The sequence below is a fragment of the Gymnoscopelus microlampas genome (assembly GCF_963454915.1).
Source record: "Gymnoscopelus microlampas genome assembly, chromosome: 4".
In the NCBI taxonomy this organism is placed as follows: domain Eukaryota; kingdom Metazoa; phylum Chordata; class Actinopteri; order Myctophiformes; family Myctophidae; genus Gymnoscopelus; species Gymnoscopelus microlampas.
The window spans coordinates 33,344,380-33,488,558 of NC_139941.1; the positions used below are offsets into that span (position 1 = coordinate 33,344,380).

The 144,179-nt window shown below is 42.4% G+C and overlaps 3 protein-coding genes across 6 annotated transcripts; all 3 read right to left on the reverse strand.

The window, feature by feature from the left end:
* Positions 1 to 26,120: 26,120 nt before the first annotated feature.
* On the reverse strand, positions 26,121 to 54,569 carry LOC311043473 (dual specificity testis-specific protein kinase 1). Of its 2 annotated transcripts, XM_084054726.1 has the most exons (10): positions 54,334 to 54,569; positions 53,078 to 53,195; positions 40,504 to 40,697; positions 38,775 to 38,896; positions 37,687 to 37,735; positions 37,312 to 37,461; positions 30,512 to 30,685; positions 29,720 to 29,803; positions 28,307 to 28,393; positions 26,121 to 27,040 (listed from the first exon to the last, which is right to left on the reverse strand). In XM_084054726.1, the coding sequence occupies exons 2-10, from the start codon at positions 53,106 to 53,108 to the stop codon at positions 26,936 to 26,938; spliced, it is 996 nt and encodes a 331-aa protein (XP_083910852.1). In that variant the 5' UTR covers positions 53,109 to 53,195; positions 54,334 to 54,569; the 3' UTR covers positions 26,121 to 26,935. The 2 variants fall into 2 exon arrangements, with proteins under 2 accessions (XP_083910852.1, XP_083910853.1); XM_084054727.1 differs by lacking the exons at positions 53,078 to 53,195; positions 54,334 to 54,569 and adding an exon at positions 42,051 to 42,121.
* Positions 54,570 to 58,370: 3,801 nt separating this feature from the next.
* b3galt8 (beta-1,3-galactosyltransferase 8) lies at positions 58,371 to 63,310 on the reverse strand. 2 transcript variants are annotated; one of them, XR_014600577.1, is made up of 3 exons: positions 61,900 to 63,310; positions 59,473 to 61,304; positions 58,371 to 59,414 (listed from the first exon to the last, which is right to left on the reverse strand). XR_014600577.1 is itself a non-coding variant. In XM_084054240.1 (2 exons), the coding sequence occupies exons 1-2, from the start codon at positions 62,492 to 62,494 to the stop codon at positions 60,916 to 60,918; spliced, it is 984 nt and encodes a 327-aa protein (XP_083910366.1). In that variant the 5' UTR covers positions 62,495 to 63,310; the 3' UTR covers positions 58,371 to 60,915. The 2 variants fall into 2 exon arrangements, 1 of the variants encoding a protein (XP_083910366.1); XM_084054240.1 differs by having other exon boundaries at positions 58,371 to 61,304.
* Positions 63,311 to 64,648: 1,338 nt separating this feature from the next.
* On the reverse strand, positions 64,649 to 113,920 carry tncb (tenascin Cb). 2 transcript variants are annotated; one of them, XM_084054239.1, is made up of 23 exons: positions 113,517 to 113,920; positions 98,294 to 98,911; positions 96,378 to 97,598; positions 94,769 to 95,032; positions 94,122 to 94,237; positions 93,380 to 93,533; positions 89,467 to 89,736; positions 87,391 to 87,576; positions 84,659 to 84,748; positions 83,940 to 84,203; positions 77,862 to 78,137; positions 73,708 to 73,980; positions 72,346 to 72,468; positions 71,377 to 71,520; positions 70,431 to 70,550; positions 69,887 to 70,030; positions 69,408 to 69,538; positions 69,086 to 69,218; positions 68,364 to 68,515; positions 68,005 to 68,101; positions 67,634 to 67,795; positions 66,797 to 66,960; positions 64,649 to 66,310 (listed from the first exon to the last, which is right to left on the reverse strand). In XM_084054239.1, the coding sequence occupies exons 2-23, from the start codon at positions 98,799 to 98,801 to the stop codon at positions 66,200 to 66,202; spliced, it is 5,103 nt and encodes a 1,700-aa protein (XP_083910365.1). In that variant the 5' UTR covers positions 98,802 to 98,911; positions 113,517 to 113,920; the 3' UTR covers positions 64,649 to 66,199. The 2 variants fall into 2 exon arrangements, with proteins under 2 accessions (XP_083910365.1, XP_083910364.1); XM_084054238.1 differs by lacking the exons at positions 73,708 to 73,980; positions 77,862 to 78,137.
* Positions 113,921 to 144,179: the final 30,259 nt, after the last annotated feature.

A 144,179-nucleotide genomic window follows, 5' to 3' on the forward strand; every position in this document is an offset into this window, starting at 1 on the left:
AAAGATCTTATTAAAAGTTATTAAAATACGCGATCTAACACAAGGCCTATCCGTGAACGTTTTAAGCTGTTATGACATTTTTCTACTGTACCATTCATCCTAAGATATCATAACATCATAGAAAAGGTAAGAAAACCTTAGTCCAAAATTCTCCTTTAAGCACTCAATACTTCGACTAAGTAATGGTAACTTGACCTTTGGCTCTGTATTTGGTCTGCTCCTTTGTCCTTCTACATCAACCTCTTTGCCATATCTGCTATTGTACCCCAAGGGGTCCCGGACCGCCTGTTGAAGACCCATGTAGACCCAGAGTGACGGGAGGGAAGCTATACATTGACGTATTCACTCTAACATCCTGATTACTTTTATATACTGAACGTACCAAGCTGCTAAACTTCAAAGACATGGATTAGCATGCCTGAGAGCTCCCAATGAGGAACTAATACAGTATGTTGCCAGGTAACGAGACATGAAAGTGACATGGCTAAAGCATTAACATTGCTTAGATCTAAAACGTTAATTGTTTTGTATTTATTGAGATAGGGAGGCACCATTCTGTAAGGTAGGCTCTGGTGGGATTTGACCCTTGGCCAGCAGGGGTGTGTGCTTCCAGTTGAGCGGCTCCCAGCTATAGATTACTTGTTATGGTGGAAACTGAAGATTATTCTGCTTTTGTAGGTCATTTGTTCTCTGCTGAATAAGAGTCAGGTAGATTATCTAAATCAGATTACCTAAAATATAATGTTGTGCACATACAACAGGATGTTGTAAAAGTGAAAGCAGGTTGCACCAACAAATTTAATTAAATTAGTGCTAGTCAAGGATTTGTTGATCTAGGTTTTATTTTGAGTTAATCATTGCTTAACAAATCAGTGATTAAAACCTTAACCTGTGATTAGAACATTGACATGAGATCATTTTTGATCATCTGCCATGATCGATTTATTTAAAAAAAATTAAGTCTTTGTTAAATTGGTACTGCCTTGAAAAAGAATCTTCACCATGAAACTCAACAGGTTTGAGCTGGTTCTTTATTTTCCATTGGGGAACTTTGATTTTACACATCTAAAATAATGCTGCAATTATGAAAATGTAAACCACCGAATACTGTAGCTCAATCAGTAAAGTGTTAGCCTCTTATTCTGAAGGTCCCCAGCTCAAACCTCACTCAATGCAGGCTACATTTAAATTGCATTGTACAAAATGTGTTGATAAAGCCAGTTTATTCATACATTTCCATGCAAGTATGGACATATGGTGTCAACATGGCAAAAAGTACTGGTAGTCGGCACTCCTGGTTTCTGCTGGGAACAGGGTTCGATTCCCTGCAGCGCTGTGCTTACTGTTTCACCTTTGTCCCGTTGTGTATGTTTACATTAAATGTTAGCACTCAATGCATTGATTCAAAATACCTGAATGCACTTTTATTATAACGCAGATAGCCCTGTGATTACCTGTGATTACATTTTTAGCACATACTCCTATGTCATGGTGTATTAGTCGGCACAGTGGATTCATATTTCAATCGATCTGGGATGTTAAAATTGTGCTAAACTTTGGTCAATGAATTGCCTCTTCAGCTAGATTAAATGTTAGTCTCTTATAACTGTTGAGACTCCTAGAGCTTATGGAAGATTTTGGGACCTCAAAAAAACACTTTCACCTAGAAACTCCAGTCACAGTTAAAAAATCCCACCTTACTGTGGAATGCATGCTAGAGATTTTCATGTGTAGTTTTGGAGATATTTAACTAATGCGGCAATGGACATTTAAAGAGAAACAAGTACAGGCTACTAATCCTACATACTTACTGCTAGTGACCCCATTCATACTTTAAAATGTTCATTTTACTGTGGACATATTTGCCTGAAAAGGAATCTTTCAAATGTTTAATAGTTTTAGAATTGTACTCCTTAAAAAGTTCAGCGATTTAGAATGGAGGTCGATGGACGAATTTGGGACCTCAAAAAACACTTTCACCTAGAAACTCCATTCACAGTTCAAAAATCCCACCTTACTGTGGACATGCATACTTGAGATTTTTTCTTTGAAATCATTTGTAGTTTGGGAGATATTTAACTTTAAGCGCCCAATGCATTGTCAATGCGGCAATGGACATTTAAAGGGAAACAAGTACAGGCTACTAATCCTATATACTTACTGCTAGTAACCCCATTCATACTTTGAAATAGTCATCTTACTGTGGACATGTTTGCCTGAAAAGGAATCTTTCAAATGTTTAATAGTTTTAGAATAGTGATTTTTTTTCGGATTTAACTTTCGTTTCGGTAGTGACAAACTTTCGTTTCGGTAGTGACACAATGGTGAAAAAATAAATGTACTAAGTCCAGAGCTCGATGAATGTTAGGGAACAAAAAAAGTCACTGCAAAGCACTACCAATCAACTCTAAATTGCCTGAAACGTACTCCTAATAGGTTTTTGGGGGGATGATTTTGGCCTCCACACTTAGTGATTTTTTCGGATTTAACTTTCGTTTCGGTAGTGACAAACTTTCGTTTCGGTAGTGACACAATGGTGAAAAAAAAATGTACTAAGTCCAGAGCTCGATGAATGTTAGGGACCAAAAAAAGTCACTACAAAGTACTACCAATCAACTCTAAATTGCCTGAAACGTACTCCTAACAGGTTTTTGGGGGGACGATTTTGGCCTTCACACTTAGTGATTTTTTTCGGTTTTAACTTTCGTTTCGGTAGTGACAAACTTTCGTTTCGGTAGTGACACATTGGTGAAAAAATAAATTTACAAAGTCCAGAGCTCGATGAATGTTAGGGACCAAAAAAAGTCACTGCAAAGTACTACCAATCAACTCTAAATTGCCTGAAACGTACTCCTAACAGGTTTTTGGGGGGACGATTTTGGCCTCCACACTTAGTGATTTTTTCGGATATAACTTTCGTTTCGGTAGTGAGACAATGGTGAAAAATGTTTTTTACTCCACTACAAAGTTTTGGGTGGACGATTTTGGCTTCTAAACTTAGTGATTTTTTCGGATTTAACTTTCGTTTCGGTAGTGACACAAAAACGTTTCGGTAGTGACACAATTGTGAAAAAAAATTACTCCACTACAAAGTACTACCAATCAACTCTAAATTGCCTGAAACGTACTCCTAACAGTTTTTTGGGGGGACGATTTTGGCCTCCACACTTAGTGATTTTTTCGGTTTTAACTTTCGTTTCGGTAGTGACAAACTTTCGTTTCGGTAGTGACACATTGGTGAAAAAATAAATGTACTAACTCCAGACCTCGATGAATGTTAGGGACCAAAAAAAGTCACTACAAAGTACTACCAATCAACTCTAAATTGCCTGAAACGTACTCCTAACAGATTTTTGGGGGGACGATTTTGGCCTCCACACTTAGTGATTTTTTCGGATTTAACTTTCGTTTCGGTAGTGACACAATGGTGACATTTTTTTTTTACTCCACTACAAAGTTTTGGGTGGACGATTTTGGCTTCTAAACTTAGTGATTTTTTCGGATTTAACTTTCGTTTCGGTAGTGACACAAAAACGTTTCGGGTGAAAAAAATAGCTCCACTACAAAGTACTACCAATCAACTCTAAATTGCCTGAAACGTACTCCTAACAGGTTTTTGGGGGGACGATTTTGGCCTCCACAATTAGTGATTTTTTCGAATTTAACTTTCGTTTCGGTAGTGACACAAAAACGTTTCGGTAGTGACACAATGGTGAAAAAATAAATGTACTAAGTCCAGAGCTCGATGAATGTTAGGGAACAAAAAAAGTCACTGCAAAGCACTACCAATCAACTCTAAATTGCCTGAAACGTACTCCTAATAGGTTTTTGGGGGGATGATTTTGGCCTCCACACTTAGTGATTTTTTCGGATTTAACTTTCGTTTCGGTAGTGACAAACTTTCGTTTCGGTAGTGACACATTGGTGAAAAAATAAATTTACTAAGTCCAGAGCTCGATGAATGTTAGGGACCAAAAAAAGTCACTGCAAAGTACTACCAATCAACTCTAAATTGCCTGAAACGTACTCCTAACAGGTTTTTGGGGGGACGATTTTGGCCTCCACACTTAGTGATTTTTTCGGATATAACTTTCGTTTCGGTAGTGAGACAATGGTGAAAAATGTTTTTTACTCCACTACAAAGTTTTGGGTGGACGATTTTGGCTTCTAAACTTAGTGATTTTTTCGGATTTAACTTTCGTTTCGGTAGTGACACAAAAACGTTTCGGTAGTGACACAATTGTGAAAAAAAATTACTCCACTACAAAGTACTACCAATCAACTCTAAATTGCCTGAAACGTACTCCTAACAGTTTTTTGGGGGGACGATTTTGGCCTCCACACTTAGTGATTTTTTCGGTTTTAACTTTCGTTTCGGTAGTGACAAACTTTCGTTTCGGTAGTGACACATTGGTGAAAAAATAAATGTACTAACTCCAGACCTCGATGAATGTTAGGGACCAAAAAAAGTCACTACAAAGTACTACCAATCAACTCTAAATTGCCTGAAACGTACTCCTAACAGATTTTTGGGGGGACGATTTTGGCCTCCACACTTAGTGATTTTTTCGGATTTAACTTTCGTTTCGGTAGTGACACAATGGTGACATTTTTTTTTTACTCCACTACAAAGTTTTGGGTGGACGATTTTGGCTTCTAAACTTAGTGATTTTTTCGGATTTAACTTTCGTTTCGGTAGTGACACAAAAACGTTTCGGGTGAAAAAAATAGCTCCACTACAAAGTACTACCAATCAACTCTAAATTGCCTGAAACGTACTCCTAACAGGTTTTTTGGGGGACGATTTTGGCCTCCACAATTAGTGATTTTTTCGAATTTAACTTTCGTTTCGGTAGTGACACAAAAACGTTTCGGTAGTGACACAATGGTGAAAAAAAAATAATGACTCCACTACAAAGTACTACCAATCAACTCTAAATTGCCTGAAACGTACTCCTAACAGGTTTTTGGGGGGACGATTTTGGCCTCCACACTTAGTGATTTTTTCGGATTTAACTTTCGTTTCGGTAGTGACACAAAAACGTTTCGGTAGTGACACAATGGTGAAAAAAAAATTTTGGCCTCCAAACTTTAAATTGCCTGAAACGTTATCCTAACAGTTTTTTGGGGGAACAATTTTGGCCTCCACACTTAGTGATTTTTTCGGATTTAACTTCGTTTCGGTAGTGACACAATGGTGTCACTACCGAAACGAAAAAAAAATTACTAAGTCCAGAGCTCGATGAATGTTAGGGACCAAAAAAAAAGTCACTACCAATCAATTTTAAATTGCCTGAAACGTACTCCTAACAGGTTTTTGGGGGAACAATTTTGGCCTCCAAACTTAGTGATTTTTTCGGATTTAACTTTGTTTCGGTAGTGACACAATGTTGTCACTACCGAAACGAAAAAAAAATTACTAACTCCAGAGCTCGATGAATGTTAGGGACCAAAAAAAAAGTCACTACCAATCAACTTTAAATTGCCTGAAACGTACTCCTAACAGGTTTTTGGGGGAACAATTTTTTTTCCGTTTCGGTAGTGACACCATTTTGTCACTACCGAAACGGAAAAAAAATTACTAAGTCCAGAGCTTGATGAATGTTAGGGACCAAAAAAAAAGTCACTACCAATCAACTTTAAATTGCCTGAAACGTACTCCTAACAGGTTTTTGGAGGAACAATTTTGGCCTCCACACTTAGTGATTTTTTCGGATTTAACTTCGTTTCGGTAGTGACACAATGGTGTCACTACCGAAACGACAAAAAAAATTACTAAGTCCAGAGATCGATGAATGTTAGGGACCAAAAAAAAAGTCACTACCAATCAACTTTAAATTGCCTGAAACGTACTCCTAACAGGTTTTTGGGGGAACATTTTTTTTTTCGTTTCGGTAGTGACACCATTGTGTCACTACCGAAACGGAAAAAAAATTACTAAGTCCAGAGCTCGATGAATGTTAGGGACAAAAAAAAAAGTCACTACCAATCAACTTTAAATTGCCTGAAACGTACTCCTAACAGGTTTTTGGAGGAACAATTTTAGCCTCCACACTTAGTGATTTTTTCGGATTTAACTTCGTTTCGGTAGTGACACAATGGTGTCACTACCGAAACGAAAAAAAAATTTACTAAGTCCAGAGCTCGATGAATGTTAGGGACAAAAAAAAAAGTCACTACCAATCAACTTTAAATTGCCTGAAACGTACTCCTAACAGGTTCTTGGGGGAACAATTTTTTTTTCGTTTCGGTAGTGACACCATTGTGTCACTACCGAAACGGAAAAAAAAAGACTAAGTCCATGAATGTTAGGGACCAAAAAAAAAGTCACTACCAATCAACTTTAAATTGCCTGAAACGTACTCCTAACAGGTTTTTGGGGGAACAATTTTTTTTTCGTTTCGGTAGTGACACCATTGTGTCATTACCGAAACGAAAAAAAAATGACTAAGTCCATGAATGTTAGGGACAAAAAAAAAAGTCACTACCAATCAACTTTAAATTGCCTGAAACGTACTCCTAACAGGTTTTTGGGGGAACTTTTTTTTTTTCGTTTCGGTAGTGACACCATTGTGTCACTACCGAAACGGAAAAAAAATTACTAAGTCATTGAATGTTAGGGACCAAAAAAAAAGTCACTACCAATCAGCTCCTAACAGGTTTTTGGGGGAACAATTTTTTTTCTGTTTTCGTCACTCGTCACTTTTCGTCACTACCGAAACGGAAAAAAAAATTCACAAAAAAATCACTACCAATCAGCTTTAAATTGCCTGAAACGTGCTCCTAACAGGTTTTTGGGGGAACATTTTTTTTTCTGTTTTCGTCACTCGTCACTTTTCGTCACTACCGAAACGGGAAAAAAAAATCACAAAAAAATCACTACCAATCAGCTTTAAATTGCCTGAAACGTGCTCCTAACAGGTTTTTGGGGGAACAATTTTTTTTCTGTTTTCGTCACTCGTCACTTTTCGTCACTACCGAAACGGAAAAAAAAAATCACAAAAAAATCACTACCAATCAGCTTTAAATTGCCTGAAACGTGCTCCTAACAGGTTTTTGGGGGAACAATTCTTTTTCTGTTTTCGTCACTCGTCACTAGTCGTCACTACCGAAACGGAAAAAAAAATTCACAAAAAAATCACTACCAATCAGCTTTAAATTGCCTGAAACGTGCTCCTAACAGGTTTTTGGGGGAACAATTCTTTTTCTGTTTTCGTCACTCGTCACTTTTCGTCACTACCGAAACGGAAAATAAAATTCACAAAAAAATCACTACCAATCAGCTTTAAATTGCATGAAACGTGCTCCTAACAGGTTTTTGGGGGAACAAATTTTTTTCTGTTTTCGTCACTCGTCACTTTTCGTCACTACCGAAACGGGGGAAAAAAATCACAAAAAAATCACTACCAATCAGCTTTAAATTGCCTGAAACGTGCTCCTAACAGGTTTTTGGGGGAACAATTTTTTTCTGTTTTCGTCACTCGTCACTAGTCGTCACTACCGAAACGAAAAAAAAAAATCACAAAAAAATCACTACCAATCAGCTTTAAATTGCCTGAAACGTGCTCCTAACAGGTTTTTGGGGGAACAATTTTTTTTCTGTTTTCGTCACTCGTCACTTTTCGTCACTACCGAAACGGAAAAAAGAATTCACAAAAAAATCACTACCAATCAGCTTTAAATTGCCTGAAACGTGCTCCTAACAGGTTTTTGGGGGAACAATTTTTTTTCTGTTTTCGTCACTCGTCACTTTTCGTCACTACCGAAACGGGAAAAAAAATTCACAAAAAAATCACTACCAATCAGCTTTAAATTGCCTGAAACGTGCTCCTAACAGGTTTTTGGGGGAACAATTTTTTTTCAGTTTTCGTCACTCGTCACTTTTCGTCACTACCGAAACGGAAAAAAAAAATCACAAAAAAATCACTACCAATCAGCTTTAAATTGCCTGAAACGTGCTCCTAACAGGTTTTTGGGGGAACAATTTTTTTCTGTTTTCGTCACTCGTCACTTTTCGTCACTACCGAAACGGAAAAAAAAATCACAAAAAAATCACTACCAATCAGCTTTAAATTGCCTGAAACGTGCTCCTAACAGGTTTTTGGGGGAACAATTTTTTTTCTGTTTTCGTCACTCGTCACTTTTCGTCACTACCGAAACGGGAAAAAAAAAATCACAAAAAAATCACTACCAATCAGCTTTAAATTGCCTGAAACGTGCTCCTAACAGGTTTTTGGGGGAACAATTTTTTTTCTGTTTTCGTCACTCGTCACTTTTCGTCACTACCGAAACGGAAAAAAAAAATCACAAAAAAATCACTACCAATCAGCTTTAAATTGCCTGAAACGTGCTCCTAACAGGTTTTTGGGGGAACATTTTTTTTTCTGTTTTCGTCACTCGTCATTAGTCGTCACTACCGAAACGGAAAAAGAAATTCACAAAAAAATCACTACCAATCAGCTTTAAATTGCCTGAAACGTGCTCCTAACAGGTTTTTGGGGGAGCAATTTTTTTTCTGTTTTCGTCACTCGTCACTTTTCGTCACTACCGAAACGGAAAAAAAAATCACAAAAAAATCACTACCAATCAGCTTTAAATTGCCTGAAACGTGCTCCTAACAGGTTTTTGGGGGAACAATTTTTTTTCTGTTTTCGTCACTCGTCACTTTTCGTCACTACCGAAACGGGAAAAAAAAATCACAAAAAAATCACTACCAATCAGCTTTAAATTGCCTGAAACGTGCTCCTAACAGGTTTTTGGGGGAACAATTTTTTTTCTGTTTTCGTCACTCGTCACTTTTCGTCACTACCGAAACGGAAAAAAAAAAATCACAAAAAAATCACTACCAATCAGCTTTAAATTGCCTGAAACGTGCTCCTAACAGGTTTCTGGGGGAACATTTTTTTTTCTGTTTTCGTCACTCGTCACTTTTCGTCACTACCGAAACGGAAAAAAAAAATCACAAAAAAATCACTACCAATCAGCTTTAAATTGCCTGAAACGTGCTCCTAACAGGTTTTTGGGGGAACAATTTTTTTTCTGTTTTCGTCACTCGTCACTAGTCGTCACTACCGAAACGGAAAAAAAAAAAAAAAAAAAATCACTACCAATCAGCTTTAAATTGCCTGAAACGTGCTCCTAACAGGTTTTTGGGGGAACAATTTTTTTCTGTTTTCGTCACTCGTCACTTTTCGTCACTACCGAAACGGAAAAAAAAATTCACAAAAAAATCACTACCAATCAGCTTTAAATTGCCTGAAACGTGCTCCTAACAGGTTTTTGGGGGAACATTTTTTTGTTCTGTTTTCGTCACTCGTCACTTTTCGTCACTACCGAAACGGAAAAAAAAAATCACAAAAAAATCACTACCAATCAGCTTTAAATTGCCTGAAACGTGCTCCTAACAGGTCTTTGGGGGAACAATTTTTTTTCTGTTTTCGTCACTCGTCACTAGTCGTCACTACCGAAACGGAAAAAAAAATTCACAAAAAAATCACTACCAATCAGCTTTAAATTGCCTGAAACGTGCTCCTAACAGGTTTTTGGGGGAACAATTTTTTTTCTGTTTTCGTCACTCGTCACTTTTCGTCACTACCGAAACGGAAAAAAAAAATCACAAAAAAATCACTACCAATCAGCTTTAAATTGCCTGAAACGTGCTCCTAACAGGTTTTTGGGGGAACAATTTTTTTTCTGTTTTCGTCACTCGTCACTAGTCGTCACTACCGAAACGAAAAAAAAAAAAAAAAAAAAATCACTACCAATCAGCTTTAAATTGCCTGAAACGTGCTCCTAACGGGTTTTTGGGGGAATTTTTTTTTTCTGTTTTCGTCACTCGTCACTTTTCGTCACTACCGAAACGGAAAAAAAAATTCACAAAAAAATCACTACCAATCAGCTTTAAATTGCCTGAAACGTGCTCCTAACAGGTTTTTGGGGGAACATTTTTTGGTTCTGTTTTCGTCACTCGTCACTTTTCGTCACTACCGAAACGGAAAAAAAAAATCACAAAAAAATCACTACCAATCAGCTTTAAATTGCCTGAAACGTGCTCCTAACAGGTTTTTGGGGGAACAATTTTTTTTCTGTTTTCGTCACTCGTCACTAGTCGTCACTACCGAAACGGAAAAAAAAAAAAAAAAAAAATCACTACCAATCAGCTTTAAATTGCCTGAAACGTGCTCCTAACAGGTTTTTGGGGGAACAATTTTTTTCTGTTTTCGTCACTCGTCACTTTTCGTCACTACCGAAACGGAAAAAAAAATTCACAAAAAAATCACTACCAATCAGCTTTAAATTGCCTGAAACGTGCTCCTAACAGGTTTTTGGGGGAACATTTTTTTGTTCTGTTTTCGTCACTCGTCACTTTTCGTCACTACCGAAACGGAAAAAAAAAATCACAAAAAAATCACTACCAATCAGCTTTAAATTGCCTGAAACGTGCTCCTAACAGGTCTTTGGGGGAACAATTTTTTTTCTGTTTTCGTCACTCGTCACTAGTCGTCACTACCGAAACGGAAAAAAAAATTCACAAAAAAATCACTACCAATCAGCTTTAAATTGCCTGAAACGTGCTCCTAACAGGTTTTTGGGGGAACAATTTTTTTTCTGTTTTCGTCACTCGTCACTTTTCGTCACTACCGAAACGGAAAAAAAAAATCACAAAAAAATCACTACCAATCAGCTTTAAATTGCCTGAAACGTGCTCCTAACAGGTTTTTGGGGGAACAATTTTTTTTCTGTTTTCGTCACTCGTCACTAGTCGTCACTACCGAAACGAAAAAAAAAAAAAAAAAAAAATCACTACCAATCAGCTTTAAATTGCCTGAAACGTGCTCCTAACGGGTTTTTGGGGGAATTTTTTTTTTCTGTTTTCGTCACTCGTCACTTTTCGTCACTACCGAAACGGAAAAAAAAATTCACAAAAAAATCACTACCAATCAGCTTTAAATTGCCTGAAACGTGCTCCTAACAGGTTTTTGGGGGAACATTTTTTGGTTCTGTTTTCGTCACTCGTCACTTTTCGTCACTACCGAAACGGAAAAAAAAATCACAAAAAAATCACTACCAATCAGCTTTAAATTGCCTGAAACGTGCTCCTAACAGGTCTTTGGGGGAACATTTTTTTTTCTGTTTTCGTCACTCGTCACTAGTCGTCACTACCGAAACGGAAAAAAAAATTCACAAAAAAATCACTACCAATCAGCTTTAAATTGCCTGAAACGTGCTCCTAACAGGTTTTTGGGGGAACAATTTTTTTTCTGTTTTCGTCACTCGTCACTAGTCGTCACTACCGAAACAGAAAAAAAAAATCACAAAAAAATCACTACCAATCAGCTTTAAATTGCCTGAAACGTGCTCCTAACAGGTTTTTGGGGGAACAATTTTTTTTCTGTTTTCGTCACTCGTCACTTTTCGTCACTACCGAAACGGAAAAAAAAAATCACAAAAAAATCACTACCAATCAGCTTTAAATTGCCTGAAACGTGCTCCTAACAGGTTTTTGGGGGAACAATTTTTTTTCTGTTTTCGTCACTCGTCACTTTTCGTCACTACCGAAACGGGAAAAAAAAATCACAAAAAAATCACTACCAATCAGCTTTAAATTGCCTGAAACGTGCTCCTAACAGGTTTTTGGGGGAACATTTTTTTTTCTGTTTTCGTCACTCGTCACTTTTCGTCACTACCGAAACGGGAAAAACAATTCACAAAAAAATCACTACCAATCAGTTTTAAATTGCCTGAAACGTGCTCCTAACAGGTTTTTGGGGGAACAATTTTTTTTCTGTTTTCGTCACTCGTCACTTTTCGTCACTTCCGAAACGGAAAAAAAAAATCACAAAAAAATCACTACCAATCAGCTTTAAATTGCCTGAAACGTGCTCCTAACAGGTTTTTGGGGGAACAATTTTTTTTCTGTTTTCGTCACTCGTCACTTTTCGTCACTACCGAAACGGAAAAAAAAAATCACAAAAAAATCACTACCAATCAGCTTTAAATTGCCTGAAACGTGCTCCTAACAGGTTTTTGGGGGAACAATTTTTTTCTGATTTCGTCACTCGTCACTAGTCGTCACTACCGAAACGGAAAAAAAAAATCACAAAAAAATCACTACCAATCAGCTTTAAATTGCCTGAAACGTGCTCCTAACAGGTTTTTGGGGGAACAATTTTTTTTCTGTTTTCGTCACTCGTCACTAGTCGTCACTACCGAAACGGAAAAAAAAATTCACAAAAAAATCACTACCAATCAGCTTTAAATTGCCTGAAACGTGCTCCTAACAGGTTTTTGGGGGAACAATTTTTTTTCTGTTTTCGTCACTCGTCACTTTTCGTCACTACCGAAACGGAAAAAAAAATCACAAAAAAATCACTACCAATCAGCTTTAAATTGCCTGAAACGTGCTCCTAACAGGTTTTTGGGGGAACAATTTTTTTTCTGTTTTCGTCACTCGTCACTTTATGTCACTACCGAAACGGGAAAAAAAAATCACTACCAATCAGCTTTAAATTGCCTGAAACGTGCTCCTAACAGGTTTTTGGGGGAACAATTTTTTTTCTGTTTTCGTCACTCGTCACTTTTCGTCACTACCGAAACGGAAAAAAAAAATCACAAAAAAATCACTACCAATCAGCTTTAAATTGCCTGAAACGTGCTCCTAACAGGTTTTTGGGGGAACAATTTTTTTTCTGTTTTCGTCACTCGTCACTAGTCGTCACTACCGAAACGGAAAAAAAAAAAAAAAAAAAATCACTACCAATCAGCTTTAAATTGCCTGAAACGTGCTCCTAACAGGTTTTTGGGGGAACAATTTTTTTCTGTTTTCGTCACTCGTCACTTTTCGTCACTACCGAAACGGAAAAAAAAATTCACAAAAAAATCACTACCAATCAGCTTTAAATTGCCTGAAACGTGCTCCTAACAGGTTTTTGGGGGAACATTTTTTTGTTCTGTTTTCGTCACTCGTCACTTTTCGTCACTACCCAAACGGAAAAAAAAAATCACAAAAAAATCACTACCAATCAGCTTTAAATTGCCTGAAACGTGCTCCTAACAGGTCTTTGGGGGAACAATTTTTTTTCTGTTTTCGTCACTCGTCACTAGTCGTCACTACCGAAACGGAAAAAAAAATTCACAAAAAAATCACTACCAATCAGCTTTAAATTGCCTGAAACGTGCTCCTAACAGGTTTTTGGGGGAACAATTTTTTTTCTGTTTTCGTCACTCGTCACTAGTCGTCACTACCGAAACAGAAAAAAAAATTCACAAAAAAATCACTACCAATCAGCTTTAAATTGCCTGAAACGTGCTCCTAACAGGTTTTTGGGGGAACATTTTTTTTTCTGTTTTCGTCACTCGTCACTTTTCGTCACTACCGAAACGGAAAAAAAAAATCACAAAAAAATCACTACCAATCAGCTTTAAATTGCCTGAAACGTGCTCCTAACAGGTTTTTGGGGGAACAATTTTTTTTCTGTTTTCGTCACTCGTCACTTTTCGTCACTACCGAAACGGGAAAAAAAAATCACAAAAAAATCACTACCAATCAGCTTTAAATTGCCTGAAACGTGCTCCTAACAGGTTTTTGGGGGAACAATTTTTTTTCTGTTTTCGTAACTCGTCACTTTTCGTCACTACCGAAACGGGAAAAAAAAACACAAAAAAATCACTACCAATCAGCTTTAAATTGCCTGAAACGTGCTCCTAACAGGTTTTTGGGGGAACAATTTTTTTTCAGTTTTCGTCACTCGTCACTCTTCGTCACTACCGAAACGGAAAAAAAAAAATCACAAAAAAATCACTACCAATCAGCTTTAAATTGCCTGAAACGTGCTCCTAACAGGTTTTTGGGGGAACAATTTTTTTCTGTTTTCGTCACTCGTCACTTTTCGTCACTACCGAAACGGAAAAAAAAATCACAAAAAAATCACTACCAATCAGCTTTAAATTGCCTGAAACGTGCTCCTAACAGGTTTTTGGGGGAACAATTTTTTTTCTGTTTTCGTCACTCGTCACTTTTCGTCACTACCGAAACGGGAAAAAAAAAATCACAAAAAAATCACTACCAATCAGCTTTAAATTGCCTGAAACGTGCTCCTAACAGGTTTTTGGGGGAACATTTTTTTTTCTGTTTTCGTCACTCGTCATTAGTCGTCACTACCGAAACGGAAAAAAAAAATCACAAAAAAATCACTACCAATCAGCTTTAAATTGCCTGAAACGTGCTCCTAACAGGTTTTTGGGGGAACATTTTTTTTTCTGTTTTCGTCACTCGTCACTTTTCGTCACTACCGAAATGGAAAAAAAAATCACAAAAAAATCACTACCAATCAGCTTTAAATTGCCTGAAACGTGCTCCTAACAGGTTTTTGGGGGAACAATTTTTTTTCTGTTTTCGTCACTCGTCACTTTTCGTCACTACCGAAACGGGAAAAAAAAATCACAAAAAAATCACTACCAATCAGCTTTAAATTGCCTGAAACGTGCTCCTAACAGGTTTTTGGGGGAACAATTTTTTTTCTGTTTTCGTCACTCGTCACTTTTCGTCACTACCGAAACGGAAAAAAAAAATCACAAAAAAATCACTACCAATCAGCTTTAAATTGCCTGAAACGTGCTCCTAACAGGTTTTTGGGGGAACATTTTTTTTTCTGTTTTCGTCACTCGTCACTTTTCGTCACTACCGAAACGGAAAAAAAAAATCACAAAAAAATCACTACCAATCAGCTTTAAATTGCCTGAAACGTGCTCCTAACAGGTTTTTGGGGGAACAATTTTTTTTCTGTTTTCGTCACTCGTCACTAGTCGTCACTACCGAAACGGAAAAAAAAAAAAAAAAAAAATCACTACCAATCAGCTTTAAATTGCCTGAAACGTGCTCCTAACAGGTTTTTGGGGGAACATTTTTTTTCTGTTTTCGTCACTCGTCACTTTTCGTCACTACCGAAACGGAAAAAAAAATTCACAAAAAAATCACTACCAATCAGCTTTAAATTGCCTGAAACGTGCTCCTAACAGGTTTTTGGGGGAACATTTTTTTGTTCTGTTTTCGTCACTCGTCACTTTTCGTCACTACCCAAACGGAAAAAAAAATCACAAAAAAATCACTACCAATCAGCTTTAAATTGCCTGAAACGTGCTCCTAACAGGTCTTTGGGGGAACAATTTTTTTTCTGTTTTCGTCACTCGTCACTAGTCGTCACTACCGAAACGGAAAAAAAAATTCACAAAAAAATCACTACCAATCAGCTTTAAATTGCCTGAAACGTGCTCCTAACAGGTTTTTGGGGGAACAATTTTTTTCAGTTTTCGTCACTCGTCACTTTTCGTCACTACCGAAACGGAAAAAAAAATTCACAAAAAAATCACTACCAATCAGCTTTAAATTGCCTGAAACGTGCTCCTAACAGGTTTTTGGGGGAACATTTTTTTGTTCTGTTTTCGTCACTCGTCACTTTTCGTCACTACCCAAACGGAAAAAAAAAATCACAAAAAAATCACTACCAATCAGCTTTAAATTGCCTGAAACGTGCTCCTAACAGGTCTTTGGGGGAACAATTTTTTTTCTGTTTTCGTCACTCGTCACTAGTCGTCACTACCGAAACGGAAAAAAAAATTCACAAAAAAATCACTACCAATCAGCTTTAAATTGCCTGAAACGTGCTCCTAACAGGTTTTTGGGGGAACAATTTTTTTTCTGTTTTCGTCACTCGTCACTAGTCGTCACTACCGAAACAGAAAAAAAAATTCACAAAAAAATCACTACCAATCAGCTTTAAATTGCCTGAAACGTGCTCCTAACAGGTTTTTGGGGGAACATTTTTTTTTCTGTTTTCGTCACTCGTCACTTTTCGTCACTACCGAAACGGAAAAAAAAAATCACAAAAAAATCACTACCAATCAGCTTTAAATTGCCTGAAACGTGCTCCTAACAGGTTTTTGGGGGAACAATTTTTTTTCTGTTTTCGTCACTCGTCACTTTTCGTCACTACCGAAACGGGAAAAAAAATTCACAAAAAAATCACTACCAATCAGCTTTAAATTGCCTGAAACGTGCTCCTAACAGGTTTTTGGGGGAACAATTTTTTTTCTGTTTTCGTCACTCGTCACTTTTCGTCACTACCGAAACGGGAAAAAAAAATCACAAAAAAATCACTACCAATCAGCTTTAAATTGCCTGAAACGTGCTCCTAACAGGTTTTTGGGGGAACAATTTTTTTTCTGTTTTCGTAACTCGTCACTTTTCGTCACTACCGAAACGGGAAAAAAAAACACAAAAAAATCACTACCAATCAGCTTTAAATTGCCTGAAACGTGCTCCTAACAGGTTTTTGGGGGAACAATTTTTTTTCAGTTTTCGTCACTCGTCACTCTTCGTCACTACCGAAACGGAAAAAAAAAATCACAAAAAAATCACTACCAATCAGCTTTAAATTGCCTGAAACGTGCTCCTAACAGGTTTTTGGGGGAACAATTTTTTTCTGTTTTCGTCACTCGTCACTTTTCGTCACTACCGAAACGGAAAAAAAAATCACAAAAAAATCACTACCAATCAGCTTTAAATTGCCTGAAACGTGCTCCTAACAGGTTTTTGGGGGAACAATTTTTTTTCTGTTTTCGTCACTCGTCACTTTTCGTCACTACCGAAACGGGAAAAAAAAAATCACAAAAAAATCACTACCAATCAGCTTTAAATTGCCTGAAACGTGCTCCTAACAGGTTTTTGGGGGAACATTTTTTTTTCTGTTTTCGTCACTCGTCATTAGTCGTCACTACCGAAACGGAAAAAAAAAATCACAAAAAAATCACTACCAATCAGCTTTAAATTGCCTGAAACGTGCTCCTAACAGGTTTTTGGGGGAACATTTTTTTTTCTGTTTTCGTCACTCGTCACTTTTCGTCACTACCGAAATGGAAAAAAAAATCACAAAAAAATCACTACCAATCAGCTTTAAATTGCCTGAAACGTGCTCCTAACAGGTTTTTGGGGGAACAATTTTTTTTCTGTTTTCGTCACTCGTCACTTTTCGTCACTACCGAAACGGGAAAAAAAAATCACAAAAAAATCACTACCAATCAGCTTTAAATTGCCTGAAACGTGCTCCTAACAGGTTTTTGGGGGAACAATTTTTTTTCTGTTTTCGTCACTCGTCACTTTTCGTCACTACCGAAACGGAAAAAAGAAATCACAAAAAAATCACTACCAATCAGCTTTAAATTGCCTGAAACGTGCTCCTAACAGGTTTTTGGGGGAACATTTTTTTTTCTGTTTTCGTCACTCGTCACTTTTCGTCACTACCGAAACGGAAAAAAAAAATCACAAAAAAATCACTACCAATCAGCTTTAAATTGCCTGAAACGTGCTCCTAACAGGTTTTTGGGGGAACAATTTTTTTTCTGTTTTCGTCACTCGTCACTAGTCGTCACTACCGAAACGGAAAAAAAAAAAAAAAAAAAATCACTACCAATCAGCTTTAAATTGCCTGAAACGTGCTCCTAACAGGTTTTTGGGGGAACATTTTTTTTCTGTTTTCGTCACTCGTCACTTTTCGTCACTACCGAAACGGAAAAAAAAATTCACAAAAAAATCACTACCAATCAGCTTTAAATTGCCTGAAACGTGCTCCTAACAGGTTTTTGGGGGAACATTTTTTTGTTCTGTTTTCGTCACTCGTCACTTTTCGTCACTACCGAAACGGAAAAAGAAAAATCACAAAAAAATCACTACCAATCAGCTTTAAATTGCCTGAAACGTGCTCCTAACAGGTCTTTGGGGGAACAATTTTTTTTCTGTTTTCGTCACTCGTCACTAGTCGTCACTACCGAAACGGAAAAAAAAATTCACAAAAAAATCACTACCAATCAGCTTTAAATTGCCTGAAACGTGCTCCTAACAGGTTTTTGGGGGAACAATTTTTTTCTGTTTTCGTCACTCGTCACTAGTCGTCACTACCGAAACAGAAAAAAAAATTCACAAAAAAATCACTACCAATCAGCTTTAAATTGCCTGAAACGTGCTCCTAACAGGTTTTTGGGGGAACAATTTTTTTTCTGTTTTCGTCACTCGTCACTTTTCGTCACTACCGAAACGGAAAAAAAAAATCACAAAAAAATCACTACCAATCAGCTTTAAATTGCCTGAAACGTGCTCCTAACAGGTTTTTGGGGGAACAATTTTTTTTCTGTTTTCGTCACTCGTCACTAGTCGTCACTACCGAAACGGAAAAAAAAAAAAAAAAAAAATCACTACCAATCAGCTTTAAATTGCCTGAAACGTGCTCCTAACAGGTCTTTGGGGGAACATTTTTTTTTCTGTTTTCGTCACTCGTCACTAGTCGTCACTACCGAAACGGAAAAAAAAAATCACAAAAAAATCACTACCAATCAGCTTTAAATTGCCTGAAACGTGCTCCTAACAGGTTTTTGGGGGAACAATTTTTTTTCTGTTTTCGTCACTCGTCACTAGTCGTCACTACCGAAACGGAAAAAAAAATTCACAAAAAAATCACTACCAATCAGCTTTAAATTGCCTGAAACGTGCTCCTAACAGGTTTTTGGGGGAACAATTTTTTTTCTGTTTTCGTCACTCGTCACTTTTCGTCACTACCGAAACGGAAAAAAAAAATCACAAAAAAATCACTACCAATCAGCTTTAAATTGCCTGAAACGTGCTCCTAACAGGTTTTTGGGGGAACAATTTTTTTTCTGTTTTCGTCACTCGTCACTTTTCGTCACTACCGAAACGGAAAAAAAAAATCACAAAAAAATCACTACCAATCAGCTTTAAATTACCTGAAACGTGCTCCTAACAGCTTTTTGGGGGAACATTTTTTTTCTGTTTTCGTCACTCGTCACTTTTCGTCACTACCGAAACGGAAAAAAAAAATCACAAAAAAATCACTACCAATCAGCTTTAAATTGCCTGAAACGTGCTCGGGGGAACAATTTTTTTTCTGTTTTCGTCACTCGTCACTTTTCATCACTACCGAAACGGAAAAAAAAATTCACAAAAAAGTCACCACCAATCAGCTTTAAATAGCCTGAAACGTGCTCCTAACAGGTTTTTGGGGGAACAATTTTTTTTCTGTTTTCGTCACTCGTCACTTTTCGTCACTACCGAAACGGGAAAAAAAAATCACTACCAATCAGCTTTAAATTGCCTGAAACGTGCTCCTAACAGGTTTTTGGGGGGACATTTTTTTTTCTGTTTTCGTCACTCGTCACTTTTCGTCACTACCGAAACGGGAAAAAAAAATCACAAAAAAATCCCTACCAATCAGCTTTAAATTGCCTGAAACGTGCTCCTAACAGGTTTTTGGGGGAACAATTTTTTTTCTGTTTTCGTCACTCGTCACTAGTCGTCACTACCGAAAAAAAAAAAAAAAGAAAAAAAAATCACTACCAATCAGCTTTAAATTGCCTGAAACGTGCTCCTAACAGGTCTTTGGGGGAACATTTTTTTTTCTGTTTTCGTCACTCGTCACTAGTCGTCACTACCGAAACGGAAAAAAAAAATCACAAAAAAATCACTACCAATCAGCTTTAAATTGCCTGAAACGTGCTCCTAACAGGTTTTTGGGGGAACAATTTTTTTTCTGTTTTCGTCACTCGTCACTAGTCGTCACTACCGAAACGGAAAAAAAAATTCACAAAAAAATCACTACCAATCAGCTTTAAATTGCCTGAAACGTGCTCCTAACAGGTTTTTGGGGGAACAATTTTTTTTCTGTTTTCGTCACTCGTCACTTTTCGTCACTACCGAAACGAAAAAAAAAAATCACAAAAAAATCACTACCAATCAGCTTTAAATTGCCTGAAACGTGCTCCTAACAGGTTTTTGGGGGAACAATTTTTTTTCTGTTTTCGTCACTCGTCACTTTTCGTCACTACCGAAACGGAAAAAAAAAATCACAAAAAAATCACTACCAATCAGCTTTAAATTGCCTGAAACGTGCTCCTAACAGCTTTTTGGGGGAACATTTTTTTTCTGTTTTCGTCACTCGTCACTTTTCGTCACTACCGAAACGGAAAAAAAAAATCACAAAAAAATCACTACCAATCAGCTTTAAATTGCCTGAAACGTGCTCGGGGGAACAATTTTTTTTCTGTTTTCGTCACTCGTCACTTTTCATCACTACCGAAACGGAAAAAAAAATTCACAAAAAAGTCACCACCAATCAGCTTTAAATAGCCTGAAACGTGCTCCTAACAGGTTTTTGGGGGAACAATTTTTTTTCTGTTTTCGTCACTCGTCACTTTTCGTCACTACCGAAACGGGAAAAAAAAATCACTACCAATCAGCTTTAAATTGCCTGAAACGTGCTCCTAACAGGTTTTTGGGGGGACATTTTTTTTTCTGTTTTCGTCACTCGTCACTTTTCGTCACTACCGAAACGGGAAAAAAAAAAAAAAAAAAAAAATCACCAATCAGCTTTAAATTGCCTGAAACGTGCTCCTAACAGGTTTTTGGGGGAACAATTTTTTTTCTGTTTTCGTCACTCGTCACTAGTCGTCACTACCGAAACAGAAAAAAAAAATCACAAAAAAATCACTACCAATCAGCTTTAAATTGCCTGAAACGTGCTCCTAACAGGTTTTTGGGGGAACATTTTTTTTTCTGTTTTCGTCACTCGTCATTAGTCGTCACTACCGAAACGGAAAAAAAAATTCACAAAAAAATCACTACCAATCAGCTTTAAATTGCCTGAAACGTGCTCCTAACAGGTTTTTGGGGGAACAATTTTTTTTCTGTTTTCGTCACTCGTCACTTTTCGTCACTACCGAAACGGGAAAAAAAATCACAAAAAAATCACTACCAATCAGCTTTAAATTGCCTGAAACGTGCTCCTAACAGGTTTTTGGGGGAACAATTTTTTTTCTGTTTTCGTCACTTGTCACTTTTCGTCACTACCGAAACGGGAAAAAAAAATCACAAAAAAATCACTACCAATCAGCTTTAAATTGCCTGAAACGTGCTCCTAACAGGTTTTTGGGGGAGGTTTTCGTCACTCGTCACTTTTCGTCACTACCGAAACGGGAAAAAAAAATCACAAAAAAATCACTACCAATCAGCTTTAAATTGCCTGAAACGTGCTCCTAACAGGTTTTTGGGGGAACAATTTTTTTTCTGTTTTCGTCACTCGTCACTTTTCGTCACTACCGAAACGGGAAAAAAAAATCACAAAAAAATCCCTACCAATCAGCTTTAAATTGCCTGAAACGTGCTCCTAACAGGTTTTTGGGGGAACAATTTTTTTTCTGTTTTCGTCACTCGTCACTAGTCGTCACTACCGAAAAAAAAAAAAAAAGAAAAGAAAATCACTACCAATCAGCTTTAAATTGCCTGAAACGTGCTCCTAACAGGTCTTTGGGGGAACATTTTTTTTTCTGTTTTCGTCACTCGTCACTAGTCGTCACTACCGAAACGGAAAAAAAAAAATCACAAAAAAATCACTACCAATCAGCTTTAAATTGCCTGAAACGTGCTCCTAACAGGTTTTTGGGGGAACAATTTTTTTTCTGTTTTCGTCACTCGTCACTAGTCGTCACTACCGAAACGGAAAAAAAAATTCACAAAAAAATCACTACCAATCAGCTTTAAATTGCCTGAAACGTGCTCCTAACAGGTTTTTGGGGGAACAATTTTTTTTCTGTTTTCGTCACTCGTCACTTTTCGTCACTACCGAAACGGAAAAAAAAAATCACAAAAAAATCACTACCAATCAGCTTTAAATTGCCTGAAACGTGCTCCTAACAGGTTTTTGGGGGAACAATTTTTTTTCTGTTTTCGTCACTCGTCACTTTTCGTCACTACCGAAACGGAAAAAAAAAATCACAAAAAAATCACTACCAATCAGCTTTAAATTGCCTGAAACGTGCTCCTAACAGCTTTTTGGGGGAACATTTTTTTTCTGTTTTCGTCACTCGTCACTTTTCGTCACTACCGAAACGGAAAAAAAAAATCACAAAAAAATCACTACCAATCAGCTTTAAATTGCCTGAAACGTGCTCGGGGGAACAATTTTTTTTCTGTTTTCGTCACTCGTCACTTTTCATCACTACCGAAACGGAAAAAAAAATTCACAAAAAAGTCACCACCAATCAGCTTTAAATAGCCTGAAACGTGCTCCTAACAGGTTTTTGGGGGAACAATTTTTTTTCTGTTTTCGTCACTCGTCACTTTTCGTCACTACCGAAACGGGAAAAAAAAATCACTACCAATCAGCTTTAAATTGCCTGAAACGTGCTCCTAACAGGTTTTTGGGGGGACATTTTTTTTTCTGTTTTCGTCACTCGTCACTTTTCGTCACTACCGAAACGGGAAAAAAAAAATAAAAAAAAAATCACCAATCAGCTTTAAATTGCCTGAAACGTGCTCCTAACAGGTTTTTGGGGGAACAATTTTTTTTCTGTTTTCGTCACTCGTCACTTTTCGTCACTACCGAAACGGAAAAAAAAAATCACAAAAAAATCACTACCAATCAGCTTTAAATTGCCTGAAACGTGCTCCTAACAGGTTTTTGGGGGAACATTTTTTTTTCTGTCTTCGTCACTCGTCACTTTTCGTCATTACCGAAACGGGAAAAAAAATTCACAAAGAAATCACTACCAATCAGCTTTAAATTGCCTGAAACGTGCTCCTAACAGGTTTTTGGGGGAACATTTTTTTTTCTGTTTTCGTCACTCGTCACTTTTCGTCACTACCGAAACGGGAAAAAAAATTCACAAAAAAATCACTACCAATCAGCTTTAAATTGCCTGAAACGTGCTCCTAACAGGTTTTTGGGGGAACAATTTTTTTTCTGTTTTCGTCACTCGTCACTTTTCGTCACTACCGAAACGGAAAAAAAAAATCACAAAAAAATCACTACCAATCAGCTTTAAATTGCCTGAAACGTGCTCCTAACAGCTTTTTGGGGGAACATTTTTTTTCTGTTTTCGTCACTCGTCACTTTTCGTCACTACCGAAACGGAAAAAAAAAATCACAAAAAAATCACTACCAATCAGCTTTAAATTGCCTGAAACGTGCTCGGGGGAACAATTTTTTTTCTGTTTTCGTCACTCGTCACTTTTCGTCACTACCGAAACGGAAAAAATTATTCACAAAAAAGTCACCACCAATCAGCTTTAAATAGCCTGAAACGTGCTCCTAACAGGTTTTTGGGGGAACATTTTTTTTTCTGTTTTCGTCACTCGTCACTTTTCGTCACTACCGAAACGGGAAAAAAAAATCACAAAAAAATCACTACCAATCAGCTTTAAATTGCCTGAAACGTGCTCCTAACAGGTTTTTGGGGGAACATTTTTTTTTCTGTTTTCGTCACTCGTCACTTTTCGTCACTACCGAAACGGGAAAAAAAAAATAACAAAAAAATCACCAATCAGCTTTAAATTGCCTGAAACGTGCTCCTAACAGGTTTTTGGGGGAACAATTTTTTTTCTGTTTTCGTCACTCGTCACTTTTCGTCACTACCGAAACGGGAAAAAAAAATCACAAAAAAATCACTACCAATCAGCTTTAAATTGCCTGAAACGTGCTCCTAACAGGTTTTTGGGGGAACATTTTTTTTTCTGTCTTCGTCACTCGTCACTTTTCGTCACTACCGAAACGGGAAAAAAAATTCACAAAGAAATCACTACCAATCAGCTTTAAATTGCCTGAAACGTGCTCCTAACAGGTTTTTGGGGGAACAATTTTTTTTCTGTTTTCGTCACTCGTCACTTTTCGTCACTACCGAAACGGGAAAAAAAAATCACAAAAAAATCACTACCAATCAGCTTTAAATTGCCTGAAACGTGCTCCTAACCGGTTTTTGGGGGAACATTTTTTTTTCTGTTTTCGTCACTCGTCACTTTTCGTCACTACCGAAACGGGAAAAAAAAATCACAAAAAAATCACTACCAATCAGCTTTAAATTGCCTGAAACGTGCTCCTAACAGGTTTTTGGGGGAACATTTTTTTTTCTGTTTTCGTCACTCGTCACTTTTCGTCACTACCGAAACGGGAAAAAAAAATCACAAAAAAATCCCTACCAATCAGCTTTAAATTGCCTGAAACGTGCTCCTAACAGGTTTTTGGGGGAACAATTTTTTTTCTGTTTTCGTCACTCGTCACTTTTCGTCACTACCGAAACGGGGAAAAAAAATCACAAAAAAATGTCTATTATTAACTTAAATTAAAAAAGTATTTTTTAATTATCCTAAATTACTTGGGGGGGGGGGGGTCCAATCCGACTTGGGGGGGGGTCCAATCTGAAGCTAGGGGGGGACAAACCGCCCCCCCCCCGGGATTGACACGCATGGTGGTGAGACCAAAATTTGAATTAATTTCATAGACATATATAGTAGCAACCAAACAGTTCAAAAATCAACATAAAAATACAGAGGAAAAAAATACCACTATGTACAAAAAAAGCATGAAAAAAAAAATATATATATACAAAAAAAGGGGAGGGGGGGGGGTCGTCTGTCTACAGGGAAACTGGTACTAGCTCCTCTTTTGGCCTCCAGAAAGTTTTTAGGGCTGTTTTTAATGAGCCCAGCGAACTGAGATTTTTTCTTTGAAATCATTTGTAGTTTGGGAAATATTTAACTTTAGGCTTTAGGGTTAGGGTTAGCTTTATCCTAAATTACTTGGGGAGGGGGGGGTCCAATCTGACTTGGGGGGGTCCAATCTGAAGCTAGGGGGGGACAACCCCCGGGATTGACGCGCATGGTGGTGAGACCAAAATTTGTTCTGCCCGGTTCTCCTCAGTGGCCGGAGCAATTGATATGAATTTGCACACAGCCATTGACCATTACCATGTGCACGGAACAGCGAAGCCTGTTTTTCGATTTCACCAAATCTCAGCTGTTTATTAGCGTTTTTGTGTAAAAGAATGTCGCCATGGTTACGGGGCTGTCCAGCTGTGGGATGGCCCCGCGAGCTATGGGATGAACTGCCTCCCGGGTTGCCAGATCATGTGCGCATATCCCCCCCCACGGATGCGTCGACCGGGTATGGACTAGTGTTAATTAATGCATAATTATGCAATTTTTATAAGATAACATTAAATGCCTTTTTGAGAGTAGTTATTTTCAAAGTATACCATACTTCCTTGTGAAATGGGCCGATCTACAAGCTCACAAAGCTCACAACTTTTTGGATATCAACGCTTTGTGAGCTTGTAGATCGGCTACTTTCACTAGTTTTGGTACAGAGGAGATATCACATTTCTCTATTGATAAATGCTTTGTGAACCACTGATCTAGTGTTAGTGAAACAGGGGCTCAGTTCATGGCAGAAGGCAAGAGTCTATGATCTTCAACAGACACCGTCAGGCTGGATGAAGCCTTAGCTCAATCACTAGTTTGACAGCCTGTGAGTCCGAAGGTTGAGGATTCGATTCCTGTCTATGACCACTTCATTGAGGTGTCCATGAATAATGTTCTTAACCCTGGATTGATAGCCACAATCCCTGAGCACTTTGCTCAGCTGTTGAGAATGCTCATTTCATTGTTAGTTGCATGGGCTGCCTTGTTTCAAGTTCAATCTATTCTGTTTCTACGTCTTATTGTGCTATTGTTGCATATCGCTTTTTGCCTATCATGCCTCGGACCCATTTATCGCTGCTTGCAGCTATATTTTTATCTTGTTTTTAGACTCAAAGATTCAGTCCAGTATTGTTTGCACAGCCATGAGAAGATCTTATCTGTGTGACAAGCGATTAGAGTCAGACAACATTTCTGTGAAAACGTAGACTAATAAAACACATCCTTGAACATGTGTGAGCGTACGTAGTTACCACACATTGCATGACAAGGGATGTCTGATAAAAACAAGAAGTTCAGAGCAACATGAAGAAAGGCAAGGCTTCACTATTCACAGAATGCTAACTGAGCATATCTCTATCTCTATCTTCTCAAAGAATGGAGATCTTAATACTGAAAATGTTCATGTCAAACAAATGTATGCTTTTATGGAAATAAACTCCATGTAAAACTGATTCTAACATAAACCAAACAGGGTGAACCTTGTGTAAATTGAATGTAGGTTTAAAGTATGAAGAAGTCAGAAGTTATCATCTCTTTTAATAGCATCGGAACTAAAACATCTAAACAAAAAACTGAAAGAAAACCTCCAACATTTTTATAGGTAACTAAACATCTTGTCGAGTACCACATTTAGTCCTGTTTGCTCTGGTTCAGCAGTGTCTCATGTCCAAGAGCATATCATTTACAGGTATAAACACTACTCCTGATATTGCTCACCTCGCTGATTAAATGTGCTAACTAATTAAATCAGTGCCTGTAATGCGTGTTTGAAATTCAAATCTTCTTTGATGCATGATTACTTGACGAAAGCAATTTCCTGTCATCAAAGGGCCAAGGAAACTCGCAAATATAGTGTCAGGCCAGTGTAGCCGAGACCTGAATCAAAAAGTGAAGTGAAAAGTGAAGGCAGATGAAAGAGGCAAGGAAAGAAATCAACAGATTGATCTGTATCGTCTGTTTCAAAACAAACCACTTAAAAGTAAGGTTACACTCACATGGAATACAATATATAGAAAACATGAAATAAAAGTAATAAAAAGTTTGTTACATGCAGTAAAAAGACAAACACAAACTCGTAAAATGTGTTTTCACTGAATTAAACAACTACATTTATTCATATGCACACAAGTGAGAATGAAATGGTCAAGCAAAAATGTCTATGGGACATGAGGGTAATTTACGCTCCTCTTCAAAAAGAGCCATCCAGTATTATCTCACCAATCCATCACCACTCCACCAGTCCAGTAACAACAAAGTCATCCTCCTCCTTACTTTGTGCAATGTGGCACCACAGGTGACCAATGTTCTGTTTAATTTCCACTAGTACTGTCCAGCTTACTGTCTATGTACAGAGCCTGACAGCCAATGGGAGCTGCCAAAATCCTCCTTATTTTTCGGTCTTCAGCTAGTGGCCAAATCTGACTTCGGAGGCGGTTCCAGTGTCTCAGCGATCTCCCCCAACTCATCGAGTAATTCTGTGAAGGCAGGTCGTCGGAAGGATTCCACCTGAGTTACAAAGACACTTGTATTACAATCAGTTTAACCCATTGAGACCTGAAGCCGATTCTACATGTCTCCTAAATCTCAACAGTATTCTGAAAAACGTACGTTTCTATATCAGTGGTGCTCAATCTTTTTCATGTCAAGGACCCCCAAAATTATACTTATTTGGCCGTGGACTCCCATCAAAATATTTTGTTCCAGGGACCCCCCAGAAGCAAAGATTTGAGTTAAAAATGTTCGCTTAAAAATATATATATATATTCAAAGATTTGCACACATTTTCAGGATTTTTCAAAAATAGCAGATCTACAAGTTCGTGTATATCTGCTATTTTTGAATAGCCCAAAGTGTAAAATAATGCTTTTTAGCTCAAATCTAAAAATGACACAGTTCCAGGTCTTAATGGGTTAAAATAATACTAAGTGAATATTTGTTTGCTGTGGTTTTTCCATTATCAGTCAGACAGTCAGTTTCAAGTTCCAATGTTTGTGCTGCACAAGCTAAACAGTTGTGGTGCTGTCTATTGAACTAATTGAAATATTAAAAACATTGAAGCAATAACATTAGATAGCATCTCAGTGACCCCATTAGAGCAGTATTAACACTTAACCTGCCAGAGTTATTTCAGATTTTTTGCAGTTTTCTGCCAGAGATTTTTCATTGAAATTAAAAAAGTACTCAGGAGCCGAGATACAGAATTTTTAAATTAACAAGGAAGTGGATAGGAGTCTAGATCATCAAAAAATCATATCTCCCTGGTCTGGTCTTTGGGTCAATTTTTTCTTTTTTTTAAGTTTTTTTTTTTTTTTTAAACTCATATATGCGTTATTGGCAGGCAAGTGGTGGATTCTAAAGAACGCATATATGCGTTATTGGCAGAAAATGAGTTAAGATCTTCAATGATTCTCCATTAGCATCCTACTACAACAGCCTCTAGCCTACAACCTGTTCTCTCTCATATGTTGTAAAACACACAACTCAGATCTATCAAATTACACATTTTCAGATCATTCTTAGAGATTTGTCCTTAATGAAATGGAAGCAACATTGGACTTCTCAAAACAAAACATCTCAGGCATTCTTTTGAGTAAAAAAACTCTATTAGCTATTCACTTACAGTTACTGTAATAAAGTGATTGAGTGTCACCTTCTATTTCAGGGTGTGTGCTAGGTTTACAGAAGCATTTCTCTGTAGTTCATCTACACACATCTCCAACACACGCTGAGACTATCCATCCATCCATCCATCCATCCAGTCTGTCTACCTACCAGACAGCAGCTGGAAGCCAGTTCCAGTACACGCTGAGGACAGCCACTCACAAGCTCCCTGAAGGCATTCACATCCAAGCCATAGTCCTAAAGCACATGAAAGCAAGGGGTGGAACAACTATTTAGTGTAACTAATACATACAATGCAAAATGGAAGAAATTAGCAGAAGATAGGATCGGTCTCATCTGTTAATCTGTTCAAAATGTTGTGTTACTTTACTTTTACTTTATTCGTTTATTTAGAAGGGACAATGCTCAATCAACTGAAAATGATGTCATGTAAACATGCCTGATTTAGCTAGAAGCTAATTTCCATCCACAGTCCCCACTCCACAAAAAAAAACTATAATACATAACAAGATAACAAATACAGAAGAGAGCATCCAACTAACTACAATATTGTTTTTAAGAATACCATACCTAGTTTAAAGGTAGGGTAAGTGATTTGCGTTGGTTAAAATAAGTGTTAAATAGCTCTATATTCTGATAGTACTCATTGCCATAGAGTGTTTGTTCAGTATTAGGAGTCTCCTTGTCTCTCCACCTCTTTATTAAACAGAAAATGCATTTTTCGTTTCAGTTTCAGTTTCATTTCCAATTTTATCCAACCAGGACAGAGAACTCAATCAGGATACAGATTAAACAAGTGAAATTGGAAGTGATGACACTAAGAAATGAGCAGACAAAATTGGACCTGGAACACTATACAAATTAAGCTTAAGCTAAAGTATTTTCTGTTTATTAAAGAGCTGGAGAGACAGGGAGACATCTGTTACTGAAAAAACACTCTATAGCAATGATTACTATCAGAATATAGTATTTTAACCTTTTAACAAAATACTTTTTGTTTTAACCAAAAAATATCACTTACCCTACTGTACCTTTAAGCCTACCTAAAAAAAACTGCATACCTACTAATACCTAAAACAGCAGCATATCTAAGATTATAAGTTTATCAGTGCTCACATGTTTGGGATATGTTTAGCCATTGCTGTAGTTTTAAAGGTACACAGGGTGGGGCCAGTGCCATCCAGTGACTCTCTTCCTGTGGATAAAATCTCGCACTGGAGGAGGAGCCAGGCCATGCATACTTGTAAACAAAGCAGAGACTTATAAAAGCCTTAACATTATCAAAACTTAAGTCTTTCCAAAATGCTATAGTGATGGTATGAGTTTGTTGTTCATCAAAGTGATCTATATATTAAATACTTTTTTAAGTTTAATGATTTATTAGTGAGTCTTGAGCCTTTAATTTAATTTTAAAAATGACATTTTCAACTGGAAGAATGTGTTGTGGCGAGTCAGCTACAACTATGCTGTCCAGCTCCTGGGGTTGAATACCATACCATTAAATGTAAAGTGAAAAGTAGGCAAAATACTTTCTCCAAGGTAAATACGGGTTAAAAACTCCACCTGTGTTCTGGGCAGTATCTCTGGGTCAGCGGGGATTCTGGCCAGTATCTCACAAAGTACAATCCCAAAGGAAAACACATCAACCTGCCAGTCAAACCATGCAACACACAATCATTAATACCCAAGGATATTGCTGCTGTCAGGCACAAACCTTGTAACTCCATGTTTCTACTTTTTATGTATTTTCGTAAATGAATGTGGTACTTCGATATACAAGAGTGTCAAAAAGAAGTGAAAATAGCAGATGTACAAGCTTACAACGTTGTGAGCTTGTAGATTGGCTATTTTCACTATTTTATTTTATTTGTAATAATAAAAAAGGACATACAAGGTTTCCACCCGACAGCGACGATATATCATTTTCAAGATATGTTTATACAGCATGTAGGTTAAAAAAAGTACAGTATGTGTCAGCATTGATCCATGCATTATTTTATCTTAAAGGTGCACTTCACCCATTTCCTTATCTTCATATAATTGGTCCTTACTAATGCTCATTATTAGATGGCACAATTTCTGTTTACTCACTCTGGTTTCTGACCTGTCCACAGCCCTCTGAGACACAGAGAGAGTACACAGAAATGGTACCATCTTATAATGAGGATTAGTGAGGACCAATTATATGAAGACAGGTTGAAAATGGGTGACGTGGTCCTTTAATCTTATCGTATCTAGCCATTACATACAGCCACATCAGGATAAAACAGCAAAAAAAAAAAATAAGCCAAACTTTGCAGTGTAGCACAGTTTTAGTAAGTTACACTAGTGAGTCTAAGGAGTTTTGTTCACTACCTTGCGGTCATATGGCTCTCCACGGAGCATCTCAGGGGCCATCCAGAAGGCAGAGCCTACGAGGGACAGCTTTCTGCCAGGATCTTTGACTAGCGGTTCCACAACCTCCCTGGCCAGGCCGAAGTCTGTCACCAGGGCCTCTCTGCCCCGTGATGTCATGCTGATCAGACAGTTCTGGAAGACAGAGACAAGAAGAAGATATGATCAGGGTTTTTGAGTATTGTGAAAAATGCTATACAAATAAAATGTATTTTTTATTTATTTATTGGGTGATGGCTGGTTTATCCTGTGTGCAGTCACACTCAGCTCAGTCCAATTAGTTTGGATTCAAGCCAGGTGTGACTGCTTACCTGTTGTGCATTGATCTAATCGGTGCACACGGGACAAACCAGCCATCACCCACACCAAAATTATTACTATTATTATTAATGGAAAAAAGGAAATTATTGAGAGATTATTAAGAGATAAACGGACAAGATATACAGACATAAGTAAATGCAGTGGATGAATTTCACATGTGTTCTTCTAACGTACGGTGACAACAACATCCAAGTACAGACAGATAGATAGTCTACATATTTGACTCTTACATGTTTATCTAGGGCAGGGGTTCCCAAAGTTGGGGTCGAGACCGCACACTGACGGTGGGGTTGCGAAATTATTTTGGGTCATAACATTAAAAAAAAAAAAAAAAAAAGATGATGTCCATAAAAGTGAGTAAACAGTGAGTAAAAAGTGAGTAAACAGAAATTGTGCCATCTAACAGAATGGATGAAATACAATCTAAAAATGATTACAAATAGTACATTTACCATTTTAATACATTACAAATGCGCACTGAACGTGCACGTTTATGTGCATAGATTACCTCCAGGGTTAGGTGGGGTTGCGAGTCAATGGCCGCATTATTTTGGGGTCGCGGGCTGAAAAGTTTGGGAACCCATGTGCGTTCAGACATTGCGCACCGGAGCGCACTCGCCTATTAGTTTGTATTGGCCAGCAGTGTGCTCAGTGCTGTATTTCCGAACGCACCCCATATCAACAAAGTCCCGTGCTCACTTTACAACAGTGATTATTACAGTGGCTATTTCTTGCCAGCAGAGGGCAACATACGACTGTGGAAATTGATTTGAAACGAGGTGGTGAGTTCTTTAACATGGTATTTGGTATTTGTATGTTTCTACATTATAGTGTCCTATCAGAAGAGTAAATACTACTCTTGAGATGAAAAATACCAGGATGAGAAGGATTGTAGACAAATCATGGGTTTGCTATGAGTCATCATTCGAATGCAAGTTTAAAAACATTTAAGTGAAAAAAAAAACATAAATTGTGTCTTGAAAAAGGATACAGAATTCAGAAATCCCTCCACCCGCCCCCCCCCCCTCACAATACATTCATCTTCAAAGCTTAGTGTGGCAGGATGTATGATGTGGTGATTTTGATCTCTACAATATTGACCAATTACCTAAAACTGTAAATGTAAGACAACTCGTGTCCATTTGCACATATCAGTTAAAGCAGGGGTGGGCAACTTTGATGATGGAGAGGGCCACTATATTTCCACACGCACTCCAGAGGGCCACATTGCTTATACTGCAGGGCAGACTCCTCTTATCTCCGTATTTTCACTTTTTTTGTAAATTAATGCCGTACTTCGCCATTCTATGTCACACAAAAGGAGCAAAAATAGCCGTTCTACAAGCGACAAACGCGTCGCACTGTGACGCGTTTTGAGCTTGTAGATCTGCTATTTTTTCTTTTTTTCTTTTTGCTATTTTTTAATTGGAATCCTGGAAAGTTACATTTTTATTTAATTTCAAATGCATTTAGTTATACTTATGTTAACTTCATGAACTTAAATACAAATACATTGGACATTAAAAAAGACAATAGCATTTTAATACTAGTCATTAAGCTACTTATATACAGTAGACTGAAGCAATTAAAGCGGGTCATGTTTGCATGTTTGGAATTGGAACAGCTGAAATCAATAATATATCAGTATTACGATATTAACCTGTGGCCGCATTAAGTGAAGGTGGGGGCCGCATGTGGCCCCCGGGCCGCCAGTTGCCCATGTATGAGTTAAAGGCTTTATCCCTGGGGCCAATCTTTACAATCAGTCGATAAAATGGCCGCCATTCAGCTTGAAGCCCACAGAGTAGGCAGACAGGAAGCTCAGTAGGGTCTGCTATCAGTCAACACCTTCTCACCACACTAAATAATTCAGCCCTGACCTGGCTAATGGACAGTCACATGACAGAATGTCTTAATAGCATCCTACTAAACACTACTCCAGCTGATTAGTGTCAGGCTGTATTGTAATGGAAACCTACATGCACATAGCCCTCCATGGCAGATGACTCAACTCCACTACAGTATGGTCAAGGTTTACTATGGACAACTGTGTTTACTCACTGCTATTCCCATCTTGGGCACTTACTTTCTACTGCTGGTGGTACCTACAAGATGACCAAATAAAGTAAATCTACCCTCAAGATGCACTTGGGTGGCGCAGTGGTAAAGTCCCTGCCCACCGCCATGGAGGTTGTGGGTTAAAATCCGCCGTGGTGCATCCGGCTTTGTCGGGCGTCTATGCGTACACAATTCACCGGGGGATGGAGGCCGGGCGGGGAGGGTGATATTTGTCACAGCATGTATGGGGGCTGCACCTGTCAGCAGGGAGTGTTGGGTGGGAGGAGTACGATGAAGGCTCTATGTCCTCCTGGTGGGGGCTCCTCACTGTGAGTCAGAAGACAACAGCAGTGACAACACAGAAATGTGTGTGGGGAGGAATTAATTGGCATAACGACTAAAAAGGGGGTAAAAACGTATTGCCTACTCTAAATTTAGAAAAAGAAATCTGCCTCGAGAGATTAATAAAGTCTAAACCTTACCTTATCATACTTTACATAACCTTATTATGTAGTACTGAACTGTACCAGGCAGTATCCCAAAGACAAAGTTCCCCAAACCCGAGATTTGAGATCTAGTCTCAGACTGGTACCATTTATTTGTCTTTCTTTTTTTTAACTGTATGTAAGTAATCAGCCAATACAAAATACTAAGTTGATCCATGTTGGTTAAAATCTGTATCAAAGTTCCTCTGACTTCCCCTTACATTACTGACCATACTCAGTCCCAGGAGTACCAAATGTATGGCCAATAGCCACAAATTGCAGCACTGTGGCCAGAGGGGGCTGGATGCTGCATATCAAGAGGTTTGAGTAGCAGACTGAGAGGCTGAGGGCTGGAATGCAGGGCAGAGATGGAAAAGGACAGTGCGATAGATGGATGGAGAGACAGCAGGAGAGAGTGAGATGTACAGAGGGAAGGATTGAGTGACAGATGGAGGTACACCAGGTGTTGTTGTTTTTTGCACAAGCTCGGCGGGTGTGCTTGTATGAGTGTGTGTGTGTGTGCGACTGTGCGTGCGTGTGTGCGTGTGTGTTGCATGTGGGTCTCCAAACAAGGCGTGCTTATACTGTAAGTGAGAGCAGGCTGACCGGGACACGGCTGGTTCTGACGTCACAACATCTGGCTTCTATTACAGTAGCCACTAAAGGTTTCTCTCTCCACTAAAGGTTTCTCTCTCTCTCTCTCTCTCTCTCTCTGTGTAGTATGTCACTGTCGGTTTCTCTTTTCAGTAGTATTTTCCATTCAGTAGCCTGTCATTATGCAGCTCTGCTGGTGCCGTTCCAGTTCCAAGCCTGACCACTAAATTTAGCTCTGGCCTCTCGACTCGCCGCCAAGGAAAGCAACAAGTTTCTGGGAACTAACAAGGAATAGCAACATTGAAATTGAAATAGCATTTGGTCCTGCACCAACAGATTCAGGAATAGTTTTAGGGAGATAATGATTATTAGTGTGGCACAGTGGCTCAATGGTTAGGACTGTTGCCTCACAGCAAGAATGCTCTGGGTTAGAACCATACTGGAGCCTTTCTATGTGGAGTTTGCCAGTTCTTTTCCAAGATTATGTGGGTTTCTTCCCATGTTAGGGACATACTTCTGCCAGTGCCTGTGACCAAGGCACTGGAGCTGGTCCTCGGGGACTGCTTGAGAATGAATTGAGAAAAGCTCAAAATCAATAAGGAAGCATCCAAACTGATGCTTAAACTGGTATTTAAAGTTTTACAATCAATCCTAACCCAATTATGTCAGATGGACATCTGACTGTACTTGGGTATTTACACTCAGACGCCCATGGCCCATAATTGAATATCACTGCCTAGATTCTAGATAAGTATTCCTAGATAAGTCTGCATAAAAAAATCAGTCAGGAATCATCCAGAACAGCCCTCATTTGATGTACAGTACAGTATATCATCATCATCTGTTTTTACGTCTGGAGACAGATGTGCCTCCTGCAGGAGGGCTCAGATCTGAACCCATTTGATTTGGGCGATAAGAAAGTCACCCGTTTCGACTGCATGCCTGAGCTGACGTCGACCCCAGGCAGGGTTCGAACACACAACCTTCTGCATGAAAGGCTTACCGCTACACTAGGGCGGCCCTACAGTATGTGCGTAAAGCATATCTGATACAATATTCAAAAATATGCAGAGTTTAGATTTAATTCCAGAACCCTTCCATTTTGGCCTGAGATGCATGCTGGCAATCACAGAATAATCGTAACCGTAACTACCTTCAAATAAAATGTGCCATGTTCCTTAAAATAATGTTCTCACTGAACTCCAGCTTCAAAGCTTTCGAGTCCCAAACCCATGGCTATGGTAACACATGACAAATTCAACAACAGTTCTTCTGTATGGGATATTATAAGAGGCCATAGATGTCATAGACATGCTGGCTCCCAGTTAACTCAACCACTTTCTTTCTAACATTGAAAACATGAGAACTTGAGAATTTATGTTAATCCTTCAGCAATTAATCCCCACCATGTTTCTGCGTTTTTGGACTATACCCAGACCCTGTGAGCAAAGCAATTGTTTGTAAGTGCGAAGATAAATGGCTGCTTGGCGGTGCCAAGCATAATGGTTTCAGTAAGGGGATCTGGATCTGGGGGAGACAGAAACAAGACTTGGGGAACACTGTCACGCAGAAAGGGGGGGGGGGGGGGGGGCAAGTTACAATGCCACAGTTGAGAGTAGGGCCAAATCAAATGTCAGCCCTACCCTTCGCTGACGTGGTGAATGTCAGTAACCGAGGACAACGTAATATCGTCGTTTACGACTGAATGGGAGAGGGGTTGGGAGACAAATAGGAAAAACACAGGAGAAAAAAGAGGGAGAAATAGATTGAGAGAGAGAGAGAGAGAGAGAGAGAGAGAGAGAGAGAGAGAGAGAGAGAGAGAGAGAGAGAGAGAGAGAGAGAGAGAGAGAGAGAGAGAGAGAGAGACTGAGTTTGAGAGAAAGGGGGCGAGAAAGAAAGCAAGTGAAAGAGACAAGAGGAGGAGAGAGAGCCCATGAGGGAGAGTTAAAGAGAGTGAGAGGGTTAAAGTGAGCGAAAGGATGAGAGGGACAGAAAGGCAGCAGAAACAAAAAATAGAAAAGTGCATCCTCGGAGCACAGATCTCCACCAGACCTGGTTGCCGACCCAGGGCTGTGTCAGTAATAGGGTGCAGCCGCCAGGACACGAGGCTCATTTGTCACGTTTTTGGCAAAACCAGACATTTGGAAACCAATCGGAATGGAATATAAAAGATATGACTGATACATCCTGATCACGTGACTCCAGAGAGAATGTGTACCGATTTGTGTGAGCTTTGGACAAAATCTGTAGGAGTAGTACCAAAAAGTGTATTTTGAAGAAAATGCTAAATGCCTGAGCATCTTGCTAGGTGGTAATATGAGTGAGTGTGTGTGTGTGCGTGTGCGTGTGCGTGTGCGTGTGCGTGTGCGTGTGCGTGTGCGAGAGAGAGAGAGAGAGAGAGAGAGAGAGAGAGAGAGAGAGAGAGAGAGAGAGAGATTTTAGACCCATTCAATTTCCTTGAGACCCACTTGACCACCCGTGGGTCCCAGAACTCGTTACATTGAAAACGGTTCAACGTCACTGCTGTTTTGGAAGGGGCCTCTACTTTCTCATGCAAAGTGAAAATGAGACGGTGTGTACATGTCATGTGTGTGCTCATGCGGCTAAGTGCAGAGAGAGTGAGTGAGGGGTTCTGTGTCCAGTGACACTGTTACCATATTAACATGACAATAGGCTGCTCTTGTTTTCCCTTACTCAATTACCTGGCAACCAGACCTTATTATAAAAGGTTCCTCCATACACAATCTGTGGCTACAATTAAATCCAAGCAAAGCTGTGACTGATGAAATTATATATGTTGTTGTCTGCTGTGTATTAAGATTTGTCAAAAACACACAACTAGACAGACAGACAGACAGATAGACAGACAGACAGACAGACTTGTGGAGAGGTTGTGGGGCTGTGTGCTCTATTTTAGTGACCTTTTAATTAGAGACACACAATATAGTTACACTAAGTAACTATATTGATTTATTGACAAATGTGTAGATAGGATGAAACATATTTGCATCTCCCATACATCACCTTGTCAATAAACATTTTGTTTTATTTTGCTTGGATTTCTTATATTTTCTATTTGGCCCAGGAGGCCAGATTTTTGAAAGTTCTTAGATCCTCATGGTCTTCATCAGACAAGCAATGTGCCAAATATGCATTGAGGTGATAGGCGATCCAATTATGCAGTTAGAATGTAAGATAGGCATACTTCTGTATAAGTATATAATGTACAATATCATAAAGATATTACATACTAAATCATAGCGAAATATAGATGCTCCAAAGATGGCAGGTGAGATGCAGTACCTTGGAGTTGAGGTCTCTGTGATAGATGTTCTTGTAGTGCAGGTAGATCATTCCCCTGATGATGTCACAGGCCAGATCAACCTTTTCTCTCCAGCTGAGGGGTGTGTCTTTCCTGGCCAGCAGCTCTTCCAGACATCCCCCATTCACATACTGGAAATGGTTCAACACATCTGTTATACAGTACAGTATCACACCCCCCACTCCAATGTAATGGAACAGTCCAACCTCATGCTGGATACTGTAAAGTAAATCAATCAAACAATCTATATTTACATACCATATCTAACACATTAACATGGAGAGCAATCTGTTGCTGTCAACAAGGTGGACAGAGCCTGCTTACGAACGTGCACAGAAATGACTCACAGCACTCACCTCTAGTATGGGGTAAAGTTTGTCCTCCTTCACACAGATCCCGAGATATCTAAACAAGGAATGGGAAAGCTATTTTGAATATTTCTATGTAATACAAATGTAATTTGTATGAACACATTTCTTTTTTCAGATTGGATCAAAAGTCCTTGACATCATGATATATTTCACCTATCTCTGGTTTTCATGGACTATTATAAAAAAAAACGAATAACAATTAACCTGGAGGCTGTTATTCAAGCTACCATTATAGAACAATTCAATGGCACTTGAAGTGTCACAGTGACGGTGAATCCTGGCAACGCTGGCTTCTACAAACACCATTTTTTACACACGGACATTACACCCGCATTATTTAATTACTTTGGAGGCAGGATGCTGGGTGCCAGGTACCTCTGGACACCTCAGGCTTACACAATCACCTCTCTACGCAGGCAGCTCTGCACATACGCCATTACGCCATGCTGCGATATGTAGCCTGCAATGACCTTGCTAAATGGCTAAAATAAGATTGCTTAGGTAAACATTCTGCCTTTCTCACTTCTTATCTTATGTAACCACTGTAGACAGTGGTAGGTGTTACATTGCAACACCAAGTTCCTGTTTCATTTGTACTGTCATTGACTCAACCACTCACTTTCAAGTACAAAAAAGCTGCACTTCTCCGGCATTCAAAATTACAAACAAGATATGTAATGTAATATGGTACATCCAGTTTTTATTCTGTGGTGAACTGCGGAGAACTGACTACAAACTCATCTTAAAACGGCAAACTGTACATTCTATGCCCGTTCTCCCCCCTCCACACGGAGAGAGGTACAATGTCTGAACTACAGTCAACATGGTGGATCAATGGCCGGCTATGACCTCCTGCTTAGAGTTATTAACGTGAGTAACAGAGAGAAGAAGGGCAAGAGAGAAAGAGGCAGCTTCTAGTAGGTGAGTAGTACCTTTATTTGAGGAGCGTGCCGTGGCTCTGTGTAGTGGACACGCCCACACAAGCACACACACACACACACACACACACACACGCACACACGCACACACACACACACACACACACACACACACACACACACACACACACGTACCTGACAATGTTAGGGTGGGAGAGCTTCTGTAGCAGACTGATCTCTCGTACAATGCTGTCCTGGTCCACATCATTTTTATAGATTTTCACCACCATCACCTTATGACTGGTATTGTGCACCACCTGACAGACAGACATCAAAAGTTCATTATTACCGGTGGTAACAGCAGTGGAGATTGTCAGAATGAATTGGGGAGAGCCAGGTGTACTCGGTCTCCCCAGTGACACAGTGGGAATGTGTGTTACTTCACAGAGCACCCACGAAGACAGCTGCTCTTGTCTATTCCCATCTCAGTTCACTGCAGATGAAAAATAATGTAGTGTAAAATGTGTCTTTTTTTGTGTTGAGCAGCACTTTCTTCAGTTGAAAATGTGTAATTGTACTGGACAATGACTGGATGGACTCTTCACATCCTCTATCCATCAGCTATGTCTCAATCCCTCCTATCTGACTGTTTCAGACAGTGAAATATAACACATTAAAAGTCTAAAATGATCCTCCTTCATTCCTCATTCCCTCATGTAACTAACCCTAACAATCCCGATCCAGTCATTGTACTCACTAATCTCTTTCTAGCACGTTCCACCAGGCACAAAGCCTGAAAGTGACGGAATTCCGAAATATTTGAGATGGGGGGGCTATGTGAGTTATGTAAGACCTGAGTGGGACACGGCTGCATAATGTGGCCAACAGGCTCAGGCCTCCACTGCTGCTGCTGGCTAGAGGGGGACAGTGGAATGAGAAACATGTCCCAATTAGGGTCCTCAAACAAAGCAAACTTTGGTGTCAGTGCCCATACGTAGGCTGCCTGGCACGGAGGCAGCTTTGCTTGAGAGGAGGCCAGACAAAGGTGAAGGTTAGGGCTGGGCAATATATCAACAATACATCGATAGCGTGATATGAGACTCGATCATCTAGGGTTTTGCATATGGTAATATTGTGATATGGTATAAGTGTTTTAATCACATTTGATACTTTAAAATGTTTAAAAAATAGCAAAAATAGCCAATCTACAAGCTCACATATCACATCATGAAGTGATGTGAGCTTATAGTTCTGCGATCGTTATGTTTGATGATATCCTGGTCGCAATACAATATTGTGACATCAAGGTATTTGGTAAAAAATGCAGTGTTCTTTTATCCATATCGGCCAGCCCTAGTGATGGCACCCTTCCTGTACTTCCTGTACCTCTACTTTTACCTTCCTTGAGAACATGTTTTTGAATACTTTAATAGGTGGACAGTGGGTCTTGAAGTGAAGGTCACAATATTAAGTAAGTCTAGAGTAAGTAGAGAGTATGTAACCAAATGGACCCCTAAGGATCTTTCTGTGCAGGGCCCCTTACAGTAATAACGTTGCTGTCGGGTGGAAACCTCATTCTGTTACTTTTTTTTCTTCTTTTTTTTATATTTGTTTGGCTTTTTCTCCATTTATTGGATAGTATTAGTGAGAGACAGGAAACCGGGAGAGAGACAGGCGGAATGACACGCAGCAAAGGCCGTTGGGCTCGGGACTCGAACCCGCGACGCGCTGTCAAGCCACATTGAGCCTAAGTGCCCCGACCACTAGGCCAGCGGTCCGGGCCCACAACTGTTACTTTTCAGAATTCAAATGATGTTTTTTAGTGACACTGTAGTATGACGAAGTAGGGCATTCATTTACAAAAAAAAGTTCAAATAGGGAGATAAGAGGTTTCTGCCTAACAGAACATGCATGATGATGCTACCTTATAGACTTTGGAGAAGAAGCCAGTGCCGATGAGCTCGGCACTGAAGTTCTCCCAGAACTCGAGCTTGCGTACGGCGGTGCGGAGCTTCTGCCACCGGTCCACTTGGCAGTAGCGGTCAGAGCTCTCGCTGTACGACGTTGGACTGGCCGGCTCGGAGGACACATCCACGTCACACATCCTGGGGATGTCCGCTGGAACACCAGCACATGCACACAACAACGCATTCACATGCGCACAAAAACACACACATGTACATGAACAAGCACATGCACAAAAGGATGGGGACATGGGATGCGCGCACGCGCACACACACACACACACACACACACACACACACACACACACACACACACACACACACACACACACACACACACACACACACACACACACACACACACACACACACACAATCATTAAAACATTGTAATTTTTGATAATTGCATCATACTATAGACCCCTTAACAGACGACGTCACACTGATAAGAACCAGTATGCGTGCAACCAGTATGCGCTAAATGAAACCCATTATATCAGGTCTCGCCAGGACGTGCCACACTAGCCAACACACAAGAGGGGGTTGGGGTGTGCTGAAACTAGCGCACCCCGAAACAACAGGTTGGAAATTGATTGCGTGAAACAATCACCTGCGCATCCAGTCTCAATGTTAGTAAACAATTAATTGGTCTATGCTGACCGGCTAATTACCTGCAGCACAAAACACAATAGAGAGAGGCACTTTATGCATTTGAAGAGAGACAGTAAAAAGTGTTGGTTAGATGAAAGAGAAGCTAACAAAAGAACTCATTTCAAATCACCCACTCATCACCGTCTCGTTCACCTTTCACTAGATGAGATTAACAAAGCATCTCCATTTTATGGGATGAAGATAATGAATCGTGAATAATGTGTTGCCTAAAATAGAGACAGTGAATATGGAGAGCAGGAGCTGGTCACTCTGCTGGGGAGAGTGTCCAGTCCAGAGTGTTTATGAGAGCCACTTTTCTTCCAGAAAATGTATATTGAAAGGCTAATCTGATTTCTGACAAATATAGTACATGCCCTGCATGGTAGATGAAAGCAAAACAAAAAGATGTAAAAGTTCAATGTACCTTGACGGTGCTTGTTAATTTGCACAAACACTCAAACAAAACTACTAACATTATAGCATGAGTAGATGGAGCTTCTAGTTCCGTACATTTAACTTTCAGCTAATGCGCGTATCCATGGTAACTATGATGGACGGCACAGTATTTGCTGCGGATCACAATGGCTAGGGAATCATCACAACTGTGACATTTTCCACCAAAACAGATTAAAAAACTGTATCAAAGTGGTCTGAACATCAGACCGGGCAATGTATTTATTTAATCATTAAATTACATTACTACTGATTGAGCATAATGTCGGCAACTTTCCCAAGTTCACACATGAATGTAGGGCTCAACCCTATGACTGATTGGTCACAGGATGGTCAGAAAACCTTTCCATCACTACTACAACTATGTTTAGCCAAGTCAAAGCAGTTGTGACACTGTATTTACCTTGCTTAATGTGTCACTTCACTGGTAACTAAATGGATGCTCCTTCTTGCACATCCTGATCTAGGCCACCCTGACCCTGCATAGTTCCTCCATGTTTGTCATCAAATGTCATGTCATCAAAAGTAGGCAGTCCTGACCTCAATTCCATTACAGAAGACAGCGAGAATACTCCAGGGATCCTTCCATTGACCCTCCTGTTACAGGACAACCCCTCAAACCATTGAGCCTCATCACCAGAAAAAGGTGATCTTTATATGTGTCTGTTCTAGTGCTGCTTTCTAGGCACTTTGGGCTACAAAAACATGTTATTTCTCAGATTAGCCTGCAGAAAAAAAGCTGGGTAATCCTGACCTATATTTACACCACAGAAGACTGTTCTCTGACATCTAAAGTCACTTTGTTTTTGCCAGGACAACTGCCCTCTGGTCTGACAATAATGCCAGTGTAAAGCACGCGCTGGCACGCTGACACAATTGGCAGGGCTTTGACAATCGAGTGGGAATCAACCCTGTCTATTCATCGTGGGAGCACACACACACACACACACACACACACACACACACACACACACACACACACACACACACACACACACACACACACACACACACACACACACACACACACACACACACACACACACACACACACACACACACACACACACACACAGCCTTTGTTTTCCCTGGAAAAGAACAATCACTTCACTTTGAGCGCAGCTACGCCATACTGTCAGAGAGAAACGCTTACAGCGCAGCCTTCTCATCTCTCTGTTTCTCTCTTTGCTTCTCTTTCTCTCTCTTTCTGTCTGTCTCACTCTATTGCATTGCATGTCTTTCTCTCACTCCTCCTCTACCATCTTTGTCTTCCACATCCTCTCCCTCTACCTTTTTCTTTTCCCCTCTGTCTGGCTCATCCTTTCTTTCTTCTCTTCTTCCCATCTTTTTTCTTTTCCACTCTGTATTTGCCTCTTACTCTGTCTTGCTCTGTCCAGCAACTAATCAACCTATTATTTTATAGGCTCTGTTAACCAACAGAATGTGACTTGTTGTTGTTTCCACTCTGTATTTGCCTCTTACTCTGTCTTGCTCTGTCCAGCAACTAATCAACCTATTATTTTATAGGCTCTGTTAACCAACAGAATGTGACTTGTTGTTGTTTCCGGCCCTTTTGGTCTACAGATATCCGCCACAAGTGTGCACCAAGAGTTATTAACGTGACTTTACACTGCAACGTTTTACAAGTTACGGCAAAGCAAGGTGAAAGAATTGCACTTCCTGTGGAAATGTCACAGCTAGTCATCAGCAGGCTGACGTCTGCACAGCTGAAAAGGAATGCAAGAGATAGTAAAGTCAAGGTTGCAACAAAGTGAGATTTTCCCCCAGAGTTCGGGTCTTTGTCAGTAGAAGCCCTCTTTCTGAGAAACATTCAAAAGACGAGGCTGGGATGTGTGTGTGCATATCTGTATCTGCGTGCATGTCTGTAGACAGACAGATGAGCACATCAGCCAGTCTGCCAGTGTGTTTACATGCCCTTGACTTGAGTGAGAAGTGAGAAGTTGCACCAACACCAGAGTCATTTCCTGAACAAGTTGGCCGCAGCCTACGTCATGAGAATAACTCAGACATCTAGCACAGACATCTATTCTAAATAATTAGCAGAATTAGTATGCAAATGCAAATGTATACTTTCACTTTCATTTTAATAGCTTATCTTTTTAAACACTAAAAACCTCATTGACCAAGGTCCCCCAGGGGTCCATTATGGCCCACTTCTTTTTTCCCTCTAACCAAATTTTTTTCACCGAAAATAGCTGATCTACAAGCTCGAAGCTAAGCTTATAGATCTGCTATGTTCGTCTATTATGACATGCCCAGGATAGGCACGCTAGGGTCAAGTGGTTAAATAAACAAAAAACTGCTCTGAAACCATAGCTGATAAAACGTATTTTTGGATGCTTTTTACGTTGAACCTTGTCTATGTAGGCGGTTGGCTTGGTTCACTTTGTTGACGTCAGTAGACATAGCAAATCATATTGTGAGTCAAAGCTTGTGATATATGTACTGCAATGTGAATTTGTATAAATTATACATCACACTTGGTTTTAACCACATGCTCCACGTGTACACGTTTACAAAGATTTTCCCAAAATGTGTGCATATAGCCTACAAGCAAGCACAATGCACGCGCACATACCATCTCCCTGTCTCAACTATGCTTTCTGCACACATGGCACACATACAGTACATGGCACATGTACGTTCTCACATGGTACACACACACACACACACACACACACACACACACACACACACACACACACACACACACACACACACACACACACACACACACACACACACACACACACACACACACACACACACACACACACACACACACACACACACGTTTACACACCTTTTGAGGAGAGTATGCCGACTCTAGAAACACTTTGGTTGTGAATAGATCATACATGATCTATACAAAATTGAAATGGACCCATAAGGGTCAATTTTTACATTCTCAGAGTTCAAATTAACACTATGGATTTCACTGTGTAGCTATTCCAGGTTATTCTGACTCACTCCAGCTAGAAGACGGATATGAATAGATCACTGTAAATTGCCTTCTCTGTGCTCCAGCAGGCTCAGGCTTACAGTACAATGATGCAGCTATGCTTTCAGTATATCATTAATCTCCCTTAAACAGCCATCTATGTCGGGACAGCTCTGGCTCAGCAAACCTTGTGCAACAGAGCCCCTGCACTTAAATTGCCTGTCAAGTGCCAATACAGTGATAGGCTAATGGATACTGTCTAACTGGAGTTAGCTTCAGGCCCATGGGGGCTTCAGGACCATGGGGGCCACTGTAGTCTGATTTGTGTGTGTGTGTGTGTGTGTGTGTGTGTGTGTGTGTGTGTGTGTGTGTGTGTGTGTGTGTGTGTGTGTGTGTGTGTGTGTGTGTGTGTGTGTGTGTGTGTGTGTGTGTGTGTGTGTGTGTGTGTGTGTGTGTTGCAGAGCAGGGACAGCAGGCAGAGATCATGTTTTTTTGTGGGTCAGTGTGAAATCGATAAGGCTGAGCCAAACCAAGCCTGACCACACACATAGCTGTGGCTCCTGTCCTCGTTTTGCCACAGCCACAGTGGAATGACATTACAGAACACACTGTATCTCTCTGTGGAATGAAATGACTGTACCTCTGTGTGGAATGACATCACAGAGCATACTGGACCTCTGGATCGCGTCATTGAAGTACTACCCATTGACAAATAAAGCATCACATACCTATGTGATATTTCTGCTTTGCTAGCTTCATGCTGATTCAGCATTTTTATTATTAAGTTTAGTTTTAACAGGTTTCAAGGGCCACATAAATTTTACTTTCGGGGAGGGGGACGAGAGCAGAAAGGTTTTGCGGTTTTATGGTATTCCGGCTGTACCCTGTAGCATATGCTGTGGAGTGACATGGCTGCGATTCGGATTTCCAACAGCCTGTAGTTTGTGGTGTGGGAGCCTAAATCCAGACGTAACTTAATTATATACAGTACAGGCTGAAGAGCGGCAGTGGGAGAAATAGCTGAAGAAAAATATGTCTTTTTATATATTGAAGCACTTTAGTGTGTACTGTACTGTATGTGTCTCTGTCTGTCTGCCTGTCTGTCTGTCTGTCTGTCTCTATTTGTATGGATACACGCTTGTCTTTCGATCTGAAAATCTATCATTCATTCACCGATCAGTCCGGCATCTACTGTATCTAATCGGGCAAGAAAAAACCCTTGATGGTAAAAGAAAAGGAACTAACCATGGGGAGGATCACAAAAGAGGGGCAGATCTGCACACAATAGTGGGCAATAACAAATTGACTGGTACAAATCTACATACTGCATACTGTTCCTGTAACTAAGACATAATGCTGATGTAATTTCATAACTGCAAATCTACGTCCCTTGTACTTCTGACATGACCAGTGGAGGGGACCATTGACTAACAGCAGATGATTCAAACATTAACCCCACATCATCCACAGTGCATTTGACGGGTCTAGCCCTGAGGCACTGACCAGCCCTATAGAAGCCATGAGGACAGGCGTCATCAGTCAATCAGCCTGAATCAATTTCAAACTAACCCACTGTTTTATAGACCAGTGGTTCTCAAAGTGGGGTCCGGGGAGGGGGGGGGGGCAAGCTTGTACATCTGCAATACATCAGATCTACAATCTGATGTATTGCACATCAGATCTATAAGCTTGTGCATCTGCAATTTCTTTTAAATATCAAAAAAGTTTTTTTTTAAATAAATCTTCTCTTCTGGGGGTTCCTGGCACAAAAGCTTTTCAGATGGGGGTTCGCGGCCAAATAATAGATCAATTTGGGGGTCCTTCACTTCAAAAGGTTTGAGAACCACTGTTCTAGACTGTACACAAGGAAACCAGTGGTATTCAGAATTGATTTTAAAATGACATTGTTTGTTTTTAAAGCACTGAACGGACTTGCTCCTATTTATATTTTTGACCTCCTGTCTCCCCACAAACCTTAGATCAGCACACAAACTTTTACTTGACCCCCCCCCCCCCCCCCCCCCCAAACCTTGTGACGGAAGGTGACAGGGCATTCGCTGCTAGGGCTCCATTTCTGTGGAACCAACTCCCCCTGCAAATTAGACAGGCCACTTTGGTGTCCACTTTTAAAAATCTTTTAAAAACTCATTACTTTAGAATGGCCTTTAACTAGAAGGAATAGTCAGCTAGTTCTCTGCTTTCACTCTTATTTTTGGTCTTGTTATTTTTGTATTGTTAAGCACTGTGTAAACATGTTTTTGAAAAGTGCTATATAAATAAAGTTTATTATATTATATTATTATATTATGTACTGTACTTCCACATTTAATTTTAAGTTCACATATTAAGGACTGAGAAAGCATAAATCAGTCACTTGGGGCAGAGGTTGGTCTTTGTGTGGGAAACTGTAGAGGTAGAAACAGGAACTAAAAAGAAAAGTGCGCCTACCCAGGGCCCGCAAAATTTGGAGGCCAGTCATAATCCAATTGAAATGGAGTCTGAAAATCTGACTGATATCTTGATTACATGGCTCCAGAGATAATGCGTACCGATTTGTGTGAGTTTTAGGTAAAATTGTTGTGTGAGTTTTAGGTAAAATTGTAGGAACAGTATCAAAAATACGAAATGGTAGAAAATCTAGTCTGGCACAAATGGTCGGGCCCTATATGGGGAGTTGCATCATGATCCAAGGAATCCAGGGGGAGAAAAGTTTGACACTTGACCTACGGTTCAAGAGTCATAGGCCAAAACATGAAGGGCCCTGTTATAGCACCACCATGAGGCCGATTAGACATTTTTGGGTTACAGGTTCTTCCTTGGCCTACTGGGAGTGTGCGTGCAAAGTTTCGCCGATCAGCCCAACAATGCAAAAGATTAGTTGCTCACAGGCACACTGACAGACAGACACACGGACAGACAGGAGTGAAAACATAGTCTCCGACCTGGCAGAAATGAACCATTCTCCACTCACCCGACTCCCATGAATAATTGAATGGGCATTAGATTAGATCACACATCTTAGCACCCTCTTTGTAAAAGACGGTAACCCTAGAACAGCTTAAGCCTAATTTATGCTGTGTAAGACAACCCCTTTAAGCCAGATTTTGTGGCTGTGAGCCACTTGGCTCATACCTCCTGACATTTCTAGTGACTCACATCGTGTCATTAATGTCTCACAAGCTTTGATTGATTGACTGGCCTGGGGATACAGAGTTCTGTTGTTCAAGGAGATGAGAAATGTAAATTGTTCTTCTATATTTTTGTGTTTTGGTCGGAACCTAGACTTAACGTTACAACTGTTCAACAGCGTTACTGTTGTGGGTGACGTCATTGGGCATATACTCTATACATATACACACGTATGTCCAAAACTATGAGCCATATGATCCATAGCTTGCCCGTATATAAAGTTCAAGGGCATGCGGCTGGATTAAGCCCAAATAGCCGTGTCTTTGTTTGGATTGTTAGACTTTATTAATCCCGCGGGGGATTTTTTTTTTTCACAACAAAAAACTGCTTATACAGTATAAACTAGGACTGACCTACAATAGGAATGTCACTCTCCTTTGTCCTTGTTGTGATCAGGTGCCATGCACAGTAGCTCACAATCTGCCAACAAATCATCATCGACTTTCAACATTGCAAAGGACTCATCATCACTGGAGCACTCCTCTTACAGGGATTCTGAGACACGATAGTGTTGGGGAGGGTTACCTTATTTCACCTCCTGCTGTGTAGGTCAGCTCAGTTTACATTAACCCATTTAGACCTGAGGCCGATTTTATAACGCCTTCTAAATCCTAACCTAAGTTTTCAGAAAAAAAGGAAACAAATCCTGTTGCTATATACATAGCAACATCTAAAATGACACAGATGCTGTTCTGGTTTTAAAGGTATAACAACATATAGGCTTAATGGGTTAAAACACCATTGACTCTCCAAATACAGAAGTAGAGCTACATTTACGTAGGAACACAACATCTGATTTTTAAACCAGGCAGGCATGGATCTGATTTTCATATGACATATGTCTCTAAACTGATAGGAATCACCACCATCAACAATCGACATCTTCAGCCCAATTTGCTTAATAAAAAAAATGTTCCAAGCAATTATCCCTTGAAAGCCATACAGACTACACAGTTATTAAATATTCAGTAAAAACATCCAGTGACCAAGGCATTCTTGTTTGCCCACTTGTCTGGGATGGAGGGGAGGGTGGGTGTGATAAAGTGTTGAAGAGGTCAAAGATGAAGAAAATATGGTTAGCTCACAATGCGTCTCTGTCCTTCTCTCTGCAGTTTCTCCCATTGACCTCATCCGTTGGTTCAACCATTCAGGCAACCACAGTGTTTGTTCAGGTCAAGTTCTTGTTATCCTGCTAACGTTGGTGCTAACACTAAACTCAAGGCCCCACCAACATCGGCATTCCAAAATGAAGCTCTCAGGGACAGAGCACACAGCCCTGCCAAGCAAATATATCTGATTAAATTAAAAATAAAAGCTGTGGGAATTATTTGACATAAAAAGAGAGTCAATGGAGCTGGATTGTTCGAAGGGACAACAACGTGCTTTTTGTTGGCATTGTCTGCATAATAACAGCTACTGTACAGCAGCACACTGTAAATCATTGCTCTTAACAAGGGTAGGGTGCAGTTGTGGGTTACACCCAAACCCCTCACAGAAATAGCTGGAGTGTTTGAATTCACCACTCGTACGTCAGTAACAGTTGTTTCTCAACTCGAACACAACAATGAGGAGACCTGAAGTTAACAGAGTTCAGCTGTTTCAGACAGTACACAAGACCATCTGCGAGGTGAGAGCTTAGAAGCGAACAGTACACACGATGATCAACATGATCCCAGAATGCGAGGAATCCCCTCTGCTCAAATCCCATCCTGTAGCTATGCTACCAGATTGGGGATTTCCACTCATTAGGATTTCCAGTCTAAAGCATATCTAACTATTCCTCTATCCCTTCATCCCTCCAGCCATTAATCCACTCTTCCATCCATTATACTGAAGGTTACAGCACATGCTCAGCCCATTTGCCTCTGCATAGCCTATAGCGTGCTGCTTTCCTTGGAGAGACAGAGGTAGCAAACACAGATGACAGATGAACAATTTACAAAGGTTTCGCACAATCTACCCAGCTACTGCAAACAGCTGCCTTGTAACTAAGCAGCTACTCACGCAGGGGATGCAACACTACTGCCACTTTTTCACTGACAAAATGGTTTTGAGCAGTGCTTTTTAAGGATAAAAGAGGGGAACATACAGCGGAGGAGAACATACAGCAAAAGAAAAGCGTATACATAGATAGAGATAGAGCTTATACTTATAAAGATATAACCATTGTTTTCGTGTAAATCCTAACGTCCCCGTCTTTCTATTGTACTGCACATAAAAGTATTCCACCTTTAATTTATCAAGCCATTGTCATCATGCCACTGATAGTTCCTTTTTACTTTTGATTTACATTTTAATTAATTAATAGGCTATGATGTTTTTTTTCTGATTGTTTGTTTGGTTGGTTTTGGTTGATTTATGTGGTTGTTGTGCACATTGTAAACTGTATTTTTTAAACCTGATACACTTAATAATGCTTTTTTAAATGATCAGTTGTTTATTGGATCTATTAGCTCGTGCTCATTTGATTTGGCTATTTTATCTCATGTGTTTATGAAAGTAGATAGCTGATATATTGCACTTTTACCTTAGCGCTAGGTATACTCTTGGTTGCTTGTTTTTACAGGAAATGCACTTAAGACCTCTGGTGATTAGTAGTTTCGTTCCCTACCTATGTTGAATGCACTTATTGTAAGTCGCTTTGGATAAAAGCGTCTGCTAAATGACTGTAATGTAATGTAATGTATTATTTTGGTTGGATTTTCCCCACTAGGCTATTTTAGCTTGGTATTGGCCCAATATCCAATTCTAGTCTCAGTGCATCTCTTGATCATACAGCAGGAAATGTTACTTTGACATATTGTTTAGACTGATGCGAGGTTCATTGTTTACCATCCTAGGTTGTTTGATAGCCTGGTAAACCCTCCCTCCGGAAATCTCATTTCCATTTAATCAAATGGAAATGAGATTTCCGGAGGGAGGGTTTACCAGGCTAGTTGTTTGAGGCACCACATTGTTCTCTCTAGTTATGTGACTATCCTTGTTGTTTATTGACTTGAGTTCATGCTTACTCTGACGATCTCTAAATACCTAAATTCCAAAATGTAATTGGAACAAGACATTTGTTGTGGGGGGTGGGATAATTTGTATCACAATAAATAACCGTAGTTCATCAACAGCTGAGGGTTCCCATTTTGAAAAGAAGACACGTTTAGTCAACAATTTAGCCTATAATAATTGCATTTCACAATCAACGTATTGTACAGTGTACTGTAATAACACTTATTGGGTCCCTTGCTCCTCCTAACTTAAAAGGTCAATACCATGGGTGCCAGTGGGAAGAACTGCATTACATCATAACATCCAGTCTTAGATGATGGAGGATGGATGAGTAACAGGACACTTTCCTGACACAACAAGGTTGCACAGTCAGCCAGGACGCTGAGCTCAGGGTTTTCTAAATCAGGACAATGCCCAGCTACAATTCTACACACATACTGCCCGGTTAGCTAGCCTACAGCATCTGCGTTAGGCTTATAAAAGACAAAAAGACATGGTAGAACCTCTTGCACATCTGACATGAGAAACAATGACCGCAATAAATGCCATATGATTTTAGACCGCAATTTTGCAAAGAAATAATGGCTTTAGTATTGCTGGAAAGGTTTCTGTTTAAGATGCAACCCATAACTTGTTTTAATGAATTTAAGATTTTAACAAATCTGTGTGGTAGAGTAGCCTATGGTGTAATAATCTACATGCACGCTGGGCAAGACTTAGCCGGTTGAGTGTCTAAGCGGAAGTACCGGAATTTGGCGGAAGTATTGCCCAAGGAAATGACGTTGCCGCTTTACAAATCTGTTTACATTCTCCATGAATGAAACGAGTGTTGTGATTGATCGAAAAAGATCGTTACCAGGGGAAATACGTCAGACGGAAGTCCAGCCCCTATAGACACTCTCTGCATTAAGTTGTGACCATAGACTGAATGAATGAATGGATGAATGAATGGACAAAGCCACTCCCCTGCTTTCTACAGACCGAAAATGAAGCCGATTGTTCCAAGACTGTGGGTCCGCCATCTTTCAATATCGCGTCATATTGCGTCATATCTTGCAGAATGCGACCAGACCATTATTGGTTGGGTAGCTTGTCAATCAAGAGCGGGGGCGGGGAATGAATGCTATTGGTTGTGTAGCTTGTCAATCAAATCATCCCGCCCCTCCTAGAGAATAGCCTACTTTATCGTCAATTTTAAAATAAATGGGACCATAATTTAGCAAAACGCATATCCTGATGATTGAAAGGAGACTTTAAACTAACGACTGGAAGCATATAGAATTTATGACAATTTTTATTACGGTAAGAAAATCTAGTCTAAAGTTTGTCAAAAAACCCATTCACTTGCGTTAAAATAAATTCTTTCTGACACCGCAGGTCGGCGCAGGGTAAAACAGCGCCACTCTGGCCATTTATAAGCTTCCGTGTCGGCCTCATCGTAAATATCCAAGCCTTGCCCCTTGGTTGTGACCAGGCTTTTCTTTTCGCAGATGAGTGAAGGCTGGGAACGAGGCTAATCTACATGTAACAGCACATTTGCAGTGGTTAGAGGTGGTCTCACTCTTCCATTGAACATTTTATACCATCATTGTTGGCTGACTACAAGAACTCTACCTGCAGCTCTAACAGTTTCCCTGTAGGGTACAAGTGGGGGGTCTGGGGACTGCCTCTGTCTTGAGTCCTGTCTCTCATGCAGGAGAATCCTCGCCCCACAGTAGGACATGAAAGTTAGATTGTAGCTTTAATCGGATACAGGAGAGGTGGGCGCTAGGAACGCCTCGATGTAAAATTGGCTATTTCGTCCAAAATGTAAAAAAAAAAAATATTAGAAAAATGGTCTTAAGTAATCATTATCGGACTTAATGTTATCCTTCAACTTCTTGTTTCTGTCCCAAAATGACTGCATATACAGGTTTTGTAGCAATTTGTAGCAATTTTAGACCATAATTGTCAAATGTTTAAGCATGTTCTAATCATGAATACATTTTCCAAATATTTTATTTTTTAACATTTGGGAAAAAATATCCAATTTAACACTCACTGCCCACTCTTCCTTGGTGCCCACCTATCCTGTTACCCTTTAATCTGCCTTTTTGAACGCTGCATAAATCCACTCATTATCTGTGCTCTTCTGTGAAAGTATAGCTGAACAAACAGTGATGATCTTGCATTTTTGTCGCTGAACTTCCTGCAGTGATCTGATGATGTTGCATTGCTTCTGCTGTCACTCTGTTTGTGTATAAAAACTTTGTTTGCAGCAACAAAAACACGATACTTACTCCATTGATTTAACATGCTATTCATATGCATCTTGGGGAAGGGTTGGCAAAATCTGCCGTCCGCTGACAATGATCACAAGATCTGGTGATCAGACCAGCAGCAGTACAAGTCCAGACACTGGGGAGAACCACACACATGCAACAAACAATGAGCAAGCACAGACACAATACATCACAAAACACACATTTGCTTTCATGCAGGCAACAGTGGTGGAGAAAGTGCTCCATTTTTTTAAACTTAAGTAAAAGTATCAATGCTGCAATGTAGACACACTGTTACAAGTAAAAGTCTGGTAATCAAAATGTACTGTACTTGAGTAAAAGTACAAAAGTATTGGCATCAAAATATACTTAAAGTACCAAAAGCAAAAGTACTCATTACGCAGAATGTCCTGTTTCACAGGTTATCATGTGAACATTTATAAAATGTATGCAAATCTTTTGAAAATAGCCAAAGTTTAAATAGGGCTGCAGTGATTAATGTATGTTTTGTAACAATAAATAAAATCTACTAAGTAACTAGTAACTAAAGTTTAAAGTAGAGTAAAAGTACAATATTTGTCTCTGAGATGAAGGGGAGTAGAAGTAAAAGAAAATACTCCAGTAAAGTAAAAGTACCTCAAAATTGTAAATGTACTTAATTACTTTCCACCACTAGCAGGCAACATTTAAAACAGGAACCATTCAACCATTATTCACCAAAGATACAGCTGGCATGGAGACTGGCATGCTACAGGTTGAAGAAAACTAAATCGCGTTCCTTCTGAGAGTTCTGACAAAATTACATAGTCATTTCACCTGCTGCATTTGACCAAGTTTGCCCACTCCCTTTTTGTAATCAAATAAAGATAAGTAAAGTAAACACATGAGTAGAAATGTTTATGTTAAAAGACTATATTGAGTAGGCTACGTCAGTGGTTCCCACACAGTGGGTCGGGACCCATTCGTGGGTCGCGGGTCCATTTTTATGGGTCGTGAGTAAATATCCCCTTAATTTTTTTTCATGTCCTATACATTTTTTTTTCATTAATTTTAAACAAATTCTGACATTTTTCAAAAATAATTTCATAAATAATTGCCAAAAATGAAAGAAATGCTATACATTCGGAAACAAATACGTGTAGTGTAAATAGCCAATCTACAAGTTCACTTTTGGGTCTTCAGCCAAAAGTTTGGGAACCACTGGGCTACGTAGTTATAAATTAAACACAGAAATAGCAATAGACTAAATGGACGGAAACAATACGAATACTTACATTTTGTAGGCTAGAAGTAAAGTCCTTTGCGTTTAAAGAGGAAAAGCGCGTATGCTGAGCTACTGCATTGCTCTCTATCTATAATAATGTATTGTGATGTAGTTGTCTCAGCATCGCAGCAGTGGTGTTCTTTACCTCTCTAGTCCTCTCCTAATGTTTCGCAACAGGGAGCAACAATTTCCGTGCACTGTGCAGGCTGCAACATCAATGCTCTGGTTGCGTGCCTGCAGGCTGAGGCTCCCACACACTTAGCGAGAGAAAAACACCTCGTTAATGCATGTTTGATGATGGGTCGTCAAGCAACCAACCTCATTACGTTGGTAGTAACTCCGCCCACATAAAATATAGCGTATAGCAGCCTACGTTTGAGAGGAAAGGAGGAATAAATACATATAAAATACGAACAACTTTATATTTTTAGTTCAATCTATATAAGTAAAACCATGATAAACAAAACAAACTACAAAAATATTAAGATACTTCATGTTGTGTTTCATAAAATCTCAAATCGATCCCCACTCTGGCTCTCACAAATTGCAATAAATACAACAGTACATACTTCCTAATCCGATTCCTCACTAATTCTGTGCTCGACTTTGTTCTCGACTTTCTTTCTACTTTTGTAAATGGCCAGCTTTAGCCTGCCTGCCAAACTATGAAATTCAGAAGTTGCCACATACCGGTAGCCTAATCCTGATTGATTTAATAGCCTCTATCCAGGCAACTCCAGAGTCTGCTGTTCTTGGTATTTGTTTAGGCATATCTATTATTTCTTTCCTGTATTTTTTTGTATCTATAATTTGTGAAATCTACTGTAGATCAAGAACAACTTTCACTTTGAACTTTAACATTAACTATTTAAATCTCAAAATGTATTTATAATGATACTGTAATATATGGAGAGACAAGATGGCTTAGTTATAGCTATTTTGAACAGTGTCTGTGTGCAGTAGTTTCAAAAGTGCTTGAGCTCAGAGCATAAACTCCCACTCAGACAGTGGGAAGTGAATGCAATGCACATAAACAGAAGACAAAGGAATTATTGATACCCCAGTGGGCAAAACAAGAAAACTTAGGGGGGGAGTGTATGCTGAAAGAGGTGGATGAGGTTAGCAAACAAAGAGACATTTAAACACTCTCCTAAGCCTTAACTTCACTGAAGAGCATGAATTCTAATGAAAGACTCTTATCCAGAGCGAAAGCGTGAGATGGGAGTAAGCAGAGTAATAAAAGCATGAACTCTAGTCAACAAACAACAGGGTAAACAGTCACACACGTACAGTGCAAAGAGAATGTAGTGCCTCAAAGAAACTAGGATACCAGGTAAACAATCAAACTTGCATCTGTACAAACAACATGCTATCTAAATTACATTCTTAACATTTATGGTCAAGAAAGCAAAGTAACCAACATAAAGTATATATGTCTAGGATGTGTCGAGCATTGTCATCATGGGTGTTTTAGGGAAGGCTCAAACAGCCTTCCTGTTAGCTATTAAGTGAGCAGGAAGGGTTGTAGGGTTTGATTATGTCTTTAGGGTATGGGGGTGCCATGCCTTTGGTTGCCTTGTAGGCCAGCACCAGTGTCTTGTACTGGGTGCAGGCAGAAACAGACAGTAAAGGGGGGAAGATGTGAATATTTTTGGGACATTGAAGACCAGGCGTAATGTAACATTCTGTATCTTCTTGGAGGGGCTTCAGTGAGCATATCGGGAGGCCAATAAAGAGGGAGTTTCAATATTCAAGATTGGAGATGACTGAGGCCTGAAAAGGGCACAGTGGGCATTCTTGGGTGAGGAAGGGTCTTATCCTTTGGATGTTGTAAAGTGTAAAGCTACATGAACGAGTGATCACTGCAATGTATGCCTTGAAGGACAGCTGACTGTCCAGGACAATGGCTCTTGGCATTTGGAACAGAAATTGTCGATGCAAATGGTGTCTCTACAACTCAAAAATGTTTTGCAATACGCTAGTTCATGTGTTTTATGGAGCTGCAGGCTAGATGTCAGGCAGCCAACTGGCAAGGCTTGGGCCGACTCTGCAGGTTCATGAATCACCAAGAGGCTATTTCTGGGCCCACTTACTGAGCCTCTTGCAAACAAGACATTTTTTACCATCTCATCCATTTGGTTTATAGATTATCCCGTCATTTAATAATGTGAGTAAGCAATAAACATTCATTCATTTTTCTGATTTATTGTTTAAAAAGTGCAAAGGAATGCAGAGAAATGCATCTATGACAGGATATGTGCCATCCATGAAATAGTAAAGCCAGCATATAGATTTGTCATTACACCGAGAAAACTCAATGAATAGTAAGTAACGTTGAATTGGCTAATGTGATTCCCTGATTAACCTCTTAAACCCTCTAGTCTTACAGAAAAGGACTGTACTTGGACGGCTTTTTTCCATCTACACCAATCTCTTGAAGAAAAATAGCCGACCCACAAGTTTGGAAATTGTTTAAAATAAACTTATTTAACTCTACTACTCAAATGTATTTATTTGAGCAGTAGATTTTTGTATTATATATTATAAATTACTTAATGCAGCATATATGTAGAAGAAATACAAGACAGTGTCAATGGCTGTAACTGTAGGCCTACATGACTCCTTCCGTTTCTTACTGTGGAGTTATGATGCCACCATCTGGTTACTATGTGTAAACACGACACAGGCAGTAATACATACATTCAAATATTTACATAAGCACACAAACACTATTCACCTGTTTCTTGGCTGTGTGTTTTCCACTTCCTGTCGGATTTCATTGGATATCATTAGTCATCTGACCGGTTTCATTGGATTTCATTGGATCAAAAGACAGGAAGTGGAACACAGTGAAAAGCCTAGGAAACAGGTGGATATAATTCATTGACCGGGGTCCCCCAAGAATCTATCCTTGACCCCCTCCTCTATCTCTTCACCGATAATAGCTGATCTACAAGGTCACAACACCTCGTAATGCGACGCATTGTGAGCTTGTAGATCTGCTATTTTCACAAAATATTTTCGCCGGGGTTTGTGTGGTTAAATCTACATTCACATATTTACATAAAATCTACAGTTATGCATGGGACATTTAGAGCTGAAGCTCATATCCAGAGCAGCTTAGAATGAGAGCAACAGTAGATCTTTGGTTTTATGCTATTAACGTCATATCTGTACAAGTATAGCTAGTGCAGGTTACAGTATCTTTATTCTTTAAATCATCACTTTCTCTTTTAATGTTTAACCTTCAATTATCCAAAATGAGGTGGCAACATTACTCATGAAGTGTTGATGCTAATGATGGGATACTAGGGTTAAAGGTTAACAGCCAGTGCCACTAAAACATTTTCTCGCCGTGACGGGTTTTGCTGAATGTGCATATGTAGAAGAAATACAAGACAGTGTCAATGGCTGTAACCGTAGGCCTACATGACTGTATACGACTCCTTCTACTGAGGAGTTATGATGCCACCATCTGGTTACTATGTGTAAACACGACACAGGCAGTGATACGTACATTACAGAAGCACACAAACACTATATAATTCATTGACCGGGGTCCCCCAAGAGTCTATCCATGACCCCCTCCTCTATCTCTTCGCCGATAATAGCTGATCTACAAGCTCACAACACCTCGTAATGTGACGCATTGTGAGCTTGGAGATCTGCTATTTTCACCAAAAATGTTAGCATATTTTCGCTAGGGTTTTTGTGGTTAAATCTACATTCACATATTTACATTAAATCTACAGTCATTCATGTGACATTTAGAGCTAAAGCTCATTTCCAGAGCAGCTTAGAATGAGTGCAACAGTAAATCTTTGGTTTTATGCTATTAACGTCATATCTGTACAAGTATAGCTAGTGCAGGTTGAAGTATCTTTAAATCATCAACACATCCTCTTTTAATGTTTAACCCTTAATTATCCAAAATGAGGAAGTGTTCATGCTAATGATGGGCGTAAAGGTTAACAGCCAGTGCCACTAAAACATTTTCTCGCTGTGACATGTTTTGCTGAATGCGCATAACTTTCTTTACTGTTGCTGACTGTTCCTGTACACATTTTTACACCCAGGAGGGGCCCAGGCCATGCAAAGCCTTCAACTTAAAGACTGCATCAAACTATATTAAGGCATCTAGGTGACTTGAAATGAATGCAAGTGAATCAATTTGGTTTCACACTGTTCCTGTCATATTACTCCCCGCTATGTTTGAATGCAAAGTATATTTTCATGAAGCTCTCTCTCTTTTTAATGGCTAGGGGAAGTGTTTTACCGAGCATGAATGCTGTGTTTCAGCATGGCACTGTTATAGCAATCCAGACTGCAAAAAGGCACTGCAACCATACTATTTGTTCTCTTAAAGCTCAATATAGATTAGATTAGGGCGAGTGCATTAATTGCCCAAGGGCACCTGGAAGGTAGTTGCTGAGAGGGAGCACTTTACTATATTTTAGGCACTTGGAGGACAATTATCCTGAGTGGGTTGCAACATTCCTCATCGCCAACATAAAAATCACACAACTGTAAGCAGTGCCAGCATCAGAGGCATATTTTCCTGACAACATTACAGTGTTCCTCACAATACAGCAGAGAGATATCTGAAACAAAAAGAGCTAAGGAGAGAGGTAGATGGATTTTTGACAAGGACATATTGCTGTCAGGCAGAAACCTTGTAATTCCATATTTCATCCTTTTTGTTTTTGTTTTAATAAAAGAAAATCATACTTTGCCCACAATGTGTAGTGATGCACTGTCTGCTATTTTTGTAATTTAAAAAATAAATAATCTGCCTATAATGAAATGCCCAAAATAGGGACTCCTTGCTGACAATGTTTGTCAATGGGTTTTTCATAAAAATGTAACCAATCGAAAGTATTAACAAGAGCTTGTGACTAAATAATAACTACATTGGATCTATTGGAACAAAGTGGGTTATTTATCAATTTCCTGAAAAGTAACTGTTTTGGTCAAAACTAAAACTTTCCACCCGACAGCAACAATATTCGACTTCACAACTTTTGCACTACCACCTAAGGATTGCAAAGATCCTGATTGCAACAATTCTGTTGAGAAAGACGTGAGAGAATTCTAATCTCAGTAGGCCAGTAAAGTAGAAAGGATTTTCTTGACCACATTACACCTTGACCCCTACTACTGTACTTACTAAAGCTGTTTCTCAACCAAATTCAGGTCCCAGTGTGAAACCAAAGATTTATACCAGTGGTTTCCAAGCTTTTTTCCTTGGCGCCACCCTTCTTACATCTGACAATAGCTCAGACCACACGTGCACAGGCGCATGTTTTTCAGACATGTTAACCACTCAAGCGCTGATCTACGTATTAACGTATTGTGAGCTTATAGATCTGCCATTTTCAAAACTTTTGAAAAACGTTTTCTGTATGACTGAGGTTGGACTGATATCAAATTGGGCCCCACCAAGGGGGGCCCGGTCCCCTGGTTGGGAAACACTGGGCCATTTCTACCAATAGAAATGGCCTGACGTATCATCAGGGGTCTTCAACGTTTTCAGCCCAAGGACCCCTAGCTGAGCGAGAGATGAAGCAGGGACCCCCTCTATATTGTATAAAATTGTGTTTCAGATTACCTTTTTTGGTTGTTTACTAGGTCTGCTCTTTTTTCCCTCTACACCTATATCTCTCTGCCAAAAATAGCCGATTTACAAGCTCACAACGCCTCACAGCGCGAGGCGTTGTGAGCTTGTAGATCTGCTATTTTTGGCTAAAGTTCTCCTCAGAAAATGGATGCTAGGGTTGAAGTAGCCTGGGCAGCATTCCGTTTCGGGTATATGATCCGGTCGGGAGCGGAAGTAAAAAAAAAAAGTGGCCGGATGGGTAGAACCGGAAAGACGTCTCACCCCAAAATAGGTCCGTCCTAATAAAATCCTTGATGCGGCATAGTTTAGCTTATTTTTTAAATGCGTGCACTATCCGGAGACTATTTAGCGTCTGTATTATCCCACGGGGAAATTCTATTCCATTTAAATAGGGATTGGGGAACCAAAACAAAGCGGCACCGCAAAACCGGATGGGCAGAATCCGGAAAGAGGATTCTTTTTTCTTTCTTTTTTTCAGTAGGCGTGGCCTAGACCGGATCATATGGGTCTTTAGTAACGCAGACCAGGCTTTCCTCCGAGGTGGAAAGACTGGTGATGCGAGGTTAGGGTTGAAGTGGTTAAGGGAAAAAAAAATCATATCACACAAAGATTTGGCGGACCCCCTGTAGTAACTCTGAGGACCCCCTAGGGGTACCGTACCCCCTGTTGAAGACCCCTGATCTGAATTAAAATAAAATAAAAAGTCTACATAGATACCCTGGTAAACAATTTTGCACGTAAAAAATGAGGGCACTTGTAGTGGGAAACTTGGCTGGTTCAACTTTCTTTTCAGAAAAGAGCAAATGATCAGCAGGCAGCAAAGGTAAAAGGCAAAAAAACAGAACCAGATGCAAACTGTTGATCCGATGTGGCGACCCCGGTGGGATTCCGCTGAAAGAAAAAGAAGGTCCATTTTCAGCACCACCACAGCTTGTTCGATCTCTTCTCGTTTGAGGAAACAGCTACTGGGTCATTTCAGCAGCTGAGATGACCGTGGGAGAAGTCGCTCCACATGTCCAGCATCTCTGATGGCTTAAACCCATTGACGATGACACGTTTGGAGTATGTGCACCTGTCATATTCCAGCCGCTTCACTTCAAACAGGTTCATTAGCGTTAGGAAGCTTTGCGCATAGGCAGGAGTGACACCCAGCACGCGCAAACATAAGCCGACGTAAACGTCCTCAAGGGGGATGATTCTGACGAACTGGGACGCCCAGGAGATCCTCGCCGCCAGGTCCACGGAGAAGACGTACCCCGCCCCGGACACATACGGTGGGAAGCTGTCCTCGGTGTAAACATCCTTCGAGAGATACCATTTACTGTTCTTGGCCCTTCGCGGACGTCCATCTCGAATGACCGAACCTGCAGCGGTGGGAACAGTACTCACATTTTTGTTTCAATACTGCAATGTTGTGGAAATAATTCCGGAAGTCCGGAATTAAAAATTTACTTGAGTAAAAGTACAAAAGTATTGGTATCAAAATGTACTTTAAGTATCAAAAGTAGAAAAGTACACATTATGCAGAATGTCCCATTTCACAAGTATACAAAATGTATACAAATATTTTGAAAGTAGCAGATCTTCAAGCTCACAATGCATCGCATGGCGACACATTGTGAGCTTGTAGATCGGCTATTTTCAAATGGCCAAAAGTATTGGCCATTTGCCACAGAAAGTAGCTCATAACATGTCTAAGGTGGATGTTTACGAAAAAAAAACTTTGCAGATAGAAAGAGGATAATTCAAGCTTTCCGTACAGCTGCAATGTTGGTGAGTTTAATGTTGTTTAATACAATCAGATTCAGATACATATGACTCTTCTGTTTAGTATGTTGTTTTGTATGGGCTGTCAAGGGTTGGTATTGCAACTCTAGAACCCTAGAATCTAAGAGTTGCTTGCGGCTACTTAAGTGCTACTTAGGTAAATGTACTTTGTTACTTTACACCACTGCGAACCTGTGATATAGCCCTGGCTGGGGGATCCGTCGAGAAGTTTGACGAGGTAGAAAACGTTGACGAAGATATCTGCATCCACCTTCATTGCATAGGAACCATTCTGACAGTGCGTGGAGAGCCAGTGCATCATCATCATGGTCTTGATTGTCAAGTTTTGGTAGCTGTCCAGGAAGTCCATCTGGACCATGTCACCATGCTCCCTGCTCTCCTCTTCCAGGGCATGTTGCATGTGTTCCTTAAAGTCCTCCACGGGAGGAATGCCCATAAAGAACATAGTGAGCGTGTCCCGCCCCTGGGGTAACAACAAACCGGTCGCCCCCCATGTTTTTCTAACAGCAGCCCTTGACTCAACATCTGCCGGAGCGACTGGGATCATTAAGATCAGGAAGGGGCTTCTGCCGTCACAGACAGCAGGCTGGTTGAGAACATACCTGTAGGTTGCTGGAGATATGACTCTGTGGGCTTGTGCAGAAACAGGTGTTGGCGTTGTTGGCACGTGGTGCGACTTGGATGTGACCACCAGCAGGATGTGCGCAGACAGCGCTAGCGCCGCCAAAACGGCAAGAAACTTCAGCCACCTCCATGTTATCCTCATCGCAAAGTTGAAAAGCAGCAGGTAGCAATGTTTGGCGCTGATTCTCGCGAATAAATCAGCCCCCTGTTGTTCATTTCTCGTTGGTTTCTTCTTGATTATCCTGCAAACTTAAGTCCCACTGTCCCACACAGAAGCCACCACCCCCCAGGCCTTGTTTACTTATTGCGTACTTGAACGATCCCCGAGCAACGAATACCAAAACTCTCGCCCCTAAACACAGTCACCCCGGGGCAAATCCGGAAACCTGGGGACGGTCGCCGCCTGGTATTCCTAAACGTAACCTCAGTAAACTATGCCTAAACCTTATTCCTAAACGTAACCTCAGTAAAACTGTGCCAAAACGTAACCTTATTACTAAACTTAACCTCAGTAAAACTATGCCTAACGTTATCCTCAGTAAAACAAATACATGAATCGCTGGTTTGCGAGCGGTCCGGGAAAGAAATGGGGGCGAGCGTGTTTTGGGGCGAGTTTTCCAGTTACCCCGAGGAACAAAAAACACTCCCTTTAATTACCATCTAGCAGAGAGAGCGAGGACCGACATCACTGACTCAATGCTGATGGGAAACGCTGCGTCGACTCTACACAACTCATTACTGAATGAATTCACTCGAGTCTGAATTACACCATCTTCCCTGAAAATCAGCGAAGTCCCTCAGGAGCCAAGTCAAGAAACGACTGCACTTTCACTGACTGGTTTTTATTCATCCCCAGTATGTATATATTATCGCTCCACTTCCGAAGTAGCGAGGCTACAACCAGAACTACAATGTTCCAGTTGATCAGTCACGGCTGTGGTCTGCCCTCCCGCTGGACTCGAGTGTTGTCTTTTCCGGGTTGGAGCTTCCCGTAAAGAAGGAAGCACGTCAAACCAGCCAGACTGGTGCCACTGTGCGCTAATTTTAGCTCTGGAGCATGCACAGACAGGCCTATCCAGTCACACTGGTGCAGATGTCGAAATCCATGGTGCATTATTCAAAGAGCGTTTAACAGTGATACCAGAGTGACAGGGACGTTGGGATTTGGGTATACTAGTATACACACTTGTAGAGTAGACTAGTTTAGTTCAGTGGTTCTCAACTTTTTCAGGCCTTGACCCACCAAAATAATCATATTTGAACTGGGGACCCCCAACCCTGATAAGTACTTGGAATGTAGGAGTTGAGGCATTACATTTTCGTCATTTTCGGTTCCACAGTTAAGTATTGTGAAAATAGCCGATCTACAAGCTCTCACGCCTAGGTGCTGTAAGGCATTGTGAGCTTGTAGATAGGCTATTTTCAAAATCTTCTTATATAGTCTCTTATATTATTTGACAATTTGGCCAATGTTTGATCAGTTTTTATAGTATAATTTGTTGATTACTTCTGATGCAGTAATGGTCTTTTTTATTGTCTTTCTTTTTTTTTAAGTCCTTAAATTGTCACTTCACTGTCATCTGGGAACCCCCACAAAATCATGTGGGGGCCCTGATCCACAGGTTGAGAACCACTGGATTAGACTAGTTTAGTTTGTAGTACAAAGTACAAACTTTGTACTTTGTAGCCTACTTTCCACCTCGGACCATAATCATACCTGTTTATCACCTCTTTCATGGTGCCCCACCCTGGATGGCGCTGTCCAGCACAGTGGTGCTGATTACACTGACTGAGCTATTATAATGAGCCCACAACCACTTCTAATACTTTGAGGTGTTTTTTAGAATGTTTTGTTTTTGTCTCTGCCAGAGGTGGAGAGTATGTTTTTGTTCTTGTCCTTCCGTGTGTCCGTCCGTCTCAGCCAAGCTAACATTGGTCAAGCTTCACGTGACACGTGACAATATGTTGATTGGCTAGCGAGACGCATGACGAAATAAAAACCTATAAATAGGTGTGTCACTTCCATCAGCCAAGCTAACATTGGTCAAGTGACACGTGACAATATGTAATATAAATAGGTAAGACAGGATTAATCAGGAACAGTACTGGCGGAGACCTGTGCTCCGAGGAGCACATTTTCTAGTTAATCATGAAGCCATAATAAAATGTAATTAAGAAAGAAAAAGTGCAATATCAAGTAATTTCGGCAAAGTATAGGCTTATCAGCAATTATGGCTCCCCACAAGTTTAGTGTCATAATTTTCATCTATGATGACGCTGAAAAAAGAAAACACACTTTACTTTTAAACAAACTTTGTTTTATTGTAATACGGTACAGAGAAACACCTGTTGTTCACCCAGTTATAAACAAAACAAAAAAAATGGAAAACAAAAAATAAAATAAAAAGAAACTTAATTTACACAGGCATTCCTTACTTAGGGGGTCAGTGGTTTAGTAACCTGCACTAGCAGGGATTGAGGGATAGACAGAAGGGGGGTGGGGGTTACTAGATTTATCAATTTTCACTGTTTCCCCCCCTCAACATAGCATAGTGACCTTTTAAAATCAATTGTAAATGGTCCCTTTTATGTTTGTTTAGAGCATCCATATCTTTTGTATTCAACAAACACATGACATTCTCTTGTTCCACGATATATGTACTGTATTCACATTTTGCAAAAACAAAACAAAAAACATAATCACCCATTTTATTTATATACTGAATAATAGGTCCTGCCTCGGATTCATAAAAGAGAAACAAAGCAAATCGAAACATGTCAGCTTAAATCTTTCTTCCTCTGTTCTTTTAAGTTTTAAAATTGCATGATATGGTACTGTAACTGTGGAGAAGTCCACGGAGGCGATTGCATTACGCCTTCAGGTCTCACACAATCAACAGAAAATGAACATCATCCACATGAATATGTGTTAATTTATGTTTTCTCTGATGTTTTTCATTTCATGCCTATGTATCACTTCAGATGGCGACTTGTATCGAATGAGGGGTAAAGGGGCGAGGGACGGGTAAGGAGGATAAAGTGACATCAAGACAAATAAGTTGCACAAAGACAAACAAATGACATGTTAGAGAGGGACAACTCCTTGGAAAGTGAAGACATCTGACAGAGTGGTGCACTTGAGGTAAAATCCCTTTCAACCTTTATGATAAAACATCTGGATTAGGATGAATGGAAATTCTGTACAAAGCACTGTCAGCATCTGACTTCTATGATAATCCAGTTTAAACATTTTTATCAGTATTAGTGAAGATGTCCTGACACTAATCAAGACTTGTAAACAGCCTGTCCTCTCGGTAAACCCCAAAATGTGAAAGAAAATACTCTGGGTGTGTTCTTATCTGTACACAACATAACGCCCCCTGGCTGCAATCAAGTGCTGCTGCATGGTAAGATGAGTCAGAAAGAAAGAAAATGCTTGGGTGTGATAGAGTTTGCTCTCTTTGGTGCATGAATAGAATCTGCATGGGTTTTGATTTGAACTTCGTATAAGTCCTTTTGTTTCTGTTATATATCACATCAATTTTGGCATTGACAGTATTACAACTGCACACAACCATATCATCCAGCAATGGATTGTGGGATTTGGAGTTGATTTAGAGTGGGAAGTTGATCTGTGCATGTGCTTGTGTCTGTCTATGAATGAATGGGTAGGAGGGGCCATCTGTTTGAGTGAGTGGAGGCGGCAGGGGCTCCTGGCAGTGGCTTTGGTAGCTGCGGTGGGATGTGTGGACTGGAATATCAGCTGGCACAGAGGACAGAAGAGGTGGGGGCATGGATTGGGGGGAAGGGAGGAGGTGGTGGTCCAGAGTAGCAGCAGTTGGTTGGTCTATGAGCGTTTCCTCCTTCCCTCCAAATTTCTGAAGTTGGACGGCCTCATTTTCATCTCAGCAAACTCAATGGAGTGCTCATGGCCCTTCCAGTGGAACCAGTTAACCCCCTGAGAGAAATCAACAAGTGAAGGTTATCATCAGTGTATGCCGGAGGAGAAATAGCTAGGTTGCTCAAAAAGTCAGTGACAGGAAGTGAGTAATGAGGACCAAGAACAATTATGTTATATACCGTATATGGCTATTCATAATATATTCATATAAAGGCATCACTTAATAATAATAATAATTTAGTTTGGATAGCTCAGTTTAGAATGAGCTAAACATGATTTGCAGAGAGTATCCACAAGTTTCCTAGGGCGTTGTGGGCATCACTTCCTGTCGATTTGATCCCTGATACCTGATACAAATCGACAGGAAGTGATGCCCACAACGCCTTAGGAAAACTGTGGAAAGGGCAGAAAGAACAATGAAGAGTAACAATATATAAAGAGGAAATAAGTAGCTCACATGCTTAATGCAGGAACTACATCAGTTCCTGTCTTTGGAAGGAGTATCACTAAAACACTTAGAAATTGGTCTTTTTTTCACTGTACCTTGCTGTGACTATTGTCCCCATATCTTCCCATGAGGTTGACACGGTGGCAGTTCTTATACCAGAAGGCACCCTTGTACGACAGGGCACAGTTGGTGACGGCAATGTCATTGTCGTGATCATAAGTTGAAAATGGACGACCGTGGTGGTATGTCATAGAATCACCTGCAGGGGGCAAACGAGAAAAAGAGTTCAACAATTGAGCTGCTGTATGATGGTATGAATAGTTGTGCAATTTAAGTAAAGGGGGAAATCTTCACAATATGCCATTTGGACAGAGATGGGGAAAACGTGGCTTTAGTAGGAGTTTCTTCCTCTCGACCATTGCAGCCACACAAACTGCCTCGCTGACATGTTGTGTGTTAACTTAGGGAGTATGGATACAGTATTGTGGAGATTCTACACTCAGTATGTATCGTCTTTATTGTATGTTGTGTTGTATGCTAATGTTTCTTATGTGTTCCATGTTGAACGGGCTGTGTTAACGAATATCCCTTCTAGAACAATAAAGTCTTACCGTACTATTTTAAAAACATGAATCAAGTTAGCTCTTCTAATATAATAATACTAAAAGGTCTTTACTTGGTGGCTAGATGATAATGAGTAATAAAATCCACTTCATATATTTCAGTCTTCATCAGGACACAAGATTACACTTAGCACTTACTTCGGTGCTGCTAACAGTACTTGGCTGCATGTAATACACTGTAAATCTGGAGACTTAAACGAACAGTCTGGATTCGATTGTGTGCCAACTGCCATCATCTTTACATCCACAATCAAGCTGAAGAACACTTAGGGCTTTTATTGCTATTGTGTAGAAGTCAGACAGACTCACCTGCAGTGCCACTGTACCCTCCTACATGGACCTTGTAGCGGGAACGTGGTTCTGAGACGGAGAACTTGTCATACTGAGCATAGGCTGTCTCTCCCTTGTCTCTCAGGTCCACACGCAGCTCGTACTGGCCTCCTGATGTGATCTTATGGAGATTAGATAGACCTACACGGAGAGTGGAAACGCCCACACAATTAAAATGCACGTCCTAAATGATGAATAGGTGCATTGATATCATATAGGCATCAACAATATTATAAGACACTTTTGTATATTCTTTAATGTATCCATTTATGTACAGTTTGTATGTAGTATGAATATTGTACATCTATCTATTCACCAATACATGTGGACTGGTGTCTGCTAGCACTCACCCAACCAGAATTCATCGTTCATGTCTCCAAAGCCAGCAGTGTAGTTCTTCCAGTTACGGAAGAACTCCAGTTTCCCACTCTGCCGTCTGATGAACACCTACAGCAATAAACAAACAATGAAGCAAACAAACAAACAACAAAAATATACACACATTAACTGTAGGTCCCAATCTTGCACATCAGCTTCAGCTATTTGCCACACAGGCAGGAAAGTACCTGCTGTAAAGGACTTGGTTGGTATGGTTTAGAAGTAAACTTATGTCATATTTTGAAATAACCACATTATAATTTCAAGTTGGCTTTTTTATTTTTTCCATATTAGATGAAATGGTACAAGTATTATGGGTTGAGTGACTTACAATCCATCCACCTCCATCAGATGTCATGTCACAGTAGACCTGCAGGGGCTGGCTATCATCTCCACCCACGTAGATGGTGTACAGGCCTGAGGTGGTGTCTCCATTCAGCAGGGCCTGAGAGCAGTCTCTAGGGAATCTGTACAGCACTCCGGCTATATACACGCACGCGCGCGCACGCACACACACACACACACACACACACACACACACACACACACACACACACACACACACACACACACACACACACACACACACACACACACACACACACACACACACACACACACACACACACACACACACACACACACACACACACACACACACACACACACAAACACAAACACAAACACACACACACACACACACACACACGGTTTACATTTAAGGCATTATAGCTCTTATTCAGAACAACACACCAGCTTACTATAAGGAGCTGTCTCCACCGGAAAGACGTTTTTTCTCCGGCTGAAGACGGCAAGGTGCTCGCCTAAAAACATCTCCAAACGCCCGAGTTGAAAGTCTTTCAGCTCTCAGCAAGGAGATAAAAACGCCACACGTGAACGGGCGAGCGCAAAATATAAGCTCAAGTTGTTGTGGTTTACAAAAATGTGGCGGCCACTAAGTGTTTAGCTCAGACACACTGAAGCCTTTAGAGTAGACACAAGACTTTCATATTATAGGACGATGACTCTAACCACCATGCATATTGTACTCACTGGTGGTAAAGACTGTAGTGACGAGCCTGCTCCTCTTGGGGCCAGCGATAGCCTGCAGTTTAACAGAGTACTCCGTGGAGGCACTCAGCTGGGCCATGTTGTAGGAGGTAGCGGTGGGGCTTAGAACCACTTCCTGTAGGAAGAAGCCAAACAGATAACAGGATGTTAGTGGCTTGGCAGGTAACCATCCATCCATTTTTAGACTCACTTCTATTGGGTGTAAAGTAGTTTGTAAAAAGTGAGTGTATGTAGTGTATCTTTTGAATTCTGGGATCTGTTGAACACCATCTGTCTGTATTTAGGTTTTGCACCATCTACCCACCCTGACTGTTCCGTCAGTGGACTCAAAGCTGAGGATGTAACCAGTGATGTCAGCACGAGGGGGCCTCCATGTGAGCATGGCGCTCTCTGTCTGGATGTTACTGGCTGCCAGGTCCTGTGGGGCGTCAACATCTGGGGGGGACACAGAAGAGTTGCAGTTGGACATTCAGTCTAGATAAAACCACTGGTTCTCACGCCATTCTAACGCCACACGCCACTAAATCAAAGACTATTAGGCAAAATACTTCCATTACGCCCATGTCTTCAGACAACTGTTGGATTAAAAATTATAGCCAAACTACATATTCAGGTCATGCGGTGTTGAGTAACAGAAGGTTTGTAGTTTTTAGCCAGACAGAGCAGAGATGTACAGTACTAAACACAGTGTCCACCAGTGGCCAGAACACTGATTATACTGAACAATATCAGAGCTTATGAACAATATCAGAGATGTCTGTCATGTGTAGATCACTCACTTACCGGTGGTAAAATCAGTAGTGGTGGCTGCACTCTTAGCGGTGTCCCTCACTGCATAGACCTTGACAGTGTAGTGCGTGGCTGGGGCCAGGGAAGTCATCTCGAACTCCACAATGTTCCCTGACACGCGCTCCATCACTGGGGCCACTGGAGAGAACACACACAGACACACACGCGCATGCACAAATGTACACGCAGGCACGCATGCACGCACACGTGCACACGCACACGCACACACACAAACTTGTATTAGTTTTGTATTATTGTGCAGTATTTTTGTTCAAGTGTAGTGTTTCATGTTTTACATGGCATCATATGAAAGAAAGTCAATTTTCTTTTTAGGCAAAGATCTGCTCCCTCAGGATAATCAAAACCAACAGCAAGTTTGCAACATGAAACCAAACCAAAGGACACTGACACTGGAACATGAAATATTTGTGGTTCAACTGCAGTAATCCCCTGCAATGTCAATCTGCATGCTGTCCTTATCTTAACTTTAGGATTGCGTGTCATGTGTGAGAGGTATTTCTGTGTATGTTCCACCTACCTGTGTCTGCGCTGTAGGTAATGACGTATCCATCTACAGTAGCAATGGCAGGCTGCCACAACAGCAAGGCCTCAGTGTCTGTGATGTTGACTGCAGTCAGACCACGAGGCTTGTCCAGAGCTGAGGCGCGCGCGCGCGCACACACACACACACACACACACACACACACACACACATAATTTAGGCATTTAGCAGACACTCTTAATCCAGAGCAATTTATAGTAAGCAAGGAAAACGCGAGGTAATACATCAAATGCATAGACATTCAAAACAGTGTAATATGAAAACATCTATAATCTGTACATTGAAACTATATACACTATAGGATGCCAGGTCTACAAATGACCTAGCATCTGTCTACATAGAATGCTATCTAAATTACATTTTAGCCTTTGCAGAAGCCTGCAAGGTCGTCAAGGCTAGGGCAAGTGCTACGGCAAGTGCTACAGGCTAAGGTGCACACTCACTCACGCGCACGCACACACACACACACACACACACACACACACACACACACACACACACACACACACACACACACACACACACACACACACACACACACACACACACACACACACACACACACACACCTCCCTGTGGACAGATCTGTTGTGTGGTGTTGCAATGAAACCAGACACCTACTAGTCCCTACCCTCAGGCATGTGCTAAATCTCTTAGCACAAACCTGCCTTCTCTGGTCACCTTGATTTTTACGTCATGTTTATTCTCCCTCTTTTGTTTGTTGTCAAGTGAGATGTTTTTGTGAGATATTTTCTGTTGTCTATCCCCCTCCACCTTTCTAGCTGAACATATTTTATCTTCTTGTCGCTGTTTAAATCACTTTTTTGTCACTGTGAAAATAACTAAAATAAACGTAACTAAAATGACCTAACCCCAATGAATCTATTCTTAATCATGTGGATGTACAGTGCATGAACCTTACCTGTGGTGACATTATCGGAGCCGGGCTCACTCTCCCTCTGAGCTTTGACAGCGATGACAGTGATCTGGTAGGTGACCCCAGGGGTCAAGTTGGGCAGCTCCGTCTGAGACACAGAGCCATCCACCGTCACTGTCTTTGGACTTCCTGAATATCAAAGGAAAAGACATGAGAATCACCATGCCATCATGGAACTGTACCATCACATCACTGCAAAAGCATTGATGACATTTAGTCAGGTTGTCTTTAAACTTGCCAAATAGGAACTCATTTCATTAGCATCATCTAATTTCAACAGGATGTAATGCAAATTGACTTCCATTCTTCAATGGAATTACCTTTCCTTCATGGTTCAGCAATGAAGAGGTACAGTATGTGTAATTATCCTTAACTCAAAAAGTAAAACACCAGCCACCAGAGGGCAGAATTGCACTATTATACAAGGTTTGAGCTCATTAAAATGCCTTGTTTAGAAATCTTGAATCTTTTTTTTTTAAATAAATACAAAATATGTATTAAAATGTATATATAAAAATAAGCAATTTGCTGTTTCTAAAATTCAGAGTTTCAAGGTTTTCTAAAAAAAAGTCCATTTTGTCAACAAAAAACATTATACTTTAGGTCAGCAACATATTTTTTTTTGTTATTAGTTTTACATAAGATTTTGGCTGACTTAAAACAAAAAAAATTAGTAAAGACAGTTGCCTTGAAATTGTGAGTTTTCTCAATGTTTCTTTTTACCTTATAAGAACCGTAATCATTCATCATGATGAAACGTTCAATCAAATGATGATTCAAATGTACACAACAGGTATTTAGTCAGCATTTAGCAATCGTAATTCACTGTCTTAAATGCAGTTGTTAGAATATAATTTTAGAAGGTTTGAGACAATGGATCTTAATTTGTGTATGGTTATATTTGTACACACTCAGAGTTAAATGAACACTGAGGATTTTACAGTGTATACTCACCGCCATGAGTGGGTACATAGATGACACGGTAGCTGTCCACACGTGCCCTGGGCACCGTCCAGTGAACAGTAGCAGACGTATCGGTGACATCAGAGAATCGAATGCCCTTAGGGGTGCCCAGGTCTGGAAAATAACAACATAGAGACAGGAGGAGAAGAGACCAAATAGAAATCTACAGTTAGCAATTGTGTACCGGCTTCTGAAATGAGCAGACTGGAATGCAGAACGCAATATAATATAAGTCACTGGACATCAGTAAATGCCCATGCCTCAACCCATTCTAGTGAGAATATTCCTGGCTTTGGAAAACACTTTTCTTCACATCATTAAGCAACGAGACAAGAACAGACACATGTATTTTGTTACAGAGAGGAGAGAGAGAGAGAGAGCGTGACAGACAGAGAGAGAGAGAGAGAGAGAGAGCAAGACAGTGAGGCAGACGGACAAAGGGACCCGAGGAGCACAAGGCTCATGGCGACCGTCCCTGAGTCACAGCATCTTGTGTGACAGACCAAGGGAGATTAACTTGCCCCCGTTGCAACGAAAACACAAAAGTAAAACATGCACCCAAGAGTAAAGCCATACCCCCAGGGAGCACAGGGGACATAGACACAACCATTCTACAAAGACAACTTTCCCCTTATAGAGAGAGACAGAGACAGAAAGAGAGACCAACACATGGACCTGAGCAGCCAAACATAACATTGTGGTAGGACTAGACAACTGGACGGACACAAAACTGCATGGACGAGACAAAACTGTTACAAGAAATAATGGAGGAGTCTCCTGAGCAGTTCTCCACAAAATGGCAGGCAATCAAGTGTGGACAGAGTGTGTGTTCACAGATACTGGGCCTGTTGGCGCTGCTCGCTGGAACCACTCAGGAGCCCTGACCGACAGGATACTGAGACAGATAAAACGACACACACACACACACGCACACGCACAGTCACTGACACAAGGCAGACGAGGCTGGCCCTCATCAAAAATTCATGGCTTTCCAGGGAGCCTCCCATTAAAAGGCAATAATAACCTTAATTTCTCGAGATAAGTGACCAGATTGCTGCTTTAAGTGCCTTGGACAAATACCATTACACTTGGTTATATCAGGTTAGTAAACACAAACAGCTGCAATGACAGAGATACACAGGACACATGTTAGAACATTGACATTTTCACCTCTTGTCATGCTGTTATCGTCAGAGCAGAATCTGACAAAAAAATAATGATATGAAGAAAAAATACACCACACTGACATGACACATTCAGTGTTGGGCAATAAAACAATTAAAAGCACCAGTTCATGGCAGTGAATTCACCAACGTTAGGCCATGGCTGCCGGTGTGGTGTGATACCGTGTACCTGTTCTGGCCATCTCCGTGACAGACTTGGAGCGTCGTCCCGAAACAAGGCCAAAGATCTCAATTTTGTACTCTGTGTCTTCGGTGAGATCGGTGATAATCGTGCTCCTTTCCTCACTGCCCAGGACCAGCTCTTCCGGCTGGCTGAGCCCGCTATCTTGGCTGACCATTAGAACAAAGGTGTCAAAGATGTCCTCTTCAGCTGACCAGGCCAACCTAAAGCTCGCCGGGGTGATGTCAGAGACAAAGAGAGCCTCCACTTCTGGTTCAGCCTCTGAGCAACAAGAAGGTTCAAGGTTTAAAACAAAGTGTTAATAAAGGTTTACACCTCTCTGGAGCTCGAGAGCACGTTGACATTTGAGATGAAAAGATAGCACAGACAAAGAAAGGCCAGCGATAACTGCAAGCGTAATGGCATCGGTGTCCAGACCAGATGCCATTTTTAGGATGTATTGTCCCCAGTAGTAGTCAAGCAAGAAAGAGAGAGAGCAGAGAGAGTGTGTGTGTGTGTGTGTGTGTGTGTGTGTGTGTGTGTGTGTGTGTGTGTGTGTGTGTGTGTGTGTGTGTGTGTGTGTGTGTGTGTGTGTGTGTGTGTGTGTGTGTGCGCGCGCGTGCGTGCGTGCGTGTGGGTGTGGGTGGGGGAGGGGGGCGGATAGATGAGTTTTACCCCAGCATGATATGAGGACAAAATCAGATTGAGGAAGTCAGACTGAAAAAGACAGATAGCGATTCAAGAGGGAGCATAGATTTTGTTGTTGTTTTTTCCCAGCAGAGATTTGTCAGGTACGTCTGGAGATAGTTAATCCTGATACAGCACATTGATAGCAAAATTGAATAATGCACCTGTCAGAACCACTGTGGTGAAAAAAAGTTTTTTCTTTGAAGAAGTATGTAATGCTCATGCTCATTGCCAAATAACAGCACAGACTGATGCTATCTAAAACAGTTTAATTACAACAATGTAAATCTATGTCTGTTCAGAAGGGAGTGCATATGTGTGCGTGCATAGTGATGTAAAAATCTGGCAGCTAACCAGTTGTTAACAGTGAGTAATAACGGCAGAAGGGAGGGAAGGGATGCTACACAGCAAAAATTCTCGTATCACTTTAACTGCGAGAGTGTAAAAATGGACCAGTAAGGGTTCACAGTTAAACACTGAGGATTTTACTGTGCAAGGAGACAGGAGGAGGTCACAGCTGCTGAGAGGAAAAGCAGGAGAGCTGTGGAAGTGTCTGCTATGCTGTGGCCCTCCTGCTCTACAGATAATTAGCACGGAGAAACTTCCGGAAAGAACTGCGGCGGCAGCAGTAACTTTGATGAGTAGATGGACCCCGAGTGCAAGCTATATGAGCCAGCTCAGTATAGCACCATCTCCTTCTGCAAACCCCAGCGCTCATTAAACCACCATACACCAAATGTGAGGGTTTCCAAGGTCCCTGAACTAGCCTGAACCCAGTCTGTATTCTTTTTTTTCCCCCTCTTCTCTTCTTTTTCATTTTTGAGGAGGAAACAGGCATTCGCTGTGAGAAGAACTGGGTGGAAATGAGAAGAGGGGGCAGACAAATCCTGCAGAGCTGTCACTCTTCATTAGCCGCCAGGAGGCTTTAGCTGGTCACTGAGAGAGGGAGGGCCACATCCATCAAGAAATCTAACATGTGCAAAAGCTACTGATGCCCCCCCCCCCCTCCACCCACACACATCATCACTACCACCACCATCCATCCCCCTCCTTCCCCACTTCCCTCCGTCTACACCCCTCCAGTCCCTCCACACCCCCTAGACCTTAGGGAACACAGTCCTTGCTCACAAAGGGGAGCCTGTTAGTGGCGGAGGTACAAGGCGCCAGCTAACCTGCACCCCCTCCGCCAAGTCCCAGTTCCCGTCCTTGCCCAACAAGCTCTTCAATAACTTTTACAGGAGCCTGCTTGTGTTAATGTAAATCACAACAGAGCAGAGCATGTTGGGGGCGGCTTTTATGTGTCTCTTTGGGACTCCATCAGTCATTACTTTCACACTGCTGTCTTCCAGTTATCGCAAGTTCCACTACATTTCTCTTTTGTCTTCCACCGTGGCATACTGTACTTCATTTTTTGTCATCGTAGCCGTGACTCGCACCAGCCCCCAAAAATGCAATTCAAACAAATAATTGTGCTTGTTGTTGTGTCGGCAATTTGCGTTGCTTCATGGACCCGAGTGATGCCAATGTAAATGTTAAGATGGTTTTCACCCGCCATTAGCATGCAGACAATGGGGCCGGCTTGAGAGGATGCCATATTCAGCATGGACCCCAGCGGCCCTCTGGCACCCCAACACCAGAGCCCAGGGGCCATGGCAGCATGAGAATGAAGAGCCGTCTAGTCCATGGGGGAACAGGGGACGCATACAGAAGAGAGCCCTCACACAAAGTGACAAAAGCGCCTCGGGCCTTTTTCTTCCTCCTCTGTCAATCCCTCTATCTTTCATCCTCTGGACTAATCCCCATCATGCATTGGGGGAAATCCTCGACGATACACACACAAATCTGGAGTGTTCATTTGGGTGCAGAAATGGACCTGTAAGGGTCATTTCTTTCGCATTGATACTGTACACCAGACAACTGGTGTACAGTTATTAAAACCTTCCAAAAAATACATAATTTTACACCTCACGTTAAAGAAATGGCTCTCATCGAGGTCACGCTGAAGATGTCAGTCCTCAGAAAAAGAGGTGGTTTCTTTGCCATCTCTCTTGGGCAAGAACTGAGGGGCCGTGGGTCATTCCCAGATGAAAGTTCACCTTAAATTACAGGTATTATTGTCTCTTAAACGGCTTGACGCACGCTGAGACGCCCCCCAGTCCGAAACAGGTGGCACAGGAATCTCCAAAAACAACATTGTAGCAAAGACAAAACGTTGTGACCGAGTAAACAGACCCATGATGTGTATAATATGTTAAATATATGTGGTGAAATCCCATGCTGTCACTAGGATGATCAAAGTGAGAGGTCTTTACTACTACTTATGGCTCATCTCCAGTCCACTGCACTGAAAATAGTTTCAATAAAGAGCCCCTTAGAATGTCTATTGAGACACATTTTAAAGCTTGTTGTTTGCAGCCCATTCATTGAGCACATTGCAATTCTCAGCATGTTAATCTTCAATAATGACTGTGATCGGGGCGGGGGTGGAGGTGGGGACACGGGGGGGTGGGATGGTAGTAAATCGATGCACCTGTTGGGTCCACAGTGGTTTCATTACAACATGTGGGCCTCTCTGCTTCCAAAATAGACCAGGTGCCGCTTCAGGTTGGACATGTACCAACAGGCAGACTGACAGCTTAAGGCGGATCAAAGCGGATCTGCGGCGGGGCTAATATAAACTGAATGGGTTTTGTGTGGGCGGTGTTAGCTTTTCTCACAATCCCGTGGAATCAAAGGAAGGGATATGCACACACCAAAAATCATCAGTGTTAATTTAACTCTGAGTGTGTAAGATGGACCCGTCAGGGTCCATTTGGGTCCTGAGGATTTTACTGTGCACATGTAAAGGATGTATGGCTGATGAAAGAAAAAGTGCTGTATAGGGAGGATTTGCCTGAATGGAAGGGAAGGATAACTTCTACCACAGTGGCTGAAAGGTAGCTTGACTTTGAATGATCGAGGAAAGATTTGGTGCACATAGACAGAAACAGAGGTGTTAGTATGTAAGGCCACAGAGACCTGGCTGGGTCTCTTAAAACAGATCATTTTTATCATGCTATTAAAAATGTGGGGAGTAGCCTCCCCCATTTAAAACAACAACAACAACACTTCATCAATATCCCTGTGGCGGAGTCGAATCCATTGATCCATTTTTAAGAGAGTTTCACCTGTTAATGCCATTGAAGTCAAATAGTCTTGAGGAGGAATGCATGGCTTGGGTGTGGGGACGGAAAGAAGGTAAATATTTAAATGCAAAATATGTCAGTCTTAACAAGTCAGTGAATCTTTCCCTCTTAGAAATGATAAATTGACCCCAATATCAGTTTTCTTGTCACTCACTCGAGGCAAGGCCTTCCATGCTTTGTGTTGACACAATGACTCGTTAAGTTGGACATTTTCCGAAGCGTTGCAGAGGTCAGATAGAAGTTAAGAGTTCGGGCCGTCCCCACCGCTATTGTGAGCGTCACTCCCAATACCTGTGATGGTGTCTGCATAGACAGGCTCTAAGAGTGACCCCCTGTACACCCCGTACAGGTTGGCCCGGTACCAGGTGGACGGGGACAAGGCCGTGACCGGCAGGCTGCGAGCGTCGGCGGCCACAGTGTGGTTCTGCCACTCTGCACCGGACTCTGCATCCATAACCTCCACCAGAAAGCCCTCAAACGCCCCCTCCTCAGCCTGCCAGGACAGGAGGAAGCTGTCCCACGACACGTCGCTGAGCGTGACATCGGAGACCACGGGCTTCTCCTCCTCTAGGTGATGACAAGGATGTTTGACAACATGGCACACAGTAAAAATCCGGAGTGTTAATTTAACGTCAGTGTCCATTTTTTTTACACTCCTGACTATACAGTATATCCATGGTTCTCAAAGTGGGGTCCGGGGACCCCCAGGGGTCCTTGAGCAGGTTCCAGGGGGTACCCAGATAAATGTTGGATAGTTAGGAACCAAATGGACCCTTATGTTGCTGTAACTCTGAGAGTGAACAAATGGAACCACTTGTTTCCATTTGTACACTCTCATAGTTATGGTGGTTCGTGGTCTAATGCAGGGGTTCTCAAAGTGGGGTCCGGAGATCCCCAGGGCCCTATATATATCAGCTATTTAAAACTTTTTTTGAAAATGTTTGAATATTGTTTACATTTTTAACACCACAAATATTGTATGGGGTCCTTAGCACAAAATCTTTTCAGATGGGGGTCCGCATTCATTTAGGGGTACTTGACCTGACAAGTTTGAGAACCACTGCAGTATATCACGCACAAACCTGAGTGGAACAGCACATGTGTGGGACGGACACAGGTATCTATAGTTTGTCCATGTTTTTCAAAAGTCACATTGCAATTGAAGCATTTCCAGCAGCACCTGCACAAACCCTGCTACGGGGACACGCCTCGACACTCCCATATAGACCTTTGTCCATGCAGGTCACAGCAACTTGCACCACATATAGTATAGACACAGGAACAAACCTTGCAAGTGATGACAAATACGTCAACAACATGACTCTAAAGTGCAAGACTCAGACAAACATATAGGATATCATGGGACAACACAACTTGACACCACATAAAGGGATACAAAGGAGACATTCACCCTCGTGCTGACTCACTGTGCATTAAAGGAGTAGTTCACTCAGAAAATGACTTATTTTCTATCAATTACACACCCCACAAAGCCTCAGCTTCATGTGGTTCAGAATTAATGGTGATATTTTAGTTTTTGTCGCATTCCTAAGCCAATAATTTGATAACCGGGTCATCAGTCAATAGGAGACTCAGTAGGAGACTCTTTGAGTCAAATTATTGGCTCAGGAATGCGACAAAAACAAAGACATCTACATTATGTCCAGGCTACCACGGGTGTGTAATTGATAGAAAATAAGTCTGTTTTTGGGTGAACTACTCCTTTAAGGTAGCATTATAGGTATAGCATTATGTGGACAAGTACAGTAGTGCAGTTGTGAAGACAAGTATGAACACACAACAATGATCGACATCGAGATGATCTCATCTCTGATGACACACACAACAACAAACAAACATATAACGTTTCAGCACAAGACTTTGACATAGAGACCACAGATATACAGAAAATGTGAACACACAGTCTTTAAGTGACCAGAAAAACAAGATTTTGGATAAAAACAGAACACAGGACTGGGACAGACAGATACACACAGGCACATTCTATCAGACCCTGTCACATATTGGTAGATACTTCCAATTGGATTGGAACAATCTGTATGAGCCTCCATTGCTGACACAAATGTGCAATGAAAGACCCAGAAACAACCACAAGACTGAGCTGAGCATAAGAACAGCAACCACCCCCCACAATAAAAAACAATTCCATAGAGATTAGACCAAGGTGATATTTTCTAGGTGGAATAAAAAAAAGAGATGAAAAGTGAATCGGTTGACATTGATCATTGCTCATTTGTATTTCAATCATTCCTCTTTACCGCTGAAAGAGAAGACCATCACTTTGTCTGGAGAGGAATTATTCCCTGATTAACACTACAAAAAGAGCTGAGGCGAAGAAGCGGCCTCATTATCGATGGCTGCCCACAGCCATTGCCTCCATTTCACCATATAAGAGGGGAGAGAGACACTGATGCATATCTGACTAAAAGGAATTAGAAAGGGAGCAAGAGAATGGGAACGAAAGACAGAAGAAGACATGCTGATGCATCTTGCGCATATTAATGGCCGTTGAACGAGCCATTAATTCTTGAAGGTTCGGCGTAGCCCACCGTGTAGCGGGAGTACACCGTTCACTTCAAAACCCGATGAAGAAGCCATGCCGACAGCCGTACCACACCCCCATAATTGGAGTCTATTGTATGTGTCAGCATTCAGAGAGAGAGAGAGAGAGAGAGAGAGAGAGAGAGAGAGAGAGAGAGAGAGAGAGAGAGAGAATACAGTATGTCAAGGCCATTATGAGTGTCAACATTCAGAGAGGAGAGAGCAGGTAAAGTGTCAAGGCTACCATTATCCCCTTTTCAGCCCCGCGGCGGTGGAGTGGTGGGCAGAGAGGAGAGCAAATGGGATGGAAGACAATGTGACGATGGAGTGAGATGAGATGGGATGGAAGGGCTTTGTCTGAAGCAGCTGATCGCTGCTCATCAGTGCTGCTCACATGGGAGAATGGAGAGAATGTATCTATAATGAGTATAATGGCATTCTGGCCACTATAAAGAGCATCAGCTGAGAGCTACTGAGTCAGCCTTTTGTGGACTGTAGCAGTGCTGATAAGAAATGAGACTTTGGACTACGGCAAGAAAAAAGCTATTCACTGATGTTTGCAACTTGAAAGGTTGCAAGTTCAAATTTCTCTTGCATTCACTTTTTATCATTGATTCATTTTTTTTATACTTGAATAAATACTTTGGGATTGTATTTAATACATAATAAATAAATACTTTTGTTATTATGTATCTTCATTAGACATTTATAACATGAGGGCGTGGATAACACCCCCCACACTAAAACCAAGTCATTTGTTCAATCTTGTTGCTGTTGACAAATGGAAAGAGATCTCCTGAATCTGATTAATAAATGACATGGACAGACCTTGTTACAAGCCTGTTTTGATACTTGATAGGGAAAATTCTTCTTCACCGCAGATTTTTAATGTGCAGTATGTCCTTCACTTCCCATTGCATGCGCTGCTAGCTCTGCCTCGTGGTGTATAGAATCTTATTTCTTTACTGTAATAAATGTCTGATGTGGAAAAATAATCAATTCAAATTTGAAACGTCAAGGTAATCCCTCAATATCCATTCAATATTCATATAGAAGCATGCATCATCACTTCTCCTTCCCATGTTAAGCGTGATGGACAGCTTGGTCTCACTTCTGGCCCCCCGCACATGCAGATGGACATGGAGATGGATATGTGTGATGGAAAGACCTGACATGGCAAGCTGAGACATCTGCCCATTGACCTCCGCTGCAAAATCCTAAGTGCAAATGTCACTCTCAGGATTTTACCGTGTTTTACAGATAATGCAATCCTCAACCCTTTCAAAGTTAGTGCCATGGGCTACCGTTGAGCGACACAGGAGCTCAAAACATGCAGGACAGTCCACTCATCATGCACTCTTGTGTCTCATTCTCCTCATTGGAGAACCCACTGGTCATGCAATCTTTTCAGAACAAAATACTATGCCAGAAAACAATCAAATTGTTAAATTACATGTTTCATTTCAGTTGTACCGAACCACTTAGAATGAGAAATGACAAATTATGATAAAGTGAGCCTTTCTTAAGTCAGTGGGTCTTTTTGTGGCAACAAAGACACTAAGAGCCGTAGAGGATGAATCACTCCTTCTGGTTGTGGGTTGCTGCACAACAAATGATGCAATTGAACATGTTTGTTCAATTATTTGTGTTATTCAAATGTGTTATTATTGAATCTTTGCTTGAGCCATTATCATTCCAAAATGTCCATTCTCATTCTTCTCTGAGCCTTCCGATTTGCACAAAGGCTCCCCCTGCAAACCTCCCAGCCCCTGACTCAGCCGATTAGCTTAAATTATGATAATCCTAGCCTTTGTCTTACGATTTCCCTGTATAAACAACAATTGTTTATCAGCAAATCTCTGCTCTGTGTCTGAAATTACGGCCGATTTTCTCCTGAGCGGTTTACTACAGCAGAGCCTTCAGAAAAACTCAAACTCAAGCTCTAATCCTTTTGACGAACGATGGTTGGCAAACCCAAGTAGTGTGCCACAACCTGAGGGTATAAGGGAGGGGGTGGGCTTACGGGTGAGGATGCAGAGGGGCAAGCCTCCCCCCCTCACCCATCTCCCGTCGCCCCTGTCCCCATCTCACCTCACCCCTCCCTCCCTCGGTTCTTCAATCCTCTCTCTATCCCTCCTCGAACGTGTGCAGCATTCACTGTGTTTGCGCTACATGTCTGGAGACGATAAAGGATGCAGATTGGTGGGGCTGCGGATTAGAGGCTCAGTGATTTTTTTTGAGACAATGTTTTAACAGGGGTCTCCGCATGTGGCCCTTTATCTGAAGGGCCCCACAGTTCATCGTGGTCAAATCGCACAAAGCCAGAGGGGAACAGGCTCACGCCAACAATTATCACATGAATGAGCATTGTGCAGAGCGCACACATGTCCTCATGGACAACCCACATACATGCACACACTATGTTCTCTCATTCTCTGTCTCTTTCATTCATGATGTTCCTCTCTCTCTCTCTTTCTCTCTCTCTCTCTCTCTCTCTCTCTCTCTCTCTCTCTCTCTCTCTCACACATGAACATCACACATATATGCGCACGCACGCACGCACGCACGCACGCACGCACGCACGCACGCACGCACGCACGCACGCACGCACGCACGCACGCACGCACGCACGCACGCACGCACGCACGCACGCACACACACACACACACACACACACACACACACACACACACACACACACACACACACACACACACACACACAAACAGACAGTTATTCTGAAACTCACCAACTTTTCCCTCATGCTGTATCGATTTTTGCCCTCAGCCAAGCAGTTAATGGGCACCCACTGTATAACTGGAAGATTTACTTGGGAGATGTTTGGCTTGGAGGCACTCTGACCGCAGCACGAAAAAAATTACACAATCATCTTATTTGTCTTTCCTTGTTTCAGTTAAAAGAAGGAAAGAAAAAGTAAAATAAACCCACATGCTTCAAATGAAAATCTTCAGCGGGGGAGAAAACGCGGACAGAGAGACTGACAGAGAGAAGCGAACAATGAATTCAATTCATAGCCTTGGTTTGGCTGCCATACTGCAAGACAGAAAATATGAACCTATAGGCCTACTTAATGAGGACTTGTCCCGAAGCCCTCCACCACCATCTGAAAAGCTGATGGAAAACAGTGGGGTTACAACGCTCTTTCTGAAAAGACCCTGTGTCTCGGAAACACACGCACATTTTACAGCACCCTGTATGGAATATCAACAAATAACCATTATGAGGACAAAGTATATCCTGCCAAAAACCCCATTTAGTTCATACTACATGAAACACGGAGGCTTATCTTATCTTTGCTGCATCGTTAATACAAGCACTGTTTTGAAGCAATGTGTTCTCGCTTTGAAGAAAAGGACATTGATTTAGTTTTTCTCCATTGACCTCTATAAGTGAAGATGGAAGCAAAGTGTGGTCAATAAAAATGAAAAAACGTCTAACATTACCACTTGAGGTTAACACTTGCTTTGAAGCTCGCTAAGTGGAAAGACATTTTTCCCATTACTGAGATGATGACTGAACCAGCCTGCTGAAAGTTTCATTTCTTAAATGCCTAATGTATGCTCCGTCATGCAATGGCGTTGTGAACCAAAATAGCAGATCTACAGTATAAGCTCACAACACGTCGCATCCACGTGGCATTGAGCTTATAGATGGGCTATTTTCGGTCCATGACGCCTTCATACAACACAGATAAATCGGGCTTAACATGGCACCTGATCATCAGCATTGCTGTGTAATTCTAGCGACCAAGTCCCCCCGCCCCCCCACCCCCACAACAACACTGACCTGTAGGTGCAGAGATGGTGGCGGGGGCACTGGTTCTCTTTCCCCTCTCGGCAGTGATGGTGATGGTGTAAAGCATGCCCGGCAGCAGGGTCCTTAGGGTGTGACTCTCAGAACTACCGGGGACCACGGCCTCTGCTTTGCGGCCATCGGCGGACACGTACACTAGTCTGTACATATCGATCTTTGCCAGCGGGCGCTTCCACTCCAACAGCATGGTGGTCTCTGTCACCTCTGCCACGGTCAGGTCCCTGGGAGCATCCAGGGCTGAGGAGAGGAGAGGAGTACACAACTCAATGGTCAATGGTCACTGCATTACTGTAGAGTTGATGTGAAACAGTATTGATTTCCCAAAACATCAAGATTAATCGATAACATCATCATAGTATAGAGTAAAACTATCAAGAACATACACTAATGTAATCCTACTCTGGCTACACATCCATTATGGAAGGTCTTGTCAAACTAAATTGACTTATATGCAGACTGTACAGAGGGCAGTGTTTTTCAGTCGGCTAGTGAGTTGTGAAATGTCCTGAGAGGGTCACAGACCATGAGTCACTTTGATACTTTGTTATTTAACTTTGGGGACAAATGAAACATTTGTGTCGCATTGTGAAACCAGTTGAGAGCCACTGACACAGAGGACTTCTCTGACTTGAATACAAAGTGTTCTCGTTTTCATTGCAGCAGACGGGTTCAGTGAGTGATAGTGTTCTCACCGGTCACTGCGTTGGTGGTGGCGGGCAGGCTCTCACGTTCATCTTTCACCGCCGTTACACCCATTCCATATTCTGTACCTGGTCTCAGACCTGTGAAGGAAAATAATACATTAGAGGGTCGGAAATGAATGCAACATTTGAAGTCAGAGGACATTACTCAGAATGACACGTCAGGGCGGAACACAAAACCAGCCAGCTGCTTTCAGCTAATAGCTCTGTCTCATGCACTCAAATGCCTTGATTACTCAAGGCCTTTTGCCGTTGCTAATTACGCTCTATGTTCATCCTGTCTGCTGCTGCTGAGCACCAGTCTTGCATTTGCATACATAGATCTATAGCAGTGGTTCCCAACCTTTTGTGGATCAGGGCCCTCTTGAAGTGGGCCACTTGCATTTGCAGAGCACGTTCATTTTAATGATCAATCAATCGATTTGTGTTACCGCTTGGATCAATGGAACTAACGCAGTATATTTTAAGTTCCGAATTGTTGCGTCGCGTTGTGAGCTTGTCAATCGGCTATTTTAAGCGAAAGCTTTCTCTACAATAACAGAAAAGGTACTAGTATTGAGCCTTCAGGGACTCCAGTTGGTTACCCATATGGGGTTCAAGAGGTTAAATATTAATGTTATATTATCATTCAAATCTTGTGTCTATCCTCAAGGCCCAACAGTGGGCCCCGGCCGACAGGTTGGGATTTGCTGATCCGTACCCTTTGGCACGGACCAGAAACCATGCTTTGCTATGATACAACAGGCTTTTGGCGGGGTCCTCTTAGCCTAAACAATTAAAGCCTTTCTTAGCCTGAATGCACCAATTTGTTTATTAAGTCCCCCAGAGGTCGCTACGCAGCGAATCCTGTAGCATGAAATTACACCTTAATGCCCAGGAAACTCATTATCAATAAAATCATGAGCGTGAAGGCAATTACAGATAATAACTGTGTGAAAGAACCGCTGAGGTGTGTACCGAGCAGAGGGGGGGAGGGGGTCAGCTGAATGGGAAAAACATTTTATTTGCATGGGACAGGCCTCCCAAGGACAAAGAATAGGGGCCTAAACAAAGGCACTGTTGCCTTTTTTTTCCAGAGGGATTAATCCTACCACATGACACATGGTATGAAAAGAAAAGAAAACCACAAAAAAGAACACGTCCATCTCAATGCACAAACTTAATAATGGTAGGAGCACAGGGAGGTGAAATTGAGCTCCCTGTTCTTGTTTGGCTAAGATCTGGGGGAGGGGGGGGGTTTGTGTGTGACCCCCCCAGATCTGTAATGTAGTTATTATTTAGTCACAAACTCTTGTTAACACTTTACATTGGTTGAATATCTATAAAACCCACAGACAGACAAACAGACAAACAGACAGACAGACAGACAGACAGACAGACAGACAGACAGACAGACAGACAGACAGACAGACAGACAGACAGACAGAACCACTTTCAACCTGACCTCCCTATTTACGGTAGGTAAAAAAATATATAAAAAAATGTTCCCATTTGTGCATTGTGAGCCTGTTGCGAGTGTTATGAGCTTGTAGATCGGGTATTTTCGCTACTTTTGCCGTCATTAGACAAAGTATGAAATAGGGTTTTAATTTATGAAAAAACATAAAAATGGTGAGAGCTTTGGAGCTAAATTCATAGTCATGTTAGAATGTACACACTGCAAAATCCAGAGGGTTAACCATTTGAACCCTTGCATCTGTAACGCCCGGGATTCGAACTTGGGTCTCCCGCTTGGAAAGCCAACATCTTAACCACTGGCCTAAGGGAATTCCCCTTAGCTTGGGGGAGATATTAGACTTTCAGGCCATCAGGCTGAGATTGAGAGGCACTCTGCTACGCTCATCCCCCTTTTGACCTCCTCCCACGGGGATACCCGATCCAGGTCACGGCACCAATATAACGGCCGAGATTCGAACCCGGGTCTCCCGTGCGGAAAGCCAACATCTTAACCACTAAGCCAAAGGGAATTCCCCTTAGCTTGGGGGAGATATTATACTTTCAGGCCATCAGGCTGAGGTTGAGAGGCACTCTGCTACACTCTGCCGTATTCTTGGCATGTCATAATAGGCAAAAATTCAGCAAAAATAGCAGATCTACACTTTGCGACACGTTGTGAGCTTGTAGATCTGCTATTTTGGGTGTAGAGATTTGGAGGGGGAAAAAGTGGGCCAAGGATAAAGCTGAGAGAGAGATGAAGCAGGGACCCCCCCCCCCCACTACATATTGTATAAAAGATAGCTTCAAAGACTTGTTTGACAGCACACAGTGTTTGATTCATGTTAGTGTGTATTTTCAGACATTTAACCACTTAAACCCTCAATACTTAGTAAACTTTCACTCTGTACTTGGTCTGCTCTTTTTCCCCTCAAAACCAAACCTCTTTGCCGAAAATAGCTATTAGGCTATTTTTGGCTAAAGTCCTACTCAGAATAGGGGTTCAAGTGGTAAATGTAAAGAAAATGATTCCATCACACAAAACTTATTTGGCAGCCCCCTGCAGTAACTCTGAGGACCACCTAGGGGTCACAGACCCCCTGTTGAAGACCCCTGGTTTAAATGGTTCATGTGTACAAAGGTACACTCTTGGAGTTAGAAATGGATGAATTACCACTGAGGACTTTACAGTATAAGTGTGCGTGCGGGCGTGTGTGTGTGTGTGTGTGTGTGTGTGTGTGTGTGTGTGTGTGTGTGTGTGTGTGTGTGTGTGTGTGAGCGTGTTTTACCAGAGATCTTGGCCTGGGTGGTGTCCCCAGCTCCGGGGGGGAACAGCAGCTCTCCATGGTCCCCTCCAGACAGGGGTCCATACTTGATGCGATAGTTGTCCACCTGAGCCTGGCTGTTCCTCCACTCTAATGTGATGCTCTCATCCGTTACGTCCACCGTCTGCAGGTCCCTGGGGGCATCCAGGTCTACAACACACGCACACGCACACACACACACACACACACACACACACACACACACACACACACACACACACACACACACACACACACACACACACTCTACAGGTTAAAACTCAGAGAGTGTACCGATGGACCGTTCTTCTGGTTCCATTGTACACTCTGTTCCATTTGTCCTTGTGTATTTTTTTTCGATATGTTTTTTGGCTTCTTCTGCCTTTTTTATGGATAGAATACAGTAGACTGCCAGGAAATGGGGAGAGAGAGACGGGGAATGACACGCAGCAAAGGTTGTCGGGATCGGAATTTGAACCCGCGAGGCGCCCGGACCGTTACGCCAGCCATCCGGGCCCCATTTGTACACTCTTTAGATAAATGTACAGTGAGGACTTTAAGCTGACTGTACATAATGTGTTGCAGTGAAGCACAGTATGGAAAAAGCCAGTGTGCTCAGTCAATCATCAGTCGATAAATAAAGGCAGACAGATGCGAACACACACAAACACACACAGCGGGGGACCTTCCTCCATAAACACACATGCCGTCAGTAAAGTATGTGTGGGCCCAGACCCCCAATCAACACACAGACCACACTTAAGACACCGCACAGCGTGTGAGTTTGCTTTTATGTCAACAATAAAGAGTTAACGACTGTGGCAAACATTTTCATGTAAGACAAATGATGCAGTTGTGATTGCTGGACATGAAAAAATAAACCTTGTTCCCTATTCCCTAGTGATCAGATCCACTCATTCATTACAGTCTCCTCAGCTCACTCAAGCGAACCGCTGTCTGTCTTGAATGGCACGTTGTCAAACAATGAATAGTTCTCTCGGCCCATCTTCACACATTAGACCTTTTTCACAGCAGCCATTATTGACATAAATAGCTTTTTAATGTTACTTCCTTCACAGGTGTTGACAATGAAACTTAGGGTGAACCGACAGCTGAGTGGTTAGGGCGTGTACCACATGGGCTCAAATGCCTGACATAGTCACCAGTTCGATAACCGGCCAGCCGGACCAATTTTGTTGCATCACTCCGTTACTCTCTTGCCGTGTTTCCTGTCTCTCTTCACTGTGCCATATGGAATACAGGCTCAGAAGGCTTAAAAAAATTAAACATATACAACGATACTTAATCACTTAAGCCCTATATACGTCTTCATACACAAATAGTGAAAATAACTCATCTACAAGCATCGCTCGCTGCAGATCTGTTATTCTCTGAATTTTTCTAATTTAATTTGGACTGTTTGACCTGAATGGAACACAACCTTAATTAATTTCCTTGATACCCGCGAATCCAAAGGATTTTTTTCTCGCCGCATTTTCCGGATCATGGAGCTTCTGTTCAGTTCCAGGAAGTTAGCAGTAAACACTAGCACCGCAGTAGAGTTGCAGCCGAACAGACCGCTTGATGGGCACTTTTAAAACGTAAGACGTTAAGCAATAAACAACCGCAATGCGCTCATTAACCAAGTTGACACGGTAATGTTGGCTTAAAATATGTCAACCAGGCAGGTAACATTAGCTGTTCAGACTCAAATATTAACTCATTGTATGTTAAAGACATACTGATGTAACCACATACATAATGTTGGTGTGTTACATATAAATATTGTAAATCGATGCATTTATTTACTACTAAGCACAAGTTCTGTCTCTCTGTATAATGCATTCAAATGGTCCTCCAGAGGACTTCCAGGAACTGACTGAGTGATGTGATGATCATGTACTTTTTAATTGTGTTGTCACCACTCTGCTGTGAAGGAAGTAACATTACACAACTATTTATGTCAATATGGCTGCCACGAAAAAGGCCAATCCTGGCTTTGATGACCCAGTGACTGCTATTTTTTTGTTTTACACGACATTCTAAATACATTGGCCTCACCTGTGAGGAAGGTCTCAGATACAGGGATGCTGGTCTGTTCTCCCCGTGTGGCCATCAGGGACACCTGGTACTCGGTGTCGGGGCTGAGTCCTCCAAGGTGATGCTGGGTGTCTGTGGAGGGCAGCTCCACCACGTTGCGGTCGGCCGGGTCCGAGCTGGGCCCGTAGGACACCTGGACCCCGTCAACCCGTGCCACAGGCTGGAACCAGTTCACCAGAGCTGTGTTGTCAGTCACGTCCCGCACCTCCACCTGGCTGGGAGCATCAATCACTGGAGATTTGGGAGAACATGCTGTTAGCACAGTAGTGTTCAATGCACAATATAGTTGTTCCCAGGATGGCTTGTGAAGACTTGAGACAGCCTGTGTTTGGCTGAGATGGGGGAAGGAAGTGTTTATTTTGCTTCACGTCATAACCTATTATGTACACTATGGCTTGTGGCATTTAATGTGGGGCTATCCGCTGTTCTGTGTGGACACTCGCTTGCCTAGCGACTCACTCAGGCACGCCACACAAGCCTCAGTGAGGTCCTGCATTTGTTGTAGAACATTGCACACTTCCCCAGTCATCCATGTTCTCCAAAACAATATAGCGTCCTGTGCCGGGACTGTATAGGTATTCATTTCAACCAAACTACACCACTAATTGGTTCCCCCTTCTCTTGTTGCAGGTCTGGTAATTAATTAAATCACCTGTTGACTCATTCTCACTCAAGTTATTGTAAGGGCAGCAGCAACCTTTCCAAAAAATGTAATGTGCCATTTGGGGTATGATGTTATTATAGCATAAATATCTCACAGGGTTCATTCCCTGTGGGAATGGAGCCCTTCAGGATTGGGCCTTTGAATAATCTGCATGAATATATTACAATATATAGTCAATTGGGAACACAGTGCTACTGTGAGCTGAAAAATACCAAAGCCCTGGTGTATTTCTGCAGGTTATTCCAACTATTTGCAGATCAAATCCCCGTGCCATGAAGGGCTCTCATGTTTTCTGGCAGTGAAATTGATTTGTCACATGCAAGCAACTTTTGAAAAGTCAACCTTCTGCACAAGGCTGATAAAAGGACAAATCTGCATTCGAGCTTAACACAGATTTGTCTTCCAAGGAAGCTGCCACTGTGTGTGTCACTCTTGGGTAGCGATACCATTCTCCTGGGAGGATGGCTTTCCCTGAGTGCTGATTGCATGACTGCCTGGTTGGTTGTAAGGCGTCTCCCCCACTCGAGGTGGAGGGCATAGAGGATGGGAGGTGAGTGGGGGCAAGAGAGGATCTTACTTCACACAGTCCCTCAGCATGCAAATCCTATAGTATAACATTAACGGTACAAGTCTGAGTGATGGCAGACTGAGTGAGATGGAGAATGATGAATCTTGCAACCCAAAGTTAGCTGACATGCATGTACATGAAGGCTATATCGTCGCTGTTGTTGGGAACTTTTCAGGAAATGGAAGAAATAACCTAATGGATCCGTAGTTTTAGTCATAAGCTTGTGTGAATACTTTTTATTGTTATTGACGTAACCACTTTCACTAGTTTTTAAAGCGACATGTCGAGATACAAAGCAATGAAATATGGATATATGTTTCTGTCAGACAGCAACAATATGTGTTTCTATATTAGGTTTCTGTTTCTTGGCACTAGAACCATTTAGTGGATGCAAATACAGTACAGACAAGTCACGAACACAGTATGACGCTTAGGTTGTTCAACAGAACGTAGTCTCTCAAGACTGTTTTGGTTCACATCATTTACAAATGCCTCCAGTCTGTGCAACGCAAGCACGGAAAATGTGCAGATTGTAAAGTGGCTGTCCGCCTCCTCCTCACTTCCGTTTCGTCTTTGTAGTTGCGTAAATCACATTAGTTGAAGCATATACGGCTTGCTGTTTAGCAGAAATGGAAATACAAAATTATATTTTACAGTTATTTTAAAATATGACAAACATGACAGCTTCCTGTGTGTGGCTTTAAGGAGGTGCTTTAGCATTTGAAGATTGTGGAATAGTTGTCTGGCATGAGAGACTACTTAGACCCCAACCTATAAAAGGTTGTGTTACCGGCCTCCGGCATTACAATAATTTACCATCCAATTGTGCAGAGGAAGAGGGGTTTCATAAGCGAGGGGTTTCATAAGCGAGGGTCGTGACAGGTCGATAATGGCTTTCCCTTGCATATTTCTGTTTATTCTGGCACGTTGTAGGGCACTCTCAAACCATAAATAAGCTAGGAGAGAGCTTGACCAAGCACTGGATTGGGAGCCATCTCCTAAAGTTAGTGCTGAGCACGGCAAAATTTCCCTACTACATATTGGAATCAAATTACTCCGATTTGTTGAAACTCTCGTAGGGGAGAAAGATAACACTGTTTCCAGTTCAGGTTTCGGTCATTATGGAATGTTCTACATAGCCTTACAGTATTTCATAAAGAAAACACATGCCTCAGCAGCTCGAACTCAAGCTGGAGCAGTTTTGTAACCTGCCCCAGAGCAACCTAAAAATAGTCTGGCTGCTGGCAGCTGGTGGCCATTGTTGCCAGCTGAAGTATAGTTTCAACCCCTCGTTTCTCCTTTCAAAAATATTGATCCCCAGCCTGGAGTCGTCCTAACTGTTACACACCATTAGGCTTTATAGTGACATATTGACGGAGATATGCTTTTGCCCATAAATGACCAGTAGGGTTAGGAATCTACAGTATATGCTTTTTTTATGCCACCAGCACCACTGTTCAATTACGTACGTGCGTGCGTGCGTGCACGAGCGTGCACGAGCGTGCACGAGCGAGAGAGAGAGAGAGAGAGAGAGAGAGAGAGAGAGAAAATATTGGGCCGGTGATGTTCAGATTGGATTGCGCTGAGAAGGATGCTGAGTTCAATGAAGCTTTGCATGGTATGATGTCTGTTTTTCACATTTAACATGAAACTCTAAGCTACCATTTGCTCCAGAAGAGCAGAAGAGTCTGCATGTATTTTCTGGAAATCACATCCTCTCAAGCTCCAGTGGTCAGAATAATGTCAGAACGACGTTAGAGGGGTTTTGAGGCTTATTCCACTGCAAATGTGCCATGAATATGCAGATTAGAGTTGTAGGGGACTGATGGATCCCCTATGTTAAGCTTACATTTTGTGAGACTTAGCATGTATTTAACGGTTTCATTGTGCAAAGACATCATTGGAAAGGATGGAAAAAATGAAATGGTTTATTTCTAATGCTGATTGAATTATGAAAGCTTAATTCGCTTTTCCAGGATCTGTCATTCATACCCATGGAATTATAGGCTACTATACAGTTAAGATTCTGCAAATCCTACAGCATCGGCAGGGGTGTAAAGTAACTAACTACAGTTACATTTACAAGTACTGTAGTTGAGATATTTCACTTCAAAACACTCCTGGTGTCTACTCAGGCTTTTGTGTGCAAGACAGTTTTTAAGTTGCTTGCTTCAATATTTAGATATTCGATACTCATTTTATCAGACATGCCCCCTTCCTAGATAAACTTAAAACAACATTTTAACCATGTAAGCTTCACAGAAAATGTAAGTCCTTGGTTCTGGTGACTGATATTGTCCTTCTAAGGTGTGAGGGCTCCTTGTTTTTTCAATTACTTTTTGTTCATGTGTTATGTACACATATATTTCAATTCTCTCTCTATATCACTATACCGGTATATCATATGTTTACTGGTACGAAGGGTAATGTTCTTCTATTAAAGTCAGAAATGTGATTATATACTTTTTGATGAGTGGACAAAAGACAAGGCTAATCCAGCAATGGAGTACGAAGAGAGGGGTTGTTTTAGTCCTTAAACCTGCATGCTGATGAAGATCAGTCTGGATTTGCAATGAACTTGGAGAAACTCTCAGACAGTATAATTGCACCTCAAGAGTCACTTTAAATATGAAAGAACTCACTCGTGACAACGTTCTTGGAGGCTGGGGGCCCTCGGTTCTTGTTCTTCACTACCTCCAGTTTGACCTCGTACTCCTGGCCCGGTCCCAGTCCAGACTGCTCAAAGGTGGTCTCTGGACGGCCTAGCGAGTTCAGAATCTCTCCATTCTCCTCTTTCTACCAATACCAAAACAAGAAAGAAGAAAAACACCACCAGTCATTGTGCACTACAAAGGCCAGTCCTTGCAGAATATGCGGTGTGTGGGAACGAGACGGCCAAATCATACTTAATAGCCTTAGTGGTGGTGTTTGGACTTTCACGCTGACAGGGGAAGTCGCTTGTGCTTTTATGTCCCACTAGAGCCATTTCTCAAACGGTTATACAAAAACTCAAAAAAAAAGGAGACAATTCACAAAACAATAATCATTTGGTACCATATGGCCACCGAGACTGTCAACAGAGACAGAACATTTTGCTTTAATGCTTTTCAAATGCTTTGCTTTTGCGTGCTGGCTGCGCTAAGCTATTTTCCACAGGATACCGCCCCCCCCCCCAATCCACGCATATGCACATTAGGCAATTATCAAGGCTGGGTGGGGGTGGTGGGGTATGCAGTGGGCCGTGTAAGGTTTCTACTAAAGGAAAATGTGGTTAATGATAGACTGTGGGTATAGGCTGTGAGTCAATTCTGCTACCTCCACCGAGTTCGGGTAAAAAGGAGCCATTAGCAGCCCGCAAGGAATCATGGGATAGATTGGACTCACCGTGTTTCTGAAGATGAGGTTCCAGCTATCAAAGGGGATGTCCAGCGGGTCCCACTGCACCTGCACTGAGGTCTCCCTCACAGACTTGAACTTCAGTCCCTCTGGTTCAGGTAGATCTGAGAGGGACAGGGACAAAATTAGCTTGTGTCTGATTGTTTTCTTTAGGACAAAACATTTATTGATGGAGCCAAAAAAAAATCAGGACCCTAACAGATTTTTCATCCTAATTTTTCTTATACAGGGACGGGAACATAATGTCTGTTATTTTTTTTTAAATGTCCCTTGCCACTCTGATCTAGGTCTATCAAAAAGGTAATACCAGTAATGTTTTAATTATAATATTTTATTATGCTGCCAGAGGCTTAAGAGTACATGAGAAGAAAGACTGCTTTTGTATTTGAAATGCTGGACACGTAAAGCCAAGAAAAACACAAAGACTTTCTAAGAAGGCACTGTTATCCAGCTCTACCAGAAGGTTAATCTCTCAAGACAGATTCGGCTAACAGCAGAATCTGTCAGCACCAACTGCCCCCAAACATTCAAGTTCCTGTTTCTAGACAAAAAAGGAGGTGGTACCGAATTGGTTCCCAGATTGCCAGAAGGTAAACACTGACATGGCCAACATTCACACGAGAGTTGTGACTTACGTGTCGCCACTCTGGCACTAACAGGAACACTCTTCTTATTGTTGAGGACGGCATAGACACTTATCAGGTACTCAATGCCAGGCTCCAGCTCCCGAATAGTGGCTAACTTCTGGTCCCCAGGCACACGCATGTCCAGCTCCAGCCCTCCAAGGGCCGTGGGCACGTAGGTGATTAGGTACTCTGTCACTGTCATCTCATTCGCCCAGGACAGGTCCACGGACTCTGAGGTGACCTCCACTACAGTCAAGTCCTTGGGTGGTGAGACTGTTGGAGAAGGTTGGATATTAGGGGATATGTATGGGAGAGAATGTCAAACTATAAAAAAAAAAGTCAATCTTAATGAGTCAACTTATCTTAAAACAAAAAAATATTTCTTTAACTTGTAACAAAATATGAACTAATACGATGATTGACTAATAATGTAATACAATTATACATTATGTGTGGCACCTTTTATTTTTATCACAGGAAAAGACTGGTGCTTTTGGCAAATCATCATTCTTGCTCATATGATATTCCTATATTTTGTAGTCTTCAAGTACCCAATAGTTAGATATGTTTGTGTGTGAAATTCCTTGGCATCAGTGAGCCCAGAAATATCATGTGGTTTAGGCATGAAGGGAATAGCTTGGCAGTAATAGAAGGGAAGGATGGTTCTCCAGCAGCCTCTGGGCTCATCTCAACTAGACAGATTTCAGATCAAATGAAATATGGCATAATAAAGAGGATGAGCGAGTTCCTGTTGATATTATTTCACTAAGACTATTTGGCATTACAGATACCGAATTACTATATGAAAAACGAAAAACTTAAGAAGAATTTCCATTGGCATGGTTTCCTCACCAGTAGCCTCATTACAAAGACAAAGAACTGAAAAGCTCTATTTTGTGTGTGTGTCTGCATGTGTGTGTGTGTGTGTGTGTGTGTGTGTGTGTGTGTGTGTGTGTGTGTGTGTGTGTGTGTGTGTGTGTGTGTGTGTGTGTGTGTGTGTGTGTGTGTGTGTGTGTGTGTGCGCGCGCGCGTGCGTGCGTGCGTGCGTGCGTGCGTGCGTGCGTGCGTGCGTGCGTGCGTGTTTAGAATATTCCTCCACTCAGAGCAGGGCAGGTTTCCAAAACAGTAGTTTCCGGAACATATTTGAACATTTAGCTAAGTGATTTAGCAGGAAACTTGTTACATAATATAAACCAACTCATCAATCCACTGTTGAATCAAAACCCATATGTCTTCTTTTGAAATCTGCATTAGACTGCGACATTATGCATTCATTGAAATGCTGTGCAGTCAAGTAAAACGTGCTATCAACAGAACATGCTCCAGGATTGTGTTTGCCAGTGTACAGTACACTGTGTACAGTACAAGTGATATTACATATTGCCTTCACTTTACACAGTGAAGCAGAACACTTTTTTTCTCAAATTCGTCTCCAATTGTAGATACTCATTCATAGCATATATATAATCTGTAATCCATACTAATCATTTTTATATTATGCTGTCATGCTGTTTGCCATGTAAGAGTTTTTATTCGTAATTCTTCTTTTATAAGAATAACAATTCATGATTTTCATTTATTTATTATTTCTTGATTATTTCAGCTTATCACATCTTACCATCTGAGCAATCCTCTCCAATGAAGCCCTCGTCACACACACACGCTCCATTCTCGCAACGCCCCTGGTTCAGGCAGTCTCCTGGGCAGGTCAGCAGGGAGCAATCTGTTCCGCTGAACCCTTCGAAGCACACGCACTTCCCGTCCACACAGTAGCCCCTCTCCAGACAATTGTTGGGACACGTCTTCTCGCTGCAGTCTTCTCCGGCGAAACCTTTTTCGCACACACACAGTCCGTTCACGCAGCGCCCGCGGTCCAGACAGTCATTGGGACAGGTGAGCTCCCCGCAGTCCTTGCCCGTGAAGCCAACGAAGCACACGCACTTGCCGTCTACGCACTCCCCGCGTCCCATGCAGTCTTTGGGGCAGGTCTTGATGCTGCAGTCCTGTCCGGCGTAGCCCTTGTCACAGATGCATCGCCCGTTGACACATCGTCCACGGTTTAGGCAGTTGTTGAGGCAGGAGAGCTCTCCACAGTCATCGCCCTGGAAGCCCGCATCGCACACACACTGACCATTGACACACTGGCCCCTGTCATTGCAGTTATCGGGGCAAGACAGGATGGAGCAGTCCTCGCCCTCATAGCCCGGATCACAGATGCACCTCCCGTTGAAGCAGTGGCCCCTCTCATTACAGTTGCTAGGACAGGTGATCTTGGAGCAGTCTTCGCCGCTGTAGCCGGCATGGCACACGCACTGCCCATTCACACACATGCCGCGATTGTTGCAGTTTCCGGGGCAGGTTAGCTCACCACAGTCGTCCCCTGTGAAACCCTCCTCGCAGTAGCAGGTTCCGTTGTCGCAGCGGCCTCGATCGTAGCAGTCATTAGGGCAGATTAGTTCGGAGCAGTCGAAGCCGGTCCAGGGCTCGTCGCATATGCAGTCATCGTCCACACACCGACCGCGGCCCAGGCAGTTGTTTAGGCAGTTGGTCTGGGAGCAGTCCTCGCCGATGAAGCCATCTTCACAGAGGCAGCTCCCCTCACTGCAATGGCCGTAATCGCCGCAGTTTAGCATACACAGCTCAATACCACAGTCGTCCCCGTCGAAACCCTCGAAGCAAACACACTTTCCATCCACACAGCGGCCCTGATCCTGGCAGTCGTTGGGGCACTCAGGCTCTGTGCAGTTGGGGCCCTTCCAGCCAGGCTCACACACACAGCTGCAGGTCTCAGCACTCCAGTTCCCTCGGCCGTTACAGTAGGGCTTGGTGGCCACTTCACCTGAGGGAAGGCAAGGAACTATGCGTTATTAAAACAAGCACATTGTGATAGCAAATCAGTCACCCACCAACTATAGAATAACATTAATTGAACATCAGAGCTGAATTAATCAATTCACAGTTAACAATAACCAGAATAGAAATATTGCAGAATCAAAATATTCCTTACACCAGATCAGTGGTTCTCAAACTTTTTCATGTCAAGGACCCCCAAATTGACACTTATTAGCCTGCGGACCCCCATTTGAAAAAGATATGCCAGGGACCCCCATAAGAGAAGACTTTTACGGCTCTAGCAGTGATTCTCAACCATTTTAATTTCAAGGACCCCCCAGTTTAACATGCATTAGGCTACGGACCCCATTTAATGGCATCTCTATCTCTGGGACCCCAATTCATATTGTAAAATCAATGTTAATTTAACTCTGAGAGCGTACAAATGGAACCAAATGGACCCTAACGGGTCCATTTGGTTCCATATGTACAGTACGCTCTCAGAGTTACAGACCCATAAGGGTCCATTTGGTTCCTATCCATCTACCCCTGGGGGTCCCCGGACCCCACTTTGAGAACCAATGCACCAGATAATAGCTGGCATGAAAATAGACATGATTATGGAAGTTCATAGGTCAGTCATGGGATCGTAGGGCAGTGCAGGAACCAAAACTGTTCCCATGCACGTCAAGTCATGCTAACCTGTGACTTGCGCTCCGCAGCATGCTGTCCCACTGCTACACTGCTCCCTCAGGCCGGACAGCTCCGACTCCAGCATCTCCAGACGGTTCAGGATGTCCTTGATGTCGGGCAAATGGCTGTTGTCACAGGCACACGCCTGCTTGGGGATGTTGATGCGGTGGGTGAACACGATCTGATTCTCGCCATCCATGGTGTGCTCTAGGTGCGGGTCCGTGTTCTGCATGTCCAACGAGGGGCTCCTGTGCTTCAGCTCAGGGTTGGGGCCGGGGGCGTCTGGCGCGTCCAGGTCGACGGAGCAGAGCGAGCTGGCGGGGACGTTTATGTTGTAGACGTGGTTGAACACTACAGGCTCGCCCGGATGGGGCAATGTCAGGTTTTCCTGCAGGGTCTTGGATGGTGCCAGTGTCTCCCTGCGGTGGCGGATGATCCGTTTGACCAGGCCAGCGGAGGAGAGCTGGAACAGCAGGGCTGCGGTCATGCAGCCTAGGAGGAGAGCTTTAATCCCCATGGTGGGACCCTGATACTGGGGGGGACTATAGTGAAGCAGCAGCTGGTAGGAGAAGGGAGTCTACTGTAGATAACTAACCCTCTGCGGGACGAAGTCCTTGTCCTTGAGCCCTGCAATGAAACAAAAAAGAAATGGAATAACAATGAGAACAGCACTTCAGCAATTCTATTAATAAATGGAGTGTGGGCTCCGATTTGTTTTGTTTTTTTGTTTTATTGAAATAGTTTGGTGCATTTTTCAAGGACACCTCTATACACTGTTGCACGAATCAAACCTGTGGCTATTGGTGCACGGGGCAGTCTCCCTAATCATCAAACAGACCGTTTATCCCTTTATGCCACCAGCGTTTCGATATGATACTAGTACTCTGTGTGCACGTACACAGTAAAATCCTCAGTGACCATTTATCCATTTGTAAGTCAGAGAGTACAAATGTACCAAGTGAATCAAATGGACCCTTACATATTAATTTGGTTGCATTTGTACACTTTCAGTGTCAAATTAATTAACACAGAATTGTATTCTGTACTCAATGTATGACATCAGCAAATTCAACACAAATGAATCCATGCTGAATAAAGAACACCCATTATTACTGCAGCTGACTTCTCTGGTTTGCCCTTGCCGTTCAGAACAGATTATGTGCGTGTGCACACACACGTTCACACACACGTTCACACACACGCACACACACACACGCGCACACACACACACACACACACACACACACACGCACGCACACACACACGCCCCCACACACACACACACACACACACACACACACACCAGGGACCTCTGCTGCATTGAAATGTCATAGTATCCCACTAAAAGCAATTAACCTTCCACTGTTGCCCCAAACAAAAGACCACCTCCAATATATAACACTGTTGCTGCCTACCTGCCTGCCTGCAACCCATTGTATCCCCCCCCCCCCCTCTCTCTCTCTCAGACTGGAGGAGGCAGACACTCTGTGGATGACATTGGAGGCCATTCTTTTGACCATTCCTCTCAGGACCGACAGTGACAATTACGGGCGGGAGGGGGGGGGGGGGGGTTGGGTGGTGGTGGTGGGGGGGGTTAACCTTGAAGCTATGTAGCTTATTCCTCTTGACCAGTTTTTTTTTTTCACATGACAGGCTGCTACGAACAGCAGGCAACACCTGCATGGTGTGTAGACACAAACACACACACACACACACACACACACACACACACACACGTGCGCGCACATGCATGCACAGACACACGTCACATACTCATGCACGCATGCTTGCGCGTGCATGCCGCCACACACACGCCGCCGCCACACACACACACACACACACACACACACACACACACACACACACACACACACACACACACACACACACACACACCTCTCTCTCTTCCACGCCAGACCACATCCTGAGCTGACAGATTAATACTGGTGAACAGTGTGACCATCTGCAGGGGTTCCTGTGAGCACAGTGAGTCCAATAACTTCCTCCCTGCTATTCACAAACTGGCAGATCAGCATTCTCGGACCGCACTTCCAGCAAGCGGTGTGGGATTTATATGAGTATAGCTCAAGTCTCCCCTACACCTGAGGTTGGTACTTGGACATTTTCCTGTTCCATGAGACATGCTGTTTCCTTTTAAAGTAATGGTCTGCAGGAAAAATGTGCTGAAGCCGAATTGTGGTATGGAATCCGCTGTAAAAGTTTTTATGTTTTTCTTTACCCTTTGATCTTACATGAGATATACACTATACAGGTTAGTTAAAAGCATGGTCAACAACTTGTGGAAATTACACTTTGACGTTTGATGTTCTGTGCCATAAGGGAGAGTTGATTGCATTCCCTTTGTTGTGCTCCTAAAATAAATAACAAGGGAAAAAAAGAGCAACCTAACGATTCGAGACACATACACAACACCTTATTTTCGCTCTACACTTTTTTGCTGAATCATAAATCCGATTTAACATGCTGGAAGAATGCAGCTGAAATGCTCATTAGAGGAACCATACAGCTTTCTACAAAGGTTGTATTATTTGCCACTCATCCATTTATTATGAGGTTCATGAAATTAATTTACAATGACAACACAATTAAATCAGGAAAGCTGATATTTTGCATGGACACAGAATATTTCACATGCAACAGGCTACTGCAGACTGCAGAGCATACTTCATTCAGACAGCAGATGGCTTTAGATAGCAGACAATTCTCATGGCTTCAAAACGTTAACATAATATTTAGCAAAAGTAAGACAAATGCTGAAAAGCAAGCACTAGTTTGTGCTACCCTATGTTATACCACAGACATGCACATGCTGAAATGACTTCTTGCGCATAACAGGCAGCAAGTGTGTATGAATCAAGTTTTAACAACAGACTTCCTTTCCTTCAAGAAGTCTGGATGGTATATGTGCTTAGCTCGCCTAACCGAGCAGCGTTTTTTCCACACCTTGTCAAAGATGCTGACACTAAGGATTTCCCAGCCATAGCACAACCAGAGTGTAGTTTGGCAGATCTGGAAGGTAATAACTACTGTAGGAAAGGCACCATGTCAGTCTGAATAAACACAGTGAAATGCAAATCCAAAGCAACAATCTCAATAGCCAGGTGCAGTCAGACTCTGTGAGTATTTCGACCAGACTTATACTCTTGGATTGGGGTTAGTTTAACCACTTAAACCCTCTATTTATACTTATTAAAGTATAAATAGACTTACTTATTAAACTAATACTTAGTTGACCAGGGTTGGCTTTGTTCTTGATCCGCTTGATTCCCTCTACACCAAATCTCTTCAATGGAAATAGCCGATCTATCAGCTCACAACGTGTCATGTAGCTTGTAGATTGTCTATTTTAGGCATTATGTTCCCCCTAGAATAGGGATGCTAGGGTTCGTGGTTAATAAAAAAAACATTTAAAAGAGACCTGGAAGACCTGCTCTCTGTTATGAAATATCGTGCTAGTATAGTGGACTTTAGAGAACGGCCCACAGGGAAGGGGTAGGTCAGGGTTGGAGGTGTATCATTTCTGTTGTTTTTGTGTATCTTTTACTGTCTTAGCCATAATATTATGGCTGTATGCCACATGCCAAACATTGTGGAAAATGAAATGAAACTAGAAAAAGTGCTCCTCGGAGCACAGGTCTCCGCCAGGTCAGGTAAGCTATTGTGGCCTCCTGGTGGCGCTATAATAGGCCAATGTGAAAAGGGTGTCATTTGTTCTTAGGCCTTGCACGACAATTGGACCCTGACTGCATTCATGATTTGAGGCATTTTGTTAAAAACATTAGTTTTGCTAAATTAGACCTGCTGGTGGCGCTATAACAGGCCAATGTTAAAAGGGTGTAATTTGTTCCTCAACATAGTGTGAATGTGCGTACAAAGTTTGAGCGCAATTGGACGGTGCATTCATGATTTGCGGAATTTTGTTCAAAACAAGGCAATAATGCAAACTTTAGATGTCAATCTTAGCCAATCAGTATGGAATATGAAAAATCAAACACATCCGTCGTGATCACATGACTATAGAGATCATGTGTACCGATTTGCGTGAAATTTGGATAAAATTGGAAGGAGTAGTATAAAATAATGTGTTTTACATAAGTCGGCCTCCTGGTGGCGCTATAAAAGGCAGATGTGAAAAATGCAGGACAAAGGTTTTTCCTTGACCTCTAGGGAGTGTGCATACAAAGTTTTAAACAGATCGGTGGAATTATAGGTAAAAACACGAATCGGCCTGTTATAGCGCCACCATGAGGCTGATTTCAAAATTTTCAAATGGCAGTTCTTCCTCGGCTGAAATCTGAAAGACCCGTTTCGTTTAATGACTATAGAGATACTGTGTACCGATTTGCGTGATTTTTGGACAAAATCTGTAGGAGTACTGTCAAAAAATATGTTTTGCACAAATCGGCCTCCTGGTGGCGCTATAAAAGGCCCATGAGAAAAAATTGGGGTAAAGGTTCTGAATTGGCATCCAGGGAGTGTGTGTGCACAGTTTCACTGAGATCAAGACAACGGTGCCGGAGATTAGCTGGTCACAGACGGACACACACACGGAGACACACACGGACGGACGGACGGGTGGAAAACATACTCTCTCGCCATGCCTTTCGGCCTGGCGGAGACAATCACAACAAAGGGAGGGGGGGGGGGGTTGAGCTTATGTGACAGGGTGTGTGTGTGCATACACATACTCTATGGAGACCTTAAAACCCAGTGTGGGCCAGGACAGGTAATATCTCTGCGAGGTGGAGGCAGTCCCACAAAGCAGATGCACGATTAGAACGCCTGACGGATGAGCTGTATTTGGAGGGATCGCACGGCTTCAGCTGTACTCCTGCACCCCCATTGTCCCTGATTAGACAGACAAGGATGAAGGCATCTGAGATGGACGCACTGTGACAGTGCTAATGTGGCTCGCTGATGGAAGTGCTATAAGACCTGGGCTCTCTGTGAGTGAGTGAGTGAGTGAGTGAGTGAGTGAGTGAGTGAGTGAGTGAGTGAGTGAGTGAGTGAGTGAGGGAGAGAGCTCCACCTCCCCATCTCACACTCTTTCCCAGTTGAGTCATACTCACACTCACTAACCAAAAACGCGCCCGCGCACACACAAACGCACACACACACACACGCACGCGCACTCACTCACGCACGCACGCACGGTGAGTCTCACTGCTGAGTCTGAGCATCACAAACCAGGGATTAAATCAACAAAATAGCCAGAAAATTGCTTTGAGTTTGCTGTTAGGGTTTTAGTTCTGGGCTGATGGTTGGCTTTCTCACTTTAGAAGCTGGCTGCTCTCCACATGGCCCTCAGAGGGAGGCGAACCCCTGAGAGACCAAAACAGGCTTTGTGCAGAAAATCTGTGGCTCTGGCAAAACTCATGGCATTATTCAGAAATAGACGGAGAGAAGAAACCACACACCAAATCATAAAGAGATCTTTCAGTTTCACTACTCTTCCCCCATGGCTACAAATCGGCCCTGTTTAATATGCAGCGAGATACCGATAACATCAAGAATCAAGTTTGTGCCATTTGGATAATTTTAGGCCCTGAGAGAACCAGACGCCGGCACCACCCCACCCCCTTTTTTATTTTTATTTAGACTTTCTTCAGTTCCCCCCGTGGCCAGAGCTCTATGCTAATGCAGCCGGTTCCTGGCACTTGTGGAGACGGACTTGACACAATTTAACTGCTGCTGCTTTTGTAATTTTGTCACTTGTTTTTTCGCTCTGTTGTTAGCTTTTCAGACGGACGTTAAGCTTGTTAGCCGCCATGTGGTCCAATGTGAGCAGAATTTAGCCAAGGGAAACCTGCTGGCACGCGGATCCAGTGTGGTCAATCTAAATTAGCCCTTGTATTGAATGAGTACTAAGGCAACACTCGAAGTTTTACACTTTACACACTGGAGAGCTGGAAATGCTTCATAGGTCCCATCGGAGTCCATTTCAAAGGTGCTTTTTCCCGTTTTTGTAAACAGCCTAACTTTATGGTATGGTATTAGTATGAAAGTAAATGGCTATGCCAGACTGGCTGCCTCTAATCCAACTGAGAGATTTCTATACACAGCATAACAAATAGGGAAACCAGAGCAAACCAGTGGGATCTTGGTCAAAATCATGAAGCATGGATGAAAAACATTAATGCATTTTACATTATAGACTCCATTTACTGCATATTTCTGACATGCTCCTGAAAAAAATCACATCAATCCAAAGAATGACCTTACCAAAAGTAAAGTTAACGGCCATGCAGAAAAAACAGAATCCATGGAACTCTATGCAATTCCCATAGGTGTCTCTTTACATAAGCATCCATGTCATATCCCTCTGATTTTCCCATTAGTGTAATGCAAAAACCACAGTGCCTTCAGCTAGCTCCACCATCAATAACTTTTTCCCTTACAGTAGCAACAAGCATTCTCTGGCGTGTCCCTCAGCACATACTTTGTCTTATTTTTCACCACCATATTTGCGGAAGTGAATGGATCTTAATCCTGGAATAAATCAAAGGAATTAATTTAACACAAAGAGGAACCAAGAGGATCAGGACAAGAGTAAAACCAGGACAGTCGATCCAGTGGTTCTCAAATGGTTTCACACTGAGACCTGCGTTGACCACATCATAGCTCACTATACAAAAAACACAGTATTCCTATTAATGCCATAAACATCTCACGGCCAGCTTTTGGGTTGTGTACCACTGGTTGGGACGAAGTGTTTCACTAATTAGCACTTCTGTTTCTGTGTTTCGGTGAAAGTATTGAAGCATTCAAAGATCAGCGGTTATCAATTGTCTATATACAGTAGACTGTTGTCTCAATCATTTGCTGTTTCAAAGGAAATAATAAAAATAAACTCACAACTGTTTGCTGGATGATTACTTTTCCAGCCGCTCATCCTTCCCGTCTGTGTTTTCTTTTTTCTTTTTTCAAAACTTTTAAATTGGTTTTAGTGAAGTGCATAGTGATTGATGAGGGGCTGTGTGTCTGTGGAAGATTGCAGACATCTGACGCAGAAGTCAGGATTTGCTTTCAAACCCGGCCCAGACCAGCATGCTGCGAAAACGTGAACGTCAGCATAGACTACCTTTACTAAGACTCCACCATATGGTGGGCTCAGGATAAGTCAGAGCAGAAGACAACTGCTTGCCAGGCGTTCGGCAAAGCACTGCAGACATACAGCATGAGAAGGATAATGTAAACCGCAACAACATCCAGAAAGCAGGTATTATCAATATAGCAACATGTGTTACATGCGTTCCAAACAAAAAAAGATATGGAGTGCAGCATGAGATATTCAGTAAGATCTACTGACATTGGATAATAGGGGCCGTGTCAAAAGAGACATGAAGCAAACATGAGGATATCTCTGCAAATAAACAAACTGAATAATGAAGCAGCATGCCCCACTTGATGTGTAAAAGTTGTAAATATTCAATGACTACAACTACAACCCCGGTCCCTCGACTCGATGTTAAACAGGTCTGATAGGATGCATGCACTTTTCTTTTCATTTCGTTGGAATTTATCAAGCATGCCTAGTTTTGTAGGTCATCCATGACAAAAAAAAATCTGCTTGCCTCCTTTGGCACAGAGTCTAAATCTGGGTCGCTGGTAAGAGACTGAATGAAGGGGTATTGTCTGGGGCTCTTTTCACCTTGAGGTGCACAATATTAATGTCACGCTGCTTGCAGTCTCCCCAGAACTGTGCCAAGGGGTAACCAGAAAATGGGCCTCAATCAGAGCCACTCACTACTATGCCCAACATTATATATCTATTTTTTTTTTAAGCGTACTCTCTAATTACATTTTAAAGACGAATCTTCATACCTCATGGCACCATAATAACACCAATAACTTGTATTCAATTTAGTTCACACGCCCATACATCGTAATCAGCGTGCCTAAAGGTGAAAGAAGCATTCAACATATGCCTGGAGCAGGTGAGTATTGATTTGGACCTACATCTTCTCCAAGGTCATAATCAGAGAGATAGCAAAGTTGCTGAGGACAGCACTACGGCGGCCGCAAGTTATTATCATCAAACATAGAAATGGATTTCCAGGAAGGGGCATAACGTGAATCGACTGCTCGACGCACGATCAATGATACAGTTGTTGCTGGTTCTCTGCATGGGTTTATTTCCCTTCAATTTTTATCACCTCACTCTGACAGTATTTCTCTAGCTGCCTTTTATGACCAATGTGCACACTGCTGGTATAGTCTAGAGCTAAGCCATTCTGAACCTGACACAGTGATATAAAGGAGGAGATCAGTTATAGCCACAGAGATTTGACCTTGGAAAATAAGAAGCCAAAGCGATCAATATCATCCCTTGTTTTATGGCAGGAAAATCTCTTTGAAGGAGTCAGAAAAGGCTATTGCTGAAACGGTGGTAAAATATGGTTGTGAAGTAGCTGTGCCTTGACATTGGGACACAGCCCATTGCCCCAGGACAAGCCCCCTCTCAGTACCCCCCACTGGAAGACCTGCTCCCATTTATTTTGTATGGCCTGGACACACTTCAAAGGCCAGTTAACCGAGTCAGGTCAGTGCACCCTGTCTGAACCCCACACAAATCAGCACATGTACACACGAAACATGGCCTAATGTGTCCATTTTATAATGTTCCTGGGAGCAGAAATTGGACCAGGCTTAGACCTGGGCTTCCATTTGACAATTAACAAATTGTTCCAGATCTACCGTAGAGGTAGCAAACTGATGATAAAACCCTTGAAGACATCACCATGAAATCAGAGACTCATCTGCTTTGTGGTAATCATGACACTTTTAAATAACTATGCATGTGTGTTCATCATAGTTTCAATATAATGCATAAATCAGTAAAAAAAAGAGGATTTGTAATATAATTCCACTTCAAGTAACTGACTTAAAATATGGTGCAAGCAAAACCAAACTTTTCCAATTCCAAGAAAGACTAAAGGCGCTAGCATTCAATAAATTAAGTGTATCACTGTTTTCGTTAGAACACAGTCTTGGAAGAACGCATGGGTGGTGCAGGAGTAAAGTACCACAGCAGAGTCTAGGGGTTTGAATCCACCAGCATGGTGCATCCAGCTTGGCTCAGTGTCTATATGAACACATTTGGCATATTATATTCGGGGGAGGGATGCCAGGCAAGGAGTGGCACCTGTCAGTGGGGGGTGTCGAAAGGGAGGAGTAGAACGGAGGTGCTACGTCCTCTCTGTGGGGGATTCTTACTGGCAGGTGAGCCAGTGGGGTACAATAGTAGTGGCAACACAGAAATGTGTGGCAAGGGTTAATTGGCATAATGACTCAATTGATTAATACAAATAATTGGTTACACTTAACGTTAGGGACAAAAAAGAAAAACACACTCTTGGCACCATGTATTAAATCCACCATCACACACACACGCACGCACGCACGCACGCACGCACGCACGCACGCACGCACGCACGCACACACACACACACACACACACACAGACACGATGAAAACACAATTCGAAATTGAAATTAAATTAGAGGAATATTGCGTTTTGTCAGTTGAAAAGACCGGTTTCATCAAACCATTAAGCGCTCTATTCCGCGGGCTCCTCTACTGTGACCCCGGGGGCTCTGATGATACAGATAGCAGGGGAGTGGCAGGGGTTAGCGTGTTCATGTCTGATAAGGGGCACCGGTGAGAGGGGGGAGGGGGGAGGTGGAAGAGGTCTGTGACACCAGCAGAAACAGCTATCACGGATGGCTCCAGGAGATCATTTTGCCAACACTGAGTGCTATCCCACTAACACCTCAGGCAGAATGATTGGAGCCTGGCGGCAACATATCTGATTGATATCAGTTGCCCCCTACCCCCCAACCAAAAAAAGCTCTTGATCCTTTTTCTAACAAAAAAAAACAATTTCCCTCACAAGATACAAGGGAAATGAATGAGGCAGGCCTTCGTGTCGTACATGGCGGGGGGAATCGTGGAGCACAGTTAAATTTCAATTTAATTTTTACTGCACTGCGATTTGAGTCATGCTTGGGCCATGAAACCCATCAATATTCTTTATGGCCCTGCCCCTGTCGTGCCTGTGTCTCACACTGCTGTTCTTGCTCTGTCCAGATGGAGGGCACGGATGCTAGTCATTGTTCATGAGGCTTTTTATCACGCTGAGTTGCTGGTGACCCACTGTTTATTAGCCTAACTTCTGGTGGGGTGTTGGCGGCTGGCTGGTTGCTCTCCTTTGCTTCCTTTACAGCTGCTGACTTGTCCCGTCATTATCCACATGAACTCAGACCTACAAGAGCACAAGGCGGTGCAACACAACACATTGAGGGCTTTTAAATCAGCAATTTTCGGTGGAGATATTTGGTGTAGAGGGAAAAAAGTAGGGGGCCTAGTACAGAGCCCTGGGAGACTGGGGTCAATGAAGTATACAGGGTTTAAGCGGTTAACTAGTGGTTAAGTGGTTACTATTGCTCGTCACTCTTCCGTCTTCCTCTCTTCAGCATTTGTTTTTCAATTAGTAGGCTATATACTTTAAAAAAGAAAAAAAGAACTGTCTGTCTGGCACTGTCTGGCACTGTTACTCAATGTTACTCAGAGGTATTGAGGTCAACTTCGGAGAGACGGCTAAACTTACATAGAAACTAACACCTTGCCTCTCAGGTAATCAGCTGCAAGGTGAGAGCTCTGCGGGTTTAAAAGAGCCTTGGGCTGGATCATTTTTCACAATTGTTGCCAGAAGTGACCTTTTGTGCATGTAATTGCTACCTGTACATTTTCTAAAGTGGCATTAACAGTAGACACAACACGGTTGTAAATTTCTCAGAATCACGGCTGACCAGATGCTGAAACAATACATCAGTGTGTGTGTGTGTGTGTGTGTGTGTGTGTGTGTGTGTGTGTGTGTGTGTGTGTGTGTGTGTGTGTGTGTGTGTGTGTGTGTGTGTGTGTGTGTGTGTGTGTGTGTGTGTGTGTGTGTGTGTGTGCGCGCGCGTCTGTACATCATTTAAGATTCAAGAGGGTATATTTGTCACTCACTTATACAGTTACAAGGTACAAGGTACAAGCAGTGAAATGTTGATGTGTCATCCTCAGCAGACTGTGCTAACACCAACTCTTAAAATATAACAATGTAATAATAATGATGATACTGGATCTAATAAAAAAAATAAGATACAATAAAGTTGACAAGAGTACAGCTAATGAAAGACCGGTTCGGGTAAAACTCTTCAGCAGCAATGGGGATTGTGCAGGATATGGGGATATATAGAATGTGTGCAATAAAAGGTATGTTTTGGTGGATTTATGACTAAATGACTGTCCATTTCCTTTAGTGGAGCAGCCAGGGACGAGCTTGATTTTGTTGTTGTTTTTGTAGCAGTGCAAACTATCAATTCACACCAGAGAAAGCCCCTTTTGTCTAGGGAACGCCTCAGAAGTGTGTGCATGCTGAGCCATCCCTGACTGGAGTGATAAATTCACACACAGGAAGCTATGTCTTTCTCTGTCCGTGGTACTAGTTTCTTTTCCTCATATTGCAGTGCTGCTGAAATCCATTTCTTGTATTATTGGCTACCGCGTTAGTGAGGCAAGGAAGTGGCAGCAGAGTTCAGCGAGGGAATCTGGACATTTGAGAGGAAATCTCTGGAATTTTAGAAGGGGTTATTCAAGGCTTGTCCCAGACTTTTTTAAAGGCCAGTGAAAGAGACCATTTAGAGTATGTGCTTATGTCCCGCATATTTTACTAGATTTATTGCTCTAACCCATCACAGCAGGAAGGAGAACTCTTTTTTTTCTCTCTTGCTACTCTGGAAATGGAGGCGAGACGCGAGTGTATTGGCTGCGTTATGAGGACATCTGTTTGTCCATGTCTGCATTGGAAGCCTAAAGCGTGTTGGGAGTCCAAATTGAGAGTACCATCCATTCAGACACTTGTAGGACCCCGCTGACCCCGGCCCCTGAGGTCGGCACTTTACTACAACATCTCCCGTTTTAGCATTTTGCCCCAATTTGAATTGCGTCTGCCTCTTTCAATGAAGGTACCCCCTACTACCCCCTCCCCCCCATGTTGTTCCAGCAACATTATGGCTCATGCATTCCAATGCGCAGGGTCACTGGTGGAAGCGAAGGCAGCGTCGAGGAGCCAGTGTCTGCCACATGTGCTCTTCTCTTGGCCACCACCGTCAGAGGGGCTGGACTGACACAATGAGATTCCGGAACCCACAGGCAGCCAACCCAAGAGTTGCACCCCCCCCCCACCTCTCTCCCCAAGGCATTAGCATCATACAGGACATTATAACCCATCTGGAAACTGTGAATCACTTTGAATCATTGGATTTGGCTGAGAACGACGGGGATGTCTTTGTTTCGTGCCAATGATGAGTCTGATGGGGACTTTCTGGAAGCCAATTGTCCGTCTTTGGTCGAAACCAGAGAATGAAAGAGACAGGAATGTCAGTATCAATTATTATATGTGACAATCCCAGCCCCGACAAAAAAAGTGACAAAATCTGATCTCATACCTGCAGCCGTATGGCATAATTTGTTTAGTTTTGTAAAGGTGAGTGGGTGTAAGACAATTTCACAAGCTGGATCGTCTGTGTCCTACAAAATAACAACTTATGCCAAAGTCCTACAAATGCAGAACTCTCATCTATCATCAGCAGTGCTGCTTTGTATATGTTATGGGTTACTTCTCTTCAGGTACTGAGAAATCCCTTTGTTGGACCATCTGGCTCACAGGCGGTCGTGTCCACCGGGCAGAAAGAGTTCAGGTGAAATGGTCCACAAATATATCCATAAATTATCACACGCCACTGGTAGAAGAAAAACCTATATGAAACCCAATATGAATGCGATAAAAGGCCCAGTGCAAGACACTTCAGCAGCAGCCAATAGCAATGTTAACATAAAGAGACAAAGAGGAGAGGACAAGAGTGAGCAGCATGCAGTGTGTGCGCGTGTGTGTGTGTGTGTGTGTGTGTGTGTGTGTGTGTGTGTGTGTGTGTGTGTGTGTGTGTGTGTGTGTGTGTGTGTGTGTGTGTGTGTGTGTGTGTGTGTGTGTGTGTGTGCGTGTGTGTGTGTGTGTGTGTGTGTGTGTGTGTGTGTGTGTGTGTGTGCGTGAATAGGTTGAAAAGGAGATGACATTCATTTCGTCCAGCCAAAATTCAATCACCTCCTGCTCCTCCTGAGCCTCGCCCGGCACGGGTCACCATGAATACCCACAATTATTGTTTCCTCTCGATCACCAGCCGAGGAGCTAAGTGGGGTTAAATACAGTCACCCTCTCACGGAGCATTGTAGGGCATGCGGGGCATTGGGGGACAGCAGCTGTCCAAACAAAGGCGTGCTTCTCACTCATCCTCACGCTAATGTGTTACCGTCAGTGCATGCCTGGCTACCATACACAGAATCATAGCATTACAAAACATTTACACGCCGAGCCTCCGGCAGCCACCTATTAGTCGAAAGTGTGCCAAACTATGGCTAGGAGTCAGCTGTCGTGAAAGTGGAAACCTAGCGTGGTGTCACATTTCAAAGAGCAAACGTTCATGTGCCACACTAAGTTCACGAGAGAATTCATCAATAAAACAAAAATGCCTCCCAAGAGAAGTAACTGAATCGGATAGAATTGGATCAGTACATTCTAAAATATGGATGGCTTGTTTCGCTGGGATCCTGTCTCATCCTGATGCGCAATCACCATCCAATAGATGTTGCCCTGGTATCCTATGGGTCTCCTCCCCTTCACCCCAACTCACAGCTCCACGCACACCCACTTCTCCATCTCTCTGTCTTCTCTCTTTTTTTCTCCCTCTATCAATCCAAGCTTCAGTTTGTCCCTCTGTCACTTGGTCTTTCACTCTCTGGCTGTGTTTCTATCTACTGTTCCTAACCATATTTCTGTCTGCCTATCTATCTTTTCTATCTGGCTATCACTATCTCTTTCTGTCAGTCGTTTCTCTCTGACTATCAGGGATGTAATCTCTCCAATGAGGGCTCCATTGAGTCCTCCGGTAAGCTCCTTACATCGCTCCGAGCAACTCTGATGCTGAGGATCTGACCATGGAGACCAAATCAGCGATGGTTCTACCAGCTAATGAATACGTGTGTCAGTAGGGCTGGCCGACCATAGCCAACCATCCAGCCAGCCAGTCAGCCACTTAGGCAGACAGTTAGTCTTCCAACCACTCAGACAGCCTATCGGCTAGTCAGTCAGCCAGGCAGCAATGATCCAGCAACCAAGCCAGTCAGTCAGTCAGTCAGTCAGTCAGTCAGTCAGTCAGTAGACTGACTGACTGACTGACTGACTGACTGACTGGAGACCAGCAGCATCTAATGCAGAGCAGCTGTCTGTCTCCCAGGCTACAGCAGCCTGATGTCTGCTGGCACATAAAGCAAAGTGGGAGCTGGACGTACTCCGGGAAGCAGCATGCGCACACACGCACGCGCACACACACACACACACACACACACACACACACACACACACACACACACACACACACACACACACACACACACACACACACACACACACACACACACACACACACACACACACACACACACACACACACACACACACACACACACACACACACACACTAATGTTTGCCCTCTCTTGCTCCTACTCATCATGCACAGAAGGACCAACTGCATATAGAGATAATAATTCAGAAGGAATATGTGTGACTATAGATCCCTGAGGAGTCAAACCTGCTCTTCCCCTCTGCCCCAGTAATACAGTAATGAGCAAACAGCCGACGGAAGCACAAAACTTTCACAGTAAAACATAATAGGAGCCCAGGTGCATGCAATAAAGACTATAGAATCAAGTCAGCTTCAGAAGCTTGCGCCTGTAAAACATACAGGCGCAGACAGCAGACTCAGCATTGAAGAGTGGAATTAATCTCATTACTACTATACTACTACTACTACTACTACTGCTTCTACTACTACTACTACAGTCTACAATCTATACTTTGAGTAAGACAATTACCTAAAATATGAACAGGATGTCAGCTAATTCACACAAAAGTTTAATTTTCAAAAGAACAAAATGATTATTCTATCAAAATATATAAATACAAATAAAATACAAATAAAATACAAATCTTTCCTTATAGTGTTCTGTAAAAGTTGCCAAAATCACAATCATCTCAGCACTCAATGCATCAGCCCTTCAGCGATGGCATCATTGAGCAGCGTCCGCACGCAGGTAAAGAGAGCCGCTTACCTTGCTCAGTATTCACAGCCGCTCCAGTGATGAAATCTACTTTGCTACCAAGATGAATCAATGTTGGAGGGAGGGAGAATAAAATCTTTTTTTTTTATCAGCCAGCCTCAGCCTAAAAATGTTGTGGAGATTGTCTATCTGTATCTCTCAGAGCACTGACAGCTCTGTCATCTTTCCCTTCTGTTCTCCCAGCGTTTATCCCAGTCCACCTAGGGAGAGAGAGAGAGAGAGAGAGAGAGAGAGAGAGGGAGACAGAGGGAGAGAGGGGGGGACAGAGAGAGAGGAAAAGAGAGAAAACTGGCTGATGCTCAGGCACCCAGTAAGGAGACGGGGAGAGGAAGAGAGAGAGACAGACAGACAGGGAGAGAGAGCAGTCGGGAGAGAGACAGAGGGACTGACTGACTGACTCACTGAGTGAGGGAGAGTGTGTGAAAGGAGGGGAGGGAGAATTCCCTTTCTCTTAAACAGTAGTCCTCTCTGCGGTCAGACTCCACTCCCCCACCAACCCGTCTCTTAAATACCCCCCCCCCCCCCCCCCCCATCCACCCCTCAATTCCTCCCTCCCCACTGACTGGAAGCTAAGGAGCTGAAATGGGATGCCTCAAGGCTGGCTCTCAGAGAAAGAAGGGAGACAGAGTGGGAAGGAGAGAGAGAGACAGAGTGAGACAGAAAGAGAGAGAGAGAGGGGTGAGGCAGGGAGACCGACAGACAGACAGATAGACAGAGACAGAGAGAAAGAGAGGGAGAGTGGATGAATGACTGACTGTCTGATGGAGAGAAAGAGGAAGAAGGTGGGGGAAGAGGGGAGGGGAGGCGGGGGAGATGGGGGGGCATTAACCACAAAGTGGAACAGCCAATGGGGGGTATACTTTGAGTGAATATGGGAGCTGCATTAACATGGCGTTACAGAACCCTGAGCAGTTTTAAAAGCGGAAAGGAAGGAAGCGTTAATGGTGTCTGCCTTCCACAGTCGCTTCCCATTCACTTGAGGGACAAGGACAGAGATCACTACCCAATTACTGGTTGGGACTGTGATGACATGATCCCGCTCACTGATGGCTTAGCTGTTGTTGTTGCTAACAGCCGCTGCTCAGCCTGAAACCTGATGCTGTGCATCAAGCAGACCTCAGCCCTCTCCATGGAGCAATCTTCCTGTCAGTATACACAGCTCTTGATTGGAGCGTGTTTAGAGATCAGCTCCTTATGGCCCTGTGAGACTCTCTCCACACTGTCTCCTAGCTCCCAGGTAGAGCGGAACACAGAGAAGAGGACGACGGCGACGACGACGACGGATGCTGCAATTACCAGCCATTCTGTGCCGCGGCATTTCAAGTAAACAGGCCAGGAGAGCTGCACCTAAAATAAACACAGGAAGAGATCCAAGATCTCAGGAGAAATCCATGACTGCTGCCTGGCTTCCATCCCTCCATGCTTTTTGTTCTCAGGGGAAAAGGCTTGCATGGATTTCAAAGGCCAAAGAAAGATGAACATCAGAAATGTTCCATGCACAGAGGATGCAGCCGCACTCATTAGCAAATCAAAATGTGACCCAGTCAAGCTGGTCATTGGGCTGCAAAGGCAATGCTGGTGCTAGTGGTGCAGATGATGGTGGTGCTGATATTCCCATGGGTGATGTTCAAGCAGCCATTGATAGATAAATGCCCTCCTTCTCCATCAGCCCTGCCTGATGGATCATAAAATAGAAGATGACATGCCTTCCAGGATAATTAGGCCGAATTATTGTTATCAAGATTCCAGTATGTTTAACCACTTTCAACCTTGCACTCGTATTATTGGCATGTCATTATAGGCGAAAATGTTTTATCAATAATAATTAAAGAAAACGTATTTATAGCACATCAACATGCTCACAACGTGCAGGGGCTACCGGCTACTTTCACTGTGCGCACTGCGACACCATCGTACGACAAAGTATAAAACAGCAGGGCTAGTAAATCCTTGTCTGCATTATTAGTGAGTACAGTGGAAAGATATGGCTCAGAAAGGTGACGACACGCTTAATTGAAACCCGCATGAGATTATGTATAGTTGAGTCACTCGGGGACTCCTGAATACTATTACCAAACTTTGAGGCATTGCAAAGGCGGCATGAAGTAAACGTTTAATTCTGTAGTTCACAAAGAAAACTACCAAAAATCTGCGGTGGACAAATGATGCCTGCAGCTATGGAAGAAATATGCAGCTCGGATCCAAAGCCCCAGAGCCACACACATGCTGATAAGCATCAGCGAGTGTGTGGCGAGCAGCGCTCCTACTGAACCTCGCCGTGTGCAGTGAGTGAGGGGGTTCTGTGTGTGAAAGAGGAGGCTTTTCTCTGCAGGGAAAATGATCCTTGCCTTGTTCCCGAGTGCCAGTGGCCAGTCAGGCAGAAAAGATCTCCTCTAATCCTATATAAAGCACAATGGCACATATGTAGCATAGCTATCGGGTGATAAAAAGCATATTCAATGACTCAAGGGCCCCTAAATTCATTTCCATTCCAGCTTCCCCATGGGATGGAGGGTCGGGGGGAAAGCGGGATGGAGGAAATCTGTAGTCTACTCAATGAAAAAGATCCTTTTTAATGACTTCTGGCTGTAATGATATCATTTAAGAGATGATACTCGAAGGCACTTGCTATGTATAGAAACCAGTTTTAAATGAGCATGCCTCTGCGAATGCAGAGAGGGGGGGGGGGGGGGGGTGAAGGCAGAGTCCCCGCCTTGGTGGGAACACGCACTGCGCATCTCCATCTGTTCCTGTTCTCACCTTCCTGTTGCTCTGTCTCTGTCTCTCTCTCTCTTTATCTTTCTCTCTCTCTCTTTCCCCTTCACAACATCACAGGGAAATTGCTGTGGGAGTTCACTCCCCTCCCTGTTTGTGAAAGCATACCTGTTCACTGACTTTTCAGAACCGACTCGGCAAGCCGGGTTGATTTCCCAGCTGACGCCAGTGCACGCATCCTTCTCCCTGTCATCCAATTTCCGCTGTTCAAAAACTCAGGCTGCTTCGCCTCCTCGCTTCGGGGAGAAACGGTTCCGTTTTTCCATTAACGTACAACCATGTTCGGCTTTATCGACTGTCATTTAACATGCACTCGCCTGGATAGAACTAAGGGCTAGCCTAGAACAACATGTCAAGTTACAGAGTGCAACTATTGATAGCATGTTGCATAAGGTTGGAAAAGCACCTCTGGGGGACTGCAAGAGGAACAGCCCACGTTTAAGAATGCATCACCTACTGTACACAACCCTGATTTAACTATCAATTTTTCATCCGCAAATTGCCATTAAATCAATTATGGAACACCATATAGTAATCTAATGGGGGTCGTTGCCTTTCTCAGTTATTATAACTCGCCAGGGGGAAATTTAATCGGCTGGCGGTTGTGGCGATGAGAGAGGGAAACGGAGGTAAAGGTTGCCTGGAGCACATTTAATAAGGTCTCCTTGCCACCCTATAATTGGTGGCACCCAACTTGAAGAAAAAAAGATATGAGGTGAGACTCTGTGGGAAGTGAGATACGTCCTGCCAATGACAGTGAGACCTAATTATACTACAGAGCCCCTGCAGCCATGCTGGATGTCAAGTTGGGCGGCAATAAGGCAGCTGACTGAGGAGAGGACGCATCACCACACAGTAAAATGGTGGTCCATTTAACTCAGAGCTAAATGAACACTACAGATTCTTATACTGAACCACTGCTGCCTTCCCGCGATAAGTATGCCGTCTGTGTGTGTGTGTGTGTGTGTGTGTGTGTGTGTGTGTGTGTGTGTGTGTGTGTGTGTGTGTGTGTGTGTGCACGCGTTTGCTCGTGCGTTTGTGAGCTCACAGGTGACCTGGAAAGACCTGTTTACCTCATTAAAAATGAATTGCAAGGTAATAAGGAGCCATGATCCCCTTCTCTCCCTCTATCTCTCTTGCCCCCCCCCCCCCCCCCCCCCCATGTCTGTCCTTCATCCATTATGCAACGGTGGAGGCGGGACAATGCGGGTTAAATTCTCAGGGGAGGGGTCACTTGGACCGAGATCCAGGCTCCCCCACACCCCTATTCTACAGTCGCCAAAGACCTCAGGCCGTTCTACTGCAGAGGGACAATAACACAGGTGATTTGTAAGCGGAGAGAGAGAGTACGCAGAGCAGAGAGAGGGCAAGCCGGATTTATAGTTACTTGTGCGGCAGTAACACGCACCAAAAAAGCAGATCTACAGTATTAAGCTCACCACAAGTTGCACCCGCAACGCATAAGTTGTATATCAAGCCCTTAACTGTCCGTGAGCAATAAGCCTGTGGCTACTGCAGGTTAAACAAGGGAGAAAAAGCATCCTATTAGCAGTGATCCATAATTCATAAACAGGGAATAGGCTCCACAAGAGATGAGGTGGGTTGGATGAAGAGAGCTAGGGAACAAAGCCTTTTGCCTTGCGCTCCACGGCTGTCTGCATAGACTATTAGGATATTTGGGTGTGAAATTTAGTCAGTAATCCAAGATGATTAACAAAGGGGCAGTGGCGGCCTTGAGGTCACACAAGAGGGCTTGAGACTGAGCAGTTGCCTGGTCGAATAAGAATGATATGCAACTGTAGACAGGCCTGAAACTCCATTTCTTTCTAAGTGATTTCTGTTCTGAAACGCTTTACATCAAGATATCTTTGAAAGGATTTGGCAAAGGGTTGTATTGTCTCAGCATATGACCAGCTGCTACCACTAAGATTTAACTACTACGGATGCTATATGCTCAAGTCATTTCATGTGTTATTCTCACCTGAAGAAAACCTTGTAATGACGAGAAAGAGGCAAGGGGGGTGGGGGGGGGGGGGTTATCTTGGACCACACACAGACACAAGTGCTGCCTCCATCTGTACAAAAAGCCAGTAAATGTCCCCAAGCACTGTCCAGGGCTTAGTCCCTGACCTCTGACCCCCATTACCATTCTCCAACCAGCGTTTGTGTTGCTACAGTTGGTGCCCAGTTCACCATGTCTATCTCATGCATTAGAGAACGACTGCTTCCAACCATCTCGGAGCTGAATATGAATGTATCACTGATTGAATTCAACAGCGAAAGTAAGGAATGTCCCCAAAATGTCAAAGGACCCCCTAGTATGTGCCATTCTACTGAGTCTACACCACTTCTTCACAGTTGCTACTGTACAGTTGATACACTGTTCACTGTTACCACTGCTACCAAGCTCCGACCACCAGAGACGTGATAGTGCATGTATGACACGCACACGCACACGCATGCACACATGCAGTAAAATCCCAAGTGCTAATTCAAGCTAATGCTGACTGATCAGGACCAGCATGTCAGGGTGAATAAAACAAATATCTCTCCCTATAACTACTAACTGAGATGTCACCATATTGTTCACTCTGTGTACAAATGACAGAAGGAGCGACTGTGACACTTGTATTGACAAATGTGCCGAACTACACAGAAATGAAATGCCGTAGAGTAGATGAGTTTGTTGGTTGGTGTAAAAGTAATTTCCTTAAGTTTAATGTGAAGAAAATTAAGGAAGTCACACACACACACACACACACACACACACACACACACACACACACACACACACACACACACACACACACACACACACACACACACACACACACACACACACACACACACACAGTTATGGAATAGGAGTACTTAGGCACAATGACTTATTCTAGGTTGTCATGGAACTCCAACACTGATGACATTATAAGACAGCAGAGGCTAAATTGTATGCACAGACAGTGGACAAAAGTGTAATGGTACTTTTCTACTAAGAGAAAACAAAATCCAAAGAATAATATTGTTTTCCATAAAGATAGCTGAGGTTCAAAGCTATTACCAATGATGCAACGCACCAGCTATACAATCAATACACCTCATGCCATCAGGACAGTGTACTGTCAAGCATAGCACTTTTGGGGGAAAAAGTCATAAACACTGACTTCTGCATGTAAATGCTGTCTGTGCTCTTCCACAATACCCACTGTACTGTAGTTCTATGTGTAAATGCTGTCTCTGCTGTGTCTGTATGATTAGATGTGTACTGTGTAGGTTAAACATGTTACATGTAGTTAACATGTCCCTTAAGTTACATGTATTGCTGTGTTGTTTGTGTTCTGTGTCCCTGATGGCTGTCGGGCACAAAACTAATTTCCAACAGATTAATTCAGAATCTATCTATTTGGGACAAATGTGCTATGCGTGCAGTAACATTCTCAGAGTTAAATGAACACTGACAATGTTACTAGCCAGGTAAAACAGCATGTCATCAAAGCATTGATATGACAGGTTAATTTAAAAGTCTCATGTAAAGAGAGAAACACCACCCCCTCATTCATTCTATCCCAGCTCTGTATATATTGGTTTGTAACCATTACGCAGTGAGCGGCACCACCCTCCGTAAACAGACACATGTCTAAAAGAACATGTCAAGTCACGAAAGCTATTTCGTCCATACCAGCTGTCCAGAAAATACTCTGCAATAAATGACATTCAGGGAGGAAAGATGACAGTTATTTGAGTTGCCAGCTTTAATATGAGAAGATAGGGGACACGGAAATGGTGGCAGAGTCTGAGAGGTAGGGGGGCACTTATCCTGTGCCATATGGTCTGGCACAGGATAAGTTACTATATCAGTGGACATGGAAAGTAACTCTCCCCTAAAGCCAGCAAGAAGAGGATTAAGACTCTTATCATGTTCTGTCTGTAAAGCATCAAGCCATAACTTCCGCTGGGAAGTTGGGGGGAAATGGCATTGATGCTCCCATTAATGTGAACGTGAATATATGATTGTTTGATTTCAATCATTTTACTTGATTGAATAACATGCAGAATGTACAGTTTAAAATAAAAAATAACAAACTAAAATATTTGACCATAGACTGATCAGAAATGTTTAGAAACCCAATCCTATCAATACAGTAACATTCTCAAAATCACTGGTTATTAAGAAGCCTGATGCCACATGAGATGGTGTTTCCTCAGTCTATTTGTTTATGTTTTTAACAGTGACAGCTGATAGTTTTTTTTTCTTTCTCCCTTGCTAGGAGTGAGGAGGTTGTTGAAATGATGGTTAGGATGGTGCATGTCTCTTTACTAGGAGGTTGTTGAGAGGATGGTTAGGATAGTGCATCATGTCTTTACTAGGAGGTAGTGGAGCGGATGGTTAGGATGGTTCATTTCCTTGACCTTAATCAGCCTAACCTGCCTGTTGCCTTCATGTCTGTAGATCAGGAAGATGAAAAGGGATGCCCTTGAACCTAGTCATTATGTTGATGGCCCTTTGCTGAACCCATCCACGGTGGCTCCTCCAAACAGTACACTCTCATACTCTAATCATGGTCTAATCCAGTGGTTCTCAAACATTTTCTTGTCAAGGACTGACAAGGATTGTCAAGGAAGGATTGATAGGTACAGGCTGCGGACCCCCATCTGAAATGATTTTGTGACAGGGACCTCCAGAAGAGAAGATTTGTGTTTTAAAAAAAAAAGAAACCAAAAGAACCATTGGTATAATCAGTGTGTTAGATGACACAGGTCTTCGACAGGGAGCCCATTGCTTGCCATCACAATGAGGAAAAAAAAAATTAAAAAAATTGGAGACTAAAACAGCATATGATGATGTAAACATTACGATATGTTGGTCGGCTCACAGTGCGCTGCGACCCGACACCTCTCAACACTTCTCAATACTACACCGGTCAACATTTCTCAAAAGCAGAGTATGACAACTAATCACAGCAAATGTATGTGTATATTGTGTTACCATACTCCACCATAAAGATTGATTGAAAAACAATTGTCAATTAAGAACTTGTATTAATTCAAATCAATATCGGATTGGAGCTTTAAAATATTGAATCTGTAGCTGGTGCATGGAAAGCAAATGGAATGCAAAGAATGTGTCTCGTTTTGGAAACAAAAAGTAAAGCTATAAAATCTAGCATTACAGTTCCCTGAGTGCAGAACATGGAATGTGTCTGATGGTGGTAACTAAGCGTTGGGGACCTCCAAGGGAGATCTGACCTCTGAGACCTGCCCATTTCACCAAGCTTCACCCCAGAGTCACACAAACACACCGGTGACAACAGGTTATACTGCACCAAACCTGCACATTCTTCTATAGGATTTCATTAGGCAAGGAATCAGACAAGAATATCTTATAAAACCCAGGCACTCAAATTTAAAAATCACAGACATACAGAACTTGTACAATACAGGAGTACAAAGTTAAGGATATGCCTGTCACACCCTTCTCCTTATTGCATAATGGTTTTAAAGCACAGCCTATACAGAACAACAGAAAAACTGCTCACACCGTGTGCCTGATCATTACTAACATTACACTGGTAAGAGCACTTTTTTTGTCAGCACTTTTTTGTCAGCACTTTTTTTGTCAGACAGTTTTCCTTTGTAGATTTACAGAGCATTCTGCATTCAAAGTCTCTTCTCAGTAGGCTGTGATCCATAAGTGACTGTAATATTAGCTTGCGGTTTTTAAGAAAGTGAAGCAATTTGCACATCGTCAAAAATGCACAAAGGGAAAATAAGCCTGAGATTCAATCTGACAACATGGATCCCATATTGATATTTCACCATCAAAAGCTAAGCAGAACATCGCCTTGCTTTTGAGTTGTGCTTCTTCCGCATTCTTAAAAGGGGTGGGGTTGGGGGGGGGGGGGGGGGCGTACAGACAATGTGCTATCTTCTCTTATGTCAAAGACCTTGAAAAAGAGAGATGTATTCTGTCACAATCGAAGCATTCTGCTTCAGACAGACATTGGCAGATACCTTGGACGGGGAATGGGGGAAGACGTCTTATAGAGACAGAGCCTATAGTCAAAGCTAGACCCCAAACTCCATCATGACACGGCCCTATTCAACCCCTAGTATCCCTTTATGGCTGCTTTACCACAGTCTGTCTGGGCAAAGGGTTCAGGCCCGTCTTTCCCTCCATTGTCTGCGATCCTGGGGACATGAATGCGAAAGTTGGGGCCCAAACAAAGGGCAGATCGTGGGTCTATGGGGGGGACAAATAAGCTTAGTTTGGGTAATGGGAGGCAACGGGAAAAGAGAGGTCCGAGGAGCATGGAGGCTCACTCTGAGGCTGGAATGAGAAGGAGGGAGAAGAGACCTTTGGGACCAACAGCTGAGCTCCATCTTCCCACATTCCTACCTATCCATCACTGCAACAGAAACAACTGAAACAACAGGAGAGTCCATCCATGCTGCACATGGAGAAAGGGGCTGCTAGAGAGCAGAAGAGTGTTACTATGTGGTTTCAAAGGGAGAAGGTCTTTAGCTTTAGTACATTGTTGTGCTTTCTTTGTTTATCTAATTTTAAAGTATATTGCTGGCATTTCTACTCACTTTGGACAGGAAATTGAGGGTGGATGATTCAGATTTGAACTTACACAGGTCATCTTGACTTCGTGGGACTTGCATCTAGTTGGGTTTTCAGGGCACTCTGCTTACTGCATGTTCTGCCATGGAAAGAAACTACAGTATGCCTCAAACATCTCTCATTCCGAAAGTGTCAGCAATAACAACGTTCAAAATTAAGCTGTCAGTATAAGTAGTGAGTGACAGCATGCTCACACCATGAGCTTATGTTTTCTTTTTCTTTTTTTTGTCCCCATATCACGTTTATTTTATTTTTAAAGATTTCGACTGTCCCTTTTATGGGGAAACATATTAAAAAGAAAAAAGAATCCACTCAAGTGAGATGGTTTCATGATACCCTCCAAATGTCACAGAAATGCCATTCGAATGCTTTGCCTCAAGCTACTCCACCTCTCACCTGCCTTCCTCAGACCTGATATTTAGTTTTAGCATCTAAAGCCATTTCTTTGTACAGCCTCGGTTCACCCCACTCCCCCGCCCCGCCCCCACCCACCTCACTCTCACCCTTCTTGTCAACTCCTTATCACCACTTCCCTGTCAGCGGTGTGACCGTGTTCTCCAGTGTCAATAATCTCAAAGAGGTGGCAAGTTGTGCTAGACAGAGGTACCAACCAAATGCCTACATTTCTTTTATGCATGCATTTGTATCCTTAACAATATACAGTAAATGCACTTTCGACACACATGCAGACACGTAGCTGCTCACAGACTAAAATATTTGTGCATGCAAAAAAGACACACATAAGCACCCGCACGCATGCATGCATGCATGACATGTACACATGCACGCACGCACGCACATGCACACACACACACACACACACACACACACACACACACACACACACACACACACACACACACACACACACACACACACACACACACACACACACACACACACACACACACACACACACACACACACAAATCCAAGCTTATCTGAATCCGAAAAATGCAATTCCCTGTCTGTCCATTCTAATCTGTCCTTAGTCACCATCTAGCCTCAGTGAGTGGCATTATATAGCACCATGTTATAAACAGATAAAAATACATTCTATGCCTGGCTGGCTTGCTTGCAAATGACACACACGCACACACACACACACACAAACACAAACACACACACGCGACGATCTGACTGATGACCGCCGGTGACCTGGGGACCATGAGGCGGTCCGACAATCTGACAGGCGACGTGCGAAGTGACAGGAGATGAGCTGTTGAATAATGGGGCCCTTGTCAAACCTGTCTCCTTGCTCTCCTATAGAAGAGCCTGCTCCTGCCACCATGAATACATGGCAACAGCTGCCCAGCACCCTGCAGTGATTGATGCTTACCGTGGGGGCAGGTTGACAGCGGGGTTGTTGGTGGTCCCCTCAACGTGAAATGTAGTTCTTGTTTTCAGCCGTGTCACAATGCTGCCACCGTTCCACCTTAACATAAAAGCTTTCAAAGTACAGGTTGAAGCCATAGCTGGGTAAATTTACATTGTCAGACGGGTTTGGATCAGTGTTTCTTTCTCGGGTCCTTGAGGGGGTTACAGGGGGTCCCCAGCTAAATGAGGAACAGTATATTTTATTTTTGGCTATATTCAAATGTTGACAAATCTTATCTTATGCGGATCTCTGGCACAAACTCTTTTAAAATGGGCGTACATGCATGGCCAAATGCATATCAATCTGGGGGGTCCTTGACATGTAAATGTTTGACAACCATTGGTTTAGACATCTTCATTTGCTGGTGGTGTAGAAAAATGTTCTTGCAAATCTATTGAGGCTTCTGGAGGACATCTTGTAAAGTAACCGCGGTGGCAATGAATTTTAATGAGGGCCATTCTCTTAGAAATACAATGAAAGAGGTGCTTTTGAATGGAAATTGAAGTATGGGGATGTTAACTTTTATGGCTTATCTACACTGCCAGCACAGCAGTGAAGATGACGGTAGGGAATCCAGGAGAGAGTGATGTACTCGCTCCTTTCTCTAATTCTCCCTCTCCTCCACTCTTCTCCCTTTCCGCTTCATCTCTTCAGATATACTTCATTGTTCGCGATCTACAAGCGCACAACGCATCGCAAGGTGACATGTTGTGGGCCTGTAGATCTGCTATTTTCGGCGTGCCACACCATCGCACGACGAAGTATAAATTAATCTCCTCTTTCTTTACCTCCTGCTCAATTCTTCTCTTGCCTCTTTCTCCGTTCCGTTCTGCTGTACCTCTCTCTCACGGCTTCACTCTTTCCCTCCTCTTCATTGCTATTACTCTGGTGTTATGACGAAGGCTCAAGGTAACCTTTACTATCCCTTCAGAAACATTCTGCCTGACAGGAATAGGATAATACTGACAGATAAGAAATAAATTAAGACAGATAATACAGTCATCTGTACTCAAACACACGTAGCCTACCGAAATCCACGTACACAAATGTCTTCTGCTAAAAGTCACTTACATGCACAACGCCAACCTAGCATGTAAATACACACACGCACGCACGTGCGCGCGCGCACACACACACACACACACACACACACACACACACACGCACACACACACGCACACACACACACACACACACACACACACACACACACGGATTAAGGTGAAACCAGTGTCAGCATTTAGGAATCCCAACAGTTGGGATGGCAGTGTCTGAGTTTAGTAAATCACCCGTAAGCCAAAGCTAAGAGCCTGCAACCCTCAAAAACGAACACAAAACAAACATGTGTCATAACAATAAAACAGCATGCCTGTTGCGATGGACAGAGGAGGGTCAAGGGTCAGAAGGCTGTGGTCACCCCCAGGGAGCATGTGGACACAATGGTCGACAAAAAAAAGAGTTGATTATATTATATATTATAATGAAATAATCCATTAATAATTAATACCTATTTTGGGCATATAATTATAGACAAAATGTTTCCAAAAAGGTTCAGTGTCCCATAGCTTACATTTAGACGTTGCAGCATCTTGGTGTACTATGGGAGTCGTGTGACCACACAGTAATTACTGTTAAATGAACTCTGAGATACAAATGGTCAATTGGGATCCATTTGTACACTGTCAGAGTTAAATAAAACACTGAGGATTTGACCGTGTGGTAATGTTTACTAATGATGGGAGGTAATTATCCCCTGGCGACATCTCATCACTGCGCCATATGGAGAGATCCTGATGGCTGAAAAGTATAGGCTAACCTCCAGGTTGGTGTATAATTGTCAAACCGTTATTTGACCTTGGAGTGAATGGAAACCATGCTGAAACACATAGCAAGTACTTCAATGCTGTGTGGCACACATTTTGTATGCTACATGCTATGATGCTTAGCATATAGTTATTTATTATTATTATTGAATCACACACAAATATTGTAACTGGTGTGGTGAAGCTTGAACACCTCTGTTTTGTTCCATAATGCTAGAATAATTATCTACAACTAGACCATACCCGGTCAACGCATCCGTGGGGGGATATGCGCACATGATCTGGCAACCCGGGAGGCGACATTGTTTGACACATAAACGCTAATAAGAAGCTGAGATTTGATGAAATTGAAAAACGGGCTTCACAGTTAAGTTCAGATGGTAATGGTCAATGGCTGTGTGCAAAATCAGAGCAATTGGTCCAGCCACTGAGGAGAACCGGGTAGCTTCACTCACTCACCTACCACTACAGACAGAGGTTACTAGAATTATAGTAGGATACACCGATCGCTGATTTTAATTAAATTAATTCATTAAATTCTATTCGAATATTATTATATAATAGTGAAAATAGGCGATCTATAAGCGACGCCTTGTTTGTTTGACTGTCAAAACATTAAAAGTTGAAATATGGATAATGTTTCTGACCGACAGCGACAAAGTCACAGTGTCCTCTGCTCCACTCTGTCTTCAAAACGGTATTCCTTGCTCTGTAAGGTAATAAAAACCTAACACTTTCTAAGTTGCGCCCGTGACAGACAGACAGACAGACAGACAGACAGACAGACAGACACACAGTCACACAGACAGACAGCCAGACAGACAGACAGAGATTTTGTGAATTAAGGATATGTCGGGACAGCCAGTTTGAAACCGGCACAATTCCAGGACGTCTGGTAGGCCTAAATTAAGAACTTCAGCTAAACACGTAAATGCTGAATCATCACCAAAGGTTCGGGTCCAATTGTTCCAACTACAGTTGGAACATGAACCCCCCTGTGGGCCTGGACAAAACAACCCCCCCAGGTGTCAACCCACACAGCTATTACTAGCCAATTGATTTAATCCGACCCTGCCTTGGTTGGCCACTGGAGACCAGGCTGTGTGAGGGCCAGAGACACATGGAAACCAGGATGTGGGGCCAGCGACACAGATGGCAATTGTATAAGCCGCCGCGCTCGCAATGGAGTGGTGAATTGGCTTGCTTTACCGGGATGACGGATCCCCTGAAAGCACAGTGCTACAGGTTGAATTGGTAACTTCCACTTATGGCTCGAGACACTGGGCTCCCTACTGTTCAGCAGTCTCAGTGGAAAAAACTAAACTGCTAATGATTCATCTCTGCCTGAGGAGGGGTTGGAGTGCAGGAAGGAGGGGTAAGATGAGAGATCGGGTAAGGACGGAGGGGGGGAGGGAGGGAGGGATGGAGGGAGGGGGTGGAAGAAGGGTAGCAGGTATGGAGGGAGGGAAGAAATGAGGAGGAAAACTGCAACTCAATAAGTGTTTATTAATGATAAAGTAGCCGTTAGGATCCAGAGACCACCCTAAGAATCTCCCGAGGTGTTCTGTCTGTTTTATTTATTTCTCAAAACCTCAAAAACTAAAAAAAACAAACAAAAAGAACCCTTAGAAAAAAAGAGAAACTGATCTGGAGCCCTGTGGTGTCGGTTTATGAACCACAAATGGGAACATGAGTTACACATTCTAATTAAATTCACCTCAAAGCTTTCCAGTAATGACAGAATGTCAGGCTTAAATGGATTCTAATGGAATCTAATGAGAGGTTGAGATGCTGCGTGAAACCATATGGATATTCTGACGAATGACGGGAAGTTTACGGCGCGGTTGCCAAAGGGTGCAAGGGAAATGCCACCATGTTGGACAGAAGTGACAACAAAAAGGAGAGAAAGGAGCAAGATTGTGGAGGGGTTAATGACATGGTTCTCTTTGTTGTAACTCTGACAACGTGGTGGTATGTTATAAACATACCATATAATATAACCACCTCTCACTCAACATTCCATTACAGATCTCTATTGGCTGCTAGTTTCCAGCTATAGGTGAATAGTGTGTGTTTGTTTATTTAAGCCGCTTACTTTATTTAAGAATACATTAATACAAAAGTAGAAGTGGCAGTCCACTGTACTTTATTTTGTCTTTATTAGATGTCTTTAAATAGAGGCCAGTTTGCTGCAAATATCCATATCTCCATTTGATGACATAACATAATATTATATATGCTTCAGAAAAAGGGGGGAAATGAAGAAAACTAAACTAAACTAAACACATACACACATTGTATAAAGTGTATATATACACGACATATGTTGCAATAATCTACTACTAAACCAGTGGTTCTCAACTTGTGGGTCAGGGCCCCCAGAGGGGGTCCTCAAAATTATTTTTAGGGGTCCCCAGATGATTAGCTTAATGTGCAACATTGTTTTCTCACTCAACAGTAAACAAACCAACATACAGTAGAAGTGTAAATACAGGGTATTTGCACATTTCTAAAATGACAATTTAAGACCATTACTGCGTCAAACGTAACCACCAAGCTATACTAGGCTATAAAAATGGTCAAACATTGGCCAAATTGTCAAATATTACCTTAGAAAGATAGCCGATCTACAGTACATGTACCAGCTGATCTACAGTACATGTACCAGCTGATCTACAGTACATGCTCACAACACGTCGCAACGAGTTGGCCGTGTGTGTATTATATGTGGAACGCGAGACAACAAAATGAAATGCCTCAACTCCAAGTGCTTGTCAGTTCAAATGTGATTATTTTGGGGGGTCGCGCCCTAAAAAGGAGAAGAATCGTTATTAAACCTTTATGTATACAAAGCCTCTCAGTAGCAAACCAGTGTGTGTAATTGTGTATACAGCGTTCTGGGCCAAGCATCTAAACCACTACTTCTTCCTATAGCCACCATTTAACCTGTGTTTAATCAGGTTAATCCCTTTCCCAAAGGAGACTTGATGAAGACAGCAGGAATACATTTATTTTCAGACGGCATAACAATAAACACATGCCGCCGTAATAAGCAACAGGCCAACCTCAGAAGAAAAGTGATAATCTTTGCAATCAAAAGTTACGAGATGTAATGTGTACAATGTTCCAGGCTCAAACCCCATTGTAAATGTTGTGTATATTTAAGCATATTGCTGACACAAACACAGAATAAACTAAACAAAGTTGTATGCAGATTTATTTTTTATGATTATATTTTCAGAGTTCTCTTTTGGAATCAACTTTCTTTTTTTTATCATAAGAATAGGGATGCTAGGGCTCAAGTGGTTAACAAACTCACTACTACACAGTAAAATCATCACTTTTATTTTAACTCTGAGAGGTCAATTTGGTTCAATTTGACCCACAAGGGTCCATTTGCTTCTAATTACTCCCTCAGAGTTAAATTAACATTGAGTCTTTATACTGTAGTTGACAGACTGGCTGGCTGACTGACTGACTGACTGACTGTCAAGACAAATAAACATGCTCCATGGTGCTCATTGATTCCTGGATTCAACTATATATATATATATCAACTATAATACACAGATTTAGCACATCAAATTAAATTCACTTAGTGGGAGAACTAACTGACTGACTAACTAACTAACTAACTAACTAACTAACTAACTAACCAGTATAGCTACCGCCGCCGGGTTCATTCATTAGAAAGACCAGCAGCACTTCTTCTGTCTAAGGAAGCTTGCTGAATTCCAGATCATCAAGAGTCTGTTCTCTTATCTGTTGGTACGGTAATCTTGGTATTAGAGAGAAGAATGCCCTTGATAGGATTGTGAAGGGGAAAGCAAGATTGCGGGAGTACTAGTTTGAACCACATATTTGATATTCAGGTGCGACCACCCGTTCAGAAAGCTTTCATCCTCTGAACTCCGAATACAAGCTATTATCATCTGGCTAATGGTTAAGTACCCTTGCGACTAAAACAACAGGTATAAATTCTCCTTCATTCCTGCTTCCATCCGTGACATCAATACTATTAGCAGGAGGAGGTAGCTAAAATACAACAAGCTGTGGATACTGATTTCGTGTGTTGTATTGTGTTGTATCGTGTTGTGTTGTGTTGTGTTGTGTTGTGTGTTTTTATCTTTGTATTAGTTTTTATGTTTCTGTGTTTTTATACTTGCTGTAACACAAATTACCCATCTTGGGACATATACATTTAACCTTGACTTTGATCACTACCAAATTAACTCGCTCATTACCAGCCTTCAATATTTAAAGATTCAAGACAGCTTTATTGCCACAGACCAGTTGCTGGGCAAAACATGTTGGCTTTTAAACACACACACACCCGATCCAACCCCCACTGACTTCTATTATAAAATGAAGTAAAGTAAGTAAGTCGGAGTTGCTTATTGTCGCTATCGCTCGAGAACAAGGATGTCTATCCCATTTTCAATGCACTAGAGCCCTGGGTGATGGATTGCTGAGCTGGTGCGCAACACCTACAGTGCCATCAGCTCCCAGTAATTATCGCACAACTTAGTTGTGCTACTCATACACTGAGTTGGCGGTGCCTGGAATCGAACCCAGGACCTTGAAGTCCAAAAGGCAAGTGATCTACCGACTGAGCTTTGCCCAAACATGGAGACATATAACGGCATACAGTAGATACGCTAGATACAGCAGATACGTCATAGACGACTGACATCACAGACTGGGCACATGAAGTTTTAGATCCACATAAAACCACGCCGTTATTTAGACTCTCTGTGGTTATTATTTCAGTCCCAATTGACTTTACTTACTAGGCTTGGAACCTAGCAAATCCTGTCCATCTGTATACCACCAACGTGGCTCAGATATGTTTGGAGAAACATAAAAAAAAACATGATAAGGAACTCTTAAGAGTGCTACATATACTGCTATGATAATAATCACAGGCTCTTGAATGGGCTCTTTGGCTGGAACAGTAGCAGGAATGTAATGGTTTCCATGTGTGTGTTTTAAGTGTGTGGCAGATGTCTGAACATACGAAGGAGTCATCAGTCAGACAAAGGCATGCATGTATGTCCTGGGTAAACATTTCCACTCACTGCTTGATATGTTTATCAGCGTGTGTGTGTGTGTGTGTGTGTGTGTGTGTGTGTGTGTGTGTGTGTGTGTGTGTGTGTGTGTGTGTGTGTGTGTGTGTGTGCGTGGGCGTGCGTGCGTGCGTGTGCATGTGTGTGTTCATCCATGTACACCTACATTAAATGCCTGCATCCATCGACACTTGCAAGCAGTGTGTCTATTTGTCCAAGTAGCCATTTGTGTGCCAGTGTATGTAACTGCATGTGCACATGTACGCACGTCCCTTACGCTTACACAACCTGGCTCTGCAGAGACGCAAGGCTATGACCCCAGCAGCTGTAGCACATACAGCCACAGCAGCAGAAGCCTGTAATTACAGTGGCAGCTTATGTGTGAGAGCGCAGAGCCTACTGGGTAATTTCCTCTAAGAGCACCGGAGGAAGCATGGCTCCTTTAGCCTCCAGCACTTATTGAAATGGATCAACTCCAGCCATTCCTGAGAACGAGTAGGCCGAAAAAACTCATTCCCCTGCCAGCCCTAGGCTGATTGCATCTAAGTGGAAGCAAGACAGGGACAACTCTACCACTACGATCCTAAAGCTCTTACAAAGGATGTGTACTTGTCGGAGGAAACATGTACTGTGTGTAAAGAAGTGCTACTCCCCTGACAACAGACAGTGAGAAATTGCTTCCATAGATGAGAAAGGATGCGGCGAAGCAAAACGCATTAGGGCATTAACAGAATAATCAAATATTCGAATATTCTACTATCAAACCTATACTATCAAACTATTCGACCACTGCACATCAAAGTCGACTATTCGACTATTCGTGTCTTTTCTACAGCAGACACGCAGCTGTGAGCTGCGTGTCTGGTGTTGGTGTTGGTAGTTTTCCTAATCCATTCATGGTTGATTGTTGTCAAATCATTTCATACTGTATATATACCTTGTGAGTCGAGTCGTCAATGCCATTTTGATTTTTTTCTATCCTCCTATAATTTGACAAACCTCTGTCTGTCTGTAGTGGTGTCATGGTGAAGCTGCCCGGTTCTCCTCAGTGGCTGGAGCAATTGCTCTGATTTTGCACACAGCCATTGACCATTACCATCTAAACGCAACTGCGAAGCCCGTTTTTCAATTTCATCAAATCTCAGCTTATTATTAGCATTTATGTGTCAAACAATGGGAGATCACGCTGCGCAGGGTTGCCAGGTTTCGCGCGAGAAACAAGCAACAAGGTCTTTGAAAAGAAGGCCAAACGAAGCGCCTTCACACATATATATTGCCTCTTGGAAAACAGCCGATCTACAAGCTCACAACGCGTCCCCACCCACCTACACTTTCACAACCAACGCCAAAAACACACTACCACCAATATTACCCCTAAACCGCTTACAATAGGCGAACATGGCAACGCCAGGGAGCCACATTCCATTCACACGCACGCATTCCATACACGCATGTGCGCATGCACGTTGGGGAGGCACGCGTCAGAATGTATATTATTTGTGTGTGTGTGTGTTCGGCACGGCTCTGGCCGCATGAGGGTGTGTGTGTGTGTGTGTGTGTGTGTGTGTGTGTGTGTGTGTGTGTGTGTGTGTGTGTGTGTGTGTGTGTGTGTGTGTTTGTGCACGCTCGCGACGGCTCGCGCGTGTGTGTGTGTGTGTGTTGGCGACGGGGACGGCTCTGCCTGTTAGATCTGTATATGCGCGGGTGTTTGTGTGTGTTCTGTGCCTCCACGACGGGATGTGCGTGTGTGTGTACATACTACAGAGTACAAACTCACTTTCCATCCCTGATAAACTGTCTGTTCACAGCGCATAAGCCTAAAACGCATGCAAAAAAAATATAAAAATCTTACATATACATCTACTGTACTTTGTGTTTGTTGAACGCTGAAATGTTGTCTTCATAGTGCACAGGCCTCTGGACTGGCCACAGGCAGGATTTGATTCTAGACCAAAATGGTACCCTGCCAAAGTATGATGATGATATGATGTCCCAATTACGTCAATCTAAAGCAAATCCTCCTTCAAATACCATTTAAGAATGCATTGCTTAAACAGTCCAGTGTTGGTCATGTATAAATGTGTTCTTGTTCCCTGGTGAGTGTCCCTGAGACTCATTCATGAGACTAATTACTGTATCTGCCAGGCTGAGTGTCAAACTGCTTTTTTTATATTCCATACCTTTTGACTATAATTGGCTTATAGGATACTAGAGTTTCGGGGGGCTACGCCCCCCTCAACCCCAGCCGCGCACGGGGCCCAGCGTGGCCGTGTGTAGATTGGGGGACCCAAATCGCCGGAGTGAAACTGTGGAAAAGTTTTTTTGGAAAAGGAAAAAATTTGAAGAAATTATATTTGTTATGTTTCAGGGGGTCCACAGGGGGTCCGCGGACCCCCTGCTGGTCCACTGACCCCCTGTGGAGTGTTGGGACGCGCGGGGACACCCCTGGAACATTGCGGACCATTTCGGTGTGTTTTTTTTTTTTCATGAAGGTGGTTGCTTGTTTCTGGCGCTGGCTGTGCAAACCTGGCAACCCAGCGCATGCTGCCGGTGGCGTTACACCAGAAATGGTTCCTGGAGAAAATGGTGACCAAAAAAAAATTTTGGAAAAAAAGGAAAAAGCCCCCGCACCGGCTGCCTGCTGTTGTGGTGATTAGGTCGTGCGCACGGTAAACGGTACGAAGCAGGCTCCCCTTCCGTTTTGTCCGACATTTGGTGAGTAGAATTAATTATGTTGCGCGGTGGAAAAGGTGTAGTGAGCAGTGAGATGTCCCCTACGCGAGGCGTAAATTCAGTGCGGGCGCCGTGGCGAGTCAGTTGGCGACATGTGGTCTGGCGGTGCGTTGTTTATTCGATAACAGAGCTGTGGGGTGTCGCCACCGAGGGTGCGGAAGTCGGGCGCCATTTATATAGTTAGATATATATATATCATGAATGCAGCCAATCAGGCCCAAATTTGGCTTCTTTTGGCCTCTCTGTCTTCTTTGGGTCGCGGTGGGTGCAACCCACGACTTGCGTCGTGGTAACTTTTTCTGAAAATGGTCTAGTTTGTATTACTTACACTGACTGATCAGCAGGATGCTATACTTTGGTTGGCTGCTCTAACCACTTGATTATTTTTTATGTCAGTTTGGCATGGGGGCTGCTATATAGCAGCCTCCATGCCTCTCCAAACTGAAATAAAAATAATCAAGTAGTGAATGATAACATTTACATTCCCACCCTGACTGGCCCTGTACAAACATAATTGACACAAGGCATTGACGATCAGCATCCGTTATAATAGCCTTTCCCCCGTTGCCCTGTGCCTTTTCATACACATGCGAAATGCCAAAACAGTGTCATCACATGCACCACACAGACACAACGATGGCGTGCCTCATGGCGTGCCTTATGGCGTGCCTCGAGGTGGAAATTTGCGCTCCACCGAGTTTCCCTTTCTAGTTCTTAGAAGACTTATTCTGAAACAAATTCATCCTTACCCAGCCTTCCCCTCAACGGATAAGCAGAGTCAAATTAATGTACAGCAGATTTTTTTTTTATATATTTGAGCAATGTTGTAATGCAATTAAAGTTGCCTATGTGATAAACATAACATAACATAACACAAATATGATGTTGTATGATGTGATGGATTTCAGACCCCAAGAAGATTGGTTGGTACATTGGCATTAACTAATGGGGATCCTTTTAAATTAATAAATACAAGTCCGTTGCTACTGTACATATTAGCTGCCTCTTGAATTATCAATGCCCATAATCATGATCTGCATGGCAATGGGCATCTACTATACCAATTTATACCAAGGAGTCTTAGCTGGGATGCTGTAGTGAGAACATGTGACTGGTTATTATTATTTATTATGACATTTTCTGTCTGCAACGTTGTAACGGTTTCGTCTCGTCACAAATCTTTGATCTGAACTAGGCGTCGGCTGGTACATTGCAGACAGGGGTGGTTTTCAACTGTCAACGTCCAAGCTCACAAAGTTGATTGACTCGTCTTTGGTTTGGCCCCTTAAAAGCATGTTGCACAGTGAAGTGTTGTACATGATGATAAACACAAAGAACACATGGACACATGCACACACACACACACACACACACACACACACACACACACACACACACACACACACACACACACACACACACACACACACACACACACACACACACACACACACACACACACACACACAGAGCACACGTGCGCACGGCCACGCACACACACCAATAAAACCTGAGACATCCCCGAGGAACGGAGCGCTTGCCAAGGGGTCACAACCTTGTCTGAGAAACCTGACAATTTATTGCAGGTTAAAGCTGCTCTCTCAAAAATATACAGCCACCCCTGACCACCGAGAGTTCATTGGGACTAATGTCTCGGCCCCTAGGAACACCACTGGTCATAAAATACAACAAGAGAACTATCTGCAATGTGTTCCTTATCTGTGTTTTTATGGAGCATGATGTCATGTTTCCATTTGATGTAGAACATCCTGGTGGGTAAGGTCAGCTCCACTTCCATGAGATGCATGTTTCAGTAGCAATAACAGAATATATAAGGCATTTTGTCCTACAGCTGCAAACAATAATCATAATAATAACAATTGTAAAGCACATTGGTTTTCAAAGTGGGGGCCGAACCCCCGCTGGGCGCCAGGGAGGTCAGCTGGTAAGGGGGGACAAAATTATTAGCAGATCTACATGCACACAATGCGCCGCAGTGTGATGCGTTTTTTAAGCCATTTCGCAATAGGAGGGCCTATTAGAATTAGTCCTTGGCATGGAAATGCCAAGGAGGCTGTTATACACAGCTGTCAGACATACAAGAGCATTTATTACAATATAATAGAACAGTGGTTCTTAAACTTTTAATTTCAAGGACCCCATAACTTTCAAAGTTACAGACCTGTAAGGGTACATTTGGAACACCCTCAAGGAACCACGAGGCTCCCTGGACCCCACTGAACCACTGCAATAGAACAACTACCAGAACATTATAGCCAACCAGTATTACCTGAATTGGGTCAGCTTGGAAGTAGAGTAGCTTGTAAAGGCCTCTTTGGGACTAGCCCCTATGCAAACATACTTTATCTTATCTCTTGGTATGGCAACTATTAAAATAGAAAATAGATAGAAAATATGCAGCCGTAAATAGATGAGGTCTTGGTATGTATTCCCATTAGGGTACTGTACATGTTATGTTCCCTGCAACATATGTACACGCAAGCATGATAGCCAAAAGGTGTTGATACATGTTTTGCCCCACACACACGCACACGTCACGCACACACAAAAAATGCAGAGACAGACCAAACTATAACAAACACAAAAGCACATAATAATCAAAAAATGTATGGCATGTCTCTAAAAGCCGTCTATAAGAGGGTCGGTCTATCTGTCTGTGTGTGTGGCTGTATGTCCATAGCTAATCTTGCAAAACAATGGACCAATCAGCGCTTGTGCATACTGCCAGTATACGTCCACTAATTCTTTCTTTGCACATAAACGTTACATACTTTTTGAAATCTTTAACTTGAATTTTGTAATGGAAGCCAATGGGGCTCTAATCATGCTGAAACCTTGCCCAAATCTGGAGTCATATGTCATAGATGACTGATGTCACAGGCTGTCACATGAAGTCTGGGATCCACATTGAAGCCTCACCGTTCCCAAGTGGATCCAAGATCCACATGATGCAAGTGTTTTGTTATTAATGTTTTCCTTCATTGACGTTTGTCCATGCTTGCTGTTGCATGGTGGGAGATAGTGTCGACTCATCTTAGATTTATACCTTAGTCTGAAGACGTTATGCAAGCTAGCAGTTATTTGGTTTGGAGCAGATAGGACTCCCACATGACAGGTGGGAAATGGCAGCTATGACTACCAACAGCAACAGAAAACATAAACAAGTTCGAGGCAATGGAACAGATGATTGGGAACGATGAAGAGATCACCATCCTTAAAAAAAGGCTCCATTCATTCAGATGGGAAAGAAAGCAGACCACATATTCTCAGTGATATCCACTAGGAACTAAACAGCATCATACAGGACAATAGAGAACTCTACTAGCTAGCCAGACGGACGGACGGACGGACGGACGGACACGGATAGACAGACAGATCAATCGATGGAGAGCAGAATAAAACAGAACAGAACGTACAGGGACTTGGTTATGGAGCTTGATGCTACAACATAATCAGTAGCCCACAGTTAAGGAAGTTTGGAATTACGTGCAAAGTTTTGTCCGCATAAGGAAGGAAAGTTTTCCTAATTGGAAGAAGAAAGAAGAAGAAAGGCAAATATAAGAGGGACCCTGGGGACCCCTGCCCGGCTTCTAACAAGAGAATGAATTCCTTGGTAGCAGACCTTGTGCATTGTGTGTGAGATAAACCGCTGACCTCCATTCTTCCCCTTCATGACCCTGGGATATTTCTACAAGCCCAGCACAAAGCTGGACATACATCAGGATCCTTGGCCTGTGCACCTGACTGCAGCATCCCACAGCAGTAAATTGTACTCTTGGAGGAACTGAACACTCCCCCTCACACACACACACAGACCACACGCACGCACGCACACACGCACACACACACACACACACACACACACACACACACACACACACGCACACACGCACACACAGAGAGAGGTCCTAAAACAAAAGACCCCAGAGGTTTAGCAGAAAGCCCAGAGGGGTTGGAGGAGAACACGGGTTCAGCACCTGGGATTTTAAGAGATGGAAGCAGGTGAGTTGAATGCGGAAGCAAAGAAAGCAGAGACCCCGGTTCAACCTCAGCTTTCAGCAGCCGGCCTCCTATATGTCCTTTACTCTCCTCAATCTGCAGATGTTCCAGCTCTTGCTTCCTCCATCTACAAAGTCTGTATTGATCTGTCAATCGTTACATACTCTGTGATGGAGTTGAGATTCTGGCCACGGATGGACGCACACATACAGTATACACACACACAATCACGCACACGCACACACACACACACACACACACACACACACACACACACACACACGCACACGCAAATGCAAACATTTTAATCATAAATCGTAGAAACCCACAGCTTCCTCCACCCTGACGGCTGCCACACGCAGCCCTGGGTAGGCCACCAGGCCTGGTGGAGATATGCGCTCTGTGGAGCACCACGTTCTAGTTTCTAATCTGTGTCTAGCTCATATATCTGCATAAATGCCTTTCTGATTAACTTGATTATCTGACATACATACTTCACAAATCAAGACGTGTCTTAAAGCCTCCCTTCAATCTAGGTTGACATTCTTGGCAGCAGCTGAAAACTAAACAAGGGGGAATATTCTATGAGAAACATTTTCAGAGGGGGTTTTGTTTAACACCAGTGGAGGGCTTTGGAGCCATACGGATTCATTTTACCCCTGCAGAGGCACAAGAACAGTTGAAATTGTTCTCAAAGTTCTCAAAGTTTTTAATGTAAAGCACCCAAATTGATGTGTTTGGCCGCGGAGCCCAATCTGAAAATAGCCCTATAAGAAAAATATATAATTTTTGACAATTCATATATTTTTCAAAAAATAGTAGATCTACAAGCACACTTTTGTGAGCTTGTAGATCTGCTATTTCTGAATCGCCAAAGTGTAAAATAGGGTTAACCTGGTTAAATTAAAGGACCTCTGGGGGTCCCAGGACCCCACTTTGAGAACCACTGAAATAGTTACCTTGGGTGAACTTCTGTACTGTAAGTCCTGCAGAAGTTCAGCGAGGAACTTTCTCGCACGATCCAGACCCTAAAAGTTAGGGATGTGTTGCCGATCTTATCTCTAGACTAGACAATTTCCCCCTGAATGCCCATTCCTGCATTTCGCAACTCCCTTTCATTCGGTTGTGAGGAATAGAAGTGAATTTCAATATACTGTCAGGCCTATCTTTTTTGCCTTTTTAGTATATCCCATGGGAGCCCAGGACATGAGGTTTTGGGTATCAGCACGAATTCCTGTTGTGTGATTGACAAGTGCTGCGGTTCTGTAATCTCATTGCATGGCTGACTGGGGAGGTCCAATAGAATGAGGCCTATACATTGGCATGCTGCAGAGTCCTAGGGATTGAATGCTGCAGTTTCCGTCCTCAATTTCAGACTCTGCAAGACCCCGGCAGGACACAACACAAAGGGTTTAGTGTGTGAGGGTTTAGGTGTAAAAGCAGAAGAGTAACAAACCACGTATAGGCTTACCTCTCACTCTCTCCCCCTCTGTCTGTCTGTCTGTCTGTCGCTCTGCGTGTGTGTCTCTCTCCCTCTCTCTCTCTCTGTCTCTCTCTCACTGCAGTGAGAGAGAGAGACACACACACACACACACACACACACACACACACACACACACACACACACACACACACACACACACACACACACACACACACACACACACACACACACACACACACACACACACACACACACACACACACACACACACACAGTCACACTCAAGGATTCACAGATTCACAGATAGACACAGATGTGTTTGCAAACAGGCACACGCACGCACACATGCATACATGCACCTACAATACAGACACACACACCCCTGCACTTAGGGGAGGAAGTATCATTTCTTCATTCAAAGTCCTTACATTCCATTGGCCTCGAACTGGAACCCCCAACCAAGGTTGATTCAATCCCTTGATTGGAATCTTCTCTCCACCTCCTGATATTATCATGAAATGGAAAACTGAAGATACTTCCTTGACTACAATTAGTCACCGGTAAGCCAGACTCTACCAAAGGCCTCCGAAGCAAAGCTTGATGGAAACCAGTGGAGAAAAAAAAGGTCCCTGTCCAGTGAAGCGTGGCCCTGATTGAGGGAACCTTTCGTCTGAGAGCGCGATGCGAACGAAGGGCCCCTTTTTTTTTGCGGGGCTGATTCCCCTCCATGATGACATGTCATCCAGCAAGGATGGATCATATAATACATTCTCCATGTCCTGTGTCAAATAACCCTTCAACCAAAGCCATCTATCCACCCCCCCATTCCCAACAACAACTAGCTGCATTGTGAAACCATTTATAAGAGTTAGTAATCTGGAATGAGGCACACAAAAAAATAGAAATATTATCTGACGTTGTTCCCTCGCTTCCTCCTTCCTCTCTGTAAGGTAGAGCCATCTTCTTCTACTCATCCCTTCGCTGTCGGGCAGAAACTTGTATCTCCATATTTCAGCTTTTTATGTTTTTTCATAAATGTATTCCCTATTATATACTTAGTCGTATGATAGTGTCATGTAGAAATAACGATGTGGCACGTTGTGATCTTTTAGATCTGCTATTTTCACTAGTTTTTGAAAACACTTTTTTTTCCCGCCTATAATGACCGCCAACGCCAGGTTGAAAGTGGTTACGTCTGCCAGTGGGTTTTATAATATTTAACCAATGAAAAGTATTTACAAGAGCTTGTGACAAAAAAAAAGAAGTAATAACTACATTGGATCCATTGGAACACAGGTTATTTTTTTTCCATTTCATGAAAAGTAACGGTGCTGGACATACAAGGTTTCCGCCCCGACAGCGAGATATGCAGGAAAGGAGGAGGGATGTGATGAATCGGGGGTCTCCATCACCTCTATCATGTCTCTCAGACACGTTCATACCAAGGGAATTCCCCCTGGACCGCACTATGCCTGTAATATACAGCCTGTCTCTGGCGTGGGCGTCCACAGACATATAAGGCTATTGGCTTCCTAAACCTATTATTGTATCAGTGCTGCGCTGACCATTTATCTCACTGAAATCAAATAAACTGCCGGACTAACACCTCTGCGTCTCGTAGACCTACGGTCGCGCGCGAGCGTGTGTGTGTGTCTGGGTGCATGCGTGCGTGCGTGTGTGAATATGTGTGTGTGTGTGTGATCACAGGATAAGGGATAAAAAGACACCCCCCCTCCCCCTTTTTTGATTTTAGCATATCAGTAATAAAATACTTGAATTTGGTCCATATAATCAATCCTCTTGCAAGTGGTTAATGAATAACCATATGCGTCAATATTTTGGGTGGGCTGTATGGTGGTGTGTGGGGAAGGTTGAGGGTGATGGAGAGCCTCTGTATGTATGTATATTTATGTGTTTCTTTCTTTTTTCCCCCCCTTTTGGTGTTTTTAAGTGTTTTGCGCCTTAAGAAACCCTTTGAAAATGAGATGGTTCATCTCAAGAAGTTTATGTCTTTCAATAAATCAATCTCTAGTAGGCTATGTTTCCTGATGCAAGTTTCTGCTTGGCCTCCCATTAAGTCCCTGTTTTATGATTAGTAATGTATATCCGTCATAAGTCAAATTATTTTTATATGCTTCTAATATATTTTAGATAAATGATTGCTAGCTCTGAGACCACAGGTCCATTTCAGTTGGGAGATGAGATAAACATGAATCTACAGCAATGCTTTCTTTAGATTTTCATCATTTTGGAAACAATGAAAATCTGTAGCCACATGAACCCTGGCATCCCTATTCTGGGCACGTAATAATAGACCAACATTCATAGACATTCAGTGAAAATAGCAGATCTATGCTCACAACATGTCATCCTGTGAGCTTGTAGATCGGCTATTTCTGCTATTTGACCAACAATATCCACACCTGGCTTGACTACTACACAACTGCACAACCTCTGTATCCTTTTGATGAATGATATGCTTTGTCCCATCCCAGACAGACAGACAGACAGACAGACAGACAGATCTTCTGTAAGGCCCGTAACCCTCAGTGTTCACCGTGGAAGATGATACGACAGAATTATGCTCCTAAATTACCAACACAACTGTAACTGTCTTTGAAATGGATACTTGCAACACCCAGGGGAGACCTTATGCACCTGAAAGTCACCAGGGCCTTCAGCTCCTCTAGGGCAAATCAAATCCCTATGGCGTCCCTATTCTGGGGGGAACATTTGCTGAAAACAGCCGATCTACAAGCTCACGACACGTCACATTGCGACGCCTTGTGAGCATGTAAGATCAGCTATTTTCGGTGAAGATATTTAGTGTAGACCATGGGAATATGGTCAAGTATTGGATTTAAGTGGTTAAATGGGACACTTGCTGCCAATTCCCTCTTCAATCACACAATAAGTGTTTGGAACTTCTTTAGAAAAACCCTCCCATGGTCACATGTGCAGTCAATTACTATCAGTTATATAGCACCTTTACCAGTCTTCAGACCTATCATTCACCCATTAACACACACCGCAATGGCGCAACACTGTTACACAATACGTGTAAGAGAACACCTACGCCAGGCTCCTCAGTTTGCTGACCCACGACTGCACTGCCAAATGTGGCAGTAATCACAACCTCAAGTTTGCCGATGACACAACCGTGGTGGGACTCATAAGTAAGAACGATGAGTCTGCGTACAGGAAGGAGGTGGAACAATTAACATCATGGTGCAGTTCACACAATCTCTCCCTGAATGTAGACAAAACAAAAGAGATGGTGGTCGATTTCAGGAGAGCCAGAATCTGCCATCACACACCGCTGACCATCGGTGGCGTCCCTGTGGAAAGGGTTAATACCATCAAGTTCCTGGGGGTTCATCTGGCAGACGACCTGACCCCCTCCACTAACACCACGGCCATCATGAAGAAGGCCCAGCAAAGGCCAAATCCCCTCCGGAGGCTCAAAAAGGCAGGCCTTCCTACTCCTCTCCTCACCACCTTAGGGGCACCATTGAGTCCCTCCTAACCTATAGCTTCACTTCCTGGTTCGGCTAGCTGCAAGGCACAAGAGAAACATCTGATAAACCGGGTGGTGAAGACAGCTGGGAGGATCATTGGAGCCTCTGTTCCCTCCTTGTTGGAGCTCTATACAGAACGCTGTGCCCGAAGAGCCACCAGCATCATAAGGGACCTCCATCACCCTTCCCATGGCCTGTTTGCCCTCCTACCCTTGGGGAAGAGGAACAGTAGCATTAAGGCCAGAATGAGCAGGATGCGAAACAGCTTCTTCCCGAGTGCAGTGACGACTGTACTCGGGAAGTACAGTACAGGCCAACTGACCTAAACTAATTGGACTGTACTTGACTGGACTTAATGTAATTGCGCTTTTGAAATGCACAACAGCACTTTACTAAACTGTGCTGGTAACTTTTTTTAAAGGATTGCACCATGGACTTTACCTATATGTGCTGTTATGGTAACTTTTTAGATGAATTGCACGTTATACATATATATATTTATTTTTTTTGTTCATGTTTGTTTATGCTGTTTTTTGCGTTTGGTCTTTTTATGTTTCTAGGCTTGATGTTTTATTTTGCACTGCAAGTGACTGAGGGGGAACGGTATTTCATTTTCTGTATGTATGCAAGTACATGGGGAAAGTGACAGAGAGACAAGTGATTCCGATTCTGTTCTAAAGGGTACAAATTCACACACTGACAGCAGAGGCAACCATATACTGTACAAGGCACCAACCTGTTCATCTGGAGCAGTTAGGGGTTCAGTATCTTGCTCAAGGACACTTTGGACACATGCAGCCAAGGTGGAGCCATGGATTGAACCGTGAACTTTCTGACTCCCAGATGGCAGCTCTATTCTCCTGAGCCACTGCTAAAGTTGATAACGCAGGTTCAGGAGTTAAGACCAACCTTCATGTATCCCTGACATAGATCCCGCATTGTTCACAATCACCACCACATAAGAAAGAATGAAGCCATATGACGGCTGACCACTCCAGAACAGAGCCACGACGGCCGCCAGCTACTAAGACTATACACCTCAAACCTGAGTCTCGTCCATCTGCACCTGCACAGTATGTGTTAACCCATTCAATCCAGGAAAGCATCTGTGTCATTTTAAGATTTCTTTGGCTATTCAAAAATAGCAGATATACAAGCTCATAGCGCTATGAGCTTGTAAACCAGACCAGTGATGAAAATGTGTGCAAATCTTTGAATGCATATATTTTTAAGCGAACATTTGTAAAATATTTTGTTCCAGGGACCTCCAGAAGC

Coding starts and splice junctions, on each gene's coding strand:
- tncb (XM_084054239.1), bottom strand. CDS start 98,801: ATGGGGATTAAAGCTCTCCTCCTAGGCTGCATGACCGCAGCCCTGCTG. Junction 94,238..94,768: donor TAGTGCCAGAGTGGCGACAC/GTAAGTCACAAC, acceptor TGTCCCTCTCAG/ATCTACCTGAACCAGAGGGA. Junction 78,138..83,939: donor CACCATCTCTGCACCTACAG/GTCAGTGTTGTT, acceptor GTCATCACCTAG/AGGAGGAGAAGCCCGTGGTC.
- LOC311043473 (XM_084054726.1), bottom strand. CDS start 53,108: ATGCATATGAATAGCATGTTAAATCAATGGA. Junction 40,698..53,077: donor TAGCATGTTAAATCAATGGA/GTAAGTATCGTG, acceptor CTGGTGTTCCAG/CGGACATCCCCAGGATGTGT. Junction 38,897..40,503: donor TCTTCTCCAAAGTCTATAAG/GTAGCATCATCA, acceptor TCTGTCTGTCAG/GTGGTGCACAATACCAGTCA.
- b3galt8 (XM_084054240.1), bottom strand. CDS start 62,494: ATGAGGATAACATGGAGGTGGCTGAAGTTTCTTGCCGTTTTGGCGGCG. Junction 61,305..61,899: donor CAGCCAGGGCTATATCACAG/GTTCGCAGTGGT, acceptor CCACCGCTGCAG/GTTCGGTCATTCGAGATGGA.